At 38.1% G+C, this 144179-nt stretch overlaps 3 protein-coding genes across 3 annotated transcripts; 1 reads left to right on the top strand and 2 right to left on the bottom strand.

Moving 5' to 3' along the window:
• Positions 1-18261: 18261 nt before the first annotated feature.
• On the bottom strand, positions 18262-20841 carry LOC104214851 (glycine cleavage system H protein, mitochondrial). The gene is made up of 4 exons (XM_009764575.2): positions 20457-20841; positions 20128-20216; positions 18795-18965; positions 18262-18527 (listed from the first exon to the last, which is right to left on the bottom strand). The coding sequence occupies exons 1-4, from the start codon at positions 20563-20565 to the stop codon at positions 18402-18404; spliced, it is 495 nt and encodes a 164-aa protein (XP_009762877.1). The 5' UTR covers positions 20566-20841; the 3' UTR covers positions 18262-18401.
• A 6469-nt stretch (positions 20842-27310) lies between these two features.
• On the top strand, positions 27311-32949 carry LOC104214850 (uncharacterized). Its single transcript, XM_009764573.2, has 7 exons — positions 27311-27599; positions 29419-29551; positions 30763-30845; positions 30994-31072; positions 31173-31282; positions 32023-32087; positions 32540-32949. Exons 1-7 carry the CDS (start codon positions 27480-27482, stop codon positions 32631-32633), a joined length of 684 nt encoding a protein of 227 aa, XP_009762875.1. The 5' UTR covers positions 27311-27479; the 3' UTR covers positions 32634-32949.
• A 10530-nt stretch (positions 32950-43479) lies between these two features.
• Positions 43480-46522, bottom strand: LOC104213091 (NAC domain-containing protein 71-like). Its single transcript, XM_009762507.2, has 5 exons — positions 45802-46522; positions 44650-44930; positions 44326-44556; positions 44010-44241; positions 43480-43910 (listed from the first exon to the last, which is right to left on the bottom strand). The coding sequence occupies exons 1-5, from the start codon at positions 45956-45958 to the stop codon at positions 43837-43839; spliced, it is 975 nt and encodes a 324-aa protein (XP_009760809.1). The 5' UTR covers positions 45959-46522; the 3' UTR covers positions 43480-43836.
• Between the last annotated feature and the right edge of the window lie 97657 nt (positions 46523-144179).

Consider the following 144179-nt stretch of genomic DNA (forward strand, 5'->3'; position numbering starts at 1 on the left):
AAAAAGAAGCTCGAGGATGCCAAGGGGCTATTGCCTGAACTACTACCAGAAGTACTATGGGCATACCGCACTACGCCAAAAACTAGCACAGGCGAGATGCCATATTCGCTAGTTTACGGGACTGACGCAGTTATACCCGTCGAAGTCGGAGAACCTAGCCTGAGATACTCCAACGAAAGTGCACCAAGCAACGACGAAAGTAGGCTACAAGATCTGGATGAAGTCGAAGAATGAAGAGATATGAACCACGTAAGAATAGTAGTCCAAAAGCAACAGGCAGAAAGGTACTATAACAAGAAGGCCAAAGTATGACCGCTCAAGGTTGGAGAATATGTCCTCAAAGCTAAAACACAAACAACGAAAGACCCTAATGAGGGAAAATTGGGAACAAACTGGGAAGGGCCATACAAAATCACGGCGGCAGCAAACAAAGGAGCATTCCAGTTAGAGACAATAGAAGGAAAACTACTCCAAAACAATTGAAATGTCACCCATCTCAAATACTTCTATTTCTGAAAAGAGGCGCCACCTAAGTCGTACTCTTTTTCCCTCATCCTAGTTTTGTACCAATCGGGTTTTCTTGGTGAGGTTTCTAATGAGGCAGCAAGGGGGACGTCTCGAGGTCCGAAGTATTGTTCATTACCCTGCCCGTCGACGTGATCTCCAGGCTGAGTAATGAAGGGACTAGGTATAGATAGCCAAATCTCCATTGTATGTACAAAGTCAACATGTATTTCCTATAGGAATATAATCAAATCTCCAATGTATGAATGAAAATCCTAATGGCCAAGGCCATCGACAAAAATACAAGTTCGACTTCATGTTGACTACGACGGGATTCTGCTTCGAGCTAGCTCAAAAGTAATATCCCAATAGCTAAGGCCATCGACAAAAGCATGAGTTTGACTTCTCTCGAACCACGACGGGATCCTACTTCGACGCCAACTCGAAAGTAACATCCCAATGGCTAAGGCCATCGACAAAAGCATGAGTTCGACTTCGCTCGAACTACGATGGGATCCTACTTCAACGCCAACTCGAAAGTAACATCCCAATGGCTAAGGCCATAGACAAAAAAAGCATGAGTTCGACTTCGCTCGAACTACGACGGGATCCTACTTCGACGCCAGCTCGAAAGTAACATCCCAATGGCTAAGTCCATCGACAAAAAAATGAGTTCAACTTTGCTCGAACTACGACGGGATCCTACTTCGATGCCAGCTTGAAAGTAACATCCCAATGGCTAAGCCCATCGACAAAAAAAAAGCATGAGTTCGACTTCGCTCGAACTATGACGGGATCCTACTTCGACGCCAGTTCGAAAGTAATATCCTAATGGTTAAGGCCATCGACAAAAAAATGAGTTCGACTTTGCTCGAACTACGACGGGATCCTACTTCGACTCCAGCTCAAAAGTATCATCCCAATGGCTAAGGCCATCGACAAAAGCATGAGTTCGACTTCGCTCGAACTATGACGGGATCTTGCTTTGACGCCAGCTCGAAAGTAACATCTCAATGGCTAAGGCCATAGACAAAAAAAGCATGAGTTCGACTTTGCTCGAACTACAACGGGATCCTACTTCAGCGCCAGCTCGAAAGTAACATCCCAATGGCTAAGGACATCGACAAAAAAATGAGTTCGACTTCGCTCGAACTACGACAAGATCCTACTTTGATGTCGGCTCAAAAGTAACATCCCAATGGCTAAGTCCATCGACAAAAAAAAACATGAGTTCGACTTCGCTCGAACTACGACGGGATCCTACTTCGACGCCAGCTCGAAAGTAACATCCTAATGGCCAAGGCCATCAACCAAAGCATGAGTTCGACTTCGCTCGAACTACGATGGGATACTACTTTGATGCCAGCTCGAAAGTAACATCCCAATGGCCAAGAACATCGACAAAAGCATGAGTTCGATTTCGCTCGAACTATAACGGGATACTACTTCGATGCCAGCTCGAAATTAACATCCCAATGGTTAAGGTCATCGACAAAAGCATGAGTTCGACTTCACTCGAACTACGATGTGATACTACTTCGACGCCAGCTCAAAAGTAGCATCCCATAGGCTAAGGCCATCGCCAAAAGAAAAGGGTCCGACCTCACCTGAAGTAAAATTGGCTTAATAATTCGAAAAGTACCTGGGGTATCATAAATATTACAAAGATCATCACCGAATCGACAAAACAATTTCTTCATTACAACAAAGTATTACTATAACCTATATTTACAACGGGCTCAAGCATGCCCTTACAAAAACCCTGAAGCAAAAAATAAGTACAAACCAAAAATTACACATCATCCCCGGTAGGATATGCATATTCATAACAAGAGTCAGAGGCAAGACGGTTCGCATCATCAGAGTTGATATCATCCCCGTCAGGCTTAAGAGGGTCATATCTGTATGCCTCACGATCTGCATAAGCTTCAGCACACATACCCTAAAGTTCTACTTCAGATGCCCTCCCGTCAGCATAAAGAGCCTTGTACACATCGAGTCGAGCCTCAGCATGAACCCACAACTCGTATAAACGACAAGGCACGACAGGGTCGGCCGAGGCACGAGACGTAGAAGGTTGCGAGCGTTGACTCGCGTCCTCCATTCTCAATGATGCCACTTGCTCGGTCAACATAGATAGCTTCACCTCTAACTCCTTAACACGCCTATCAAGCCTCACTACCTTGAGTGCGGATGCCTCTTCATCCTTGGTCCGCTCCGACCTACAGAGACAGAGGGTATCCTCAAAAATTGCCGCTTCAGAAATAGCAGTCACCGACTTATCGGCAGTGACACTCAGCTTACCCTTAAGCCCATCAATCTCCGCTGCCTTCGTACCCAATTCAATAGTCAAACTGACCACCTTTGCTTGCAAGTTGGTATTCTCAGCCATCACCCCTCTACTTAACTCGAGCTCATCTTCCTTCACCTTAAGTGATGCCTCAAGTTCACTGTTGTGGACAACGGCCTTCATAAGGTCCTCATCTCGCTCCCTCATCTCCTCGACCTTGCGCGCTAGTTGATCTACCCTTTGTTTAAGCCCCTCACGAAACAATTAAAAATCAGGGTCCTGATTATAGATGTCGATCATCGCCCAATACTTAGTGCGATATTTTTGATATTTGGAAGACATCTTCCCGTAGATGGCCATCCTCTTCCTCTCCCGGCGCTCGCACTCAGTCTCTATGATAAGGGTTTGGCACAATAAGAAAGAAGGTAAAATAAAAAGATAAATCGGCAATAACAAAGCAAACCCAACAACCAAAAGGAAAAAAAAGACATCTACCCGCAAGGCCATGCCGACAAAGTTTCGAGACAACTCCATATCGCTCATCGCTCTACGTGCCTCACTCTTGGGGGCAGCACATAAAGGGGCTAAAGAAGACGCCACCTGATCACAGTTTGACAACAAGTTGTAGTCCTCTAGGACAACTATATGCCGATCAGAACCCTCCATTCTGACCTACACATGAGTATGGCATTCTAAAAACTCACGAACGTCCTTCGGGTCGACATTTGAACTCGAGCCTTCGCCCTCGACGTGCAGGCCCCCTCCAACATTGGATGACGCGCCTCCCTTAGTGGAGCGCACAGAGCCGCCTCCTAGGTAAACCCCTTCCGCTTGGGGAGACCTCCCCACTAAGATAGCGTCGGCCATAAATGTGGGCACAGGTGCTGTTTGCGATGCACCCACCCTACTTCTACCAGTGTCCACATCCATATCCTTCCCAAGCTCCACTCTCCTCCTTTTTCTCAGTAACAACTCATCCCCATTAGAGGACTCTTCCAAGAGGTGAGGGGTCGGTATGGAACAAGACTTATCCCTCACGACCATATCTCGAGAGGACCCTCCATTTGAATCGGCTGAGTATGACCCCTTCGAACAGATTCATTCAAAGTAAACTGCATTCCTGCAGCAACAACGACATGTTGGAATGCAGGGACTGGGGCCCTCCACCTAGAAGCTCCTCGACCTGTCATCATGAAGATTCGTATCAATAGATAACGGTGTATAACCAACGAAGTAATATATGGGAAGATATTTACCAGATGAAACTCTCGGTCCATAACATTTCACGAAGGCGGGCCAATCTCGGGTCTCCGCTACATGGGGCAATAAGCGGGCTACCCAATCTCTTATACCCGCAATAGGGTGGGGTAGACGCTCTATAGCTGCAAACGAGAAGCAAACAAACCCTATAATGAATGAAGAGGAAAAGAAAGAGTAAAACAAGTGGCGACACTTACGATTCTCATTCTACCGCTCCGGGAACCTAGCGGGGTCAGAAACAAGGTGTTCGGTTTTGACAAAGAAGTACTTATGCCAAAACTTGCGACTTGCTCAGTCGTCGGTCCCAACCACCAGCTCCTTTGTTCGACGGTGCCTCAAATGCACCATAGTGCCCCTATGAAAGCTGGGCGAGAACAGGTGCAAGAGGTGGTGGACAATAACCTCGCACCCCGCCAACTCCGCATACTTCATAACAACAGATGTATCTTAAGCGTGTATGGTGAAAGTTGCGCCGGGAAACTTGATAGAATCTACATAACTCTTCCGCTAATGGAAAAAGGGGGAAAGAATAACCGATCACGAAGGGGTACTCATAAAAAGCGCAGTACCCGGGCCTATGAACTTCCACGAAGTCCCTTCCCGCTGGAACCATATCAACATGAGCGGGGATTCTATACTTTGTACAGAGAGCATCAATATGAACTTGTTCTGTTTCAGAGAGCACAGGGGTAGGAGTAGGGGGAGGATCCTTGATGAAGTCGCTTCGAGACATGGGGTGTCTCGGCAACAACTCCTCCACAGTGGGAAAACTATCCCCCTCTTTCATCGTCATATCCTCACTGCCAGAAGGGAGTACCATGGACAACGGGGCTGTGTCAGAAACGCCCTCACGAGATCGATGTGTTCTAGACATCTCTTCGATGGAAAAGGTGTTAAAAGAAAGTTGTGAACGGAGAATGGGAGAAGAAGTAGAAAGTTGTTGGAACAAACACGGGAGAGATGAGAAAGGATAACCAGGAATGAAATGGCCAAGAGTTATTGAAAAAAAAACCCTCCACCTATTTATAGGATTGGGTGGCGCCAAAATCAAAGCAGAAGGTTGTAGAGTGGCACTGAAATTGAAGTGACAAGCCCTCAACCCATGTCTCGAAAACACGCATAATGATAACACACGTAAAGATGACGTTATTTCCCGATAAGGTACACTATCCGGTGTCCTGTTGAGCATGCTGACCTCCCATTATTGGCCAAGCCGTAAAGCTTCGTAAGACCAAATTTCTCCACAAGAGCGAGTGGTGTCTGCTTATCAAGGACGCACCAAGTTGCAACCTCGACAAGCGGAGTCACTAACTGTATGGGTCCAAATTTGGACGACCACGGCCGTTGATGAATACGACAAACGACGAGATCCTCGTAGCTCGACGTTCTGTGGAGAATGATAGACAAGCGAACAGAGACTGCACGCTTTTATAGTAGTGTAGGTCCATTAGGGGGCATTAGGAATATTCCTTCGAATATTCCCCATGATTTGTTTTTTAGGGCTTAGAAGGGGTTTGTCTCTTATATATATAGCGAAAAAACAACCTTGTAAGGGGCTCTCCTTTTTCTGCTTTTCTAGCTGAGAACATTCACTATAATACTTGCCTACATAAACGATTAGTATCTTTATTATTTGATCATTCATCCTCACAAGATCAAGAAGTATTATCCTCTGTATTCACCTTGTATACCTTTTGTTCTAGAGATTATTATATTTAGCTAAGATTTACCCCTTCATTTTCTTTGATTGATTTGTTCAAAAAAGTTCCAATATCTTTTGAGTCAAACATTCATACCTCCAGGTGACATGAGTTATCCATTCATCAGAAATATGTTCACTTTCTTTACTACTTTCAAATATGGTGATCCTGATTCTTTTATCTCTTACTTTACCTCTAGGTATGTCTTGATCATCCTTTTCTTTTAGGAAAAAGATAAAAAAAAAAAAAAAGAAATATGCATCTACTATATGAATTCTTAATTTTACCTTTATTTATGTACTTTGGAGAATATTGTTCATGTAACCTTGCAGACAACAATGGTCTCGTAGTTACCTTTGACCGTGACGAAGCTCTAATTTGACGTATAACGAGGATAATTTTAAACCAATCAAAAGTAGATTGGTAAATTTGAAACTTTTTCTTGTATTGGAACAAATCAAGTTAAAATTTGGAATTAATTATGTGCTGATACATCAAGACACGTGGATCAATAAAAGAATGATAGCTAGCAAAGAATAGTTGAAGAGACACGAGCCTTAACAGGAACAGGCAAAGATTCAAAAAAATAAGAAGGAACGGTTACTCGGACCTCTTGGTAATTCGAAGAGACATCGGAGGAATGAACCTAGAAAGCAAAAAGTACAGATACGTATTATCCATAATTAATGAGCATCAATAATGAAAAATGTAATTAAATCTTCACGAAACAGTTACGATTGCCAATTATAATATTACATTAATGCCATTAATTGCTCATATTGGCTCTGTTATGAGAGGAAAGAAACATATTACTTAGAAATAGCTATAAAATGAGAGAAATAACATTTGTAATGACACAGACTATTATTGGAATACACTGATTTACTTTGCTTTCTTTTACTTATTCAGCTATCGTTCAAGTCAATTCTTCTTATTTATTCCATATTAGATTATCAGTAACCCGAATTCTTCTAAAATTAAGCTTTGACCGAAATTCCTATTTTCTAGTTAAACAATTTGGTTTCGTTATTGGGAATTTGATAATCTTCTACTTTCCAAATCGATTCTTTTATCAAAAACAATCATGTCGAATGTCAACGACAATAACCAACAAAATATACCACACCAAGGAGATCTACAACATCAACTGAACCAACAAGGTAACAGAACTCCAGCTCCTTCGCCACAACATTCTCCTTGACAATCACGAGAGGTGACTCCTGACAGATCTGAATCGAATGAAAATAACAGACTTGCAAATGATCAAGCTATCGATGAAGCTTTGAAAAAATTAATCGCTCAACAGGTCAGCAATGCTCTTCAGGCTTTTACCAACCAGTTGCTGGTTGTACCGCCAACACCAACTCCAAACAACAACACCCTAGAAAATCCTCGCTCAAGACTCGTTAATTCAGGCAGTGGCGGAACTCCCAGCGAATCTCGTGATGGAGAACCAGGTAACCCAGTTAATTCTGATTTACAAAATTTAGTACTAACTTTGCAGAAATAGCTCAAGGAGTAGAGTGACCGCAGAGAGAAAATGTTTGGAGTGACACCTATAATCAAGGGAATAGATATGGACAAATACTCACAACAATCTTGGAAGCCAAATGTTGCTCCTCTACCAATTCTGAAGAAATTCAAAATGCCCGATATTCCAAAATATGATGGAACAACTGGTCCACGGGATCACATAACTGTATTCACAACCGGTGTAAAGGGGCAACGACTTGACCAAGCAATAAATTGAATCAGTATTAGTCAAAAAATTCGGAGAAGCACTCACTAAGGGAGCATTAACACGGTACTCTCTTTTACCTGAAAATTCTATAAATTATTTTGCTAAGCTTGCAGATTCATTTATCAAAGCACACTCGGGAGCTCAAAAAGTTGGAAAAAGAATGGAGGACATTTTCAAAATAAAACAAGGAGATACGGAGCTGCTCAAGGAATTTGTAGACAGATTCCAATCAGAAAGGATGATGTTGCCACGAGTACCTGATAACTGGGTGGCTATGCCATTTGCCAGTAATCTAAATGAAAAAAGTTCAAAAGCCACGAGGAGACTCAAAGAATGTCTACGAGAATTTCCAGCAACAACTTGGAAAGATGTTTATAACAGATACAACATGAAGCTGCGAATAGAAGAAGATACCATCACTCAGTCTCGAGAAGATGAAAGGGTGAGTTCAAGATGAGCTGAAACTAAACAAAGGTCTGGTAAAAATAGGTACGAGCCTTACATGGGACCAGCAGGAAGGGACTCACGTTCAAAACAAGAAAACCCAAGGTACGATCATAGATCTAGAGATGGAGAGTCAGGTTCATCATCAAGGTTCGGAAAATAACGAAACACGTGATAGATACGAGATGATGATAGAAGCTTGAAGGCAAAGATCGGCGGTTACAATTTCAATGTTAGCACATCCGAGTTGGTGGTTGTTTTAAGAAGCATGGGAGACAAGGTACAATGGCCAAAGGAAATGAGATCAAACCCGAATAGACAAAATCCAGATTTTTTGTGCGAGTTTCACAATGATCACGGTCACAAAATGACGAATTGTAGATTTCTGCAAAGTGAAGTTGAACATTTATTAAAACAAGTATATTTAATTGCATTGTTTAGTGAAAAGGGAAAGTAAGCATATATGAAGAATAGGCAGGAGCCCTCAAAACCTCCTTCACCAAAAAGGACGGTTAATGTCATAAATGGAGGAGAAGAGATCAATGGCGTAACATATACAGCAGCAAAGAAAGTGTCAAAAATAATAGTTACACACGGGAAGCGAGTTTGACAAGTTTTGGAAGAAGATAGTATTACATTTGATGATGCAGATGCAGATGGCATGCTAACCCCGCATAATGATGCACTGGTAATATCTTTACTTGTACATGACACTAAAGTAAAACGAGTTTTGATTGATCCAGGTAGTTTCGTGAATATCATTCTGTTAAGAGTGGTAAACGAGATGCAAGCTGATGATAAGCTGGTACCCAAGGCACACACCTTGTCTGGTTTTGACAACTCGAGCTTCGTAACAAAAGGGGAGATAATACTCACCACATTCGCAGAAGAAGTGGTCAAAGATACGAAATTTCAGGTGGTAGAAATGGATATGGCTTACAATATGATTCTCGGCAGACTATGGATTCACGAAATGGACGTTGTTCCATCTACCTTACATCAAGTTATCAAATTTCCATCACAATGGGAGATAGGGAAAATCCGTGGTGACCAACAAGCTTCACGGAGCATTAATTCCGTGGCAAATTCAAACGCAAAAAGTGACGAAAAATAGCAATCACAGAATGCAGTTGAGGACGCATCAACACGGACCTCAACTGAAAGTGGGCAAATAGATGTAGATTCGAGGCCCGATACTATTCAGGAACCAGAGGAAAATAAAAATATCAAAACAACGATCCAGGAACTAGAGGCTGTGGTGCTATTTGTACATTGGCCAGACAGAAAAGTCTACATTGGAACCAACCTCAGCCCGGAAATGAAATGTAAGTTGATTGAATTTTTAAAGGCTAACGCATATTGTTTTGCTTGATCCCATTCAGATATGACAGATACACTACTGGAGGTAATGACCCACAAATTAAATGAAGATCCATCGTACCCATATGTCAAACAAAAGAAAAGGAAGCAAGGCTCCTTCAAGAACCAGGTGATTCAAGATGAAGTGCAAAAACTTTTAAAAATTAGGTCTATCCGCGAGGTAAAGTATCCAGATTGGTTGGCTAATACTGTTGTAGTACTTAAAAGGAATGGTAAGTGGCGAGTTTGTGTAGATTATACTGATCTGAATAAAGATGCCCTAAAGATTCTTTTCCATTACCGCACATAGATCAACTAATTAATGCTACGGCATGGCATGAATTGTTAAGTTTTTTAGATGCCTATTTAGGATATAATCAGATTAAAATGGATCCTCTAGATGAAGAAAAGACTACCTTCACCATAGACAGGGGGACTTACTGTTACAAAGTCATGCCATTCGATTTAAAGAATGTTGGGGCTACATACCAAAGTCTAGTGATCAAAATGTTCCAAGAACACTTAGGCACAACCATAGAAGTATATATAGATGATATGTTGGTCAAATCACAGCAAACAGGGGACCGTATTCAACACTTGACTGATACATTTCAGATTCTTCGCAAATTTACCATGAATTTAAATCCTGAGAAATGTGCATTTGGCGTCTCATCAGGTAAGTTCTTGGGATTTCTTGTTTCTAACCGTGGCATTGAAGTAAATCCTGCGCAGATTAAAGCTATTGAAGAAATTCCGGACATACTCACGAGCAAAAAAGAAGTACAGAGGCTGGCAGAGAGAATAACAACCTTGGGTAGGTTTATTTCCAAGTCATCAGAAAAGTGCTTTAAATTCTTTCAGCTTTAAAAAAGCAAAACCAATTTGAATGGTCTTAAGAATGTCAACAAGCGCTTAAAAATTTAAAGGCGTACATGTCAAATCCACCATTGCTAGCCAAACCAACAGATGGGGAGAAATTACTTGTCTACCTTGCAGTTTCAGAAGTGGCGGTAAGTGTCGTATTAGTTCGAGAAGACTAAGGTAAACAATCACCGATTTATTATGTTAGCAAATTTTTGCTAGATGCTGAGACTCGATATCCTCATTTAGAGAAACTTGCATTAGCTTTGATTATGGAATCTAGGAAACTAAGACCTTATTTCCAATGTCATCCTATTTCTGTGGTAACCGCCTACCCCTTACCTAATATATTGCATAAACAAGAGTTATCGGGTAGATTAGCCAAGTGGGCTATAGAACTAAGTGAATATGACATTACATATCAACCTAGAACTGCAATAAAGTTACAAGTTTTAGTAGATTTCGTGGCAGATTTTAGCCAAAGGATACAGTTAGAAGCAAAAAAAGAACTGCAGATATTTAATGGATCTAATCCAGGTACATGGACCTTATTTACTAACGGTTCGTCATATGTAAAAGGAACAGATCTAGGCATTGTCCTGGTACCACCTGCGGGTGAAACCATAAGACAAGTAATAAAGTGCCATCCAGTCACTAATAATGAGGAAGAACATGAAGCTGTGATTGCAGGTTTAGAGTTGGCACGAGAGCTCGGAATAGAGTAGGTAGTAATCAAAAGCGACTCACAGCTTGTTCTTAACCAGATGCATGGGACTTATACAACCAGAGAGGCAAGGATGCAGCAATACCTAGAAAAGGCACGGAATTTGTTTAGGCAATTTCAAACTTGGAAAGTCATGCAGATACCAAGGGAAGAAAATGACGAGGCAGGCGCTCTAGTGAATCTTGCATCTGTTGCAGAAGTAACGAATGAAGAAAATACTTTCGTGATTCATTTGTTTCATTCAATACTTGATCAAGACAAACACGAGGTAAATTACAATAATCTAACTTAGGATTGGAGGAACGAGATTGTCAATTTTTTGCAGTATGGAATTTTACCTGAAGATAAGAAAAAGGCTCAAGCACTTCGCAAAAAGCTTCTCGCTACTGTTTAAATCAAGGCAATCTTTATTGAAAAATGTTCAGTGGTCCTCTAGCAAGATGCCTCGGACCTTCTCAAACAGAATACGTGATGAGAGAAATACACGAGGGACATTGTGGAAATCATGCTAGAGGAAGATCTTTGGTAAAAACCATGATTAGAGTTGGCTATTATTGGCCAAAAATGGAAGAAGACGCGGAAAATTTTGTGGCAAAATATGACAAGTGCCAAAGATATGGTAACAACATGCATCGACCAACTGAATTATTACATTCGGTCGTTGCACCATGGCCTTTTATGAAGTGGGGGATGGATATCGTAGGTCCACTACCACAAGCCAAAGGCAAGGTAAGATTTTTATTAGTACTCACTGACTATTTTACTAAGTGGGTAGAAGTGGAAGCTTTCAAACAGGTATAAGAAAAGAGATCAGAGACTTCATCTGGCGGAACATCATATGTCGATTTGGGGTACCAAAGGAAATTTTATGTGATAACGGCCCGCAATTTATACGTGCACAAATCACAGAATTTTTCCAAAGTTGGTGAATTAAAAGGATTACTTCAACACCTTACCATCCGGTGGGTAATGGACAAGTTGAATCAACAAATAAAGTCATTATCAACAACTTGAAGAAAAGACTGGAAGAATCTAAAGGCAATTGGCCAGAGATACTACCTGGAGTCTTATGGGCTTACCGAACAACAACAAAAACAAGTACAGGAGAAACACCATTTTTACTTGTATAGGGGGCTGGAGCCTTAATTCCGGTCTAGATAGGGGAACCAATTACGAGGTATACTCAAGCTACTGAAGAATCGAACGAAGAAGAGATGCGGGTAAACCTGGATTTACTTGAAGAAAGGAGGAAATGTGCACTAATAAGGATGGCAGCACAAAAAAATTATTGAGCGGTATTACAATCGGAAAGCTCATCTCAGATACTTCAAGATTGGGGACTACGTACTCAAGAAAGTTTTCCAATCTATGAGGGCAGCCAATGCAGGAAAGTTAAATCTAACTTGGGAAGGGCCTTATAAGATTCATGGTATCTCAGGAAAAAAAGCATACGAGCTTGAAACGTTGGATGGCAAGATTCTACTCAAATTGGAATGTTGTTCATCTAAAGAGATACTACTTCTAAGGAAAGGGAATACCAACGGGCAGGTATCCTCACTAATGATTTTTATTTTTGAATTATTAAAATTTTACTAATGATTTTAGATGATAGGCAGAAAGTTGGGCTGCACTAAATAATGAATTACGACCTGAAAGACACGTGGAAAGAACATAATTCTTAGTCTAGGTTTACAACTATTCTGATGGAAATTTAAATGGGTTAAGCAGTGTTCATCTAAAATTATACCTCCGAGTCCTGTATGTTTTTCCTTTTCAGGAAAAGGACCGCATGGAAGGAATAATCAAGTGCTCGAGATTTCATACTTCAAAGCTCAAATACTTGGGGGACTATATAATATACATATGATATATGTATAAGTCAGGCAAAGAAGGATGAACGATTGAATTTCAAGTCAAGCCTAAAGTTTACTCAATAAATATCAAGTTCAGAGCAAAGTCACGAGCCTAAAATGCAAGCCTGATCCAAAAACCTGTGAAGAATACACTCATGGATACAGATTTCAAATCTTACGAATGTTTAAGTTAAAGGTAGTATTTAGCCATGGGTCATAAAGAAACCCTTGAATTTTCTTTTTTGCAAATATGTTGTAAGGAAAACCGTTATGGAAAAGTAATAGAAGATATTTAAATACATGTAAGATATTATTTAAACTTGATAAAGTTCGAATGAAAACTTTATCAAAGTTATTTCAAGAAACATGTGTGTTCCTATTTCTCCTTTCGTATGTTTACACCATTATGAAGTTGAGACGTCTTCTTCATTAAGTGTCGTATATAAAATGGCCCTCTTTTATAATTCATGTTTGATTCAAAGATCCATAAAATTAATAAAGCATTTTTAAAAATGCAAAAAGTCAAAAGGGCAAGACAAAAACCCACGAATTAAAAAGCAAGACCTTGGACTTATAAAAAACAAGGCAAATTATTAAAAGAGTATAACAGAAACTCGAAAGGATTAAGTTAAAATGAAAACTTTATAATATTAAAACTAAGTATGAACTTAGTCATAAACTGATTGTTATCTTAAAAGCCCTGAAAAGACCTGGGGACTTGCTATTACCAAAAACATAACCCCCAAAATGGGACCAGGGGTAATACCACCACATATTCCACCAAAAAGGAAAAAAAAGAGTCAAACTTCACAAATAAACTTTCACTGTGGAGCAGAAGAAGAGTTCAAAACGGCATCAACAGCAACAGAAGGCTCGATTTAGTCTGAAGGAGCTGGGACAATCACCGCATCAGGATCAACTTCAACGTTCTCAGGAGTATCAGCCATGGGAGAAGAGAAACTTTGGTCTTGCTGAGTTTTTTCAATGGTCTCTTTTATCTTTGCTAACTCAACATCCAAGTTAAAACCTTCTTGGCTAACCTCCATAAGGGTATCATGGCGAGTGTTCAATATGGCCCAACTTACTTCAACAATAGCTTTGTCCTCAAGAGCCTCGTAGTCTCTTTCCCAATGATCAATTCCACTCTTAATTTCCTCCCTCTCATTCAAAGAAACATCGTAAGAAGATTGTAAAGGGGCAAGCGAACTCTCCAAAAACTTGACCTTATCAGAAGACACACGGAGATCTTCTTGGGTCTGGGTGAGTGTTTGAACAAGTTCACCTGCATAAACCTCTTTATCGTTCAACAAGGCCTTCAAACCTATGATCTCCTCGGTGGCTTTGGAGAGTTGTTCAACAAATGATGAGTCGAGGAGATTTTTATCCTTGCCTGCCTGGTTGGGAGAAGCTTTTTCAGTTGCTAACTCCGATGCCATGACCCTCAACTGCTGCTCTAAGGTACATTTGTTTTCTTGTAAAACTTCCATCTCAAGATGGAGACTTTCATACTGCTCTTTCCAATTATCTGCCTCAATCTGGTTATCATGCATCAACTGCTCTGTATGGAAAACCCTTTTCATCATCTTTGTACCGATGAGATTGATCTATAAAAAAAGGGTCTTAACCTTGAGATGAAAATAGAAGGAAGAATCTTGCCATGGGTCTTAACCTTCCAACCACACCTGTTTGAAAGGTATTTCCAAGATATAACTTCCATCGGAGCAATGGTCAACAGTTTCTCTACCCAACCATGAAAATTGGGAATCTCTTCAACAATTCCTATGGTTGCTGAAAAAAGAGAAGCGAAACAGTCACGAGAAGAGCAAACCCTTTCTCAAAAAGAAAAGAAATAAAGTTGTAAATAAAACTTACGTGCAAAATTTCACTTTTCAGGGAATGGTACATTTTCTTCACCTACTAACCCTACCATAAGAGCAGCGACAAATCTGGCATACCAGATACGGTCCTTGTCATCCTCAGGGCTGACTAAAACTCTCTTACTCCTCGCCACCAGAGTGAATATCCCATGTCGGAACAACTTAGGGGAGTAGAGGTGAATCAGGTGAAAAAAGGTGAAAGGCAATTGAGCCAAATTAGCTAAGTACCTTAGACATGCAACAATCCTCCACACAATAAGGCCAATTTCTCCTAAACACACATTGAAGAAATGGCAGAGTTCAATGATAACCGGGTTCAATAGGGGGTCTAAAGCCCAAAGTAAAAGGGTATGTATATACAAAGGAAAAGCCAGCTTTGTAAGAAGTAATCCTTTGATTTGCATTAGAAATCAGAACTGGGAAATCGAAACTCCAGTGACAGTCTCTACAAACAACAGAAATCAAGCCTTCAGTAATCTGTGAAGGGAAAACATCGGCACGATCATGAGAGGATATAGAAGAAACCTAGTTCCTAATTGATTCTCTATCGGTATAGAAGGAAAGTTCAAAAGGGATAATCTCGTCTATTGTGGGTTCACGAACTGACTCATTGGAATCCCTACTTCTAGCAGAAGACCGATGTGTGATGGAAGCCCTAGTTCTAGAAGCTGAAGGAGGAGCGGAACTAGGTAGAGAAGAAGAATAACCTCTAATGGCAACCGACCCTAGACTGCGTAATCTTCCCCCTCTTCTGCTTCTAATAGGAGCAAGGGGAAGTTCATCAACAATAGGAACTTTTCGGGGATTAGGGTTCGAAGAAGACATGGTTGTACGAGGAAATAGACAAGAATGAATATTCAAAGATGGGAAACTTTTATGAGAAAGAAAAGACAAAGGTTATATTTATACTCAAAAGCAATCGTCAAACAAAAAAGGTAATGATGGGAATGTCATAATGAAACCTGTCACTTCGTGATTGATTTAAGCCCAAAAAAAGCCTCAAAAGGCGCTGAAGGGTTGTAGAACCAATAAAAAGTCACCACATGTCACATGCATTAAATGGAAGTGACATGCGAAGCATCAGTTTTGGAGAAGTTATAATGATACGAAGGATGGCGGCAAAAATTCCCGCTTTAATAAGATCCATTTCATAAATATTCAATTGATGAATAAATGACAAGTGGGGGGACTATCTGTATTGGGAAAAATCAAGTTAGCATTTGGAATTAATTATGTGATGATACGTCAAGACACGTGGATCAATAAAAGAATGACAGCTGGCAAAGAATAGTTGAAGAGACACGAGCCTTAACAGGCACGGGCAAAGATTCAAGAAAATAAGAAGGAAGAGTTACTCGGACCTCTTGGTAATTCGAAGAGACAGCGGAAGAATGAACCTAGATAGCAAAAAGTACAGATACGTATTATCTATAATTAATGAGCATCAATGATGGAAAACGTTATAAAATCTTCACGAAACAGTTACGATTGCCAATTATAACGTTACATTAATGCCATTAATTGCTCATAATGGCTCTGTTATGATAGGAAAGAAATATATTACTTAGAAATAACTATAAAAGGAGAGAAATAACATTTGTAATGACACAGAATATTATTGGAATACACTAATTTACTTTACTTTCTTTTACTTATTTGGCTATCGTTCAAGTCAATTATTCTTATTTATTCCATATTAGATTATCAGTAACCCGAGTTATTCTAAAATTAAGCTTTGATCGAAATTCCTATTTTCTGGTTAAACATTTCTCAAAGTATTTTAATATGTAGAATTCATCTACTGCACACTATAACATCGTTCAAGTTAAGGACAAATATGAAACAATTTGCTAACAACCGAAATATAACGGAGGATAAAATTAGGATATCCGAACAGTAGAGGGTAAATTTATACATTTTTCTGTTTTTTTTTTCAAAAAGGGCGGGGTGTATATGTAGACAACCTACCGTAATGCAAGCACTAGTGGCTGCTTCGACGACTCGAACCAGTGACCTATAGGTCGCACGGAGATAACTTTATTATTGCTTCAAGACTCCCCTTCTTTCTTCCTTTCTTTTGTTCTTTAGTGATAACAATCTTTACATTTGGTTAAAACATGAAACAATGAAGGTACGGATCGGACATGGAGGAATGTACAAGGCGTTTTTGTTTGGAATGCCAAGCATCATTGTCACAAAACCAGAAATATGCAGGAAAATTTTGATGGCTGATGAAAACTTTGAATTGGGTTGGCCTGAATCAGTGTTAAATCTAATCGGAAAGAAAGCATTACATGGAATTACAAATCAAGAACACAAGCGTCTTCGTCGAATAACAACAGCTCCAATACCAGGCATGTCATTGTACCTTGGTCTAATTGAGGAAGTTGTGAAGAGTTCATTTGAAGAATGGGCAGGAAAATGAAGAAAGCTACATTTGGCGTGATCATAAGAGTTATGATGGGGAGTGAGATTGATCCCAAATGGTTAGATATGGTGGAAAAAGTGTACAAAATTTATTCACATGGTTTTATGGCTTTACCTATCAATCTCCCTGGATTTGCTTGAAATTTCAGTATTTCTTCACTAGTTTCTTCTCAATTATAGGTACTAACATTATAAACACATTGAGTTCTGCAACTTCACATGATATTATTGAGTTAAGGATTAGGCATAATTGGCTTGAATTTGTTCTGCGCAGGCTTGAGCGGCTTAATCCAGAATCAAGGGTGGTATACCTACCAATTCCTAGTCCTACTGATAACTGTCTTGCAAGACTCGAGAAGCTCTCGACATCATGTCAACGATTGTCTCTTTCTCTATTTCATGTTGAGCCTTAACCATATTCTTGTCTACATGTAAATTCATTTTGTTGGTGGTGTTGTGTTGAGTAGTCGAAGTGCCCACAATCTGGCCTTGACACCACTGTTATCAACAACAACTATGCCTCAATTTCAAACAAGTTGGGATCGGCTATATAAATCCTCGCTGACTGACAATGTAGCTCCAGTTAAGCTCATTTCAGGACACACCACCATTATCAAAAGAAAAAAAGATTCATTTCACTTGTGTACCATGTTTTCCTTGTATTGTTCTAGGGGATTTTGGACCTCTTTGTATGTCTGTTAGCTATAAATCTTCAATTTGCTTGTATTATTCAAGTTAATTGCCCCCTTCAGATTACATGGTTATCGCCCAACTTTGGAAGACTATAACAAGTGAATAGTTCTCCTAAGGAAGAAGTATACCAGTAACAAGTAGAAGTGTTAAGGGAATTATCAAATATAAGGACAAAATTCAAGTTGGTTATGACTTATAGGGCAGCCCGATGCACTAAGCTCCCGCTATGCGCGGGGTTCGGAGAATGGCCGAACCACAAGAGTCTATTGTATGCAGCCTTATCATGCATTTCTGCAAGAGGCTGTTTCCACGGCTCGAACCCGTGACTTCCTGGTCATATGACAACAACTTTACCAGCTACGTTAAGGCTCTCCTCCTTGTTATGACTTATGTGTAATATAATTAAGCAGCTAGTCTTTTGTTTACCAACTTTAACATGGCGAAAATTACTACGTAGAAAGAATTGGAAGGTAAAAAATCAGAGAGCAAGATGATCTTAACAACCAAAAACTACATCACAACTCTGCATAAGGCAAAGAAAACACCAGGAAAGTGGATGTTATTTTGATTTTTGTAGAATTTTAACAAGTGACTGGAAGTTTCATCACAGTATCAGCCTTAACAAGGCAAAGTTAGTTCAAGTTGAATAAAAAAAACACCTTCAAGTTTTAATGACTATCCTCTTCTTCACAGAATTTTGTGTACTCTTTGGACCCCATCAAAGATTCTAGCTCGGATGGATTGCTCGGCTTCACCTTAATCATCCACCCGTCTTCATATGGGCTCGAGTTAACCTTGAATGCAAAAGGTGATCAAGAAAACATCAAATAAGTCATAAGGAGAATGAAAAGAAGAGAAATGAAGGGAAAAAAGGCCAGCTCGATGCATAAAACATTCCGCATTCATGCAAGTCAGGGAAGAGCCGCGCCCAAAGGGGTGTGACATAGATAGTATACCCTAATGCAAGCATTAATGGCTGCTTCTACGGCTCGAACCAGTGAACCATAAGTCACACAGAGGATGAAGGAAAGACAACAAGAAATAGTTGGAGTAATATTTACCAAACCAGGTGTTTCAGTGAGCTTTGTGTTGACCTCAACGATCTCGCCCGAGATTGGACAGTTAATGTCACTGGTAGCTTTCACACTTTCAACAGCACCAAAACTGCTTCCTTGTGAAACAGCAGCACCAGTTTCTGGTAGATCCACAAACACTACTTCTCCAAGATGATCCTGAAAAACATTCATGTTTGAAGGTCAACTCCTATCTCCAGATTAAGAACTATAAATGCAAGACATTTCAAACAATGTAAATGGATTTGCTTGTGCTGTAATAATTCAAGACTAACCTCTGTTGAAATGCAGTACAATTTCACATTTTTTGCATTCCGTTAATGACATCATCTATTATTTAACTTATATACACCGAAAGTAAAAAGATTTTTTACACTATCAATCAATGTATTTTAACCTGTAGTTTCCATTAACTCTACCCTTTTTTTCAGATTATTAATCCCATTTTTTAAGGATGGTTACTTGTAGTCGTGTTATAGGTGATATGATAGTGAAAAAGTTCTTTTACATTGTCCGCGCATAAAAGTTGAACTCTTTTCATATTCATGGTTTCCTATTTTCTTTTTTATCATGGTTTATGAGCTCCGTATGTGCTCGGACTCTCATAAAATGTTATTGCACCTTCGTCAGATCCTCCAAAAATGCATTACTTTTGGAGGATCCGACATGCATTTTGTGGTATTTTTGAAGAATCTGAGCAACATATCAGCTCCTCATGCTTTTCAGTATGAATTCTTGGACAAACATGACTAAATCTTAGCTTTTCTTAGCATTTTGCCATAAAGTTCATTTTCTATGGATTTATTCAATTAGAACTGAAATCCCCTAGAGAATAGGCATCCTTAACTTCTTTCACTAAAGGTTTGGCCAGAAAATGTTCTCTTGTCCCCCACCCCCACAAAAAAAAAATAGATATTTGAAAGAAAATGTCATCTGTTGATACTGGTAGAGCAGCCTGATGTACTAAGCTCCCGCTATGCACGGGGTTCGGGGCAGGACCGGACAACAAGGGTCTATTGTACGCAACTTTACCCTTTATTTCTGCAACAAGCTATTTTTACGGCTTGAACCCGTGACCTCCTAGTTACATGGCATCTGTTGATACCATATTAGTATATAAGCAGCATTCAATGGAGAGCTATATGCAAATCTGCTGCCGACAAAGAACGTGTTATTTAAGCGGTGAAGGGTAGAGGGACGAGCCCATTATCTACTGACTTTAAAATTGTGCGCCACCTGACCCTCGGGGATTTCTCGATTGCAAAAAAAAAAAAAAAAAAAAAAAGGAGAACTATATGGAAGTACTAAAAACAAGAAGAACCTGAGCATGATCAGTGATTCCAACTGTTGCCACTGAGCCCTCATGCTTCACCCATTCATGTGAAGATGCATACTTCAACCCATCAAGAACTGCAAAAACCAAGATTTTCAAGAAACTAAACAGCAACAATAACATTCCATTGTAATTCCTAAGTGAGGTGTGGGGAGGGTACAGCAGACCTTACCCCCACCATTTACAAATAGAGAGGTTGTTCTCGATAGACCCTCGCCTCAAGGAAAATATTTTTTTCAAGAAACTCAAATTAAGAATTTAAATATATTTACCTATTCAGAATGAAAAAAGGAGTTCAATGGATTGAAAAAAGTTACCAGTCGAAAAGCATCTAGAGAGTGAATAAGCAGGGGAAAGATTAGCTCTTGAGGCAGTGGAAACTCTCAATGCATTGGCTGTTGAAGAAGCCCACATTCTCAAAGCCATTTTTCTCTCTAGATAGTGTCACAAAATGGAGTGAAAGGTTACTGCTATATACTTCTGGTTTTTATTATCTAAGATTGAATGGTGTAAAATGAAAGCCTCATCCTAATGTCTGGGACCAAAATGCTTTATATCTTTTTGGTAATGACAGATTAATAACCTGAAAATACTTTATTATAACATGTTAGCAAATGTAGATAAGGAATTGACCTAAGTAGCTTAAAAATGACTGGAAGTGGAAAGGGTAGCCTTAAATTTTGTGCTTTTGAAATGAGTGGCAAGCCACAAGTACTGTTATCCTTCCTTTTAGGCTACACGAGGGCAACATGGGACCACTGCAGACTGTGTATCTACTATCTACACATACTTTAATCTTTTCTTATATCTCCTTTGGTTTGTGATTAATCCGGATTCACGCCGGGTAAAAGTCATTAAAGAGAAAAGCGCTCCCTATTTAAAAAAATTCCGCTCAGGTCTCGAGCATCTTTCTTTATATCATTTGGTGATCCAAATGCTTGTAAATTGTATAATACTGATAAGTGGTATCCGATAAACTTGTACATACTTGACTATTTTGTTGAGCATATGCTACTTCCTACTGGCACAAATATCGAGTAACGTTGCCCATCAAGACTTAAAAATATGGAAAGAAGTCACCTAATAATTTCTTTAGTTTCTATAAAGATTTAAGTTCTGGTCTTTTATGTTTTTACCCACTTTATTGATTATTATGTCACACCCTACATATATTACATAGTTTAACAAACGTTTCTTAGTTGAACTTGAGACGTTATACCTTGAAATGGAGAGTGTAAGGTAAGCTACAATTTTAATTCCCGGCAATTGTGCATCTTGAAAAACCAAATTATAAATTTTCTTTATTTGTATAGTAGCTCTTGTCTCGAGCCGAGAGTATTTCGGAAACTCTTTACCTTATCAAATAGGAGTAAGTTGTGCGTACACACTATCCTCCCTAGATTCCACTTGTGGGATTTCACTGAATTTATTATTGTTATTGTTCTAGTAGCTCTTGAAGTTTGATTTTGAAACATAATAAACAAACCTTAGTAGTATTATTTTTAAAAGAGATATTAAAATGATAAAACTTAGGTCCTTCTCTATAAACTTTTAAGTACTAGTTATTATTCTTAAACCATTTCTATCTTTATTAAAGAAAAAGAAAAGTAAAAGCTACCCTGTATGGGTCCAAATTTAACCGACCACGACCGACGACGAGTACGACGATCGACGGAGCCTCCTTGAATTGACGTCCTGAGGGAGACGACCCCGAGACAAACCAAAGACTGAACGACCTTTGTAATAATGTATGGCCATTAGGGGACATTAGGAATATTCCTTCGAATATTCCTTGTATTTTACCTTTTACAGTTTAGAAGATTTTTTATTCTTAGTATAAAAAGAGGACAATAATCTTGTAACGGGCATTCCGAACTCTGGAGACATTACTATTTACGAATAAAAAGAAACCTCGTGACCTATCCTCTCTTTATCTATCACCCCTTCTAGAGATTATTATTCATATGGAAAAACATAATATGCCGCTTTGGCATCCCCAATCAGTTGCAACAACGGACCTCAGTTCGTCGGAAAAAGAACGACTGAGTTTTTCGAAAAATGGCACATCAAACGAATACCCTCCACGCCATATCACCCTGCCGGTAATGGTCAAGTCGAATCCTCCAATAAAGTAATACTGAATATATTGAAAAAGATGCTTGAGGATGCTAAAGGGCTATGGCCTTAACTACTACCGGAAGTATTATGGGCATATCGCACTACTCCAAAAACCAGCATAGGTGAGACGCCATATTCACTGGTTTACGGGATTGACGTTGTGATACCCGTCGAGGTCGGAGAGCCTAGTTTGAGATACTCCAACGAGAGCGGACCAAGCAACGACGAAAGTAGGCTACAAAATCTGGATGAAGTCGAAGAACGGAGAGACATGACCCACATAAGAATGGTAGCCCAGAAGCAACAAGTAGAAAGGTACTACAACAAGAGGGCCAAGGTGCGACCGCTCAAAGTCGGAGATTACGTCCTCAAGGCTAAAACACAAGCAGCCAAAGATCCCAATGAGGGAAAACTGGGAACAAACTGGGACGGACCATACAAAATCACAACCGCAGCAAACAAAGGAGCATTCCAGTTAGAAACAATGGAGGGAAAACTACTCCAAAACAACTGGAATGTCGCCCATCTCAAATACGTCCACTTCTAAAAGAAGGCTTAACCTAAGTCGTACTATTTTTCCCTCACCCGGGTTTTGTCCCAATCGGGTTTTCCCGAGGAGGTTTTTAATGAGGCGGCAAGGGAGATGCCTCGAGGTTCAACGTGTTGTTCATTACCCCGACCCATCGACATGGTCTCCGTAGCGAAGTAATGAAGGGACTGGATATAGATAATAGTCTCCATTGTATGTACAGAGTCATGTGATTCTCACAAGAATATAATCAAATCTCCATTGTATGTACAAAGTCATGTGATCCTTACAAGTATACAATCAAACCTCCATTGCATGAATAAAGTCGACGTGTCTTTCTACGAGAATACGATCAAATCTCCAACAAGAAATAGCCAAGGCCATCGACAAAAATATGAGTTCGACCTCGTTCGAACTACGACGGGATCCTACTTCGACGATAGTTCGAAGCAACATCCCAAGGGCCAAGGCCATCAACAAAAATATGAGTTCGACCTCATTCGAACTAAGACGAGATCCTACTTCGACGGCAGTTCAAAGCAACATCCCAATGGCTAAGGTCATCGATAAAAATATGAGTTCGACCTCGTTCGAACTACGACGGGATCCTACTTCGACGACAGTTCGAAGCAACATCCCAATGGCCAAGGCCATCGACAAAAATATGAGTTCGACCTCATTCGAACTACGACGGGATCCTACTTCGACGACAGTTCGAAGTAACATCCCAACGGCCAAGGCCATCGACAAAAATATGAGTTCGACCGCGTTCGAACTACGACGGGATCCTACTTCGACGACAGTTTGAAGCAACATCCCAATGGCCAAGGCCATCAACAAAAACATGAGTTCGACCTCGTTCGAGCTACGACGGGATCCTACTTCGACGACAGTTCGAAGCAACATCTCAATGGCCAATGACATCGATAAAAACATGAGTTCGACCTCGTTCGAACTATGACGGGATGCTACTTCGACGACAGTCCGAAGCAACATCCCAATGGCCAAGGCCATCAACAAAAAAAAAGAGGAATCTTCGCCCAAAATCTAAATCGACTTAATAAGCTCGACAGATATCCTGGATATCATAAACATCGCAAAGAAGTGCGAATCGACAAAATATATTTTACATTGCATCAAAATGTTTACACTTGTCTTTACAAACGGGCTCAAGTACGCCCCTTGCAAAAACCCCAAAACAAAAGCAAGTACAAACAAAGACTACACATCACCCCCGGTGGGATAAGCATTTTCGTACCACGAGTCCGAAGCAAGACGGTTCGCGTCATCAGAGTTGATGTCATCCCTGTCAGGTGTAAGGGGGTCATACCTGCATGCCTCACGAGCTGCACGAGCTTCGGTGTGCACAGCTTGAAGCTCCGCCTCAGTTGCCCTCCCTTCGGCGTGAAAAGCCTTGTACACGTCAAGCCGAGTCTCAGCATGGATCCACAACTCATATAAACGACGAGGCACGACCGTATCGGCTGAGGCACGAGACGTAGAAAGCTGAGAACATCAATTTGCATCCTTCGCCCTCAGCAAGGTCACTTGTCCGTTTAACGCAGACAGCTCCGCCTCCAGTTCTTTGATACGCCCTTCGAGCCCCGCAACCTTACAACTAAATGCCTCCTTCTCTTCAGCTAGCTCCGACCTGCAAACACGGAGGGCGTTCTCCAAAGATGCATTTCCAGAAATAGCTGTCGCCAACTTATCAGTACCGATGCTCAGCTCGCCCTTAAGCCCCTCTACCTTCACCGCCTTCGTACTCAACTCAGCGGTCAAACTGACCACCTTTGCCTACAAGTCGGCATTTTCCGCCATCACCCCCTACTCAACTCAAGCTCGTCATCCTTCACCTTAAGGGAAGCCTCGAGTTTACTATTACGGGCGACAGTCTTCATGAGCTCCTCATCCCACTCCCTCAACTCTTCGATCTTACGTTCTAGTTGGTCCTCCCGCTGTTTGAGCCCCTCGCGAAACAACTAAAACTCAGGGTCCTGGTGATAAATGTCGACCATCGCGCGATGCTTAGCACGATACTAATAATATTTGGACGACATCTTCTCATAAAGGGTCGTCCTTCTCCTCTCCCTACGCTCTCGCTCAATCTCCATGATAAGGGTCTGGCAAAAAAGGGAAAAGTTAGAAATAAAATGCAGAACGGCGATCACCACACAAACCCAACGACGAAAAGGGAAGGAAAGTCACCTACCCGCAAGGCCATATCGGTGACCTTCTGAGACAACTCCACGTCGCTCATCGCCCGAAGCACCTCATTTTCAGGGGCAGTACATAGAGGAGCTAGAGCGGATGCCACTTGCTCGCAGTTCAACAACAAGTTATAGTCCCCCAGGACGACTTTGTGACGATCAGACCCTTCCGTTCTGACCTCCACATGAGTATGGCGGCCTACGAACTCATTGACATCCTCTGGGTTGACATCTGAACCTGAGCCGTCACCCTCAACACGACGGCCTCCGACGTTGGACGATGCACCACCCTCGGCAGAACGACTGAGCCGATTCCTGGGTAAACTCCTTTCACTTGGGGATATCTCCCCAGCCAACAAAGTGGTAAGGAAAATATATACCAGAGGGGACTTTAGGGCCGTAACGTTTCACTAAGGCGGGCCAATCTTGGGTTTCTGCTGCATGAGGCAACAAACGGGCTACCCAATCCCTGATATCCGCAATCGGGCGAGGTGGATGTCTCATAGCTGCAAACGGGAAGCGAATGAACTTTATAACGAATATAGATGAAGGAAGAGTAAAACGAGTGATGACACTCACGGGTCTCATTCCATCGCTTCGGGAACCTAGCAGAGTCAGAAATGACATGTTCGATTTTGACAAAGAAGTACTTATGCCAAAACTTGCGACTTGCCCGGTCATCTGTCCCGATCACTAGCCTTTTCGTGCCACGGAGCCTCAAATGCACCATGGTACCCCTGTGGAAGCCAGGCGTGAACAGGTGCAAAAGGTGGTGGATAGAAACATTACACTCTGCCAATTCTGCATACTTGGTCAGCAGCAGAAGTATCTTGAGCGTATACGGCGAAAGTTTTGCCGGACAAACTTGGTAGAACCTGCAGAACTATTCCGCTAAGGGGAAGAGAGGAAGAGTATGGCCAATCATGAAAGGGTACTCATAGAAAGAGCAATACCCAGGTCTGCGGACATCTACAAAATCTCTCCCCGCCGGAACCATATCTACATGAGCGGGAATGCCATACTTTACACGAAGAGCATCAATATGAACTTGCTCCGTCTCAGAGAATACGGGGTCCGGAGTAGGAGGGGGATCTTTGAGGAAGTCACTACAAGATAAGGGATGCCTCGGCAGTAGCTCCTCCATTGTAGGAAGGTTGTCACCCTCTTCCACTACCGTATCTGCACCGCCAAAAGGGGGCGCCGTGGACAATGGGGTGGCCTCAGGAACCTCTTCACGAGAACGGCATGACCTTGGCATAATATCATTCAAAGAGGTATCAATACAAACGGAAGAAGGAGGAAGAAGCTTCGAAAGAAGAAGCACAAAGTTATAAGGGCAAGCTCGGAAGAATGAAGAAGGTTATCAAGAGTGGAATGGCCAAAAACTTTCGAAAAAACAAACCCTTCACCTATTTATAGGGTTGGGTGGCGCCAGAATCGAAGCAGAGAGTAAAAAAGTAGCGCTAAAATCGAAGGATCAAGCCACCAACTCTTGCCTCGAAACATGCGTGATGATGACGCACGTGAAGATGACATCATTTCCCGGTAAAGCATATTACCTGGTGCCTTGCTAAGCACGCTGACCTTCCCCCATTGGCCACTCCGTAACGTCTCAACGGCTCAAATTTCTCTATAGGAACGCATGGTGTCCAGTCATCGAGGACGCACCCGGTTGCGACCCCGACAAGCGGAGGGACTAACTGTATGTGTCCAAATTTGACCGACCACGACCGATGACGAGTACGACAACTGACAGAGCCTCCTTGAATTGACATCCTAAGGGAGACGACCCTAAGACAAACCAGAAACTGGACGACCTTTGTAATAATGTATGGCCATTAGGGGACATTAGGAATATTCCTTCGAATATTCCTTGTATTTTACCTTTTACAGTTTAGAAGAGTTTTTATTCTTAGTATAAAAAGAGGACAATAATCTTGTAACGGGCATTCCGAACTCTGGAGACATTATTATTTACGAATAAAAAGAAACCTCGTGACCTATCCTCTCTTTATCTATCACCCCTTCTAGATATTATTATTTTCAGCTAAAATTTATCATTTCTTCTTTGATTGATTTGCTCAAAAAGGTTTTAATATCTTTTGAGTCAAACATACCCGAATGATGTGTACTCATCAACCCATGGAAAAATACTCGTTTTAATTAATTAAAGATTAAATATTAATCATATATAATCACTAATCATGATTAGAATTTACCAAGGGATCAAAATTGCTCAGAAAATAGAATTTCGATTTACAAAAATAATCCTTAATCCACGTCGATAAATACCTGTTCCTCAATATTTCGTTTCAACTTCGCATAAAATAATCAAAAAGTGAACCCGTTTTACAAAGTCGTCAAGTAAACAGTCCGGAATTTTGACCGGAGATCAAACTTCCGGTGCCGGTGATCGTATCCATAGCATCACACTGTCGAAAACCTCTGACTTTTGCAATTGGATTAGGTTTTCAAACGGCGCCATGGGTGAAATTGAGCGAGATTTCAGCAACAAAACGGAGGATAAGAAGACGGTAGAAATCTTTCTGAAAATCATCGGTCCTTCTCCGCCTTGTCGCCTTAATGTCCCTTCTTCTATCAAGGTACTTTACATGTGCTCGAAATTCATGCAAATTATACTGAGAAAAAACTAGGTTTTATTTCAATTCTAATTGTACAGTTGACACTTATCTTTTTTTTTTCTTTTAAATCTAGTATTCGATGCATACTTAGCTAAGGTCATAATAAATACAATTGAAGAAATAAATGATACATATAGACGATATTTACAATTGAAGTATTTGTATATCCAAGAGTGTGGCACAATGGTCAATGAAGTAGGAGCAGAACCATGGGGTCTCAGGTTCAAATCCTAACGGACAAAAAACACACTAGGTGATTTCTTCCTGTCTGCTTAAGCCTCAGTGGTGATTTTCCCGGTAGTGGTGCTGGTAGGAGGTACTGTATACATGTGCCGGTGGGAGGTAACACGTATTCAAAGGAATAGTTGAGGTTCACGAAAGCTGTTCCAGACATCGCCGCCATAAAAATAGATTTAGAGAATCCATGATTTTGCTTCATAAGACAAATTGTTAAGTACTAGAATGAAATAGACTTTGATTGAATGTAATGGATTGATGTTTATATTTCAAAGCACATTTCTTGATAAGGAAGTTTGTTTATCGATTTTCCAATGAGTAATTTTTTTTGGAAAGGTGGAGATTTTTTGTGTACATATGTGGCCCAGACACCATGGTTATAAAATGTGGTGCAAATTATGAAGTTTGGGATGGAGTGTAGTGCAGACAAGTTTTCTTAATAAGTGCTCTGATAGTTGGAAGGAAAAAGGTCGAAAGATAGTAATTTGAATTTCATGTCAAAATTACTGAACTCAGAGGGGCGACATATTAACTCTGGCAGCTACGGTTCGTATTATACCTAATCTATCAGGATTGAACCGGCCTCCCACGCTGTAGCCTTGGCCCAAAATAATTTCCCTTCTCATAACAGTAATTGAGCCAAGCCTGGGCATCTGTGAAGTGGCCGTGTGGAGTGTTTGCATTCAGAATTTGAATCAGACTCTGTTAGACACATGTCCCCGCAGTGCTCGATCACAATGCCCATGTCAGAGACCACATCTGTTCAACAGATTCACCTGAAAAGATTTCCTACCAGCTTGCATAACTTCCGAGTTCCGGCTCTTCTAGATTTTCATGGGAATCTTCAAGATTCCTTCATCCTTGATTATTACCCTATCCGGCAGCTTGCAGTCAGACCATCTCACACAAATTCTCACCCATTTCAATTTTTACACCTTTACAGTTTAGGTCAAGTTACAGAAAACCCCCAAAATGAGTTCTAAACTTCTAATCATTGTGAAAACATTAGTGTCTGATTATGATATAACTTTTGAAATTAACTGAGAATTTATGTGGGATGTTAGGAAGCTTAACGTAACAGCAATAGCAGTAAGTCACTGGGCTGCCACCTTGTGGTCAAGCAAAAATCTTGAGTAAATCTAGGTCCGATTGTGAGTTTGGAACTTTGTAGATGTCAATAGATCCCTTTAGTATTCTGATAAGCATTTTTCAGTTTAAAATGAGTTCTGATAAGCTTTTTTTGATTTGGGATGTGACAAGTAGCAATAGATTAGAACTGTTTATGGATAATTGGTAACTCTGCATAACGAAGATTTAGAATCTAGAATTGCATAAATTGTTGATATCTAAGGTGGCAGCTTTTTGAGTTTTTGCAAAAAGTCAAACAAACGCTTTTTCAGTTTCTTGGTTTTTATCCTAATCATATCAAAAAGTTTTAAAAGATATAGTCTAGACCTGTCTTTTTGGCTGTTATTTTAGATGCATATATTTTAAAGCCCTGGAGCTGCTTTGAATGTGCTTTGACATTTTCTGTGGCATCTAGGTACATGAATTGAGAAAGATGATTGCTGGGAATCGACATATGCCTATTGAAAATTTAAGACTGGTATTGCGAGGACATGTATTGCATGATAATGAAAATGGAGATGATGTAGCAATCCAACTCAACAACGGAGGTCCAATTTTCTGTGACTTTATTGATTATCAAAGTTGATATAATCATTTTGCATCTATATATTGTAGTAACTATGCATTAGAGGATTTTATGTATGTCAGATATAGAGGTATCATGATCTTTTATCTCTTTTTTCTTCTTGCGGTTGGAATGAGTAGGAAATGCACAGATGTTAAGTATGGAACCTATTCTAATGAACTGTCAGTTTTGTTGCATATCGACTCTGCTTGCATGATTGGCTGGGTATCTTGAGGTGCTTCATGCTAGGTTTCTGTCTGAATCTCCCATTGACAGTTTTGGATGCTGTGGTTTTAGTTGGCCGCTTACTATTTTCCTTAGCTTTCTTATTGGTTGCTCACTTTTGGTGCATTTTTTTTGAAATTGACACTTTTGGTGCATTTTCAATATGCAACGGAGTTGGTTTGTATCTTATATAAGGTCAGATCAGTCATAGATGTCGTTGATGGGTTAGGGTTTGCTGATACTCGTCTGGCTTCTCATTGCCCCAACCTTCCTAGTAGGCTTCCTACTGTGCCAGCAATAGATCATATGTATCTTATATTTTCATTCTCCAACCTATGGATTTTTAGATATGTGAGTTCTGCCAATGTAATGCCATAGCATTGCTAGCCTAAAGAGAAACAACTTGGTTATATCATATATGCACTTCCTAAGAAGCCTTAGAAAGTAGACTAGTTCAGAGGTTGTGTCCACTTCTGAATCTGCATCTAGTGTCACTGTTCAGAAAATCTCGATCCAACAACGAAATTTGTATTTGTGGTTACAAGTGTTAAGAGTGCTAATAGGTCCCCAAGGCTTTAGTCCAGTGGTAAGAGCGCAACGCGTGATTTGTGGGTTAGGTGCATGTTGTGGGTTCAAACCACAAAAGCCTGGTACGTGAATGGAAAATGGTAGAGGGATGAGCCCATTATCTACCGTGAACCATGCACCACTTGCCTCTGAGATTTCTCGTCTATAAAAAAGTTCTAAGAGTGCTAATAGCATAAGTCTTTGTCTTGGCTACTTTGCACACAATAGTGAAAAAATTTGCATGATGTTTGGACCTGGATGATGTTTCACTTTTCCTTTAAAAAAAGAAAGAAAAAAAAAAGGATGATCTTGCACTTTCACAGTTTCGTCATTATTCTACATGATCACAATTAATGAAACTTCTTGCTCTATTATAACAAGTTGAAATTCATTAATTTGTAGATTCTCTGATAGTTGCTGTCAAACCGAAGCCACCCCCTAAACATTTTCGGGATGAATTTGAGGATGACGATGATGATGAACTGGTGAGTAGTAAATAAATGCTGCAAATGTTTAGGAAATTCAGCTGTTGTCTGTTTTGAAACTTGAATCCAGCTCCCATCTGCATACTTTTGTTTTTTTTTTTCATTTTGCAATGATTTTAAGTTTTATCGTTCCCATTTCTATAAACAGAGGTTTCAGTTACCTCCATCAACTAGTAGGTGGAAGAGGAAGCTGTTTTATATACTACGTGATAAACTGAAATTTCCAGGTGAAGCTCTGACTAGTTCTTTTCACATTTCTTATTGTTAACGTAAAACTATCTTCTCATTCCTCTTCACCTGTTCCGTTCCCTTTTTACTTGTTTGTAGATATGCTTTTGATGGTAATTTTCTCCATCACTCCAAAGATTTGGCTTATTATCATGACTTGGTTTATTCTGGCCTCTATTGCGCGAAGATATGAAGTTGCACCTTTATTTGTAAGTTCAGCTATTTTGTCAGTCATTTGCTGTGATATATATGGCAGATCTATTTGTGTTATGATCCAGTAATTTTTTCGAAACAATGTTCCAAAGTAGATCTGAATGTACATACGGTATGGGCTCTAGATAGTCAGCTAGAAGAAAGGATTATATAAGTCTGAGACTTGAAACTATCATCGGATTCTGTCGTATAATGCTGGCTTCTTTGTGGTTTGGTTCTAGCGATTCAAGTGCTGAAAACTAATGGCATTTTGCTGAGACTGATACTTCTATTTGTCGATAAGCACTCGAGTTTGCGTGGAAGATAATGTCATATTAATTGTGCTATTTATTGCTGCTTATGTTACCATGATAACAGCTTTGGAGTTACCCAAAATATATACATTATTTAATATAAACGGGGAGTTAGAAATGATCAAACATATTTGATGCTTAAAAAGAGTAACTTATTTGGGAGCTGAATATATACTAAATACCATGTATAAGTCTATTACTCTAATACTCACTTATATTTGTGAAGTATTTAACAGCTAACTACCTTCAGCACGTACACATGTGCTGGGAACTCTTAGAATTGACTATCTAAGAGTTATTGCCTCTTATGTATGAACTGCTAAAATAGCCAAAGTTGCTTACGGTTTCTCAATTTGAGAAAGCAGCTCCACAGAGAACAATTCTTGTATGGTTTTGGAAAAGAATATAATAGTACTAATAATTCTTTTCTTAACTTAATGCAGTTACTGGCGACTGGGTTTGGCCTCATTTTTTATAATCTTGGACACAGGAAGCAGGGAGAACTTAGGTACGTGATTTTATGGATATATGAACCTCTAGATACAAATGTCTTTATTCCTTTTGTTTGCCTTTAAATTTCCAAGTGATATGCTTTTCTGTTGTGTGAGTGTAATTTTTCCTCTTAATCTGTGGTGAGAATTCGGATTTCATTGGAGCCACTTAGATACACATTTACTGCCTTATAAATTTGTCTCAGTACGTACAATTTCTGTTCAGATCATTTAATGCTGTAGCCTTACCTTCTTTAAGATCTGTTAGTTCCTCATTTGATAGTCTACACTTTCCTTAAACTACCACCCCTCCAAGCTTCTCCATCCGCATAGTGAATGCCTACATAGTCAGGTGTTCTTGTTTTTCTTTTCTAGATTTCCATCTTCCAACTACTAAAGCACATAAAAATATTATGTCATTTTTTCCTAAATTTTAGTCACCCTCAAATATTCTTCTCCTTCTTTGCAGTGCGTATTCTGTATTCAATGAAGATTTTCGAGAACTTCCAGGAACCCTTAATGCAGATCACATTGACAGAGATATTCGGGCAGGCCGATTTTGAGTCAGACGTTCAACATTCAAATGAAAGAAGTATCCTATACTTTGCCATCTGCATCAAATTCATTGTGTACCATGTTGAATATTTTGCTGTAGAATTAGAAGTAACTTCTTCGCCATGTAAATGAAAATGTTCATTTCTTGCCTAGTGTGCTTCACCAAAGTGGTGTTGATCATACATGTGAAAGTTAAATGACCTTGACATCGACAAAATAGCACCATATGTGGTGTTCTGCTTAAAGGATGACTAAGGTCCAGATATGTTTTACCTGTATAGTGAAACTGAAGTCTCTCGAGTAAATCTTATGTTTTAAGCCTCATTTTCGGGTATTGAAGTGTTTTGAGTTGTGCTTCATATAGGAGAAAACTTCATGTAAAACTAATATGACATGGATAAATGGGGGACTTATTTTTCGTGGTTTTCTAGCTACATGTGCATGGTCTTCTGGCCTCCTAGCTCTCTGCTTTCGATATGTTACCTAGTAGGATAATAAGGTAACAGTTTATATTTGTTTCCTCTTCTTTTGGGAGAAGTGAAAAGAAGTTTTATATATTCAATTATCACAAGGCTAAGTTTGAATTTGTCTTAATTTGTCAATCTTGATAATTTAGCCAAATGTGAGAATATCTACAATCAAGGATTGTACATTATGGCTGCAATGGTGATTTAGCAGACAAGGGTTAGTTAAATATCGAGTAATTTATTTGTTGTATGCTTGACCGGTACATAACATCATTTCCTACTTAACTAAAAAGCCTATTTAATTTGAAAAACATAAAGCAGAATTTAATCTTTTCGCTTTTCTTAAATCTTTACTATTCACGCTGTTATCAGTCTAGTATCTTGTTATCGTGAAGAACAAAATACTAGATCATATTAGAACAAGTGGTTGAGAACCATTAGGTCTCGGCTTCAAATTCTAGCGGAGGCAAAAACACTATGTAATCTTTTCCTATCTATTCAAGCCTTGATAAAATAGAGTTATCCGGTACTTATAATGGTGGCAGCAGCAGTACTTCGTGGAATTAATTGAGGTGTGTGCAAACTGGCTAACGATGATTATAAAAGAAAATATAGTCGACATTCATTGGAAATCACAACTCTCTCAACTTAGAACTTACAACGTCTAAATTTTGAATTTGTCACTCTCTAAAGCAAGATTAAAGTGTCCTCTTGGATAAGAAGACCTAAAACACCAGTCAAGGGAAGAAGGTCGGTAACAAAAGGGAATCTTTCTTTTTCAGTTAAGTCTGCGCATTTCTCTTTCCTATCCCGTCCTTACGCTATGCTATCCATAAGGTTGACCTAGCCCTCTCTTCTCTCTCTTTGTCCACGCGAAGATTCCATTCCTTTCCTTTCCTAGCCTATTCAATGTGGTCATGTATGTAATAGAATTCAATGGGAATTACTCTAGTCTTTCAAGTTTGTAAGCTTGCAGCTACTCTGTCTGAAACCAACGTTGAAGAGAGTAATTTTCTAGGATTGCTATATTTCCAGCTTGCTCCTGATAAGTACCTTTGCCATTCTGTGCAATACACTTGTCACAATCAAAATACTATTTTCTCAATAGGACAAAGTGGGAGCATTACTTTAAGCTAAAAAGCACAGGCCAAAAAGAGGAAATAAAAGAAAACACAAGTACATAAAAGACGATCTAGCTTATTTCACTATAATTTGTCACTGATAAAGGACCGCACATTATTTTGATTCTCCTCTACCAATGGGGTTATTGCTGAACTAATAATAGGGGGTGGGAAGAAGGAATATATATGGAATTAATTTATGATATACACTGACCATAAGTGTCTCTTGCAAAAATGCAGGGTAAAATTACGTACGATAGACTCTTGTGGTCCGACCCTTCCTCGGACCCCGCGCATAGCGGGAGCTTAGTGCACCGGACTGTTTTTTTTTTTTTTTAATACTTACTGTTAGTATATTTGAACTTGTTGTAATAAGTATCCTATCTTATTTCTAGACCAGTAGTCCTACTTTTATGGGCAGAGTTACCTGTAGTTATCGCTGACTAATAATAGAGGGTGGGAGGGAGGAATATGGAATGTATTACAGTATATAGATTTTTACACATTGGTATATTTTAACTTGTAAGTTGTAACAAATAACCTATCTTATTTGGCGGAGGCAGGATTTTTGTTAAGATGGTTCAAAAATAAAAAAAAGTTAAAAATTAGAACAGATTTTGAACCCCTTGACTACTAAATTATGCTTCTGGTCGGTGTCAAGGAAATTCAAAATATAATATATAGAGGTGCGAAATAGATTTTGCCTTATATATACAGTGTAATTTTCCGGTGAATGGGGTTCAAGTGAAACCCTTTCGCCCCCTAAATCTGCCCCTGAATTTTCCAGTCCACAACCTTGCTTTCTATGGATATTTACATGTAGTTATCATTTAGATGGTCTAATCGTGTAAAAATTCTTTTACATTGTTAAACTGGGAAGAATATATGCAGAGAACAATCAGTTAATGCAGTATTTATTCTCTATTTCCTTTAGAGATAATGGATTTTGAGCTTTTAGTTACACTTTTGTAAAGCTTATGTTAGTGTCACTTCTTTAGTCATTTTCTCACCGAAGGAACAAAAAGGCAGGAGAACATTTTGTTGACATTGTGTTCAAATTAAAGAGAACAGCAACTGTTGATTCTCTCAGAAAAAGGGTCAGAAAACAATTCTTTTACATTGTTTTTACATGTTTCTTGATTGTTACGTTGAATTACGAAGTGTGTTAAGTTATCTTGATTCCATGCAAGGAATTCTGATGTGTTATAGGCAGAGGCTGATTGGGAATTGTACATTTGAGATTATTCGTGCAGATTCTTTGGGCTTTGCGGGGAGCCTTGACGTAACCGGTAAAGTTGCTGTCATGTGACCAGGAGGTTCGAGCCGTGAAAACAGCCTTTTGCAGAAATACATGGTAAGACTGCGTACAATACACCCTTTTGGTTCGGCCTTTCCGTGGACCCCATGCATAGCGGGAGCTGGTGCTCCAGGCTACCCATATCTCATGATTTTCACCTACTTTATTTTGCGTTCGACTACACCCTTATGTGTTTCTTTATCTTACAACAACAACAACAACAACTACCCAGTAAAATCCCACAAAGTAAGGTCTGGGGAAGGTAATGTGTATGCAGACCTTACCCCTACCCCGATAGGACAGAGAGGCTGTTTCCGATAAATCCTGTTTCTTTATCCTAATTACTTAGAATTATTAGTTGTTAACAATCTTGTGTGGAAACACAAAATTAGGAGGAAACTAAAGAAAAACTGTTAGAAGGAAAAACTGGAACAAAAAACAGTAAACAATAAGAAATATTCCGAGTCCACAATTTTCTTGTGCGTCCTTAAGGAATTTTAACCCCCTCACATGTTGCCAAGGTAATGGATTAAATCCTCCCAGGATAAAACGGAATAAACCTTCCTGCAACAGTGGCAATACAAACTGCAGGATACCAACGAACTCAAAGAGCGGAGCAAAATCACACTTACGAATTTGAGAGAGAGAGAGACTGCGAATTAGGATGCAGTGTATTCAAAAAGAAAGAAGTTCTGGAGTGTTTTTCGTACTTCGAAAATGGAGCCTTGCCTCAGAATTTATAGGCAATTATCAGAAGAGGTGTCTGGAAAAGGTACCTTTTCAGAAGAATACGCTGCCTGCCGCGATTCTACCGCGACGCGGCATAACCGCGGTCAGAGAGGCTCTCTGAATCTGCCTGCCGCGGTTCCACCGCGGTCGCGGTAGAACCGCGGCCAGAGAGACCCTCTGAATCTTCAGCAGGATTCTGGCGTTTTTTTTTCAGCAGTGATTTGACATTTAATTAATTATTAAATAATTAAATAAATTTTGTCCAAAAAATAATCTTATCGATCATTTGACAAATCCAAATCTAAATCCAAAGACGAGCCGAGCGAGCGACGACGGCAGCGGCGCGAGGGTTCATTCTTTTCAATTCCTTTTAAGAGCTTTAAGAAGTGATTCTATATATAAGCACACAAATGTGGTTGTCCCTCACCAATGAGGGGCAAATTGCAAGACAAAAGTTCACTTATTCAAATTTTTCATTTTCCCTCCATTTTATTTCCCTCCATTTCCAATTCACACTTCTTCTACTTTAAAGCCCAATGGCTTAAAGTCCAACAATCCCCCACATGAATGGGAATGGCTGTATCAAGAAAGATCATAGATGAAAGCTATGTGATTTTGCAAGTAAGGATTAATTGCATCTGGATAAGTAGGTTTCCCTTTGAACTTTCCGTAGTGAACATATGTCGGATATACTCGGTCAATCGGTAGATTTGATATCTTTGAACCGTCGAACTTTAGTGTATACCTAGACAACAATATGTCACACAAGCAACCCTTAACCGTCTTTTGGTTCTCATTGTTGTGTTCGTTTTAGCCATGAACACCGCCTGGTCTCATAAGTGCGTAGAGAATTGGCCTTACAGAATTCTCCTTGAAGCGGCTTACACTTCACACTTACGTAGGTGATTCCTAAACGTGTAATCCTTTAGATTGACACTATTTGATAGATACCTCATCAAACTTTGGTAATCATTAAAGAACGTGTAAAGTTCTATCCTTGTTACTGAACATTGTCTTCATCACGAGAATGGACCAAAGATTTTATTTTGACAATGTTGAACCGGTCAATCACAACTTTGTTTGAGCTCCTTGAACCTAGATCTCGGAACATCCAAAATTCTAGGTAGAGTTACCGCCATGTTGACTTGTCCTCGGCCATAGTCCCATTCCCTTAGATGATTTCTAAACTCCCTCTCTAGTTAAGCCTTTTGTAAGCGGATCCGCCACATTATCCTTTGATCTTACATAATCAATAGTGATAATTCCACTAGAAAGTAGTTGTCTAACGGTGTTATGTCTTCGTCGTATATGACGAGACTTTCCGTTGTACATAACGCTCCCTGCCCGTCCTATGGCAGCCTCACTATCACAGTGTATGCAAATAGGAGCCAAAGGCTTTGGCCAGAACGGAATGTCTTCTAAGAAATTTTGAAGCCATTCAGCTTCTTCACCGGCTTTATCCAAAGTTATAAACTCTGATTCCATTGTAGAACGAGCGATACACGTCTGTTTGGAAGATTTCCAAGATACTGCTCCTCCACCAACATTAAAAACATATCCACTTGTGGACTTTGTTTCTGTTGATCCGGTTATCCAATTTGCATCACTATATCCTTCGATAACCGCATGATATTTATTGTAGTGCAAAACATAGTCTTGGGTATACTCCAAGTATCCCAGAACTCGTTTCATTGCCACCCAGTGATGTTTGTTGGGATTACTTGTGAATCTACTAAGTTTACTTATTGCACAAGCTATATCAGGTCGTGTACAGTTTATGATGTACATTAAGCTTCCCAACACACGAGCATACTCCAATTGAGACGTACTTTCACCTTTATTCTTTATAAGATGATGGTTTAAGTCAATTGGAGTTCTTGCACTTCTAAATTCCAAGTGTTTGAATTTTTCCAGTACCATTTTCACGTAATGTGACTGAGACAAAGCTAGACCTTGAGGAGTCCTCTGGATTTTAATTCCTAGAATTACATCGGCAACTCCTAAGTCTTTCATATCAAACTTACTAGCAAGCATACGTTTAGTAGCTTGAATGTCGGCAATGTCTTTGCTCATTATTAGCATATCATCAACATATAAGCAAACAATGACTATATGATTTGGAACGTTCTTAATGTAAATACATTTATCACATTCATTAATCTTAAAACCATTTGACAACATTGTTTGGTCAAATTTCGCATGCCATTGCTTGGGTGCTTGTTTTAGTCCATAAAGGGACTTGACAAGTCTACACACCTTCTTTTCTTTTCCCGGAACCACAAACCCTTCAAGTTGGTTCATGTAAATTTTTTCCTCAAGATCACCATTTAAGAATGATGTTTTTACATCCATTTGATAGATTTGAAGACCATACAAGGCGGCTAACGCTATTAGCATTCGAATGGATGTAATTCTTGTTACCGGCGAGTATGTGTCAAAATAGTCAAGACCTTCTCGTTGTCTAAAACCTTTGACAACAAATTTTGCCTTGTATTTGTCAATAGTACCATCGTCTTTCATTTTCTTCTTGAAAATCCATTTAGAACCCAACGTTTTGTTACCTGGAAGAAGATCAACCAATTCCCAGGTATGGTTGCTCAATATGGATTCTATTTCACTATTGACAGCTTCTTTCCAATATTGTGCTTCTGAGGAAGACATTGCTTCCTTGAAGGTACGAGGCTCATTTTCTAACAGAAAAGTCAGAAAATCTGGACCGAATGAAGTAGATATCCTTTGACGTTTACTTCTTCTTGGATTTTCTTCATTAGGCATACCATCTGTTATTTCCTCCCGAGGTCGTTTTGACTTTTGGCAGGTCACTTCACTTTCCTTTTTATACGGATAAATAGTTTCAAAGAATTCAGCATTATCTGATTCTATTATCGTATTAATGTGAATCTCAGGATTTTCTGATTTATGAACCAGAAAACGATATGCCTTGCTATTGGTTACATATCCAATAAACACACAATCAACCGTTTTTGGACCTATCTTAACCCTTTTAGGTTTAGGAACTTGTACCTTAGCTAAACACCCCCACACTTTGAAGTATTTCAAGCTAGGCTTCCTTCCTTTCCACTTTTCATAAGGAATGGACTGTGTTTTACTATGAGGTACACGGTTGATTATCCGGTTAGCTGTAAGTATAGCTTCCCCCACAAGTTCTGTGGTAAGTCAGAACTTATTAGCAATGCATTCATCATCTCCTTCAATGTTCGATTCTTCCTCTCCGCAATTCCATTAGATTGTGGAGAGTAAGGGGCAGTTGTTTGGTGAATAATGCCATTTTCCAAACAAATTTCTTCAAAAGGAGATTCATATTCGCCACCCCTATCACTTCTTATCATTTTGATCTTTTTGTTTAGTTGCGTTTCAACTTCACTCTTGTATTGCTTGAAAGCATCAATTGCCTCATCTTTACTATTAAGTAAATAAACATAGCAGTATCTCATGCTATCGTCAATAAAAGTAATAAAATACTTTTTCCCACCGCGAGATGGTGTCGACTTCATGTCGCAAATATCTGTGTGAATTAAGTCTAAAGGACTTGAATTCCTTTCAACGAACTTATAAGGATGCTTAACATACTTTGATTCCACACATATTTGACATTTGGAATGAATGCAATCAAATTTTGGCAATACTTCTAGATTTATCATCTTCCGCAATGTTTTGAAATTTACGTGACCTAAACGCGAATTCCATAAAGTGTTTGACTCAAGTAAGTAAGAAGAAACATTCACTTTATTGATAGGAACTGCTATTACATTTAGCTTAAAAAGGCCCTCATTCAGGTAACCTTTTCCTACATACACATCATTCTTACTTAGTACAACACTATTAGAAATAAAAATACATTTGAATCCATTCTTGACAAGAAGTGAGGTAGACACAAGATTCTTGCGAATTTATGGAACATGGAGGACTTGGTTTAGAGTCACTATTTTTCCCGACGTCATCTTCAACGGAATCTTGCCAACTCTTTCAATTTTGGCCGTAGATGAATTTCCCATGAAGATTGTCTCGTCGGGTCCTGTAGGGGCATAAGAAGAAAATAACTCCTTGTTAGCACAAACATGGCGGGTGGCTCCAGAATCTATCCACCATTCTTTTGGATTTCCTACCAAGTTGCATTTAGACAACATGGCACATAAGTCCTCCATTTCATCTTCAACCATGTTAGCTTGATTCTTTTTCTTCTTATCATTCTTTGCCGTGACAATTCACGGCCTTATGCCCAGATTTTCCACAGTTGTGGCAATTACCCTTGAACTTTTTCTTGCTTGGGTAATTATTTGGTCCAGAAGCCTTCTTCCTCTTCTTATTTTGTGGCGCCTCCTCAACAATGTTAGTCTTTATTATTGTCGAGTTTCCACGTGACTTCTTTTCAACATTTTTGTTGTCTTCTTCTATCCTCAAACGAACAATCAAGTCTTCAAGTGTCATCTCCTTCCGCTTGCGTTTAAGATAGTTCTTAAAGTCCTTCCACAACGGAGGTAACTTCTCAATGAAAGCAGCGACTTGAAAGGCCTCATTAATGACCATACCTTCAATAATAAATTCACTATTAATAACACGAAAAATCTTATTAATAAAATTATTGATTCGGGTCATACCTTCAGCAAGGAGATCATGTACAATGACTTGTAATTCTTGGACTTGAGTTATGACCGACCTAGTGTCAATCATCTTGAAATCCAAAAACCTTGCAGCCACGAACTTCTTAAGTCCGACATCCCCAGTCTTGTACTTCTTCTCAAGTGCATTCCATAATGCTTTTGAAGTTTCCATGACACTATAGACATTGTACAAGCTATCTTTCAAACAACTCAAAATGTAGTTTTTGCCCAAGAAATCAGAATGTTTCCATGCTTCAGTTACCACAAATCGTTCATCATCCGGAGTGCCTTCAGCCAGGACCGGAGGATCCTCCTTGATGAATCGCTGCAAACTCAACGTAGTCAGATAGAAGAGCATCTTCATTTGCCAACGTTTGAAGTCAATACCGGAAAACTTTCCGGGTTTTCTACTGGTGCCATAGCATGAGCAGGAGTTGAACGGCTTGACGAGGCAGCAACACTCGTAACAGTAGCACCCATTCCCGCAACATCTCCATTAGTTTGGTTTTCATTCGACATGTTTCTGTAGAGTTGGAAACAAAACAGAACTTTGTTAAATCAGTGAAGTTTTGATATCTTCAAACTGAATACCAAACCAAACACACAACACGTAACAATGGTGAAGTTTTTATATACTTCAAACCCGTACGTTTCTTATTCCGGTAAAGTTTTGTTATACTTTAAACCGGACAAAACAATTATTGGAGTAGAAAGCACGAAGGCTTTAGTCTCCAAACCAGTATACAAAATATAGATAACAGTTTAATATATATATTTCAACACAGAACTGTTAGATTTTTAAAATTCCTTAAGCTTGTTAACAATCCTGTGTGGAAACACAAAATTAGGAGGAAACTAAAGAAAAACTGTTAGAAGGAAAAACTGGAACAAAAAACAGTAAACAATAAGAAATATTTCGAGTCCACAATTTTCTTGTGCGTCCTTAAGGAATTTTAACTCCCTCACACGTTGCCAAGGTAATGGATTAAATCCTCCCAGGATAAAACGGAATAAACCTTCCTGCAACAGTGGCAATACAAACTGCAGGATACCAACGAACTCAAAGAACGGAGCAAAATCACACTTACGAATTTGAGATAGAGAGACTACGAATTAGGATGCAATGTATTCAGAAAGAAAGAAGTTCTAGAGTGTTTTTCGTATTTTGAAAATGGAGCCTTGCCTTAGAATTTATAGGCAATTATCAAAAGAGGTGTCTGGAAAAGGTGCCTTTTCAGAAGAATACGCTGCCTGTCGCGGTTCTACCGCGACCGCGGCAGAACAGCGGTCAGAGAGGCTCTCTGAATCTGCCTGCCGCGGTAGAACCGCGGCCAGAGAGACCCTCTGAATCTTCAGCAGGATTCTGGCGTTTTTTTTTCAGCAATGATTTGGCATTTAATTAATTATTAAATAATTAAATAAATTTTGTCCAAAAAATAATTTTATCGATCATTTTCCAAATCCAAATCCAAAGTCGAGCCGAGCGAGTGACGACGACGACGACGCGAGGGTTCATTCTCTTCAACTCCTTTTAAGAGCTTTAAGAAGTGATTCTATATATAAGCACACAAATGTGGTTGTCCCTCACCAATGAGGGACAAAGTGCAAGACAAAAGTTCACTTCTTCAAATTTTTCATTTTTCCTCCATTTTATTTCCCTCCATTTCCAATTCACACTTCTTCTACTTTAAAGCCCAATGGCTTAAAGTCCAACATTAGTAACACAAGAACAGTCTTTTGCATGTCCAAGAGTCTAAAAATAAGAGGTCATATATACTGCAAATTGGTAGTATGCAATCAATGAAAACCACCCTAAAATGCAGGGCTTGTACATGGTTAGTCCACAGACGAAAGGTCAATAAAGTTGTCCCAACTATGAGTAAGAGTTAGGTATTTTTTAGGTCAAGAGGAATCTGGAACCTATGAAGTCTATCTATGTTGTTTGGACTCTTCAAAAATGTTGTCGTATCTTTGTCGGATACTTCAAAAATACACTACCTTTGGAGGATCCGACACGCGCCCGATGACTTTTTTGAAGAGTCCAAGCAACATAGAAATCTATAATCAACCAGATGATACCTTTTAACATTTCAATCAAGGCTTATGCATTTAGCAAGTTAATCAGCTAGTAATTAATGCTTTAAACAGTTTCTTCGGAATCTTGTAAGAAATGTTTAAATAGTTCACCTAAATGTCGTGCATTAGTTGAGGGAATGATGAGTTATTACCTCCTTACATGATTTTAGGCAATCCCCACTTTATGAGCTAGCTTTTTGACTTTGGAGTTTGGCCCACGGTCCATTTTTTTAAGATGATATCAGAGCCGAACCCATCTTAATTCTTGGTTTACCTGATATTAGGCTCCCATATTTTGTTGTCTAAGCTCCAAATGTCCAGTCTTAGGCGTGTACGGAGGTGTTAAGTGTCCAACAATGGTTGGAGAAATGAGGTGTTTGCTCGTATTCGTACCTCATGAGCTAGCTTTTGGGATAGTATTAGACCCAATGTCCATTTTCTTTAATAAGTTCGATTGCTTTGAAGAATGTAACAAACAGTTGCTAATGAGGAAACTTTGTTGATGCACAATAGAAGTTTTACAACAAGAACTGCAACTTCATAAAAAGTGGGAAAAACCATTTGTCCATCATATAGTTTACTGACATTTTGGTTACATTATAAGAAATGATCAGAAACAGAAAGGTGATACAAATCAGAACCAGAAACCAGCTACAAACTAAGACCATTTCCTAATGTGATCATTAAAAAGGATCATCACTAGGTATTTCAATATTTAAAATGACAACAATGTACTAAAACATATTAGCTACTAGGATTGAACTTGGGAACTAAACTCGACGTGCTGTAATCGAATGACTCTGAGACAAACATAAAAATCTGTTGTCTCATATAACAATAGAGTTTGTCAAAGTAAACCGAGTTGCATTGAGCTCTTTCTTATAGACGTTTTCATCAAATTACTGAAAATTATCTTCGTGCGACCATAGACCATTAAAATCTCCCATATTAGCTTGATTCCAACCTTCATATCCTGCAGTAAAGACAGAAAACACTAAATTAGTTTTTCCGTTTCATTTGTTAGAAAAAGATTTGGATTTTACGAATGAGTTGGCTTGATCATAATAATAACCTTCATAGGACATATCGTCGTTGCCATAGAATCCCGTGTAGTTTCCATGAACCGAGTAAGGAGATACACAACCATAGCTACTGAGATCGCCAGAAAGTTCAACTTCTCCTCTAAAACTCGGGAAAGATGAACTCGAAGTGACCTCAAATCGATCATTTGGTTGTGTTAATGTCGTGTTTGGGAAGTCGTAATGCAGATAGTTTCCACGAGTACTCTGTCCTTGAGAACATTCCTAAGTTGCACCCAACAAAATCAATACGAAGTTCAAAGAAAAAACCAGATTGAAATACATAGAAAAAAGAAACAATCTCAATACCTTTGAAGAATCAAGAATCATATCATGTGACATCCAAAAGTTTGCTGCATTAGTCCCCTCATAAGGAGAAGTCATAGGAGTCGAATAGTTGCTATCGCTGGACATATACGTCGTTTGAGTAGGCGTCTCAGCAGTAAGAACAACAGGTTCATTTGAGACTGCTACTGAAGTGTCACTTGTTTTCAGTGATGCATCGTTTCTTTTGATGATACGACAAAGAGCAAACGGCCCCTAAACATATTCAACATAGCAGAATATGATCAACTTCTTGAATTCTTGGATTTAGTTAATTAAAGAAGCAAACACTGAGTTTGTTGAATCAACCTGGAAAGTTGGAGTGCCTTGAGAAACATCATCACAGAGACGATACTCGTGCATTACCCAATCCGTTCTATCGCCAAGAGGAGCTCTTCCACGATAGAAGACTAATGTCTTGCGATATCCAACAACTTCAGGCTGATGACAGGTAACTTTTCTGTCTTTCCCTGTCGCTTTCCAGTATCCGGACTTAGTCGCTCGATTGGTTCGTGAGCCATTCGGATACTTCTTATCCCGAGGACAGAAGAAGAACCATTCCATGTCGCGCTTTGGCAGGAACGATTTCTCTGCATTTTTTAGGACAAGATGTCAGAGGACGATAGAGCCTACATTCTGTTGGTTCAACTGAACACGGTATTTTCGACACAGAACACAAACATAAATGTTAAAAAACACTAAAACTACTAAAAACGTTAACAAATATTAAATTCTGAACCCATCCTAAATCCGTCTCTGCATGATCTCAGAATCCTAAAGTTTCCATTTCAGGTAAGCAAATCATGAACCATTTATAATGAGAAACTTCTATTGCTTTATATATGCTTTTCATCTTGTAATATGTGGTCAGGGTTTGAAATTAGATACTAATAATTTAACTTTCAAATATGAAAAAAAAGAAAGAGAGAGGCCCCACAGAACACTCCATCTTTTTTATTTAGACAATAATAAAGGAACAAACATATAAGTCATAAAGCAACAACTTTCCAGTTTAATTTCAGTTCAAAAGTATCATGAAGCTCGAAATGCACAAAATATTACTTCCTCCGTCCCAAAAATAATGATACAGTTCGGGTTTCGAGAGTCAAATTCGTAGTTATGACGGCTAATTTGAACATAGAATCTTTAAATTTTTTGTAATAAATTTACCTATTTAGAAACTACATAAAAACTACTATAAGTCATAAGTAATAATTAACAATTCAGAAAATTCAAAAGGCATATGAAAAAGTCAGGTCAAAGAACAACTCGTTTGACTCTAGAAATCCAAAGTGTATCAATCTTTTTGGGACGGAGGGAGTAGCGCTTCGGGGGAAATCATTGGCAAATGTAATTGAGATTACAAAATGTATGTTCTGCAATTGTTCAACAATTATTTTTCTCAATATTCAGTCAATATTTTTATTATTCGACGCGAATCAATAAAAATAAAATGTATACCTGGAAGTTCCCAAGGATCAAACTTATACAAGTCTATTACTGGAATAACTTCCAATTCAATTTCAAGTCCATCAGTTTTCCTTTTCAGGTAATATCCAACCAATTCCTCATCAGTTGGATGAAATCGAAATCCTGGAGGCAGTGATGTTCCTCCCATTTAAGTAATTTCTCAAGTTCCAAATCAAGAAAATATCCAAAACTAAGTGCCTCTGTACAACGACGACAACAACAGACCAGTGTAATCTCACACGTGGGGTCTGGGGAGGTAGAAGTGTGGGGTCTGAGGAGATAGTGTATATGCGGACCTTACCCCTACCTTGTTAAGGTAGAGAGGCTGTTTCCGATAAATGTTCTGTTCAAGGACAACTAAGTGCCTCTATACCTATTGAAAATCAAAAAGATCCAAAAATAAAAACTTTTAGCTACACTGAATTCAAGAATTGTGATAAACTTTGATAAAATGCTCCCCTGGAGCAAGAAAATCATCTTCTCTGACAAAAAAATCAGAACTTTATATTCTAGCCAAAACCCCACTTAGCCCTTGAAAAAAGATCTTGGAAATTGGTAAATTCAAGTAAATTCAAGTAAAAATTTAAAACCCCACAAGGTAAAATGCCTTAAATTGGCACAAGAAATTGTCAAAACTTCAAAAAGATTAATTATTTTCTAATAGCAAATTTTGATGACTCTTAGTTTGGTGTATATGAAGATGAGAAGATGTGTAGAGTAATAACAAATGAGTGAGGATGGTTTTTTATAGGCTATAGAGAAATTTATAGTCCAAAAAATATATGAACACCGAAAGGTTACAATAAATTAAATTCCATAAAGAGTGACCCCACCAAAATCAAAATTCAGTTCACACCTAAACAACAGTTATCTCCCGCCAAAGCAAGCACTATTGACCGTTAAAGATTTGTAGGCAGGAATTGGGTCGAGCTAGCTTACTTGCACCTCGACTATTCCGTTATTTATCTGATACCAGTGGTAGACGCACGTGGTGGCAAACTGAACCCGCTTCATCAAAAATAATACTGTACATATACATATATATATATATTACGATTAAAGTTGCGTAAATTTTGTATAAATATTTTATTTGAACCCCCTTGACAACTACTGTTTTACGACTAAAGTTATGTACTTTTAAGATTGAACCCGCTTGCACAAAATCCTGGGTCAGTCACTATATGATACTATCCACCAGCACAAGTATCGGGCAAATGTACCAGCTCGATTATTTCACTATGTATTTGCTATTGTTCACTAGTGCGAGGCTTGCGTGTACCTTACTGGTGACCACTTTGATTATTTCACTAGGTATCTGTTACTATCTATTAGCAGCTACAAAGTTAGAACGTATCTGTTATCTCCCTAAACATATATAGATAGCCAAGTATATGCTCATCAAGACTTAGACAAATAAAAAAATCACATAACCATCAATATATGCTATATCCATCAGTCAGTTTACGCGCACCTTAACTTATTTCACTAAATATATGTTATTGTCTGCTAGCACAAATATCGAGCATGCAGGTACTTGCTAGACCACCTCAATTATTTTACTTGGTACCGGACTAGCGCATACCTACTATCTCACTAACACCCGTGAGGAATTACTCTGCCCACCTAAGTTTAGGTAAATGAGAAAAATCAAATAGATTTTTGGCCTCTTAAAAAATTTGAACCCTAATTTGTCTTATTTTTCACTAATTTCATTGATTACTAAATCAAATCCTTAAATGCATGAAATTGAGTTTTTCTTTTTCTTTTCCTCATCTTTGTATAATGTCTATTTCCAAAAACTTTGGTCATATTTCATGAGTTTTTCCCAAGTCATGAAGTCACCTTAGTCCTGCCACATCATCCTGAGTCAGACAAAATCACTTTTACTTTGTTTAGTGGTAGTGATCTCATGCTATGGCCCAGTGTTTCAAAAGAATAGGTCTTTAAAGTGCATATTTGACACTTTTTTTGTGGTGTCCAAAGGGTAATAACTTGGTGAAAAAACTCTATTTTGGCGTTCTTGATTCACATTCAACTGGTAAAGTTGAAAAAAAAAATCAGTCAGGTCTACTAAGCTCCCGTTATGCGCGCGGTCCAAAGAAGTACTGGACACAAGGGTATATTATACGCAGTCATACAAGAGGTTGTTTCCACGGCTCGAACCCATAACCTTCTGGTCACATGGTAAAGTTGCAAAACTTAAATTCCCATTGTATTACATAGTCTGAGCAACAATCAATCAAAAATTAGTGAAAGTTAATGGAACTGTATGCTTACATAAACTAGATAAAAAAGGTACCTTACACATCTTTAATAGCATAAAGTAGGAATGTTACAGTTGCAAACCAATGAATATGTGAACTTGAACTTTAAAAGACTAGCTTTGAGTTCTAAAAAAAGCTGAATCCACATTAGTTACACTATTTTTTGGTCTGAACTGCTGGTGGTTTGGGGTCTAATTAGTTTATATATTATTCTAATAGAAACCTATGGTTTTTAAAATGGTAATATTTTGAGCTGCTCGGTGCCGGAGCTAGGATATGAAGTTTATGGGTTCTAAATTTATTATTGAATCCACTGCTTATCTTAGTTACTGTGTTCACAATTAAATATTTATATATATTTTATAAATTTTCTAATAAAAATACAAGGTTTAAGCAAAACCTAATGAGTTCGTCCGAACCCGCAGCTAATGCTCTCCCTCCCCCTGCTTCTACTCTTATTGAAGGGGAACCTTGGAGCACGGTAAAGTTATCTCCGTGTGACATATAGGTCACGGATTCGAGCCGTGAAAACAACCACTAATGCTTATATTAGGTTAGACTGTACTACATCATACTCGTTGGAGTATGGTCTTTTTCCGGACTTTGCGTGAATACGGAATGTCTCGTGCACCAAGCTGTTTTTTTATCTTCTACTCTTATTGTCCACAAAATTGGTTAAAAGAAGTATATAGTCTGAGATTAATGCGATCTCATAAGATTTACGTATTTTAACACTTTTTACATAGAGAAATGAAAATTCAGAAATGGGCACAGATAACTATTTTTACCGATGCTATTTAGAGATTAACTAATGCTTATTTTGTCCTGAAATTTTAAATTAAAAATCTTAAATTCAAGACAATTCAAAACATTATTGTCCTGAAAAATTCAACTGAAATCCAGAAAGCACCGACTAAATTCTAAATAGCAGCCCTTTAGATGGCTACCTAGTGTCATTTCTACATTTAAGTTCTACGTAAATTAGTCACCAAAAATATTTTAAATAAGCAAGTTATTTATAAGGTAATTTTTGGAAAATAAACCCTTCTTTTTAAAGGTGCTTTTGTCGAACCAGATTTCCAGTTACCAAAAATGAGAGAGGAACTTGACAAGGCAAGTACAAAAAGACTGTCGTTTGCAAGTTAAGAATATTTTCTTGTCTTCAAACTTTTTTAAAAAGCCAAACATAGCTGATGTTTGCTATTATGAATAAATAATTAGAACAATCAGACTTCTCTATAACAGCATCTGTATATAACAATAATTTACTATAAAAGTCAAATTTTTTCGGAACCAAATTTCATGTTATGTTATAATATACGTTCTCGATAACAGCGCTTCGCTATAACATCCAAAAATATTCGGAACAAACGAAACTGTTATAGAGAGGTTTGACTGTAACTATTTTTCTCATGATCACAAATTCCGAGAGCTCATTCTTTTTAAATAATTAAAATATGAACAATGACTCGAGAGGGACGTAGCTAGAAGGTCACATATGAGTTCCGCCGAATTCAATAGTTTTAGTGCAAACTTTGTTTTTATATTGAGAATTCCACTAAATATATATAAAAATTATATTCAAAACTCAATTATTAATAACTGGTGTCGCTATTTTAAATTTAGAACTTATAAAGTGTAAAATCTTGCTCCGCCTCTACACAGTGTATTTTTATCAAAACTAACTTTTCCTACCACTCTAGTAATCCAAATATATATATATATATATATATATATATATATATATATATATGAAACATGTGTGTTATGTCAGTTAATATTTTTACCGTTTAAAAGACAAGGTGATATGAAACATGTGTGTTAAATTAAATATAAAAGAATATGTAGCGGTAAAAGATTCAAAATCTTATTGCTAAAGATAACAGGCTCATGTTTTTTCTTTTTAATTTGAAAACAAAATCTTGACATCTATTGATGGAAAATTTCCACTGTACCTTGGCTGTATTCAATAATTCATAACCAATAATTATGATAAACAGAAAGAGTGGTTCCGTCCGCCGGTTCAAAAGAAGAAAATGATTAGAAAATGAAAGATAAAGAAAAAAAAAGTTGATTAATATAAGACAAATCTTTAAGTCTTAATCAGATAGGATGAGATAAGATGGGGGTGTCAGTGACTTGAATTTCCATGAAAAATCTGTCAATAAAGTAAAGATTGAGGTTTTAGTGTGAATGAAAAACCAATGTTGAATAAACGGAACAGTTCAATGCACGAAATATCTCATGTTTACTTAGGATTTGAAATAAAATCACATTCCAAAAGATATAATGTAAGCAACCTATTCTGATACATCAGTAATTGATTTCACGGCTCAGACCTCGGCGGCCGAAAAACCAATGCAGAATGGAAAGGATTTGGTCAATCCAATATAAGCATTCACTCGAATGCAAATATGATAGTAGTACTGCAGCACTAGTAGGAATCCATCCAATGGCATGGGAGGGCATAGACTCCTCCCCTTAAATCATATATAGTCTTAGTACTCCTCCTTCTTTTAAATTATATTTTAATTAATAAATACGGTAAAATCCTCATTTCCCTGTCGTTTTTCTAATTAAACACACTTTTTTGATTTTTTCCCCCTTTTTTTAAATTGGTTTTGCGTTTTTTTCGTTCTCTTTCTTTAGTCTTTGTTTTGACTATTAAAATTCCTAAACCAAAAATATATTTCTTAGACGTTCTCTCGAAAACTTCGGTCTCCAACACTCCTCATTAGGAGTGGCAGACGTGTGGGTCGGATGGGATATAGTTCGGTCGAAAACAGGTAATGAAAAAAACGGATCAATTATCCGACCTGACCCATATTTAATAGGGATAAAAAACGGGTTAATCGGCGGATAATATGTGTAACCATATTATCCAAGACTTCTTGCATATGATCACTTTTGGGAGAATTCTTAGTCTCCATAACTTGAGGAACCCTCAATTTAAAACTTTACAAATGTAAATGTTAGGCCCATTGATTATCCATGTTTACTCATTAGTTATCCATTTTCTAAATGAATAATATGGTTCTTATTCATATTTGACCCGTTTTATAAAAGTTCATTATCCAACCCATTTTTTACTAGATAATATGAATAGTTAATTATTTTCTTTTAACCATTTTACCACCACTAATCCTGATGCACTTATGCTTTTAAAATTTTGGATATACCTTTATTTTTAGTGAGTTTATGTTGCGTCAATCCGAATTAATGAAGGTTCAATGCAAACACCAGACACCGATAAAAACTAAAAACTAAATAAATAAAAAATAAAAAAAGCTCTAGTACAAATAGAGTGTTGAACAATAAGGCCATTTTATGGGGAAGTACAAAGTTTGAAATGCATTAGTATGCCTTTCTCTTTGTCTTTGTCGCTGTTTTGCCTGTTGGTTTGAACTCTTGAATCCCTTTCGGCCGTCTGTCTCTTTGTAACTAGTAAACTATGAATATTCAATTAATAAAAAGTGAAAAATTAAGTTAAATTACATTGTTGCATAAGAATTAAACCTATACTTATATCTATATTTATATATCTATCTATATATTATATATTATATACTTATATCTAAATGTCGTTCGCTTTTTTTGCCCTTTAAAAATAAATTTTATATTAGACAAATTCATCATTTTAAGTTTTCTCCCTAATATTTAGGAGTTTTAAATAAACTAAATTAATACATTAAATCATTCCTTATTTGAAGTATGTGCACAAAGTTTAATTAAATGACGTAACATAAACAGATTTATTAACAAAAAAACTAACGTTTGGAAAAGTTTAAGTAAAAAAACTTGTGACACTTAGGACTATTTTTTTTAACCACTAAGGACTCCTTTTAGGGTTAAGAGTCTTTGGCTTTTGTTAAAGAAATACAACAACAACGCAACTAACTCAAAAGCAGGAAACCAATATTGCAAAGAATGCAATCTCAATTGTTCGAAGTACATATCAATTGTGCAGGTTTGTTTTTCAATAAAAAAGGATTATTGTTTCAATCATCTTATCCATGAAATAATATGAATAGAAAAAGTGTCACGATCCAAAATCCCACCACAGGCATCGTGATGACACTTAGTCTTTAAGACCGAGTAAGCCGAGTATAATAACAATTCAAGCTATTTTTATTTTTTTTTATTTTTTTATATAGATACAAGTGTCAAAACCAAAAAGTGGAAATATTCAAATAACCTGGTAATACTGAGTCACGAACTCTAACTGAATACATGAAATGATCTCAAGGATCGATTACTCGATAATGTTTGAATATTAATTAACAGTACAATAACATGAAAAGACTTCAAGGGACTGCGACGACCAAGTAGCTCTACCTTGAATCCTTGCGATCAACACATTAAATCTGCTCGAGTTTGAAAGCTCCAGTCCTAGCTCTACACATTTTTTGCAGAAAGTATGAGTACACCACGGTCGGTACTCAGTAAGTATCAAGACTAACCTCGGTGGAGTAGTGACGAGATACAGTCAAGACACTCACTAATAAAATAACTTGTGCAATATATAATAATATTGAAAAACAAAGACCAATAATGACAACAAGAATCAATCAATGATATAAGCAATAAGGCAACAAGAACACCATAAAGATTGCTCAAATGAATAAGGAACACAAATACAACTAATTAATCAAGTCCCTCAAATATACGTCTTTCAAATGTAAGTACTTTAAGTATAAATCTTTCAAATATAAGTTTTTCAAATAAAAATCATTTGAATATAAATCTTTCAATAAAAACCTTTCGAATATAAATTTTTCAAATAAATATCTTTAACTGTAATTCTTTCAAATAATATTTTTGAAAATAATTCTTTCAAATAAAAGTCACCTTGTGACACCTCATTTCATAATCATAAAAATACGGGTCTTAGTCCACTTTCATATTTTCATGGCATTTTGTGCCCATATTTCTATTGCAACTGCGCGAACAACTCACGTACCAATATTATCATCATTTATTCATAGCACCTCGTGCCCACATTTCATATCATAACTGCACGGACAATTCACGTGCCAATATCATCATCATCATTATATAATCACGGCACCTCGTGCCCATATTTCATATCAAAACTGCACCGACAATCTACGTGCCAGATCCGTCCGGCAATAGCCATAGGCTCACAATTTCAACATGTATCAGACTATTATCAAATTTACCGAATTTAACAAAATAAGTTGCACCGGATATAAAAATAATCACAATAATTAATAACGTCACATAAAAAATCATAAACACAATAATCCTATATCATCACATATCATCTCTAAGAATAGCCACCTTATCCCTCCGCTCTGAAAATATCAATAGCCACCCTTATCGCTTCTATAACCACCCTTATCACTCATATAATAGCCTCCCTTATCCCTCCGCCCTGACAATATCAAAAGCCACCCTTATCGCTCACATAGCCACCCTTATCACTCCTATATTAGCCTCCCTTATCCCTCCACCCTGACAATATTAATAGCAACCCTTACCGGTCTTATAGCCACATTTATCACTCTTACAATAGCCTCCCTTTCCTCCACCCCGAAAATATCAATAGCTACATAATAACAGCGAAATGCCACCCTTATGCCCACATGATATCAACAATGCATGTCACCCTTATACACCGCATAATAGTAACCCAAATCACACAACAATTTATCCAGAAAATTATCACAACGCCACCACATAATCACTCGTATTTACAAATTGCTCGTAGGCCACAACCTTTTCAAAGGTACAACGAAATCAATTAATTTTACAATAAATAGCTCAAGGTTCCACACAATGTATATAAAACCTCAAAACAATAACAAGGATGGAACAATAGCTCAGCATAGGACAACGCCTTCTTCAATCCAAATTTTAGATAAATATATTAACATCTCAATTTAAACTTATTTAATTAATTATTTGCAGATGAAAAAGTCTATAATATAATTATTTTCAGGAAATATCAAATCAACAAATACACGAAATTCACATAAAAATCCAAGTGGCAATCACACCAAATTATCATATAAATACAAACTCGACAAACAAAGAATGAGGCATGATAAATCAAGGATTTACTAAGTGCCAACCATTTTCAATTAATACATAAGGGTGTCTACGAATTTTAACAGATATAATTTGCACATATAAACCAAGTACGTGCTTGTCACCTCACGTACATGGTTTCCAATCACACAATTTTCATATAAGACTCAATGCCTAAGGGGAAATTCTTCCACACAAGGTTAGGATAATATAACGTCGATTTAAAAATTTTATTCAAAAAATATCACGACCCAAGTTCTCCCTCCGTGAACCGTCGTGACGGCACCTAGTCTCTATGACTAGGTAAGCCTAACATTTGCAGAAAAATAAAGTGAAAACATAAAAGATAATAACTAACAGGAAATTTTAAATAAGAAATTAAGATGCCGCTCGGCATATACAATAACCACTCTCGAGGTGCACATAACCTCTCCCAAAACCCGGAATGTCGTAAGTCACAAACTATAGAAAGGAAACAGTAATTCTATACTCCAGAATCTAACAAACAAAAATACAATAAGGGTTTGACATGTGAAAGAGTAGATAGGGACTCCGAGGTTTGTGGACGCGGCAGATACCTTGAAGTCTCTATGGCTGGCTCGCCTCATTGATAATGCGACTATGGTACCTGGACCTGCACATGAAAAAATATGTGCAGGTAAAGGCATGAATACACCACAACGGTACCAGTAAGTGCCAAGCCTATCCTCGGTCGAATAGTGACGAGATCAGCTCAGGGCCCTACTGGTATATATATAATAAAAATATAACAGAATGAAATATCGCAGTAAAATTAAATACTAAAATTTAACAAGAATGTAAGCATAGAAGAACAACACCACAGAATACAAAGATAATAATAGAGGATCTCCCATGATAACGTCCCGTAGTCCCAAACATAAATGTGCAGGGAGTCTCCTGGAATACCGTTTTGTAGTCCCAAAGTAAATATACAGTGAAAGGGGATCTCCCAGAATACTGTTCCGTAGTCCCAAAGTAAATATGCTGGGGATCTCCCGAAATACCGCTCCGTAGTCCCAAAGTAAATATGCAGGGGGGATATCCTGGAATACCGCTCCGTAGTCCCAAAGTAAATATGTAGTGCAGGTGGATCTCTCGGAATATCGTTCCGTAGTCCCAAAATAAATATGCAGCTCAAACAGTAGAAACAACAGCTACAACACAAAATCCTACACTGTGGACTAAGTACAAGTCAAGGAAAAGCAGGAAATTTCACTAAACATGCTGCACAGAGCTCAGATAAGCAATTAAGGTAAGTAGGCATGCTATTCTAAGCTAACATGATACTACACATGCTGATATAACTCAAATAAGAAGAAGGACATGTTATTACTCAGTGAAAATCGAGTTTTTATAATAATTAGCTCGTGTACGTACTCGTCACCTCACATACACGGCGTTCACATATCAAACAGTACCAAATCCTAAGGGGAGTTCCCCCACACAAGGTTAGGCAAGCCACTTACCTTTTTCTGCTAGTTAAACTGCACATGCGGTTACTCACACGTATTTGCGGCCCGCACCTGCGGGAAAACCATCGCAGGTGCGAAATCAACTTAAAATGGGCTGAGACCGCATTTGCGAGCACTAGGCCGCACCTGCGGTCCCCAACCACTTCTGCGCTTCTGCGGATCCCTCACTGCACCTGCAGCCTAGCTGGATAAGGGCCATATCTGCATCTACGACTCCATAGCCGTTTTTGCGGCACCGCACCTGCGGCCCAAAGTGCGCAGGTGCAATTACACCAGGGGCAACAACTTCAGCCATTTTTCTAAGTCTCAAACCAATCCGTTAAGCACCCGAAACTCACACTACACCCCCGAGACCTCAACCAAACATACCAACCAATCCTAAAACACCATACAAACTTAGTCGAGCCCTCAAATCATATGATACAATGCTAAAAACATAAATCACCCTCCAATCCAAACTTAATGAACTTGAAACTTTAAATTTCCACAATCGATGCCAAAACCTATCAAACCACGTCCGAATTACCTCAAATTTTGCACTCAAGTCATAATCAACAATACGGAATCAGATTCCGAGCCTGATATCAAAAATTCTACTATCGGACCAAAACTCCAAAAATTCGACTTTTGCCATTTCAAGTTTAAATGAGCTACAGACATCCAAAATGCAATCCGGACACGCCCCTACGTCCAAAATCACCTAACGGAGCTAATGGGATTGACGAAACTCCATTCCATAGTTGTCTTCACACAATTCCAACTACAATCCAAATTTTAATACTTAAGCCTATGTTCAGGGACTAAGTGTCCCAAACACTTTCAAACACCAAAATGAAACCTCCCAGCAAGTCACAATAACAGAAATAGATACGAGGGAAACAGTTAATAGGGTATCAGGGCTCTAACTCTCAAAATAAATGGTCGGGTCGTTACAAAAAGGTCAACCATAAGTCAACGCGGGACCCGCCTCTCGGAACCCTACATAATTTTCATGAAATCCAAACACACATTCCGGTATAAGTTCAACCATACCAATTTTATCAAATTCCAATAGCAACTCGACCTCCAAATCATAAATTTTTGTTCTTGAAAAGTTTTGCAAAGTTCTTGATTTTTTCCATTTAAATACGAATTAAACGATGAATATAACCATGGATTTATGAAATATAATCACTTTCGGATTTAACCAAGTTGAAGCCAGGAAGAAATCCTCAAAATCGCCATAGAATCGAGCTCCAAAAATCCAAAACAAAATGGGGGAAATGACCATTTTTGTTCCTTATGTTTTTTGTCCAGTTGCGCTTCTGCGGATAGGTTGGTCGCATTTGCGGAGTCGCTTCTGCGTAACACACTAGCTAGCAGCCCCATCGCACCTGCGACAGGAATTTCGCTTCTGCACAATGCAGGTGCGAGCAGTCCATCGCTTGTACGAAGTCAACTTTCGCTTTTGCGAGGCCGCTGAAGCGTGCCATTTTTCGTTTCTGCGAAGCCCCCCTCTAGCCTAGCATTCCTTTCCAGTCGCTTCTGCGAGGAGCTGCCTTGCTTCTGGGATGAGGTTGCGCAAAAGCGAATGCACCAACTACTGTCCAGAATAGTTTCAGCAGCTTCTTCAAGTCCGAAACTAATCCGTTAACCTTCCAAAATCCACCCGAGGCCCTCGAAACCTTAACCAAATATACCAACACGTCTCAGAATACAATACGAACTTAGTCGATGCTTCAAATCACATCAAAAAACGTCGAAATTATGAATCGCGCATCGAATCAAATTATAAGTTTTCAAATCTTTCAACTTCTATATTTTGCACCGAAATGTATCAAATCATTCCGGAATGACTTCAAATTTTGCACACAAGTCATAAATGATGTAATGGAGCTGTTTCAATTTTCAAAATTGAATTTTGACCCCGATATCAATAAAGTCAACTCCCGATCAAATTTTTCAAAAATCTTCTATTTTTCAACTTTCTCCAAAATGGTCAAATTGTCCTACGGACTTTCAAATCCAAAACCGTACATACACCAAAGTCCCAAATCACCATACGAAGCTATTGGAATCATCAAAATTCTATTCCAGGGTCATTTGCTCAAAAGTCAAACTCCGGTCAACTCTTTTCATTTAGGCTTCAAAAATGAGAGTTGTTCTTTCAATTGAATTCCGAACCTTCCGAAAGTCAAACTCGACCGCACGCGCAAGTCATAATACATATTATAAAGTTGATCGTGACCTTAAGTCGTTGTACGGGTCATTAAATCTTAAGACGATAAGTCGGTTCATTACATTCTCTCCCTCTTAAAACATATGTTCGTCCTCGAACGTGCCAAGAATTATTCCGAGGACAGTAAATTACTGAGTGTATTCTTACACACATACTCATGGGTGATTCTACGTCACCGCAATTTAACATGGGTCCGACAACACCATCTCAATTGTGACTATTTCTTTTATCCTCATTTATAAACTTTAAAGCCAATTTCTTACATTCCAATTAATTTCAAAAGGGCTGATTTTCATATTAGCACATTGTGTTAGTCTCAACCGGCTATAGCAATTTTGTGCCTACACACATATTATACGTATGCCCATAACCACATCTTTGGTCACAATAGTTGTTCATAATTAATTCCAGCATCCTCAATTAATCTCACATTAACCAAAATCTCATTTCAAATTTTCACAACACTGACATCAACACGCGAGGAATGAAGATCTCATAATTATTTACCCAAATTAATGAGTCACATTTAAAGCCACCTGGGCACTCACCTCGTAGGCTATGACTCAATTGTTACAACACAAATATGGCTAAATATGCAAAGAATCACATAAAAGAATTATCAAATAAGCCTAACATGCATGACTCCCTATTAGTACTACAATCCAAATTTAATTTTACAAGGGAGAATTTAAATACATAGATTTTCATCACAAGGACCTCGTCCTTATATAAATTCCGCCGCAACTTGTAGCCCGATTTAAACATATCAAATCACATTAAACTATGCGGATCCCGTCCTCAACTCTAAATCACAAGTATTTTGCACATTTTGCCAACTGAAATTTTCCATTTCTCTTTTCATAAATTTTGATAAACAATTTTAGAACACATAATGAACTCCATCATACCGGTAGGGCATATAATTCGTAAATTTTAATTAAACTATCTCGAATTTATATCAAAACCCATTGTAGTGAGTAATAGAAAGTTACTTTTGGACTCATAACCCTCAATGGTGTACAAAACAAAATGATAGACATAGGCTAACACCATCAAATCTCCCAACATGGATAAACATATAAGTGAGTTACAAAATTACGAAGCTCACCCATAAGCGGAGCATAATAGGAGGACAAGCCTCGATATTAAGAACCGAATTAAATTAAGGAAAATATCCTTTTATAATAAATCGGGATCGTACATGTAACGACATCATCTGGTGTGGCGGCCTTGGCTATACCATAACAATTATATCAACGGGCGGGGCCTCCCCCTCTAGGGAGCCCTCTACCCGCCTGTCCTTCACCCCTAATTGGATGTGCATGTGGGGTAGTAACTGCATTGGGGCTTGTAGCCTTAGTGTTCTGATAAAATCCACCTCTCCCAATTTTGGTACAATCTCTCATGATGTGTCTAGTATCACCATACTCATAACAACCGCTCTGAGCGCGGTTACTCGTACTGAGTCTGTGCCAGATAACTGGAATACCCATTGTAAGAAACTCGTGTCGGTGGTGCACTAAAAATATTAACTAGAGCACTACGAGTACTCTGAATTGCGGACTGCCCGACCGACTGCCCGACCCTCTGCCATGATGAGTGTTAGCTGCAGAAAAAAATCCACCGAATCCTCCAGAATTTTGAGACCTTTTGGCCTCTTTAGGCTCTCTTTCCTCACTTTAAACACGATCTAACATCTTGGAAATTTCTACTACCTGCTGAAATGGAATGTCAGTCTTCAACTCTCAAGCCATGCATATTTTAAGATCATAATCGAGCCCCTAAATAAATCTCTGGACTCGCTCTCTGATTGTAGGAACTAAAATAGATGCATGACGGGCCAGCTCACTAAACCTGATGGCATATTCTGACACCGTCATTGTGCCTTGACGTAACTGTTTAAACTCTGTGAGTCACGCATCTCAAAGATCCTGAGGATCAAACTCTTTCAAAAATATTTCCGAAAATTGAGCCCAAGTTGGTGGTATTGCATTGGATGGTCTACCTTCTTCATAGACGTGCCACCATTGATACGGTGCTCCTGGCAGCTGAGATGTAGCAAAAGCAACTCCGTTCACTTCCGCAATACCCATGTTTCGGAGAATACAATGAGACTTTTCTAGAAATCCCTGAGCATCCTCAGCAGCTGTGCCATTGAAAGTAGGTGGACTCTGCCTCTTAAATTTCTCAGGTCTCTTTTGTTCTTCTTCTGATGCCTCTGGCCTGACCTCAAGCAGAACCAGAATAATAGGTTATACCGGTACTATACCCGAAAACTGACCAATGTGAACCCGTTGCACTGGAGTATAGGCTGTAGCAGTCTGAGCTATTCCCCCAATCTGTGAAATATTTGGTGCAACAGAGATCAATCCCGCCTCAGTTAATGTACCAAACATGTTCAAGAACTGTGCAAAAGTCTCCTGAAGTCTGGGGGTAACAACATGTGTCTCTAGTGCCTGTCCCCCAACTGGATATTGGCGGCTCTTCAATTTCTCCTCTGATCGGTGTTCGAGCTGTGGCACGTGCCCTTCCTCAGCCTCTTGGGGCACTAGCAGTATGTGCGGGTGTCTTCTCAGCTGACCCGATAGCACGTGTCCTTACCATATGTGAGAGAATAGAGATACTAAGGATCAAATTCCAAAATAAATAAATTAGCACAACGGGAATGGAAGAACTGGAAATTTCCTAACAGTTTTGTAGCCTCTCGAAGATAAGTACAAACATTTCCATACCGATCCGCAAGACTCTAATAGACTCGCTCGTGACTCGTAGAACCTATGAACCTAGAGCTCTGATACCAACTTGTCACTACCCAAAATCCCACCACAGGCGTCGTGCTGTCACTTAGTCTCTAAGACTAAGTAAGCTGAGTATAATAACAATTCAAGCCATTTATTTATTTATTTATATATATAGATACAAGTGTCAAAAACCAAAAGCAAAAATATTCAAACAACCTCCCTAGACTGGTAATACTGGGTCACAGACTCTAACTGAATATATGAAATGATCTCAAAGATCGAATACTCAATACTGTTTGAATAATAATTAATATTTCAATAAAATGAAAAGACACCAACGGACTATGACGACCAAGCAACTCTACCTTAAATCCTTGCAATCAACACACTAACTCTGCTCGAGTCTGAAAGCTTTAGTACCTAGCTCTGCACAAAATGTGCAGAAGTGTAGTTTGAGTACACCATAGTCGGTACTTAGTAAGTATCAAAACCAACCTTGGTGGAGTAGTGACGAGGTATACTCAAGACGCTCACTAATCAAATAACCTGTGCAGTATAGCAATATTTAATAATAATGGAAAACAAAGAGCAATGATGGCAACAAAAATCAATCAATAATATAAACAACAAGGCAACAAGAACACCATAAATATTGTTCAAACAAATAAGAAACACAAATACAACCAATTAATCAAGTCCCTCAAATATACGTCTTTAAATGTAAGTACTTCAAGTATAAACCTTTCAAATATAAGTTTTTCAAATAAAAATCATTTGAATATAAATCTTTCAATAAAAACCTTTCAAATATAAATCTTTCAAATAAATATCTTTCAACTATAATTCTTTCAAATAATATTTTTGAATATAATTCTTTCAAATAAAAGTCATCTTGTGATACCTCATTTCATAATCATAAAAATACGAGTCCCATCCTATTTTCATATTTTTATGGCACCTCGTGCCCATATTTCTATCGCAACCGCATGGATAACTCACGTACCAATATTATCATCATTTACTCACAACACCTCATGCCCACATTTCATATCATAACAACACGGACAATTCATGTGCCAATATCATTATCATTATATAATTACGACACCTCGTGCCCATATTTCATATCACAACTGCACGGACAATTTACGTGCCAATAACATAATCCGGCCAGTAATAACCACATGCTCACAATTTCAACATGTATCAGACTATTATCATATTACCGAACTTAACAAAACAAGTTGCACAAGATATAAAATAATCATAAGGAATTCACAACATCACATAAAAATCACCAACGCAATAATCCCACATCCTCACATATAATCCCTGACAATAGCCACCCTTATCCCTCTACCCTGACAATATCAATAGCCACCCTTATTGCTCATATATATACCTTTATCACTCATATAATAGCCTCCCTTATCCCTCCGCCCTGACAATATCAATAGCCACCCTTATCGCTCCTATAACCACCCTATCACTCCTATAATAATCTCCCTTATCCCTCCACCCTAACAATATCAATAGTCACCCTTATCGCTCCTATAATAGCCTCCCTTATACCTCCGCCCTAACAATATCAATAGCTACCCTTATCACCTCTATAACTTCCCTTATCACTCCTATAATAGTCTCACTTATCCTTCCGCCCTGACAATATCAATAGCTACATAACAACAGCGAAATGCTACCCTTATTCCCACATGATATCAACAATGTAATGTCACCCTTATACGCCACATAATAGTAACCCAACTGGAAATCACGCCAAATTATCATATAAATACAAACTTTACAAACAAAGATTGAGGAATGACAAATGAAGGATTTACTAAGTGCCAACCATTTCCAATTTAATACATATGAGAGTCTACGAATTTTAACCTATATAATTTGCACATATAAACCAAGTACGTACTCGTCACCTCGCGTACATAGTTTCCAATCACAGAATTTTCACATAAGACTCTATGACTAAGGGGAAATTTCTCCACATAAGGTTAGGCAAGATACTTACCTTTTTGAAGTTATGCCAATATTCCCAAATAGCCTTCTTGCTTGAATTGACCTCCAGACAGCTCAAATCTATCCAAATTGATTGTATAACTTCATTAAAATTCATCGAAAATAATTCCAGATAATATAACGTTGACTTAAAAATTTTATTTTAAAAAGTCAACCAAAAGTCTATGCAGGGCACGCCTCTAGAAATCTGACATAATTTTTACAAAATCCGAACACCATTCAGATATGAGTTCAACCATACCAATTTTATCAAATTTTGATAACAACTCAACCTACGAATCTTAAATTTTTGTTCTTGAAAAGTTTTGCAAAATTCTTAATTTCTTCCATTTAAATCTAAATTAAACGATGAATATAACCATGGATTTATGAAATATAATCACTTTATGATATATGATACTTACCATGTTGAAGTCGTGAATAAATCCTCAAAATAACCCAAGAACCGAGCTCCAAAAATCCAAAACGAAATGGAGGAAATGACAATTTTTTGTCCTTATGTTTTCTATCCAGTTGCGCTTCTGCGAACAAGTTGGTTGCATCCGCGGAGTCACTTTTGCGACACAAGCGTCGCTTCTGCGTAACTATTACGACCCAAACCGATGGACCGCGATGGGCACCCGGTAACTTACTCAATCGAGTACCAACATAACGTATTTTTTCGTATCATGCTATCATCGGTAAATGAGATGGAAAAGCTGTCGTAGGATAACTAGAATAAAATATGTAATACCACCTTATACATAAGACATATTGGCCTATAAGACCAAAATGATCACTCGTACACTAAACATAGGCCGACAAGGCCATACAGTCTTTCACATACATGACATATGTCTACAAGCCTCTAAGAGTATATAAAAGTCATAAGACCGGGACAGGGCCCCGACATACCAATCAATACGTGTCCAATGCATACTGACCAAATAGGCAACTCCGGAGCAAATGAAGCGCACCAACATCTTCCGCTGAGCTGATAGATTACTTGAAGGGTTCTCAACCTGTCTATCGGAACCTGCGGGCATGAAACACAGCGTTCTCAGACAAAGGGACACCAGAACAAATAATGTATCGAGTATGTAAGGAATGAAAATCAGTAAATAATAGACATGAGAGAAACATGGAGTAAAGACTCAACATGTAATTCTAAATAACTCTATGAATCATTAATACTTATAATGTCATGCATATGCATACAAATGTCATACCATGCATGGGTATATATGTTCATAACATCATCAAACCTCTGAGGGCATCCTATCATATCATCTCGGCCACTGTGGACAAACCATCAATGTATACTAGCTGATTAGATGGTGGTGCATATATAACGTCGTAACCTTTTTCCATATCCCATATACATATAATATACATATATATATATATGCGTATATAATGCCATCTGGTCATGGGTTAATGTACATGTATAAATGAATGCAATACATGAGAAGTACGTCAATAAAAATTTTTGGAATGTCATAAGACCATTATGCCTTTGATTAATATCATGAAATAAACTTTATCAACTTACATATTTTCTAAGACCCATGAACAGATAATAGAATAATAAGATATATGGGGAATCAAAAACATAGGCATCTCTAGTATTTCTATGAGTATAGTCATTTATAGAAGTTGTGCATTTACTCGTTTCATTAGTATCGTATGGATCATGCCAAAAGAAAGAAGGGATAGCCTTAGCATACCTAAGCTGATTCTCTTGACAATCCCTCTAGCATACGTCTTTTGTGATAAAACACGTAATGGTGGATTGAAGTAGGGAAAATTCCGTATGATGTTTTTGAGAAAGATTGCACCGTACTCCTTTAGAATCGCAAAATCCCATTGCTAATTTTCTATGGAGTCTCGTATGAATTGAACTAACTTACATTACTATCTTATATGATCTTTGCTGAAGCATTTCGTCTGTAAGTAAGTGTTACAACCCAAAACTCTAACATGTCATGACGACGCCTATCGTGGTACTAGACAAGACGACACCTTTCGAAAAAAACACTTTGATATTTAATTAAAAGATAAAAACAAGCTTTTCATAACAGAATTTTCATAAAAGAGTTAAACTCAGAATAAAATGCGGAAAAGATAGCCCGACATCGGGGTGTCACTAAGTCATGAGCATCTAAAACCAGTCTAGAATCAAGGTTTACAATAACCCATCAAAGGCCATAAAACAGAAAGGAAGATAATAATGAAAGGAGAGACAAGGGCTGCGGACGCCAGTAGCTACCTCGTAGGTCTCTGATAGTCAACTGCACACGTACTCTACGACCTCTACGATCGGTCTCACCTGGATTTACACACAAAGTGTAGGGAGTAACGTGAATACTTCCAACTCAGTAAGTAACATAAATAAATAAGAAAGTGAGAAGTAGTGACGAGCTATGTAAATACAGTTATCTCAATAAATTTCAATAAAGAATAGTCATGCTTTCAATTTTACAGTTTAAGTCACATCAGTTCGTGCTCAAGTAAATCAGAAATCAAGTTTTCCAGATATTTCACAACAAGGGCAAATAGCAACTAGTGTAATAATAACCGAAAGCAAGTACATCATCTCAAGGCAACAATCACTCAGCTCATCTCAGTAGCTCAATCACTCGGCTCTCAGCCCTCAATACGAATACTCAATAGGTACATGTGCTCATTGGGGGTGTACAGACTCCGGAGGGGCTCCTGCAACCCAAGCGCTAAAATCTGCACGGACAACTCACGTGCTATAATATAATATCTGGATTTGCAAGGACAACTCATGTGTTGCACGCACAACTCACGTGCCATAGTATCAATAACTGGATCTGCACGGACAACTCATGTGCTGCACGGACAACTCACGTGCCATAGTATCAATATCCCACAATCAGGCCCTCGACCTCGCTCAGTCATATATCTCTCTGGTCTCTCTCGGGCTCACAAAAATCATATACAACAACCCAAATAGAAATACTATCATGTTTCAACAATGATAAGAGATGGAGACATAATAAGCAAAAAAAGCTATGGCTGAGTACAAAACAATAATTAGCATCTAATTCAGCAAGTACACGACCTCGTAAGTCTCCTGTGATAACATCAGGCCTAAACATGATTTCTAGCATGAAGTACAGTCAGTTTCCATGAAAACAGAGGGAACATGTAGTACTCAACAACAGAAATGATCCCAATGGGCCTCAATAGGATAAGCACGTAGCCTAGACATGGTGTTTAACATGGATCACAACTGAATTACTTTATCACGTGGTAAAAATACTAATATCAACAAGATAGAGTCATTAATCGATGTCATGGAATGAACCAGGCCACAACTCTCAGGGTGCACGCCCACACGCATGTCACCTAGTATGTGCGTCACCTCCACGAAAGTCACATTACACAAAATTCGGGGTTTCATACCCTTAGGACCAGATTTATAACCATTACTTACCTCAATCCGAGTAAAATCCTACTCCGCAATGCCTTTGCCTTTCGAACTGGCCTCCAAACGTCCCGAATCTAGCCAAAAGTAGTACAACACAATCAATATAGGCTAAAGGAACCAATTCTACAAAAAATGTCAAGCTATAAAAAAACCGAAATCGGCTCAAACCCGGCCCCTGGGCCCACATCTCAGAATCCGACAAAAGTCACAAAACTAGAAAGTCCATTCACTCACGAGTCCATACATATAAAATTTATCAAAATCCGACTCCATTTGGTCCCTCAAATCAAACTCTCCAAAGTCCCAAGCCCTAACCCCCAATCTTCACTTCAAAACCTCAGTAATTTAGGGGGAAATCAGCGGGAAAACACTATAGCTAATGATAATAGATCTCAAGTAACTTACCTCACTGAATATCCTTGAATCCCCTCCAAAAACCTCTTCAAAAGCTCCAAAACAAGCCTTCAAAAATTGTGGAAATGAGCAAAATTTGCAAAGTCTTCAATTTATAGGTTCTGCCCAGCGAAACCGCATCTGCGGTAAAATTCATGCTTCTGCGACGTTGCACCTGTGGAAGATCCATCGTAGGTGCGGATCCCACTTACTCCCTCAAAATCCGCATCTGTGCTCTAATACAGCATCTGCGATCTCGCAGGTGCGGTCCAGATCTCGCACTTGTGCTTCCAGTCCAAACCGCTCCTGCCCGCATCTGCAAGCCTCCTTTCGCTTCTGCGGTCAGCACCTGCTGGCTCCCCACCGTAGGTGCAAAAACACCAGACTACAGCAATCCTTCAAACTTCAATCTTGTTCCGTTAACCACCCGAAATCAACCCGAGGCCCTCGGGACCTCAACCAAACATACCAACACGTCCCAGACATCATACAAACTTAGTCCAATCATCAAATCACCTCGAACAACATCAAAAACACGACTTGCACACGGATTTAAGCCTAATGAACCTCGAAACTTCCAAATTCTACCAACAATGCCAAAACCTATCAAATCACATCCAAATGACCTCAAATATTGCATACAAGTCATAAATGACACCACGGACCTAGTCCAACTTCCGAAAATCCAATCCGACCCCGATATCAAAATTTTCACTGCCGACCAAAATCTCCAAATTTCCAACTTTCACCAATTCAAGCCTAATTCTACCGCGGACCTCCAAATCACATTGCGGACCTGCTTCTAAGTCCAAATTCACCTAACGGAGCTAACGAAACCATCAAAATTCATATCCTAGATTGTTTACACATAAGTTAACATCCGGTTGACTTTTCCAACTTAAACTTTTAAATATGAGACTAAGTGTCTCATTCCACTCCAAAACCACTCCGGACCCGAACCAACCAACATGATAGGATAAATACAGCTGAAGAACACAAAAGAAGCAGGAAACGGGGGAATGGGGCTATAACTCTCGAAACGACCGGCCGGGTCGTTACATCCTCCCCCTCTTAAACAAACGTTCATCCTCGAATGGGTCTAGAAACATACCTGGAGCCATAAGTAGGTGTGGATATCTGCTCCGCATCTCCCGCTCAATCTCCCAAGTAGTTTCCTCCACTGGCTGACCTCTCCACTACACTTTCACTGAGGCTATATCCTTTGATCTCAACTTGCGAAGCTGCCGCTCCAAAATAGCCACCGGCTCCACATCATAAGTCAAATCACCATCCAACTGAACTGTGCTGAAATTCAAAACATGAGACGGATCGCTAATATACTTCCAGAGCATAGAAACATGAAATATTGGATGCACCCCCGACAAGCTAGGTGGTAAGGCAAGCTCATATGCCACATCTCCAATCCTACGAAGTACCTCAAAAGGTCCAATGAATCGAGGGCTCAACTTGCCTTATTTCTGAATCTCATAACACCCTTTATGGGTGAAACCTTCAGTAGAACCTTCTCCCCAACCATATAAGACACATCACGGACTTTCCTATCAACATAAGTCTTTTTCCTTGACTAAGATGTACGAATCCACTCCTGAATCACTTTTACTTTGTCTAAAGCATCATGTACTAAGTCTGTACCCAAAAGCGTAGCCTTGCCCGACTCAAACCATCCCATTGGAGATCTACACCACCTCCTAGACAAAGCCTTATATGGAGCCATCTGAATATTTGACTGATAACTGTTGTAGGCAAACTCGGCGAGCGGCAAAAACTGGTCCCATGAACCACCAAACTCAATAACAAACGCACGTAACATGTAATGAATAGTGCACTCGGACTGCCGTCCGTCTGAGGATGAAATGTTGTGCTCAACTCCACCTAAGTGCCTAACTCTCGTTGCACGACCCTCCAAAACTGTGATGTAAACTGCGTGCCTCTATCTGATATGATGGAGACTGGCACCCCATGAAGGCGAACAATCTCTCTAATATAAATCTTTGTCAACCGGTCTGAAAAATAGGTAATACACATCGGAATGAAGCGCGTGGACTTGGTCAGTCGATCCACAATCACCCAAACAAAATCGAACCTCCTCGAGTTCCGTGGGATCCCAACTATGAAATCCATGGTGATCCGCTCTCACTTCCACTCCGGAATCTCTATCTGCTGAAGCAAGCCACCCGGCCTCTGATGCTTATATTTCACTTGTTGACAGTTGAGACACCAAGTTACAAACCCAACTATATCTTTCTTTATCTTCCTCCACCAGTAGTGTTGTCTCAAATCCTGATACATCTTCGCGGTACCCGGATGGATAGAATACCACGAGCTGTGGGCTTCCTCTAGAATCAACTCCCGAAGCCCATCTACATTGGGCATACATATCCGGCCCTACATCCTCAACACCCCATCATCTCTAATAGTCACATCTCTGGCATCATCATGTAGAACATTGTCCTTGAGGATGAGCAAATGAGGATCATCATACTGGCGCTATCTGATACGATCAAACAAGGAAGACCGAGAAACCACACAAGTTAAACCCCGAATGGGCTCCGAAATATTCAATCTCACTAGCTGGTTGGCCATCAACTGCAAGAGGTCTCTCACCAACATGAATGAATGCAAGACTGCCCATACTCATCGCCTTCCTACTCAAGGCATCGACCACTACATTGGCCTTTCCCGGATGATACAAAATGGTAATATCATAGTCCTTAAGCAACTCCAACCATCTACGCTGCCTCAAGTTGAGATCCTTTTATTTGAACAAGTGATGGAGGCTATGATGATCAGTAAACACCTCACAAGACACACCATAAAGATAATCTCTCCAAATATTCAACGCGTGACCAATAGAAGCCAACTCTAAATCGTGAATAGGATAGTTCTTTTCATGGAGCTTCAACTGGGGCGAAGTATAAGCAATCACTCTAGCCTCCTGCATCAAAACACATGCAATACTAATCCGAGAAGCATCATAATATACTAAATATGAACCAGAAGCTGATGGCAGAACTAACTCTGGAGATATGGTCAAGGTAGTCTTGTGCTTCTGAAAGCTCGTCTCACACTCGTCCGACCACCTGAAAGGAGCACCTTTTTGGGTCAATTTGGTCAAGTATGATGCAATAGAAGAGAAACCATGCACGAACCGACGGTAATAACCTGCCAAACCAAGAAAACTACGAATCTTTGTGGCTAAGGATGGTCTGGGCCAACTCTGGACCGCCTCTATATTCTTTGGATCAACCTAAATACCCTCACTGGACACCACGTGGCCCAAGAACGCCACTGAACTGAGCCAAAACTCACACCTTGAGAACTTAGCATAAAGTTTCTCCTTTCTCAACCGCTGCAATACAATCCACAAATGATGGGCATGCTCCTTCTGCTACGAGAATACACCAGGATATCATCAATGAATAAAATAACAAACGAGTCGAGATAAGGCTGGAACACACTGTTCATCATATGCATGAACGATGTTGGGGCATTAGTCAGCCTAAAAGACATTACAAGGAACTCATAATGATCATATCGGGTCCTGAAAGCTGTCTTAAGAATGTCTGAATCCCTAATTTTTAACGGGTGATACTCTGACCTGAGATCAATCTTGGAGAACACCCTCTCTCCCTGGTCAAATAAATCATCAGTTCACGGCAAAAGGATACTTGTTCTTAGTTGTGACTTTGTTCAACTGCCAGTAATCAATGCACATCCTCAAAGGGCCATCCTTCTTCTTTACAAACAAAACTGGTGCACCCTAAGGTGACACACTAGGTCTAATAAACCCCTTCTCAAGGAGTTCCTGAAGCTACTTATTCAACTCTTTCAACTCAGCGGGTGCCATAAGGTATGGAGGGATAAAATGGGCTGAGTGCCCTGATAAATAGGGATTTTGATACATTTTGCACTCCTTCATACTTGAGTTTTGATTAAAAATGTATACAAAAGAGTCCGAAAGGTTTACATGTTGTACTTGTTTGTAGGTTTTGGTCAACAAGGTGACAATTCGTCAAAACCAGCTCAAAAAGGAGTGAAACATGCACAAGTACCAAGAACAAGTCCAAGCACAAGTGCAAAAGGTCCACTGCGGCCGCACTCCATTTTGTGTGGTCCGCAGTGAAGAAGTTCAGAGAGGTGCTCATTTCATACATTCAAGCAATGCGGCCGCAAAGCATTTCATGTGGACCGCAACGGACTCACTGCGGCCGCACTCTATTTTGTGCGGTCCGCAATGACAGAGTTCAGAGAGATGAAAATTTTGAGGAAACAGTCGGTGCGGTCCGCAGTCTTTTTTGTGCGGACTGAAATAGAAGCCATTGCGATCGCGGTCCTTTTTGTGCGGACCGCGATGGCCAAGTTCAAAGACTAGAGTTCTAAACCCATAAGCCTCATTGCAGCCGCACTAGATTTTGCACGGTTTGCACTACCCCCGCTGGGGTATTTTTGTCCAGAAAATTCCGCCTATTATAAATAGTTTCTTTTCCCATTTTTAGGTCATCAGTTGTATTTTAAACTTCAGCTACGCTCGTGAATAGGTTTTCTTATTTTGAGTAATTTTAGAGTAGTTTTATCATTGAATCTTCAAGTATTAGCTTGTAATTAAATATTATGGGTTTTTCTTCATCTATTTATCAGTTTTCTTCTATTACCATGAGTAGCTAAACCCATTAGCTAGGGTTGTGGCTCAACCCTATTGTGGGTATTTGATGGGTCTTGTGTTTTAAGGCTTGAATGTCTATGGGTGTTTGATATTTGGACTGATTTATGGTTTCAATGTTGAATTAGTGGTTGCAAACACTAATTTTTGCCTATTTGACTTGGGTTCTTCTTAAAAAAGAGAACTTGAGTCTAGGAAAATTAGTCCAACAAGGAATTGGGGTGTATTCAAGAGATTGATAGCCGCAATTAAAGGATTAAACCTATAGATAGTAATACCCGACTTGAACCTAAATTGCTTGCACAAATTATCATACCCAATTGGTCTTGAGAAAGTCAATTAGGGCAAAATCACTCAAACTACCGATAGGTATAGAGTGAGAAGTTTAGTGCATTAGTTATATCATAATCCCCAATATGACAACCTCGCCTTAGACTTAAGAACCCGCCAAGTATCCACCTAGGATAAACTCACCTCCCTAGTGCCTTCTTAACTATTCAGACAACCTCTCAAATATCTTACTCTTAGCTTAATTTAGCATCTTATAGCATAAATTAGAAGTAATTCCAAAACCAACAATGATTAGAAGTGCAATTAAAAACAATCACACATCTCTAATTTAGATAGAAACTCAATTCCCATTTCTAGATCCCTGTGGAAATCAATCTTGACCTTTTCGGGTAAAAGCTGATTCGACCATTCTCGCTACTTTGTAGTAGTGCAGGGTTGGCTCCGATCACTTTTTGGCGCCATTTCCGGAGAGCTAACGGTTTTGGCTATCTATCTAAATAGTTTTGTGTATTATTTTTCTTTCCTTTTGTGTTACTAATTTGTGTGTGTCGCTAATTCAGGTACAAAATGGCGGCAAAAAACAACAATGACCCTCTTGGAAACGTGATTTTGGGGGAGGAGGTTGATGATATTGGTGAAGATGAGGTGACTCTAGTACCTCAAGCTCAAAGGAGAGGCCGCCAGGCCAATGATAATGTTCTAGAGCCTCCCACGCCACCTCCAAGAGTGGCTCCTTGAGTGTTTCCCAACCAAGGATATGTTAGTGCAATTGTCCCACCCCAGATTAGGATGGGCAATTTTCAAATTACAAATGTGATGTTGACATTGCTGGAGCAACGAGGGCATTTCACAGGCGCTGCCAATCAGAATGCTTACAAACATCTCAAGGGTTTCGTGGATACCTATTGGGGGAGCAAGCAAACTAATGTGTCAGAGGATGCACTTCGGTTGAGATTATTCCCTTTCTCATTTAGGGGGGAAGGTATTAGATTGGCTTGAGCGACTTCCCAACCATTCCATCACTACTTGGGATGAGTTGGAGGATAAGTTCATTGCAAAGTTTTTCTCATCGGGGCACATGGCAGCATTGAGAGATGAGATCTTAGCTTTCAAGCAGGAGCCTACCGAACCACTACATGAGATTTGAGAGCAATATCGAACCATGGTAAAGGAATGTCCCAACAACGATATGACTGAGGCAGTGATCCAACAGAATTTCTACCGGGGCATTAACACAACAAACCAGTGCATAGTGAACCAACTTGCTGGGGGCAATTTCATGAAGTTGTCTTATGATGAAGCTTGTAACATTCTTAACGAGACGGCTGACACATCCTCCACTTGGCAAAGTAAAGCCAATGTGTCACAGGGTCACCCCACGGTCACTCACTTGCACAAAGAGTTACATGACCATGGGCAGGCTATAGCAGAGCTGACAACAACAATGAACCAGCTAGCAAAGGCAGAGTTACAGCATGCTCAAAATCCGCGCCAAGTAAATGCTATGGAGGGTGTCAACATGCTAGTGAACAAAAGAAGACAAAGAAGTCAACAGAACCAAGGGAGTTCGGATCAATATGACAATGATTGTAGTGGATTTCAAGATGATGGTTATGATGGGCAGAATGAAGAAGTTCAATATGTGAACAATTATCAGGGCCAAAGGGGCAATTCTTCCAACCAACAATAATGGATACCCCAAGGCACTTGGGGTAATCAACAACAACAAGGGAATAGTAATTGGGGAACAACAACCAAAATTCCAATTGGGGAAATCAGAGCAATCGGGGTAATTGGAATGGCAACAACAATCAGGGAGGTTGGAACAATGGCAATCAAGGGAATCGGGGGAAAGGATTTCAAAGGCCCCCAATGTACCGACAATCGAACAATCCACCCCCATTTTCATCCCAAAGTTTTAGTTCTTCTAACAACGAAATGGGGAGAATTGAAATGATGTTTGAACAAATGATGAAAAAGAATTCGGACTCTGATGCTTAGTTGGCTTCCCACAATACTTCAATCAGAAATTTGGAGGTTCAGTTAGGCCATATCTCTCAATCCTTGAATACTCGTCCTAAGGGGGCTCTACCAAGTGATACGGTAGTTAACCCGAAGGGTGGGAACAATCATGTTATGGTGGTAACTACAAGAAGTGAAAGAGGCGGTGATGTGAATGCCTCCAAGCAAAAAGCAATTTTGAGTGATGAAGTTGAGTTGCAAGAAGATAAGATTCCTACGGTGGTTGAAAATATAATTGATGAGAATGTGAATGAGGAAGTGAGGATTGATATTCATGATACCGGGGTGGAGACTCAGAATGATGTAAACCCATCTAGGGAACACGTAATAGACATACTAGAAATGGTTGTGCCTAAAGTCAAGGCTTCTTTGCCAAAGCCACCTCCACCTTATCCCCAAAGGCTCGCGAAGTAGAAATGAGAATCAATTTAAAAAGTTTATTAACATGATGAAGAGCTTATCCATTTATGCGCCTTTGGTGGAGGCTCTAGAACTAATGTCGGGCTATGCTAAATTCATGAAAGATTTGGTGACAAAAAAAAAGATCCATGGATTATGAAACTATCAAGATGACCCATCAAGTTAGTGAAATAGTTCACTCAATGGCCCCGAAGCTAGAAGATCCCGGTGCTTTCACCATTCCTTGCACCATTGGGAGTGCGGACATTGCTAAAGCTCTATGTGATTTGGGGGCGAGTATCAACTTGATGCCCTACTCAGTTTTTAAAACTTTGGGTATTGGTCAACTGAGGCCGATTTCCATGAGATTGCAAATGGCGGATAGAACTATGAAGAGACCATTAGGTATTATTGATGATGTTCTTGTCCGGGTGGACAAATTTATCCTGCCAGCTGATTTTGTGATCATAGATTGTGAGTTAGATTATGAGGTTCTAATCATATTGGGAAGACCTTTCCTTGCTACTGGGAAGACTTTAGTTGATATGGAAGCAGGGGAACTCACCTTCCGGGTGGGTGATGAGAAAGTGGTCTTTCATGTGTGCAAATCAATGAAGCAACCCAACAGTTTTGAGGTGTGCTCTTTTGTGGACCTTGTTACAGCAGTGATAGTTGATGATACTAGTGCAATGATCAATGTGGAGGACCATCTAGAGGTCGTATTGTTGAATATTGATGTAAATGAAGCTGAGGGCCAAGTGGAGTGCGTGAATGTTTTACATGGAATGGGCTTTTACTCTTATGAGCCTAGGAAACTCTCTTTGGATCTTGAGAATAGGAAAAATTCCACTAACAAAACCTTCAATCGAGGAACCTCCGGTGTTGGAGTTGAAGCCATTGCATCCACACCTCAGGTATGAATTCTTAGGCCCTAGTTCAACTTTACCAGTTATTCTTTCCTCTTGTCTTACTAACATGCAGGTTGACGCCACATTGGCAGTGCTTTAAAAGAGGAAGAAGGAAATTGGATGGACCTTAGCTGATATTCGGGGGATTAGCCCCGCATTCTGTATGCACAAGATTATTCTGGAAGATGATGCAAAGCCTTCCTTGGAACATAAAAAGAGGTTGAACGAGGTAATGCAAGAAGTTGTGAAAAGGAGGTGATCAAGTGGTTGGATGCCGGGGTTGTGTACCCCATCTCTGATAGCTCTTGGACTTCGCCGGTGCAATGTGTGCCGAAGAAGGGTAGCATGACCGTGGTTGCAAATTCGCAAAATGAGTTGATTCCTACCAGGACCATCACTGGGTGGAGGGTATGCATGGACTACCGCAATGTTATGCCCTGCAATATTACGCCAATATTACGTTCCGCAGTAATATATTACGATTGATGTTACGTCCTGCAGTATTAAGTTACGCAGTGTTGTACCCGACAGTATTACATTACGGTGATGTTACGCTTTGCAGTAATAAGTTACGATGATGTTGCACCCTGCAGTATTTTACATTAAATTTGTCGTAAGGTAATTGACATCAGTCCAAGGAAAAGATTATTTGAGGATTATAAGGATTATGCTATTTCATAAGTGATTAGTAAATTCATGAAGGTGAAAAGGGGAGCAAGTCTGAGAAAATAAATTTTGTCAAAATTTGGCATTTTGGGATAAAATACGGCCCGAGCTAAAATACCCGGTATTTATGGACTAGTGTCATACAAGGTACTACATGGCCATGATAGAAAGATGTATAAAGTATGTGAAAAGTGAGTAATATTTTAAGTCATTCGGGGCAATTTTTTTATTTTACGGATAATTGGTTAATTACCAGATAGCGGAATATTACCTAATTAATTAATTATTAGATAAAATTTAAATCCCCTAACAAGGGAAACGTGGCAGTCCACTAATCTAATTAACATAGTGACTCGTATGAAACTTGGAAAGGTGTCATAATACAAGTAAGAAAGATTATTTTGATTTCATGTACATAGTATTCATTTTTGCACAATTTTCTCCTCTCTTTCGTCAAACATTATCAAAAGAAGCTCTAGAATCAGGTTAAACAATTTTGAAACAGTTCTAACACACATAACCTTCTCTTTTTCCCAAAATATTTTCGTTCCTTTTTTTTAAGTCCAGAATGTCAATCGGATAAAATTAGATGCAGATTATCTTTTACCTCCTATTAGATTGGTGTCATTTTCGTTAATCTGGTTCAATAGCATTCTTGCTTTCGTTGTTTCTCTGGAATCTGGATTTTTAACTTCAAGTTGCCCAAAATGTAGAGCATGAGATGTTTCTCTGAGATGTTTTATTGGCATGGTGCAAATTATACTAAAGAAACGAGCAAATACACAGTTTCTATAAATTACTCTATTCATAGAAATAGCATGGGTGTCTATATTCTTGATTCCCCATGAGAATTATTATTATCTTCTGTTTATGGGTCTCAGAATAATACGCAGTTGGAAAAGTTTATTCGGAAGGAATATCGAGATTATTATGTATTTTTCATGCATTTCACTCATTTATACATGTGCATTGACTCATGACCAGATGGCGTTATACATGCGTTTATATGTATATTATATTTATATGGGATATGAAAAAATGTTACGGCGTTATATATGTACCACCACCTGATCAGCTGGTATACTGTAACGACCCGATCGGTCGTTTTGAGCTTTGGCATGTTTTTCGGCGGTTTGAGGCCATGAACAGCTTCATTTCGGGTATTATGACTTGTGCGCATCGTCGGAATTGAATTCCGGGAAGTTCGGAGTTGACTGGAAAGAGAATTCTCATTTCGGAAGCTTTAAGTTGAAAAAATTGACTAAGGTTGGATTTTTGAGTAAACGACCTCAAAATCGAGATTCGAAGGTTTCAGCAGGTTCGTATGATGATTTCGGACTTAGGCGTATATCCGGACCGGGTTTTGAAAAACTCAGGAACATTTTGGCTCATATTGTGGGAGTTAGCATTTTTGAAGAAATTTCATAAGTTTGGGTTGAATTGCATTTCAGTGTTATCGATGTTCGTTTGGAATTCCGAGTTTGGGAATAGCTCTGTATGGTGATTCTGGTATTAGCAGCGCGATCGGAATTGAATTCGGAGGTCCGTGAGTCATTTTGGAGTCATTTGGCTAAAGATAGAAATTTGAAGGTTTTTGAGAAGTTTAACCGGAAGTGGACTTTTTGATATTGGGGTCGGAATCCGATTCCGAAAGTTGGATTAGGTTCTTAATGTCGAATGTGACTTGTGTGCAAAATTTGAAGCCAATCGGATTTGATTTGATAGGTTTAAACATCGAAAGTAGAAGGTTGGAATTCTAAAGTTCATAAAGCTTGGATTGGAGGTCGATTCATGACTGTAGCGTTGTTTGATGTGATTTGAGGCCTCGAGCAAGTCCGTAATGTGTTTTGGGACTGATTGGTATGATTGGTTGGGGTCCCAGGGGCCTCGGGTGGATTCCGGGTGATTAACAGATCGAATTGGAGCTTGAAGGATGGGCTGAAGGGGTCTGGTTGCTGGTGTAACCGCTTCTGCGGAGGGTTCACCGCAGAAGCGGCTCCGCAGAAGCGAAGAAGGGCACCGCAGAAGCGGTTAGAAGTGAAGGGATCAGGGACCGCATGTGCGAAGGAATTCCCGCACCTGCATGATCGCAGATGCGGTTGGTGCGGCGCAGAAGTGGACTGGGGCAGCTGGAGGAGGACCGCAGAAGCGGTATTGGAACCGCACCTGTGGAACCGCAAAAGCGGCCAAGTGACCGCATGCGCGGAAATGCTGGAAGCAGTGAGGTTCTTTTACATCGGGGGTTGGGTTCATTTCAACCACATTTCTTCCATTGGAACCGATTTTGGAGCAACTTTGAAGTGCCATTTTTCCCACCAAGCATGAGATAAGTAATTTATGCTAGTTTTTGGTTAAATACATGATTATATACGGATTTGAGCATGAAATTGGTAGAAATTTGGGGTTTGAGGGAAAACCTAGAAAATTGATATTTTTGGAATTTGACTACGATTTTGGGTATGAAATTTGGAGTAAATTATATATTTGAGTTCGTGAGGTTATGGATAAACTTATCCTTCGAAATTTTTTGGAATCCGGGCATGTGGGCCCGAGGGCATATTTGTCAACTTTTCGATCGGGGTTAGGAATTGTTATAAATTGGATCATTAGGGGTAATTGAGTATATATTAACATATTGGTATTATTATTGGCTAGCTTTGGAGCTTTGTTCATCGATCCAAGTCTTCGGAAGAACGTGGAATGCCGATTATGGATCTTCAGAGTAAGGTGAGTCTCCTTTCTAACCTTGTAAGAGGGAATTTTTCCCATAGGTGATATAATTGGTTATGTGCTCCTATTTGTGGGGGCTACGTACGCACGAGGTGACGAGAGTCTGTGCGTAGCTACTATTATGTTTAAGTCTGGTAGTCTAGGACCCAAAAGCATGCTATACTTGGATTATTTGTAATCTTATTGACAGTTTAAATTGCTCAAATCACATCGAATTAGTAAATGAATTGCTAAAGAGATTTAAACTTCATTTTCTTAAATTGGTTAAAGAGAATTGGTTTTCTTTGGATAATTGTTTCCTGATGACTCCTTGATTGACTGTCTATGTGTTTTTAAATTCTGGAACGGGCCGAACGCCTCGGTAGATTAAATAGATGCATCTATGGTTTGCGCCATTCGACCCTCTAGCAGTGCACAATTCAAATATTGTTGGACTGGGTCGTACGTCCTCGGCATGATTTGCGCATGCTTGTATTGCTTGCCTTGAAACTTATTGAAATTGTTATTGCCTCTTCCAGGCTTAAGAATATATGTATAAATGATGAAAAGGAATTTGAAAATTTCCTATAAGAGAACGAATTGTTTACTTGCTTCAACCTATCGAATTACAACCATGCTTATAAAAATTCATGATTTAATATATTATTGATATAACATTATTGGGCCACTAGTAAGTGTCGAAGTCGACCTTTCGTCTCTACTTCTTCGAGATTAAGCGGGATACTCATTGGGTACACGTTATTTTCGTACTCATACTACACTTCTGTGCATTTTTGTTGCACAGGCACATGCATCTCTAGTGGCCTAGTGGGCATAGCAGCATGGTTGATACAGAGACTTAGGTGAGCTGCACTTCTCGAGATGACCCGCAGCCAGCAGAGTCTCTTTCAGATTACTGTATTTATTTTCTATCCAATATTGTATTCCGGACGGTTGTTTCATTACATTATTTCTTAGAAATTTCTCATGCACTTGTGACACCGGGTTCTGGGATGTCTATGGGTTTATTCAAAAAATTTAAAAGTTGTTAAATGTTTCATTATTTATTCAGAGGAATTTACTGTGTATTGTTTAAATGTAAAAGAAGTGATTTCAGAAATATTTAAAACAAGAAATTAATTAAGTATTTTGGTTGGTTTGCATGACAGCGGTGCCCGGTGCCATCACGACCCTTAGTGGATTTTGGGTCGTGACAACATGATATTAGAGCACTAGGTTCCCTAGGGTCTCACGAGTCATGAGCAAGTCTAGTAGAGTGTCGTGGATTGGTACGGAGATGTCTGTACTTATCTCGGGAGGCTACAAGGCTATTAGGAGTACTTCCCTTCTTGATTCCTCATCGTGCGATTTGATTCCTTGACGCTTATGCCCTTGTTTCCTTGCTACTCAATCTTACGCGATGTGAACCGCCGGTTATAAGTTGAGAATTAAAGGATTTTAATGGCACTACGAATGTGGTGTGGGGTGTTTCTCCCTGCGGGGTTGTCTGAGCTATTATCATCGCCTTGTGGAAGGATATTCTGTCATTTTAGCTCAGTAGCGGTACTTCTGAGAGCTCTGAGGCTAGGCACAAGTTGCCATGATGCTATGAACGATTGTTCCGCAGTATTGATATGATGGTAGGATGTTTGCCTACGTGTCGGGGCAGTGAATGACTTGAAGGGAGGTTTACTCAGTGCATGATCTAGAAATTCGGTATTTTATTCCCGGCAGGAGAAAGGCAATCGGACTAAGAATGTTCAAATTTGGGTTGATGGAGTAACGAGACTTGGTATTTGCGAGCGTGGTGGAGTTTTCTTCTATGATGAAGTGTCGTTGTCCTTATTGAATATACTAAGTTCGCCGGTGTTATGATCTTAATTCGCCTTTGGAGCAGGATATTGCGAGACGATATTAAAGAAGCGACGGTCAGAGATCGCGGGGTGCAGTGGTTCAGGATTGAGTCAGTGTTTCTAATGTCGACGGCTCGAGAAAGATGATGCCCGGAAAGGTTTAAATTTAGTAGCGATTTGGGGGTTCGAGTGCTACGAAGATAGATTTTATTAAGGCAACAATCGAGCAGAAAAGGATGAGGAAGGACATGCGGGAAGTGTCAAGCGGTGGTTAAAATTTCTAGAAGGCCAGGTATAAGAACCAAAGATCGAGTAGTCGACTAAAGGGGTGAGTTTCGCCAAAGTGGGAGAGTGGCGGAGTTGTATATGGGCTTGTGGTAGGATGACCACGCACCTTAAGAAAGGTTTGGAGTGATTTGGGAATTTTAGTGATTGACGATTAGGGCCTACGAATTAATTTGAAGTATGGACTATTACGTGGCAAGAGATTTGATATAACGGAAAGGAGCTGCTTGAAATGAAGAAGGATACAACCTAACTTTGAATTTGAAAGATGTCTCCGCACACTTAATTGATGTCCACGAGGAGTGAATGGACTGGTGCAACTAGAGAGTGAGCTCGGACTCAGGATGAGTCATTGATGTTGCAATGATTGTACCTTGTGCAGTGATGTTGGAAGGTGTCGGAGAGCAATTTCCACAGGGAGTTATTCCCCGTGAGCAGATTAGCGGTCGCGTGGTTGGCGAAGCTTCTGCGAAAAATTCTATTGGTTATACCGCAAAGAGATCGGTCGTGCGAATGTGGTTGATGATTCAGAGTATAAAAAGGGGGTTTTATAGAATGATCCCGAGAATATTTACGGTCGATTGCGCATGGTTATGTCAAGAAGAGATAATGAATCCTGGTGAATTCCGGAGTTGTGTAATAGTAGCTTCAAGCTAAGTGGGAGAGTCGCACCGCCTATGATTGGGTTGCATAGTTAACTGCTTGCGAGGTTTTTGGTTATTAGCATATTGATGAGTTATTTCAGCTCCGGGAAAAGAGCATAAGTTTTAATTTGGGCAAAGGAATTCTTAAAGGGGTACTATGGTTGACCTTACTGGCTCATGCTCAGACTTGGGGAAGGATTCAGGAGTTATGCCTTGTATAAGTGCGGGTTTCAAGGGAAGTGATTCTGTTGGGTGCTTCGTCGAGGGGGTATGCATGTTCTAGAAGAATCATAAAGTTGATTATATTCGAGGCCAAGTTAGAGCGGGTGGCTCTCAACAACGGTCCTGGTGAATTCAAAGGGGTAAGGTGTGGTGCCTAATGATTTCGGGCCTATAGGTACCGTTATGAATCAAGCTTTGTAGCAGCTTATGATAAGGTGCCCAGAATGTTCTATGATGTTTTGACTTGCAGTATAGCATTTGGGAGGTATGAAATGGTTCGTGGGATGTGAGACAACATGGTCTCGTGATTCAAGGTCACTCGGGATGAGTGTGGATGAAGTGTGTTATGTGTTGAATAGAGTTATTATTATTTCTAAGGCAATCAAGGATGAATTCAAAGAAGATAGATTGGTTAGCCATAGTTGAATTGGCATATTGGTGGCATTGATCAATTCCTTCAGCGTGATCAAGTTATGCAAGTGATCTGTGATGGTACGTGTGAGGCTTGTCGGCCGCCGTAATTGATGTTATTCAGAAGCATTCTACTATTATGGCCTATTATGTGGAGGCAGATCCCGGAAGGGCTATGGTGGCTTAGACCACTACTTAGAGGTTTGCATATTCTACGGTTATGAGAATTCACCTGTGTGTTGTTATGGTTCTCCTAAAGTGAGTTAAGTGAAAAGTTTTTATATGATGAAGTGTTAATCTATTAGAGGTCCCAGAGTTTTGATGAAAATCGTGTTCTATTGTATATTGGCATGTTGGGTGCAGGGAGTGGTATGGAATTTGAAGCAAGGATCAGGGTTGCAGTTCGGTGTGGCAAGGATGTCACGAGCTCGGATGAGCAGTAAAGGAGTTTTGATGTTTAAAGTAAGTTGGTATTGCCTTCAGCATCACCAGAGATTGGTGTTTAGCGAAAAAGGGCTTTGCATTCTGGTTAAGGATTCTTGATCACTTTTTAGCGTTAGTGCGGCCAATAGTTTGGATGATCAGACCTGTTATCCGTCACAGAAGGTTGTGGGGGCGTGCCCCACTGGAAGGTTGTATAAGTGTGGAATGTAGTCACTTGATAGCTTGAAAAGTAAACCAAATATGAAGATTGTGGTGATGTCGTTGATTTGGGAATTGATGCCTGAAGGGCACTTGATTTATTGAGTTGTGGACTGTGGATGATTACTCCGGTTATGATGGTTGTTCTTATGTGTTATGGGAAAAAGGGGAGTTATTATGGACCTCTGAAAGATTATTAGCCTAGTCCTGTGCGATCAGAACCAGCTTGAAGTCCATGGATGGATTCAAATGTGAATATGGGCTCTATATCAAGCCATATGTGTTCATTTCAGTAATGCGCTCCTTATGGGAGAGTAGTCAGGTGTTATTTCGTCGCCAGTCATCTCATGCAATGATATAATGCACCGTGTGAGTTGCGAGATAGCTTGGGGAATTGCTTACATGTTGAGGTTCCATGTAGAGACGAGGTTGTGTGATCAAAATGTCCCTTGAGATTCAGATCGTAGACCGCACCTCAGTTGTGCTTGAGTTTTGTAGCTTATAGCGCTATATGTCCCCTCAGGGATGGTATTATGCACTTAGCGTGCTTGTGACCGATATTCGGTGTTTTGTTGTAATGAGCAATTTGGCTCGATATGCACCTCCTTGGGTGAGTGTTATGTGTGGATTGGGTGGCACGCCGCCATGAGTATGTTATTTGGATCGGGTTGCGCGCCGCAATAGTGTGATGTTGAATACAGTTTCATACTTCATCCTATATGTGTTTGTTTCCCATTTTCTGCTGAAAGTTCATATTAGTTGCGGGAGTTGAGTAGTTCCTTCTAGAGTTCGTTCCCTTTGTATCCCGTTCGAATTGGTGGACGATTGGCACATTGTGGCACCATATGAGACTTTTGATCATGTCCGGGGTGGCTTATTGCCTGAGCAGTTCGTAATGGGTGAGACAAAATTATCGGATCTAGGATCAGTGCAGTCAGATTATATGAAGTATATTAAATAGCAAAAATCTTTATTTGGTTCAGAATGAGGTAATGATTATTGTCAGAAGTATAGACTCAATGATTTGTTGACTTGGTAGTCGGTCATAAATTTCTACACATCTCTTCTGTCGTGGCGCTATTGCAAGAGTTGGAACAAGAATTATATATATATCATGAGGTGCGTTGTGAGCATCAGATTCGTTGTAAACATATGAATAGACCTTAAAACGCCACTTTTGAGAAAAAGAGATCGAGATTGCACAAATTTGATAGGGGATTCGACCTCAGGAGGCAAGAACACACTAGGAGCAAGGCGGAGAATTCTTCTACGAGTTTTTCACTTCCTTCTTCCTATTTCTATTATTGGTTATGAATTCTAGTATTGTAGTTATGCATACTATTATGAATAGCTAATTTGTTATCTAGGGTTTTGATGGAACCTATTGGAGGATGATTTTCCTGTTACGTTAATATATATTTGATGTAGTATTTTCTCTATTTGTTCAACTAAGTTTTGGTTGAAGAGCTTTCAATCGACTATGTCTATTTAGTATGTATTACTCGGGAAAGAGTGCATATTTAAGTAGTTGTTGAACTATATCACTCCTAATGTATATGAGGGATCAATACAGAGGGTTTAAAGGTGGGATTAGGGATAATGAAACCTTGGTGCGATCCGAGTGTGCCATACTTAATGTCAGCTAGCGTAATTTGGGAGAATATGTCTAGTAAATTGTAGTAATTAATTTGGAGAGAGTTACGACAGTCAGATTGCTCATGATCGGTAGAGAAAACTTAGGCAAATTTATAGAAAATGTAACGGAAAGAATTCCGACAATAGGGGAAATCATAACTCTAGACCTCCTTAATCGTGTATCCAGTCCTTATCCTTGTTAGTTGATAGTTTTACTACTTTTTAGTATTTGTTAGTTAATTAGATAAAAATAAATATTATAATATTTATAATTAGGAAAGTGTTTGGACTTGTATTTCTTAGCGATATTAAACAACTATAGCTAAGCTTTAGTTCTCTGTGGGATTCGATTCCGAACTTGTAAATCGGATTATATTTGCAACGACCGCTTAGTCCTTTTTATAAGGCATAGTTGGGTGTGATGAATAGTGAATAAATTTAATTGAAGTGAAATAATAAAGGGATATAAAATTGAAGAATTAGAAATATCATGTTGGTAAATCTTAAAAGAAAATTGAAAGATGAGGATTGACATTTTTGTGAGCAATTAACAAAAAATATTAATTTTCTATTTAAAAAGAATATTTTTTTTCTAGAATATGCATATTTCATTAAAAATAATACTATAGGACGCCACAAAATATTTAATAACGACTATTCAATTGGTGCAAGTACCATCCATGGCATCAACCAGCCTAATAAAAGGGGCAATATTGTGATGAAATTTGACATGGCCAAGACATATGACAGAATATCTTAGCCCTTTATCAAGGTTGTCCTTAGAAAATTTGGTTTTGCTAAGCCTTGGGTTGACTTAATTTCAAGGCTCATCTCAGGTGTGTGGTGCTCAATCAATGTCAATGGAACTAGAACTGGTTTCTTCAATTCTTTACAAGGTCTCAAACAGAGGGATCCACTCTCCCCTTCCTTATTCATTATAGCAGCAGAAGTCCTTTCCGGGTCCCTTAATAACTAGCAACTCAATAATAATTTTATACCTTGCTCTATGTCTCATAGGGGCCCTCAAATCAATTACTTGGCATATGCTGATGATATTGTTATCTTTAGTAGTGGCAAGAGCATTTCAATCAAGCTTATCATGAAGGTTATCAAAACTTATGAGCTAATTCTGGGCAAAAAGTCAATTAGGACAAAGGTTTTTCTTGATTGCTCCTAAGACCACCGCTACAAGAATCAATAGAATTAGTAATTGCACCGGTGTGATGGACAAACATTTTCTTTTCACTTATCTTGGGTGCCCTCTATATGTTAGAAGGAAGAAAATCCAATACTTTGAGAATTTGGTCAATAAAGTGGTGAAAAGAAGCAAAATGCTCTCTTATAGGGGGAAATTGTTATGATCAAACATGTGTTACAATCCCTTCCTACCTACACTCTTTCTGCTATGTGCCCCCTAAGGGCACATTAAAGCATTTAGAAAAATACTTTGCCAATTTTTTATCGGGGTCTACTGGTGATCACAATAAGTACCACTTGAGTTCTTGGAAAATTTTGTGTTTTCTCAAAGAAAAAGGGAGAATTGGGACTAGAAGCCTAGAGGAAATCGGTGATGCCTTGGCTAATAAAAGATGGTGGAGATTTAGAGTTATCCCATCTCTATGGGCTAATTTTCTTAGAAACAAATATTGTATCAGGGTGCACCCTGGTACTAAAGTTTGGACCTCTAAGGACTCTCATCAGTGGAAAATATTACTCCAGTCCAGGAAACAGGCAGAAGTCAATATGGTCTAGCAGATTAACACTGGTAATAGGAGCTTCTGGTTTGACAACTGGACTGGAAAAGGCATGATTTGGCCTATTAATTCAGAAGACAGAAGAAGTCCTAAAGTTATGGTAAACCAGTTCATCACCAATGGGAAATGGAACACCTATAAACTTAGTGATATTATTTCTCCAGATATCGTTCATCACATCATGAATATTACAATAGGGAATCCTAATGAGAAGGATCAAATCATTTGGAACCTAATTGAGGATGGCAGATTTTCTAATTCTTCAGCTTGGCAAATGAATAGAATTAGCAGAACAAAGGATCACCTGCTCAACAATGTGTAGCATGCTAGCATTCCTTTTAAAATCTCTTTTTTGTCGTGGAGACCGTGGTATAAGAAACTTCCTTTTGATGATACAATGAGTAGATTTTGAAGGAACATAGTATCCAGATGTAATTGTTGCACTAGTCCAAATAATGAAACTACTCAACATGTATTTATAGAAGGGGATGCTACTAGTCACATACAGAGATTCTTTGGAGCACCAATGGGCATTAGGCATTGCAACTAGCCTATCAGATATCTATTAAACTCTTGGTGGCAGATGAAACATACCAACATAATTCATAAAATAGTTTTGTAGGTACTTCCAGTCATAATCTGTCGGGAGTTTGGAAAGAAAGTTGTGCTTGTAAGTATGGGAATAAAAAGAGATTTAAGCTTTTCAAAATGGAGCAGCTAATCAGTTGGACTCTATAGATAGCCATCAACAATTCTTTCCCTAATTGCCACGTGACATTACCTTGGATCAATCTTTGTGACAAAATGCTGAGAGTGCAGCCTATCTTAAAATGTATATCTGTATGCTGGCAAAAACCCGAACCTAGTATGGTCAAATTGAACACAAATAACATCTATATCATACAAAGTGCCAAGGCTGGAATAGGTGGCATGTTGAGAAATGATACAGGAGAGTGCAACATGGCATTCTCCCGCCCAATAAATTGTAATAGTAACAACGCCTCTGAAGACTTAGCTTCTGGGTTTGGTGTCAACTGGTGCATTCAACATGGATACACTTGTCACACCTCCTATTTCTTACACCCCCGAGAAGGGAGTATATAAGGGAGTTTTTTCCAACTTAAAGTGACAATCGAAACAAGATTATTTTATTAAAAATTCAGAGTCGTCACTTGGGATAATTTATGGTGTCCCAAGTCATCGGTTTAAATCCCGAATCGAGGAAAAGATTGACTCTGTATTATAGTCCGCGAACACAGAAATTCGGGTAAGGAATTTTGTTAACCCGGGAGAAGGTGTTAGGCATTCTCGAATTTCGTGGTTCTAGCACGGTCGCTCAACTATTATAATTAGCCTATTATCTGATTTTTAGTACATGTTTTAACCTATGGTTCAATTTTAACTTTATAACCGCTTTTATTTAAATATTCTTTAGAAAGATTCAACGTCATCTAAAACACATCTTGAACCACGTCACATAAATGCACCCGCAGTCCATGACACATTTTATCTAACGTTGTTGAGACTTGGATTTGGTCACATAAATGCACACCCGAGTTTAGGAAGGTAATTTTAAAATAGCACGCCTAAAGCAACTACGCACCTTCAAGTTTGCGAGGGCCATGGAAATTCAACTAAATGGCACGCCTCGATTTCTAAGGATTAAAAAAAAATAAGTGAGGGCCATGCATTTTGAGATTTTATTCACATAGGATAGAACATACTATCTACTCAGCTACTTTGACCAACAGTGAATAATTTTTAAATCGAACAGTACTATCCTCGCTCTATTTTTCCTTCAAATATTTCCAATTATACAAACTTCAAGACATACCATGGTCTGAATTGAATCTAAAAAAGATTAAATGAGGGAAAGAATTAAATTAGGTAAAAACCAAAACAAAAGTGACAAAAAAAAAACGCCAAAACCGTGCCAGATCCATGTTGATGTTAAACGGCACCACAATAGCAACAAACAATGGCCTTTGATCCTCTTGTCCCTTTTTAAATTATTAGTTTATATCTATATTTATCTATTAGTTCATCATCAATAATTAAACAACTATATTGGACGGAAATGATCGCAAATTCAGAAAATATTCATACAAATTTAAACCATGCCCCTCAATCTTGAAATAAAACCAAAATATCGAGATAAGATAGGAATGAACCTTTGCATTAATGAATCAAGCACAGAATCGAGATGACGGCCAAAACAATTGAACAACGACCGGAAAACTACTAAAGGCAACCTCGCCGGAACCTCGAATCGGCAATGGACAACTTGAAATGCAAACGTGACCTCAACCAAACTCCATGTTTCAGATCAAAATCGAAACTCAGAGAAAGAAAAATGAACTAAATCTTTGCGTGCTTTTTTTTTAGTCTTTTCTCTCCAAAATTTCTGTCTGAAGCTTCTATTTTTTGGTTTTGGTTCGTGTGTATGTCGTGGTTGTTGTTGGTTGCCGGATTTTGATCGGAGAAGGAGAAGCAGTGGCGGAGAAGGTGTAGAGAAGGAGCAGCAATGGGGAATTCTCTCATTTTGGTATAGCGGCTTCTCTAATCTCTTCGTTCTTTAGCGTTATCAAAGAAGAAGCAAACGGATGGGGTCTGTGCGACAGCGGGTTTGAGAGGGAGTTGGGGTGGTGCGGTCGTTGTAGGGCTGGTTGACGTTGTTGCTGGTGGGTGGAAGGTCTGGTGAGGTCGGTGGCGGGCAAGGGTTCTATGGATGTGGAGATTAGGTTGCTGAAGATGGAGGTCCAGTAGCTAGGGTGGTCTGGTGGCGGAGATGTTGGTGGTGTTGGAGAGGTCAGGGGTCGTTTGGTCGTTCAGCTGAGGAAGAAGATGGGTTGCTCGATGGATGGGAACTGTGTTTTCTGGTGGACTGGCGGCGTGGCTAGCGGGGCTGGTTCATCGGTTTGGGGTGGTTATGGCAGGCTGAGGGCGACTGGGGTCTCTAAGGGTGCTAGGGTTCAGCTAGGTTTTTGGGTGTTGTCTTCTTGAAGAAGAAAGCTGCCATGGATCTCCTCCTCTCTTATATCTAGGGTTTATGTTGTAGTAGATGAAGAAGAAGATTAGGATATTGATGGGGTATTGGGTTAAGTCTTGTTGGGCTTGAAATTGGGCCAAAAGATCAAGAATGGACCTCTCTTACTAAAAATGTGATAAACTAAGCCAAAAACTCACTCTTCCTTCTGAAAATGATATAAAATTTACAAAATAAAAATATAAAACTAATCTTAATCAATAAAAACAAATAATATTATACTATGAAACTATTTTGGTATTTTTCAAGATTATGTAAAAATAAAATAGGTTCAAAGTAACATATCTTCCTAATAATATCTAATGCGTGAATTAAATAGAGAAATATGGAACTATTTTTGTATTTTCAATTTTGTGATAAAAATAGCGTAAAAGAGTCAAACATAGTTGAAATAACTATATTAAGCCTAAATTAAATATTTTACGCTAAAATGGGTGAAATTTTGGGCAGGGTCAAAAATTACATGTCTACAGCTGCCCCTCTTTGACTGGAAATACGAAGTATTTTCTGACAAAGAATGACTAGACAAGTTTTTGACCCGACCCTTATTTGGAGAGACCAAAAGCTAAGAGAAAGGAAGAGAGTGTGACCGAGCCCTGGTACCTGAGTTGCCTACATATCATTGGTTATAAAGGAATCAGGCCACGTGTAGTTCAGAAGTGCGTGAGATGATGGAGTATATTGAGGTGGAGAGCCGGTCGAGGTGCCGTCGAGGTTCCGGTCCGCGATTCCTGCCGTCACATCAAAAATAAAAGGAAAATTACAACAAAGTAAAAGAAAAATATAATATCCTATCTACTTCTTGTCTTGAATCTTCCTGGAATCTCTACTTGATCTTCAACATGAGATTGAAAAATGGACCCTGTTCTTCAGGCGAGCTCCTGATACTTCTTGAATTTGCGAATTAAAAGTAACTCTGAAATGAATTCCCTTGTTCGCTACTTGGAATCCCCTTGTTGCCGCCTTGAATTGTAATCTGAGATGTTTCCCTTTCTCCAGGTGGACACTCACTTACTGAAACTTGAATGTATTCCCTTGTTCTCCAGGTGGAATCCCCTTGTTGCAGCCTTGAATTGTAATATGAGATGTTTCCCTTTCTCCAGGTGGATACCCGCTTACTGAAACTTGAATGTATTCCCTTGTTCTCCGGGTGGGCTCCTGATTGCTGAACTTGAAATGCATTCCCTTGTTTTCCAGGTGGGCGCCTGATTGCTGAACTTGAAATGTATTCCCTTGTTCTTCAGGTGGGCGCCTAATTGCTGAACTTGAAATGTATTCCCTTGTTCTCCAGGTGGACGCCTGATTTCAAGAAAAATAGACAAAAACAAAGAAAATTCTCTGGCCCAGTTTGGTGGTTGGGCACATATGTGATTGCAAACTAAATCATGTTATCAAATATCAGTAAGAACTTGAAAGCTAAAACTTGAATTGTACTCCCTTGTTCTCCAGGTGGGCGCCTGATTGCTGAACTTGAAATGTATTCCCTCGTTCTCCAGGTGGGCGCCTGATTGCTGAAACTTGAATGTATTCCCTCGTTCTCCAGGTGGGCGCCTAATTGCTGAAACTTGAATGTATTCCCTTGTTCTTCAGGTGGGCGCCTGATTACCAAAACTTGAAATGTATTCCCTTGTTCTCCAAGTGGGCGCCTGATTACCAAAACTTGAAATGTATTCCCTTGTTCTCAAATGTATTCTCTTGTTCTCCAGGTGGGCGCCTGATTGCTGAACTTGAAAATGTATTCCCTTGTTCTCCAGGTGGGTGCCTGATTTCCACAAAATAGACAAAAACAAAGAAAACTTCTGCCCCGATTTGGCATGCTACCAAATATCAGTAAGAACTTGAAAACTGAAACTTGAAATATACTCTCTTTTTCTCTAGGTGGGCGCCTGATTGCTGAACTTGAAATGTATTCCCTTGTTCTCCAGGTGGGCGCCTAATTGATGAACTTTGAAAATGTAGTCCCTTGTTCTCTAGGTGGGTGCTTGATTTCCACAAAATAGACAAAAACAAAGAAAACTTCTGCCCCAGTTTGGTGCTGGGCATATCTGTGAGTGTTAATTGAATCATGTTACCAGAAAATCTCAAAGAATTTTAAAAGCTAGATCCCATTATCCAGGAGGGTCCTGAAAACTCCTAGTTATATGACAGTTTTAAATCTAAGTTATATTTCCTAAAGGTATGACTTCCGCTAAATCTTGTTATCTATAAAGACCTTAAAACTAAATCCCATTATCCAGGAGGGTCCTAAAATTTAAAATCAAATCTCATCTTAAGGGTGAAAATTTCAGAGCTAAATTCAACTTCCTAACGGTGAAACTTATGCTAAATCTTAGCATCTAAGGGAGGTATTAAACTAAGTCCCATTATTCAGGAGGGTCCTGAAAATTTCAAATTGAATCTTATCCTAAGCATGAAAACTCCAAAGTCAAACTTATATTTCCTCAAGGTAGAGCCTATGCTGGATCTTGTTACTCATGAACGTTTTGAATTTTAACTAAGTCTCATTGTCCAGGAGGGTCCTGAGAATTTTTAAGATTAAATCCCATTATCCAGGAGGGTCCTGAAATTTTAAAATTAAATCCCATTATCCAGGAGGGTCCTGAACACTTAAAACTAAATCTCATTATCCAGGAGGGTCCTGAAAAGCCGAGAATGAACTTACCTGAGCCATGTTTTCTTTCCGGAGGATCTCTGCAGAACGAACAAAATTCCTTGCCTCTGAACCATGATTTTCCTCATGGAGGGTTCCTATATATCGAACAAATTTTCTTTTCCCCTTCTCAAACCGCCTTTGTGCTGATAAAATTTGGGCATGACATTTGCAAAAAAAAACTCAAACTTTCAAGCTTTGATTTGGACACAATTTTCGTCCCTGTTTCAAACAAAGAAAACTTGTGAGTTTATAAATATGGTGGTTGGTTTGTGGCATTGACTTTCAGGGTAATTGCTCATTCACTTCCCATGATAACTTTGGTTTCAACTTGAAAAACCTTGCATATTTATTGACTGACCACTTTCTCTGTCACCCTTATCACAGAAAATACCTCTTCTCCATTCAGACCCAATACCCTCTATCTATTGCATTGCTCACGAACTGGCATTCACCAAACCTTTGTGTCTCATATGAATCCCAAAGCACGTCAATGGACACCTACTCAGTGCATATGTTGTTCTTCCTTGACTTAAACCACTGGCCTTGGCCTTGAGGTCTATTGGTCCTTCACTTGCCATGATAACTTTGATTTATGCTTGGAAGACCTTGTTTGTCACTAGTTAACCACTTTCTTTGTTAATCTTATCACATAAAATACCTTTGATTCATTCACCTTACACCCTCTATCTATTGCATTGTTCATGAATTGATATATACCAAATCTTTGTGTTTCACCGAAAATACCTTTGATTCGTTCACCTAACACCCTCCATCTTGTTGCATTGTTCATGAATGGATATGTACCAAATCTTTGTATTTCATAAGGATCCCAAAGCATGTTGATTATTACCAGCTCAATGCGCTTGTTGTTCTTTTCTGACTTATGACATTTTGATGTGTTAGCCAGAACCCGTTTTGTTCAATTGGACAGCTGGTGGCAAATTTTGAAGTCATTTCTCACTTGTTCTAACCGCACAGACTCAGGAAGAGGAAGTGAACAAGACCAAAAGAACAGAGTAAAGGACAATGGAAAAAAATGATTCCTAACGAGAAAACTACAAAGTAGAAACCTATCAGTTGTGGATATCAACTCTAATAACCATGACATGCACTTGTGGCCTATTCTGTCAAGTAAGCCTGATGTTCAACTTTTGTTGTACCTTTAAACCGTGAAACTAAGCTTCAATGGTCCGATTATCCAATCTGATTCACAATCCTTATTCGACGTGTAGTGCTCGGAGAGTTTTCACCATCAAGCCTCTCTCATTTGATCTTTCTCTCAACTTACCATCGCCTCAAGGTGCCCGTGAAGGTTTTCACCAATAAGACTATCTCATTTTTTATTTCTCTCAGCTTTCATCACTTTATGATGCCCGTGAGGGTTTTCACCAATAAGACTCTCTCATTTTTCATTTTTTCTTGCTTGGACCGGAGTGCTGCCCCTGATATGATTCACCTCTACTCGCTTGACTTGGCATCTCTCGAAAACTGATCAGAAGGTCTTTCTTTGGACCGTAATGTGGTCTTTTGGATAGGGTTAGAAAGAAAGGGTATCAAAGGCTCGAAACAATTCAAATGGGTTCAAAATTACAACTTTCGGAATCAGATTTCCTACAACAACCATAACTTCTGCCCTGGTTTCTTTGCTTGGGGACTTTTGGATTTTTATTTTGATAGGACCGAACCGTGAGGCTGCCTACGTATCCTTAAAAGGAATCAGGTCGAACGTAGTTTATGTCATAGAAATTACTTTGTTTGTTGTGATTTTTCTTTTCTTTTTCTTTCTCTTCTTTTCTTCTTTTTGTTTTCTTTTTGTTGTTTTTCCTCTCTTTTTCTTTTTTTTTCTTTTTCTTTTCATTCTTTTCTTTCTCTCTTCATTCTTTTCTTTCTCTTTGTCCTTTACTTACATTTTGCACTTGCGTTTCTGAACTTTACTACTGATTCCAAAAGAGGGGTATGAAAAAGAAATAAATAAGGCTCAAAAAAGGCAACAAAGGATAAAATGTTTAGATAGCAGAACAAAATGTCAACGTCATTCCAATCTTCAAAACATGCCAAGTACAAACAAACACAACTTAACCAAAGAAATCATACATAATATCTTTTGACCACATCAGAATTGATAGTCATTTCTACACATTTGCCTTCTAATACAAAGCACCATTGGACAACACTCTCACTCTCATTACCACAAATGGCCCCCTGCAAATTTAGGGTGAACTTGCCTTTAGCTTCGACCCGATGCGGCAGGATGCATTTTAATAGGGTTTCTTTATGTTCTATCTGCCCCAGTTTCACACAATTCGGGCTTGAAGTGATCTCAAAATGCCTTTGCTTATTTCCCCTCGCATGTCCCTACATCTTCAAAATTGCTTCATTGCTTCATGACTAAATTGACTTTTAAAACCAGGCTGAGAATTACGCGTGCATGTCATGTCACTAGAGTCAACAGGAAAAGAACTATAAAAAGAAAAGAGAACTAAACAAAAATGACTAGAAATCACAGAAAACAGAAAATTGCATTAGACAGATGGTGAAAGGATTTGGACAACAAAACAAACAAACTAAATTGGGGTTACAAACCTAGACAACACTAAACGGGCTATTATGACTAAACAAACTAAGCAAAATAAAATGATAGAAGGGTTTGAGTCACAAGACAATATCCGGATTACAACCCTGAAATAACCCGGACAGAAGAAATGACAACGAAATAAACCACCAAAACTCCTCCCTAGCTAACCAAGAAAAGAGCGTCTTTCCAATCATCAAACTCAACATCTTACCACTGACTTCAGCATCAACAATACTAGGACCTTCACAAGTCTCCATCACATTGTTCTTAACAGATTGCCTTTGGGTTCCTTTTTCCTGCTCGTTCTTAGGATCAACTTCTGATAGCACTGAAAGCTTCGTAGCACGTGGACTTCCTAGGATCCTAGAAAAATTCTCACATCCCTTTTCAAAATAAATCATACCCACCATATGCGTCTCATTATGCACAGGTGACGGACTTTGGCTAGTGTCTGCCGCGTCTGGATTTTGCACTACAATGTCGCCTGCATCAATAAGCTTCTGAACCGCATTCTTCATATTCCAACACTTATCTATGTCATGCCCTGGGGCATCTGAGCAATATGTGCACCTTTGAGAAAAACCAAACTTCTTTGGAAGAGGGTTTGACATTTTTATCTGGATCGGCTTCAACATGTCCAATTTTCGTAGTCTCTGGAACAGACGAGCATATGATTCTCCCAATCTAGTGAAGGTTTTATTCTTCCGCAACCTCTCATTCTTAAATGCTTGATTGGGCCGGAAAACTGATCCAGGGGGGTTTCGGTAGACTCGTGGGGGTAGATAGGCATTTTGTGGAGCTGGGTACTGGGAGAGTGATGTACGACTTTGGGAGTTCTGTGGAGAGAAGTGGCATTGGGGGGGCTCATCTGGTGCATAAGGATATCTACGGGGATGATGTCGAGGCTGGAAATGTTGATCGGGAAAGCCCATTGGATCATCTTTTCTGTTTCTCTTTCTTCCACCCAAGCTTACTGGGATGTTCTGAATGTTTTTCGAACAACTCATGATTTTGCCTGACTTGATTCCCTCTTTTACTAGCTCCCCCATTTTTAACACATCATTGAAAGGCCTTCCCAAGGCCGGGATCAAATGACTGAAGTAGGTGGGCCCCTGGGCTTGTAGGAAAAGCTCTACCATTTCTTCTTCACCAATCGGGGGACTGACTCGAGTAGCTTTCTCCCTCCATCTGAGCCCAAACTCCCTAAAGCTTTCCTCTGGCTTATTTTCCATTTTAGATAGGGAGGAGAGATCTGGGATAACGCCTAATTTGTATTGAAAATATCGAACGAAATCTTGAGCCATGTCACCCAATGTAGGCCACCTACCGACATCTTGACGATTATGCTATTCCAAAGTTGCCCCAGTCAAGCTCTTACTGAAATGTGCCATCAACAAGTCATCTTTCTCTCCAAAACTTCTCATTTTACTGCAATAAACTCTCAGGTGTGCTATCGGATCTCCACACCCATCATACAAGTTAAATTTTGGCACTTTAAACCCCGCGAGCAGGCGAACGTCAGGGAACACAGACAATTCTTTGTAAGCCATGTTACCCTGGTCTCCCGTTCCTTGCTTATTCTTTAAAGACTGTCCTATGCCTTTCAGCTTCCTGGATATCTCACCTCGCCCTTCTAATCCTGTAACCTTTTCGTTTTCAGCATGAAGCTTATCCCGAGGGCTCTTCTATATGAATCAAGAACCTTGTGGGCAACCTTTGAGGGGTAATATTGGGCATCATGAGCTTGGAGTGGGTATTCATTGTTGGGAATAATGGATATTATAGGAGGGCAATTTTGGGGAGAGGTAATTGAAGGAAGAGTGATGGAGATACTAGGACGGTTGGGAAAGCTGTGATAAACGGGTGGATCTGGAGAGTATGGGGAATCATCTGGCACTATGACCGGCGTTTGGGTAAGGGTAGCATCTAGGAAGCTAGGTGGTGGCGGGGGTGGTGCCTTCCCAGTCATCCAGGCCTGATACCTGTCCGTCATGTGTTATTTTAACATCCTTACCTCATCAGCCAAACCAGTGTCCTGTTCAACCAACTGCTTTCGGGCACCGATATCAACCAACCCAATTTTGTTGTTGTCCGCCATTGCCTTTTGACTTTATGTTGTGGAGAGGAGTTACTACTTTGAGAACCACAAACCAACCACCTTTCTACTATGAAGATATCAAAAGGAACAAAATGGAGTCATCCCGTTAGCGTTAGGGCATTTAACAGCAAAAATATCACATTGCATGTCATGCACCTAGCAACAATTAATGGTTCTAGAATGACTTCGAGGGCACAAAGGTCAGTTTACATCATCCCAATTTGTTCATTTCAACCTTTCTTTTCTTTGTTTTTCTAGCACTTCTTAGCTCACTCATTTTCTTTTCCATTTCTTTCGGATTATCGCTCTTTTCCTTCCATCTCATTTCTCACATCCCATGATTTCATCTCTCTTTTTTTCTTTTTTTTTTTCTTTTAGTGATAAAAAAATGATTCGATCGAACCCTATGTAGGTTGCCTACGTATCATGACCTCGCATGAATCAGATCTTTGCGTAGTTCTAGAAGATCGGGAATAAAGTACACAAACTAACATTCTCTTTTTTTTCTTTGTTTACCTTAATGACTACTCTGATGAGAAAAGAGAAATAAAAGATGCAATTTCTTTTTGAATTTTCTAGACTCAATGTTCTATAATCTATCCTAACCTCAAGTTTAACGATCATATACTTTTTTCAAGACAAATACTCTATGGAAAATTATTAAAAAAAACCTAGAAGAGAAAAAATATTTTTGATTCTCTTTTTTTAAGAAGGAAATCTAAAGAATAAACCACAGAAACATATTTTGAATTTTCATTTGATATCCTGACGCAATATTTCAAAACAAGCAATGAAAAAGATAAAAAAATTATTTTTGGATTTCAAATTTTTAATTACCTAATGGAGAAACTCTGAAAATAAACCAAAGAAAAAGTATGTTTTTTTTCTATGTACAATGTCCTAAAGTTCTAATAAAAATAAAAAGAATTTTTTTTTAATTTTTTCATTAATTTCCCAAAGAGGAACCTCAAACCAAAATCTTTTTGGCTTTTGGAATTAATAGATTAAAGAAAATTTGTAAAGAGATACCAAAAGAGAAAAATCATATTTTTTTTTTTGAATTTTTAGTCCTAATATCCTAAAGGAAGTATAAAAGTAATTTTTTTTGGTTTTTGAGTTCTAGATATTAATTTCCTAAGAAAAACCACCTCAAAGGAATTTATTTTTTCATTTCTAAAGAAAAATTCTAACGGAAATATAAAACGCAAAATCTCTTCTTTTTTTTTGGATTTTTGATTTATTACACACCTTTTCAAATGCAAAATAGAAAGTAAAATAATAATAAAAAACTCGACATTACTATACAAAACTTAAAGGTAAAAGACGACATAAGAAGAAAACAAATTCAAAACATAAAAATAAAAAATGACAAATCTTCCTAAACAACTCCTGAGTGAGTGATCCTACCTGGACGGTCCCGAGGTGTCTGTCATGCTCAAACTGCGGTAAGAAAATCCACGCATGTATGAGAAAACTTAAACCAACACTATGTGAGACAATAACACTCCCTATTGGGCACATGCAAGATATAATTGAGGCTATATTTGCAGAATGGCTTATTTAGCCAAAAGGTGGCTAGAAGTGCAAAATTTGGCTAAGACCCCGCGAAGCCAAGAACATAAGATTTACTAGGAAGACCGGACCCTATGTGCGTTGCTTACGTATCACGCTCCGAAAGACGAGAAAGGTATGCGTAGTTCGGGCAGATTGGATACGAGCGAGAATTAAAAAAAACAACTAATTTAGAGAAAATATATTTTTGTCTTTTTTTTAAAAAAAAAGTGATGAGACATGTAACTTCTTTTGGATTTTTTTTTTCTTTTTCTTTTTTTTTTTGATTTTTTGATTTACGGAAAATGATGAAAAAATGCAAAAGATCTTTTTTTTTTGAATTTTCGAGCTCTCTTTTTTTTTAACAAGAATGTGACAGAAAACATAATCGGGCCCCACTCGCTTTATCTTCACACTTCAACCTTTTTTTTTCTTTTTCATTTGCCCTCAACTGTCATTGGTCCGCCAAATGACCCTTTTACCCTTGAAGAAATGCAACATGTAGCACATAGGATGCATCAAGATGGTCTGTTATTTTGGGTCCACCTGTCCTAGACGGACCCAACCCCTGTGCTGAGTCCCCAAAGTCAGATGCACGTGATTCAAACAAGCATTCCTACTAGAAATCCGGCATGAGGCTGAGTTATTCTAGGTTCAAAACCTGGGTATGTGTTCTAGACTGTGTACCCGAGCAGACAACTCGAGCCAAGGAGGGGGATATGTACCGAGAACCAAAAGGCCATCCGGCTTAGTAACTTGTCCGAGCCTCTTTCTTACTTTCAAGGTATGACACTAATAGAATAAGGAGTCTCGACCAGCGAGCACATCCCCGAAGATGAGAAGAGAAGGATTTCGTAGTAGTTTATATACATTTCAGATAATATCAAAGTGGTAAAAACATCATTTAACATATTAGGCCCAAGCATGTAATCAGATAACAAATAAAGCTAAATACAACAATTCATCTAAGCTCGAATTCTGAACCCTGAACCAGAGATTCTGGGTTCGATTCTCCAGCAGAGTCGCCAGAGCTGTCACACCTCCTATTTCCTACACCCCCGAGAAGAGAGTACATAAGGGAGTTTTTTCCAACTTAAAGTGACAATCGAAACGGGATTATTTTATTCAAAATTCAGAGTCGCCACTTGGGATAATTTATGGTGTCCCAAGTCACCGGTTTAAATCCCGAATCGAGGAAAAGATTGACTCTGTATTACAGTCCGAGAACATAGAAATCCGGGTAAGGAATTCTGTTAACCCGGGAGAAGGTGTTAGGCATTCCCGAATTCTGTGGTTCTACCACGGTCGCTCAACTGTTATAATTGGCCTATTATCTGATTTTTAGTACATGTTTTAACCTATGGTTCAATTTTAACTTTATAACCGCTTTTATTTAAATATTCTTTTGAAAGATTCAACGTCATCTAAAACACATCTTGAACCACGACACATTTTATCTAACGTTGTTGAGACTTGGATTTGGTCACATAAATGCACACCCGAGTTTAGGAAGGTAATTTTAAAATAGCACGCCTAAAGCAACTACGCACCTTCAAGTTTGCGAGGGCCATGGAAATTCAACTAAATAGCATGCCAAGGATTAAAAAAAATTAATTAAGCGAGAGCCATGCATTTTGAGATTTTATTCACATAGGATAGAACATACTAATCTACTCAGCTACTTTGACCAACAGTGAATAATTTTTAAATCGAATCGAACAGTATTATCCTCGCTCTATTTTTCCTTCAAATATTTCCAATTATACAAACTTCAAGACATACCATAGTCTGAATTGAATCTAAAGAAGATTAAATGAGGGAAAGAATTAAATTAGTTAAAAAACCAAAACCAAAGTGACAAAAAAAACACCAAAACCGTGCCAGATCCATGTAGATGTTAAATGGCACCACAATAGCAACAAACAATGGCCTTTGATCCACTTGTCCCTTTTTAAATTATTAGTTTATATCTATGTTTATCTATCAGTTCATCATCAACAATTAAACAACTATATTGGACGGAAATGATCGCAAATTCAGAAAATATTCATACAAATTCAAACCATGCCCCTCAATCTTGAAATAAAACCAAAATATCGAGATAAAATAGGAATGAACCTTTGCATTAATGAATCAAGCACAGAATCGAGATGACTGCCAAAACAATTGAACAACGACCGGAAAACTACTAAAGGCGACCTCGCCGGAACCTCGAATCGGCAGCGGACAACTGTAAATCCAAACGTGACCTCAACCAAACTCCATGTTTCAGATCAAAATCGAAACTCAGAGAATGAAAAAATGAACTAAATCTTTGCGTGCTTTTTTTTAGTCTTTTCTCTCCAAAATTTCTGTCCGAAGCTTCTATTTTTTGGTTTTGGTTCGTGTGTGTGTCGTGGTTGTTGTTGGTTGTTGGATTTTGATCGGAGAAGGAGAAGCAGTGGCGGAGAAGGTGTGGAGAAGGAGCAACGATGGGGAATTCTCTCGTTTTGGTGTAGCGGATGCTCTAATCTCTTCGTTCTTTAGCGTTATCAAAGTGAAGAAGAAGCAAACGGATTGGGTCTGTGCGACAGCTGGTTTGAGAGGGAGTTGGGGTGGTGAGGTCGTTGGTCGTTGTAGGGCTGGTTGACGTCGTTGCTGGTGGGTGGTGGGTCTGGTGAAGTCGGTGGCGGGCGAGGGTTCTGTGGCTGTTGAGATTAGGTTGCTGAAGATGGAGGTCCAGTAGCTAGGGTGGTCTGGCGGCGGAGATGTTGGTGGTGTTGGAGAGGTCAGGGGTCGTTTGGTCGTTCAGCTGAGGAAGAAAATGGGCTGCTCGATGGATGGGAACTGTGTTTTCCGGCAGATTGGCGGCGTGGCTGGCGGGGCTGGTTCGTCGGTTTGGGGTGGTTATGGCAGGCTGAGGGCGGCTGGGGTCTCTAAGGGTGCTAGGGTTCAGCTAGGTTTTTGGGTGGTGTCTTCTTGAAGAAGAAAGCTTCCATGGATCTCCTCCCCTCTTATATCTAGGGTTTATGTTGTAGTAGATGAAGAAGAAGAATAGGGTGTTGATGGGTTATAGGGTTAAGTCTTGTTGGGCTTGAAATTGGGCCAAAAGATCAAGAATGGACCTCTCTTACTAAAAATGTGATAAACTAAGCCAAAAACTCACTCTTCCTTCTGAAAATGATATAAAATTTACAAAATAAAAATATAAAACTAATCCTAATCAATTAAAACAAATAATATTATACTATAAAACTATTTTGGTATTTTCAAGATTATGTAAAAATAAAATAGGTTCAAAGTAACATATCTTCCTAATAATATCTAATGCGTGAATTAAATAGAGAAATATGGAACTATTTTTGTATTTTTCAATTTTGTGATAAAAATAACGTAAAAGAGTAAAACTTAGTTGAAATAACTATATTAAGCCTAAATAAAATATTTTACGCTAAAATGGGTGAAATTTCGGGGAGGGTCAAAACTTACATATCTACAACACTAACTTTACCTTGGAGATGGACTCTCTAATTATCACAAATATGATAAAAAAAATGATAACACCAACAACTACAAACTGAAAAGGATCATGGATGAAACATCAAAGAAGCTGAAACATGCTAATGTCAGCATCACTCACTGTTTTACGGAGGCCAATTATATGACAGATTACTTAGCAAAGAAGGCAAGTAATAGCACTGAAACTTCTTTATATCTCTCACCCCGGCAACTCCCAAGAGGTGTCATAGGGTTCTACCAACTGGATAAATAAAAAATGTCAAGCATACGGTCAAGATTTGATGAGGTCAATCATGGCATTATCCAAAGACCAACTTTTCACTATCTCTCTAAAAATCCTCTCTCTAAAAAGTTTCTCTCTACAAGGGCTCTTTAGCTCCCATGTTCTAACGCATTAAAAAGTTATACCCAAAAATTAGAATGTGAAGGTGTGCCGAAGTATTGTAAACATTGTCGGAAATTGGGTCACTACATAGTCAATTGTAGGGCTCTAGAAAAGAAAAAGGTTGCTCAAGAGAAGGGGGAGGGTGAAGGTGACAAGATTACCAAAAATAAGGAGGATGTACAATCTATGAACAAAATAATGGGAAACAACAGTAAAGGCAGAGAGGAGACAATTCAAGTAGACTCACACAGTGTCGACATTGGAAAAAAGCAATAGGAAGATGGCCTAGACGATAATAAGATCATTTAAAACAAGGAGGAGAAAAGTATGAAGAAGAAAACTAAAAAGAAGAAAGCCAAAAAGATACCAAAGAAGAAAAGCAAAGTCAAGTTCAAACATGCCCAGAACAATAGCAAGAAGAATATTGTCTCTATATCGACAAGCAAACAAAATGATCAATCCTTAGCAGAAATTAGGGACAGTGTGCAGATTCATGAAAATCCAAAAGCTTTAGATGTACAGGATGAGGGGAAGCGGAATACTTCTACTGGAATTGATACAATAGAAGTGCAAGAAAGGAAGAAGGCTACTAACATACAAATAGAGGAGGGTAAACAGTCTTCACAAGATAATGAGACTATCAGGAAAGAAGAACGCAAGGCAGAAAAGAATAACAAACATGTTCACTGTGACTCAAACACATCTACTTTTCCATCATAAATAAAAAAATTTACCAGGTATAAACTTAGTTGTCGACTTGGATGGAAAAGAATGGGAGCAAGAGGTTAACGAAGGCAGCACGAACAGAATCAACATGAACTACAAAAGGGGCAGTGATACTGAGAATGAAGACATAGATGAGGTATCGGAAAGTTGGAGAGATGATAATCTAAATTCTAGTAGAAGAGGGAGAAGTGAAACACGAAAAAGTAGCAAAAGTCAAAGAAACAGAAACTATCCTTCACAGAAGAGGATAACACCCCAAATTGTTCTTATGATTAGTGCAATCTTCTGGAACATAAGGGGAGTGAGATCCAAAAAAGTCATTCACAGGCTTAAAAAACTTATTGGCATCAAAAACACTTAGTTCGTGGATATCTTCGAATATCTCAAAAGAGACGGTAGATGGCTATATGAGATTTTTAGGATTTCAATATTGCCACTCAAATGGTAACGGTTAAATTTGGTGTTTTTGGAACTCTTTCAACAACAATCATATCTTTTCAGAAAGCAATCAACGTGTTACTATCAAGTTGGAGAAGGCCATTTGCAATCAAGATATTCTTATTACGGCGATTTATACTAAGTGCAACTCTGTAGAAAGAAGAGATCTTTGGTCCTCTTTGTAACAGGATAGTGCTATCGTGAATGATCCTTGTTGTATTAGGGTAATTTTAATGTGATCCTTGATCCAAATGAAAAATTAGGGGTTAAACCTCATAGAATGTATAAAAGCACCGATTTTTAGAATTGTATTGACAATTGTGGTGTTACAGATATTGGTTACTCTGGGCCAAAATTCACCCGGTGCAACAACAGGAGACCAAGGAAGAGGATTTGGAAGAGATTGGATAGAGTTTTTGTGAATGACTAGTGGGACACTCTGTTAAGGAGATGCTCTATTAGGCATATGGAAAGAACTGGATCTGATCTCTTCTCATGAAGAATTTATCTTCTAATCACAATTGTATAAGATACTTCAGATTCCTCAACTGTTGGACCAATCTGCCTGGTTTTTTCAATATTGTCGAGGAAAGTTGGAGTGCCAATGTTAAGGGTAATCCTTTGTGGATCTTGCAAACTAAATTGAAGACTCTCAGTAAAAGGTTAACTCAATGGTCCAGGGAAGACATCGGGGACATTCATGATGTTGTTAACAACTGGGAAGAGAAACTACAATTCCTAGAGGATAAGGACATTAAGGATAATGCTGAATTGAGCAGAGAAGAAGTAAATAGGGCCCATGCGGAATATATTAGATGGCTTAGCATTCAAGAATCCCTCCTTAAACAGAAGTCGAGAATAAAATGGTTTGAAGATGGTGACAGGAATACCAGGTATTTTCACTGCATGCTCAGGGAAAAAAGAAGGAAGCAACAGGTAAATAGAATCAAAAATCACAAGGGTAATTGGATTATGGGGGAGGAGAGAATTCCTAAAGTAGCAGTCAGATACTTCAAGGCACAATTCAATCTTCCTAAGCCAAATTTCAATCCTTCTATTTTGGAATGTATCCCAAAATGCATCATGAAGCAGGATAATGTTAATCTCAACCAGATGCCTGATGAAGAGTAAATCAAAAATGTTGTTATGAGCCTTAGTGCTGATAGCACTGCTGGTCCAGATGGATACAATGGAGCATTCTATCACAGCTGCTGGAAAATTATCAGAAAAGATGTTGTTGCTTTTGTGATAGAGGTCTTCAAAGGAAAAGGTCTGACTAAATTCTTCTCTCATACTTGCTTAGCTTTGATTCCTAAAATTGACTCTCCTTCTAGTTTTCCAGATTTTAGACCAATTAGTTTGTCGAACTTCTCTAACAAAATTATTTCAAAAAATTTCTCTTTAAGGCTTAACCTTTTATTACATAAATTAGTTTCTCTTAATCAAAGTGGCTTTGAGAAGGATAGGCTAATCTATGAAAATGTGTTATTAGCTCAAGAAAATATTCACAAAATTTCTGATAAGAACAAAGATGGGAATGTTGTCATTAAGCTAGATATGGCTAAAGCCTATGATAGAATGTCTTGGCCCTTTGTACTCTTTGTGTTAAGAAAATTTGGGTTCTCTAATCATTGGACAGACATGGTTCATAACTTGATTTCAAATGTGTGGTATTCGATCATTATTAATGGGCCTAGGTATGGTTTTTTCTCCTCATCTCAAGGCCTTAAACAAGGTGATCCCCTCTCCCCCTCCTTGTTTATTATAACTGTTGAAGTTCTTTCCAGGTCCCTTAATAACTTGTACAATCACTCTGACTTTATTTCTTTCTCTATGCATGATAAGGTCCCTAAAGTTAATGACTAAGCTTATTGTCACGACCCAAACCAAAGGGTCGCGACGGGCACCCGGTGCTTTACTCAACCGAGTACCAATGTAACATATCTTTCTTATCATGTTATCATGAGTAAATGAGCCATAAAACTAGTCATGAGATAACAAGAATAAAACATAAGGGAATACTCAACATATGAAGACCCAACATGATATACAAACTAATATATGTGACATACGGGCCTATAAGGCCGACATGACCATTAGTAAACTCGAAACATAGGCCGACAAGGCCATACAAGTATCCATACACCTGACATCTGTCTACAAGCCTCTAAGAGTACATAAAATCATAAAGGTCAGGACAGGGCCCCGTCATACCAATCAATACATATCCAAAGCATACTGACCAAATAGGCAACTCCGGAGCAAGTGGAGTGCACCAACACCTTCGCTGAGCTGATAGCCTACTAGGAGGACTGTCAACCTATCAATCGGGACCTGCGGGCATGAAATGCAGCGTCCCCAGGCAAAAGGGACGTCAGTACGAATAAAGTACCGAGTATGTTAGGCAGGAAAGCATAAACAAGAACAGTAATGTAAAGAGAGAGATAGAGGAGATACAACCTGTAACATCAGAGTGCCTCTGGGGGTTACTGATATGAAATGCATAATACATATATATACATAAACTTTTTAAAACATTCGCCTCTGTGGGCATCATCATCATCATATCGTACCCGGCCTCAAAGAGGACTCGGTAAAAGCGTACCCGACCATCATAAGGTTCGGTAGAATCGTACCCGGCCACGTGGAGCTCGGTAAACCTAACTGATCAGTGGTTGCACAATATGTGCCGTACCCGGCCGACTATAGCACGACTCGGTAGAGTAAAATAGATACATATACATAATGCATGCTCGACTCATGGAATCACATTCTAAACCTTTTGGAGTGACTTAAGAACATTATGGACATCCCTACCATCAATATGAACCTTAGTAGGATTTAAGGATCATACACACTTGTTTAGAATAATTTTATAAGGAAAGAACAACATGGACAACCTTAGTTGCTAGGAGTAGAGTCATTATGAAATAGCGTATCGTTTATGTTCAGATCATGCCAAAAGAAAGAAGAAAGTGCCTTAACATACCTTAAACCCGTTGAGTCCTTAATCACTTCCAAGCAACTCTTCAAACAAGTCAACTCAATCTATCATAGTATAAGGAGATTCAAAATCAGTGCTGAGCAAAGGCTAAGTCTATAACTTAAGCTAGTAGCTCATTTACGTAAATTTTGGCAGCATCTCCCTTGTAACAAGGGCCTCCTCCAATACCATATACAAACAACAATGACCAGAGCAATCCATCAATACATAATTATCAATATCAAGACACCATATAACAACAACAAGTCACAACTACATTACGACGAGCGGCAAGCTCCGATTGGAATCCGTATACCCCTTATCAATCCTTATAGACTTCTTACTTCAACATAAAAGTATCATTAACATGATAATGAAGTCATTAATCAATGATTCCAGCCTTAAACCATATATTTATAACAACGAAAATAATCCACAACTTCAACTATCCTCAATTAGCAACTTTATTCACTAGTTCATGTCTAGCCCATCCATTTAACTTAATCAACATCAAGATAACCTTAGGCACAAGCAAGATCACAATATACATACCTTATACAGTAACTTCAAGTCAAAATCCAAGTTATATTCAGTTTACAACAACCCTTAATAGCAATACAACACCATAGAAGTGACTTAAGCTAATCCAAGTATTATCTTGTAGTTTATCATCCTAACAACTTAACCAACATACAAGAAAGATTAAGCATAATTAGTATGCTGTTATACTCACCTTAGAAAGCAGCAACAACTTGGAATTTCATCCAAATACAGCCCACAACAATCCTCAATGACAACACAACCTCAAAGAGGTGTTGTTCTTCACTAGAACTAAGTTTTGATGTTGAAATATGGTGTAATCACTTTGGAATCACTTCAAACCCTTGTGATATATGTTTAGGAGGGTTAGGAGAAGTTTGGAGACGAACTTTAGTTGAAAAATGAGCAAAAATAGGCGTCCAAATCGTTTATAAATTGAAGTAGGTCAACCACCGCCTAAGTGGGTCCCATTGGGAGCTGCTTGCGCGGTCTCGCGAAAATGCGAATATCTCTCTACTCCGATGTCGTATTGACAAACGGTTTAATGCGTTAGAAACTAGACTGTTTAATGCGTTAGAAACTAGACTCGTAGACCTTCAATTTGGTAGGTAGAACACCCCATGATTCCAAGTATATTTGGAGAAATTCTCAGATACATTTGACCTAAATTTCAGCAAATTTATGAATGTAACTTGTGATGACCTTTGCCAACTCTTGTTCCACAACTTGCTTGCCTTCAAAATGTAGAAAATGAATATCATACGACTAAAATAACTCATAGAATAACCTCCTTATCATGTAAGAACCCTAGTCTCACCCCAAAGTACATGTTATAACATTCCAAACTTGTCGACTTTTGACGAAACTTATTTTCTTCAATTGGTTTAGCTTCTAAGATTTCCAACCCTCTTGGTACTCGTTATTCATGATCTTAAATATTTGTAACCTCCAAGGTAACATGATTAACTTACTTTATTTTCTTCTAAATATAATCTCATTTCCGAGCTTACATTAATGACTTACGACGTACTCTCACGTATGAAAACTTGGGGTGTAACACTTATGTTGATGATATTGTTATTTTCTGTAGCGGTAACTTTAAATCTATTAAACTTTTTTTGAAGCAAATTAGTAACTATGAGGAAAGTTCTGGTCAAGTGGTTAATAGAGACAAGAGTTTTTTCTTCACTGCATCTAAGACTGCTGCTAACAGGATTAATAGAATTAGGAAGTATTCTGGCTTTATGGATAAAAACTTCCCTCTCACTTACCTTGGCTACCCACTGTATGTGGGTAGGAAAAAGGCTGAATATTTTGACACTTTAATTAGTAAAATTGTGAAAAGGCTCAATGGTTGGCAAGGCAAACTTTTGTCTTATGGTGGTAAGTGTGTGTTGATTAAAAGTGTCCTTCAATCGATACTTATTTACACTTTATCTGCTATGTCCCCCCCCCCCAAACCATTTTTAAATTAATTGAAAAATATTTTGCTAATTTCTTTTGGGGTACTTTAAGTGAGCACAAGAAGTATCATTGGAGCTCCTGGAACAACCTTTCTGTGCCTACTGATGAGGGTGGCATTGGTGTGCGTAGTTTGGAAGATAAGTGATATGTTGGCTATAAAGAGATGGTGGAGGATTAGGTCTACATCATCTCGTTGGACAACATATATTAGGAGCAAATATTGTATTAGATCTTACTTGGTCTCGAAACAATAGGTTGTTGGTAACTCTCATACCTAGAGACATGTCCTTAAGATAAGAAACACAGCTAAAAAACACATGATTTGGCATATTAATTCTGGTTCTAGTAGCTTCTGGTGGGATAACTAAACCTTAAAAGGTCACTTTGCGGGTCTAGTTAATACCACTAGAAAGAGTCATAAAACTTTGGTCAATGAATTCATCACTGAAGGCAGGTGGGATGTTAATAAGCTGAACGTTGTTCTTCCTGAACATCTGATCAATCATATGCTTAGCATTGACATTGGAAGCCAAGATAAAGAAGATAAAATCTATTGGGATCTTACGGAGAATGGCAAATATTCCAACAAGACAGCTTGGCATCTAGTAAGAAACTCTAGACCTAAACAACACCTCATGGGTAAGTTATGGAATCCTAGTGTTCCTTTTAACATGTCGTTTCTGGTTTGGAGGCTCTGGAATGGAAAACTCCCCTTCGATGAAGTTATTTCTAGGTTTGGGAGACAAATTATTTCTAGGTGTAACTGTTGTGAGAACCCTATCTATGAAAATATGCACCATGTTTTTGTAGAAGGGCAGGCAGCTAGTTATGCTTGGAAACTGTTTGGCTCTCGACTTGGCATTAGCTATCACCCCCACTCTATTAGAAATATCTTAAATAATTGGTGGAATACTAGTTCTATAAATGTTGTACATAAACAGGTATTAAATTTTACTCCCATTATTATATGTTGGGTACTGTGGAAAGAATATTGTGCCTGCAGGTAGGTGAACAGAAAAAATTCAACTTCTATAAAGTGCAGCAATAAATCAGTTGGAATGTGAAAACTTCTCTCCACAAAGCATATCCAAAGTGTGACCTTCAAATGCCTTGGAACAGGCTATGTGACACAGTTGTAAGGTTACACCCCAAACAAAGTCTCATGGTAGTGCAATGGTAAAAACCATTATCGGAAAGACTCAAGCTTAACACGGATGGAAGCTTCAACAAGATAGATGGGAGTGCTGGATTGGGAGGTATTTTAAGAAAAGACAATGATGATATTATTATGGCGCTCTCGGTCCCTTATAGATGCAGTAACCATAATATAGCGGAGGCATATGCAGCACATTTTGGCATTACCTGGTATATTGAGAATGGCTATACAAATTTTACTTTAGAGTTGGACTCCCTAATGCTCGCTGATTTGCTATGGGGGAAGACAAAGAGCAACTACAAAATGGCTACGATCACGGAAAAAATAGCACGATTGAGGCACACGTCTAATATAGACATTCTCCATTGTTGTAGAGAAGCTAACCAACTAGCGGACAGCTTGGCAAAAATGGCGTCAAAAGCTCAAAGTGGAGCTTTCTTCTTTTCTGGGCAGCAACTTCCTAAAGCAGCCAAAGGCCCATTTCACTTGGACAAAAGCCAAATTTCAAGCATTAGAATTAAGCATGACAATGTAAGCTAGGATTTTTTTGTTTGTGGCAGGTGAATCTGATTTTATTATCACCTTGCTACCTTTTTTGAACGGGTAATCTTTACCCTTGTGTTGTAATATTGACAACTATTTTTTTTGAAGTAATACAACACTCCCAATCTATGGGAAATTATTTTTAAAAAAAAAGTTAGGTTCTTTTTTTGCCCATCCCCTACCCTGCTTTTGAAGGATAAAGTTGTTTATCCTTGTGTTGTATTTTGGAGGTAAGGTCTAGTCCCCCTCTTGTACTTTACTTCCACTTAATACAACCCCCGAGTAACTGGGAAACTATATTTTAAAAAAAAAATGGTGCACATACGTTCATTACTGAATGTTACTAGTACCGAAAAATAAATAGGGGGTCGCCACAAAAGTATACATTTAATTTGTTATGACATTTATCGCCACAAAAGGTAAACAGACACATAAGAATTCCTCACAATTATGCTATTTTACATTTCTTTTTTAGAAATTTAAATGACACACAAAACACACACAAGTATTTCTCATCTTTAATTTCACTTTTCTTTTTATTATTTTAAATCAATTTATATTACTTATTTTAGTACTAGAAACTCTATATTTAACCACAAAAGTATCAAAGATCGCACTCTTAAAACCCCTATAAAATATATAAAAGGATATAACTAGGTACCACTGATAAAAGTACTATTTTAGCAATTTTCAACTTTCCTCCCAAAGTTAAACCTTTCTCGACTAGCCTAATATTTACAAGCTATTTCAACAACATAAACATAAAATATTTGACTTTAGGTTACACAGAATGCAATCCTCCAATCATCGGACATGCAAAATGTTGTTCCATAAATGGGCCTTTTTTTAGGTCTAAAACCCTTCCCTTTTGGACCATTTGTTTCTCTATTTGGAGAAATTAGTATTAAGTCTAGTTCTTTACTTTTAAAGTTTTACCGACTGATAAAGTCATTTAAGATTTTTTTCATAAGTTAAAAATCTATTCACATTCATCCCATTATACACAAGGGGATCCTACACATACTAATTTGTAGTATCATCAACGTAAAAGGGAGCTATGTGTTTAGTTTTACAATACAAGAGGTGTATCTATAATTAAATAAAATAAATTAATTGAAGCAAAATAATCAAGGGGTTTGAAATTTAAAAATAAAATTTCTACTGGAAAATCGTAAAAAAAGTTAAAATGAGAATTGACATTTTTGTAAGTCATTTATTTATTTATTTTAAATACTTACTTACACGAACAATATGAGTCAGAACTCTAATATAGGCATTAGAAGTCCTGAAGTTGTTCCAAATCAAAGAAAATCACTAAATATTTATGAATATTTGACTATAAATTTAGTTATTATTGTATATTAATTAACCTGATATCGTTATCGAAACTCATAAATTTCAAATTTTAAATCTGCCTTTGTTGGTGCCACGCATACTTGATGAGAATTTCCATTATTGTCCTATCCATAACATAAAATAACTTGTCTTAAGTTCATAATGAATACAATTTCCCCATCGCTAGATTTGCAAAATGATATGATAATAAAATATGATCGTATGGTAGATTGTATGCCGGTCCATACTGAAGGAAAACTAATGATATGATTGTTCCATTGATCATCTCTCTGAGCAGCAGCAACAACATATATACCAGTATTATTTCACACCGTGGGGCCTGGGAGGGTAGTGTGTACGCAGATCTTATCCCAACTTTGTGAGTATGGAGAGGTTGTTTCCAATAGACCCTCGGCTCAGAAAAGCATAAACAGAATAAAAACAACCAGATAGTAAGGTGATCAACAATAAAAGAAAACAATGGTTAGTCATAAAAATCTGCTACCAACAGAAAGCGAGATTGCGTGCCAATACTACTGCTATGAACACTCTAGACTACCTACTCTACTACCCTAATACTCGAGCTCCACACTTTCCTATCAAGGATCATGTCCTCGATCAGCTGAAGCTGCGTCATGTCTTGCCTAATCATGACTGTTAATTTACCTTTCACCTCTATCAGCTTGTATTTCCACTCCTTGCGGCGAGATGCATTCCACAATGTAATAATTTTAAAATTTTCATATTTGACATCAAATGCAGCTATAGCAGGTATGTAACAAGGTTCTCTCCATGTTTCATCTATACCTAAAGTTAAGACCAAGTGATTTCTATACAATTCTTGAACATGCTTTGCTGATAAAAGAACTTTATCCACTTGATTTCTTCACTCGGAATTTCTCTTATGTATATTCTGCATGCAAATGAAGCGCTTGTTTTTGCATTGTCAAGTCCAAACTATAAATTATTAATTTAGAATCAAATAGCTTAAAAAGACTAGAATTTTGAACCCATAAGTTTCAAATCTCGACTCCATCTCTGGCAGCTCTAGCAACAATTAATGAAATGTTGAGGTAAGCCCTGATGAGAGTAGTGTTTGGATGTTTGATGAAGTGTTGTAGAAGTTGAATTAAAACAAATATGACATAATCTTGCTATGATACTTGATGGATTTTTGATTTATTATTTGAAAAATAGAGACCAAGAAGAGGAAAAGTATCATATAAGTTAAAGCAATCATAAAAAGTTTAGAGAGTTTCACATAAATTAACGGAAAAGAAAACATGCCACAACTATAAAGATAAAGCATCACAATTTTCAATCAATAACCAGCTAAATTAAAATTAACCAAAACTCAAAATCACCCTCTATAACAATCTGCATATACTTTTGTTGGGGGACTTTAAACACCAGTGCTAGGATCTTATTCAAATCAAAGAAAAAGAGCAAACAAGTACCCAAAATGATTTCCAATTTGAGCTTTGGTAACCAATATTGAGAAATTACCCAAGGGGAACAAGACTTTCTACATAACTATAACCAGAGGCGGACCCATGTGTATGGGTGAGGGGTCACCGGATCCAGTAAACTTCGGATGAAATCCTATATATATAGATGCATATACCTTTAAAATAATTAATTTAAAGCAGTTGGCACCCTGAACACTAAAAGCCTTTAGGGGGCATTGGTTGAGCAGAATAATGTGCCCCATCGCCTAAAAATTATGGGTCCGCCTCTCACTATAACTGTGTTCAATGTAGTCTTTTTTATGAGACTTTTCTAAAATCCACAAGTGAGTGTATCCACTTGACCACTTTTCACAATCCATGACGGCTAAGTTACCCTTCACCTCTATCACATCAGCTTGTAATACCACTCGTAATGACAAGATGCATTCCACAATGCAATAATTTTGAATTTTTCAGATTTGACATCAAATGCAGCAATAACAAGTCCATAACTAGGATCGTAATCCTCGACAAACTGATAGATAGCTCCATTGATGCAAACACGAGGCATGCAGTATGGAACATACGGAGAAATGCTTTGAATCTCTCTCCATGATTCATCTACGCCTAAGGGTAAAACCCAACTGCCTTAAGGGTAAAACGAATTTTTTTCCACTAGGACGGGTCATAGAGCGACATCTATGGATATTCACAAAGTCTGGCTCAGATACAAGAGAATTATAAATTTTGTAAACGCACTTGAAACGCATTCAAGTTGAGCAGGACGAAGACGGAATACGTTGAGTGCAAATTTGGGGTCGAGCCAACGGAAGCGGGAGTGGACGTGAGGCTTGACTCTCAAGTCATTCCCAAGAGGGGTAGTTTCAAGTACTTTGGGTCGGTTATTCAGGGGATCGGGGAGATCGACGAGGAAGCCACACCGTATAGGGGTGGGGTGGATGAAGTGGAGGTTAGCATCGAGAGTCCTGTGTGATAAGAAAGTGTCACCATTACTAAAAGGTAAGTTTTATAGAGCAGTGGCTAGGCCTGTCATATTGTATGGGACTGAGTGTTGTCCGGTTAAGAACTCACACATTCAAAAGATAAAAGTAGCAGAGATGAGGATGTTGAGATGGATGTGCGGGCATACAAAGATGGATAAGATTAGGAATGAAAAAATTCGAGAGAAGGTGGGCGTGGCCCCCATGGAGGACAAGATGCGGGAAGCAAGACTCCGATGGTTCGGGCACATTCACAGGAGGAGCACTGATGCATCGGTGAGGAGGTGTGAGCAACTGGCTGTGGTGGGTACGAGGAGAGGTAGAGGGCGACCTAAGAAGAATTGGGGAGAGTGATCAGGCAGGACATGGCGCGACTTAGAATTGCTGAGGACATGGCCCTTGATAGGGAATTGTGGAGGTCGAGCATTAAGGTTGTAGGCTAGGGGGAAGTTGTGAATATTTCTACAGCGCACTAGAGTGAGATTAGCCAGTTAGGAGTTAGTTTTAGGATTCTAGTGGTCATCTACTGATGCAGGACTTTAGCTGTTGGTTATTATCATATCTTCCATCTATTTCGTATTTCTTACATTGCTGTTATTTTATTATGATTCTGTTGATGGTACTAATATATCGTCTCTTGTTGCTTTCTTGAGCCGAGAGTCTCCTGGAAATAGCCTCTCTACCCCTTGGGGTAGGGGTAAGGTCTGCATACATATTACCCTCCCCAGACCTCACTTGTAGGATTATACAGGGCCGTTGTTGTTGTTGTTGCACTTGAAACGCATTAAGGACTTTGCAAGAAGCCATGAGAATATTTCAAAGATTATTTCTTGGGAAATTGACGGTTTTATTCCAGCAAAACTCATGTGTTTTTCCATTGTTGATTGCAGAATGGGTGCGGCTGAAGTGATTAGTAATGCATGGGAAACTTTTTTTCTACCAAAAGTAGGGTAAAGAAAAATAAATGTTGAAAGCATTTTTTAGGTCTAAAATAAAATCCTTCCCTTATAAAGCATTCATTTATTAGATTTTCAGTTGATTTGTCTAGCTTTTTTAATGACTTTAGGAGTTTTTTTTTAAGTACGTATACGTTTTCTATAAGGAGAAGATAAAGGAGAAAATTAGTAAAAGTCTCTTTTTATTCCTTTTAAAGATTTATAGACCCATAAGTCATTTAAAAAATTTCTTATAAGTGAAAAATCAATTTACATTGTAAATTATGAAGAACACTTTTATAAAGTACTCCCTCCGTTCATTTTTACATGTCACGTTTTGACTTTTTACGTCCCTTAAGAAATAATAAATAACGTACATAATTTACCATGATACTCGTATTAATTGATGTATAGTCTTAATGGATTTGAAAAATGAGAATATTTTGCTAAGACCAATAAAAATAGGAATATTCTACCAAGACTAGTCCCGTTGGCGAACATGACGTGCAATTTTTGTTGAAAAAGAATTCTTGGAAGTAGAAAATGAAAATTCATTTTGGTTGGGCGGGCCTGAATGTTGATTACTGATTAGGCCCATATCTGTAGCCCAAAAAGCCCAAAAATAACTTTGGGCTTGTTAAAATTGCAAATTCATGTAATATTTTTCTGGCTCTTTAGAAAGGAAATTGTAGAATTAAGGTATATAACTATTCGTCCAACTACTTACACGAGGAATGCATAATATATATGTTTATGTATAATATATACGTTTATGTATAATATATGAATAGCTGTGTTTAATTAGCATATATTATATATACTAGCTACAAAAAATAAATATTAAATTTATACGGCTATTTATGTACAGATCCCTTAGAAATATTTGTCTTTTACTCTAGATTTTAACAATATGTTACGTAAATAAAATGAATGCTTCATATTGAAGATTTTTCCTGTATACAACTATAATATTCAGTAAACGTGGTTAATTTGCATTTACCACTGGCTTATTTTTTGAGAAATAAAAGAGAAAAGTTGTTAGGAGAAATTACCCATTGAAAAAACCAAGTATGATCCATGATAAAATTTCTTCTTTTATTACTGGAAATTTTTCTTTGATTTTATTTGAATATAATCTAGCCAAGTTGATGCATACAATACAAATCTGATATGATAATTTAAAATAAATAATAGTCTGTTATAATCGGTTAAATTACATTGATTATATAAAAATAACGTACACGGATAATATAAAAATTGTAATAGTTGATATTTGAACTAAGAATATCCATATTATTGTTCGTGTGTACCTCAATCATTTAATCATCCCTCGGGGTCAATAAAATAAAAGCCAATTCCTTATCTTTATAAAACAGGGCAGTGGCAAAATGGACTTGGAAATTTCATTTTGAAGCTGTTGAAAGACAGTGATGGATCAAAAGTTTGCTTGTTGAGTTTGTGTATTGATATTTATATAGAAAATCGGGGTATCAACGTACTTCACGGCTAACTGAAACCAATACAGATAATATATTTTCCAAATGAAAAGCTATAGGGAGTGTATTCTAAGAAAGCAAGAATAAAGGATTTTCTTTCTCTCAACATGGCCTGTGGGGCGGAGCCACAATTATAGTTACTGTTTGAAGAATTAATTCAAATAATTGTCCACCTAATTTCTTAAATTAAAAAAAGTCAGCGGATATATATATATATATATATATATATATATATATATATATATATAACATATAATATGTGTATAAAGATGTATAATCTATGTATACCGACAAGAAAAAATAAATAATAAATTTGACCGGTTATTTGTGTAACAATCCCTTACTGATTCGGTAGAATTTAATAGTTTTAGTTCAACTATATATTTGTGTTAAAAGATTTATTTTTAATAATATATAAATAATTTATTCAAAAGTCAGTGCAGAAATAATTATGGTTTTAAAACTCATAAATCCTCTGCTCCGCCGTTGCCTGCCTGTCAAGAAATTGGAAAGATATTTGAGGGCATCTCTAGGGGTGCACTATTTTTTGCACCAAATCTAAATTTGATATTTTTTTGCTCTAATGGAACACCAAATCTTGCACCATTATAGTGCATGAATACTGTTACACCAAAATTGGTGCAACACTATTCATCAACATCAAATTTGATTTATTATTATTTTATTCATCTTTTTATTTTTTTGAACTTTTAATTTATCATATATTGTGTATATAATTAATTTTATATTAAGATCTTTATAATTTTAATTTTATATCCTATTTTTTTTTATATATTCATTTTTGTATATATTATATTTATATAAAATTATAAGTTAATTTTTTTATTATTATAATTGTACAAATAAAAATATAACCATTATTTAATTAAATTTGACTATGATGTAATATTTTTTTAATTGTCTTTTATCAATAATTTCAGTTTTAGTTGAGTTATCCTTTAAAATAATTTTATAATAAATAATTATATAAATGGTGAATGTGAATTATATATGATGAATACGGGAAAAAATAGAATTTGTTTGAAGGAAATAAAAATGAAATTTAAATAGAAGATAATAATATAATATAGAAGAGAGAGAAGAAATATTCTTTTTTGGTGAAAAAAAATGATATAATGGTTGGAGTAAATTTAATGTTACACTATTTTGATGTGAAATTTGGTGTTAGGGTTGGAGATGGCATATATACTTCAAGTCAAAGTTTTGCCTTCATATTGTGAAAGCTATATTGTTGGGTTTAACTATATTGGATTTCCTGTTAGGTCAACAGACAAGACAAATGAGAACAAGATAATTACTATCTCTTTTGTACTCCTTCCGTTTATTACGTTACAGTTTATGCGAACATATTTTTTTCGGTCCATATCAAAAAAGAATAACTCATTTTTTTTATTTGAAAATAATTCACCTTTATGCACTAGGCTCTATTCTTGTAGGTTCGTATCCCTAGACCTCTGTCATTACTCGTTGTTTTATTTGTTTCCATTGTCTCATTACTTTGTTGTTGATGTTATTTTCTTATTGCTTCATTTCTAATGTTCTTGAGCCGAGGATCTTTCGGAAACATCATTTCTACCTTCATAAGGTAAGGGTAAGGTCTGCGTATACACTATCCTCTCCAGACCCCATTTGTGGAATTCAATGGGTTTGTTGTCTTTGTTGTCACTTTTATGCACTGATTTATAACCACACAAAATATATATGCCTCAATTTATAGCACATGTTCAACGATTTTCTCTTTTTTTTTAAACTCTGTGCTCAATCAAATGGATTCACATAAATTGAAACGGAGGGAGTATTATTTAGTTGTGAAAAACACCTTCCTGCCTACATTTTGCAAACCATTTACTTAATTACTTTCAATCACTAGATACGAGTTTTTATTAATATTCTCTATATTCTTAGTTTTGCATGCATTGTAAATTTGAGTTCGCACCGGAAAGCTCTTTTTTGGAGTAAAGTATTTTCTATCAAAGGCGATTCTATTATCACAATTCAAACTTGAAACTTCTGAATAAGAATGGAAGAGTACTTGTTACTCCACCATAACATTTGATAGTTTATTAATATTCGCACTAGATTAAAAGAATAATCTCTTACTCTTCTTTTTTTTAAATTAGTTTTCAACAAATAAACTGAAACTATTCTACGAACTTAATATTAATGCAAAGAAAATTTAGGTACTTATTAACATCTACATGTTTGAAAGAATGAGAATGACATAAGTGTAAGGGTGTATGGAAGTAACGAGGTATCATGGTTATATCCAAATGATCAAAAATATATATACCTTATTTAATTATTTCTAGCTCCATGGGAAAAAAATATAATACGAAGCTACTCAGAATTTAGGAGAGTTGAAGAAAGAGGTTCCCATCAACAAGGATTATAGTGTGACGGATAGGATCCTTTTACTCTTAATTAGAGGTCTTGGATTCGAACTAAGATATAGAAAAAATCCTGCTAGAGAACGTTTCCCCCTTAAATGAGTCTTACTCGATGAGAATTCGAATATAGTCGAGCTCAAATACGGTACTGAAAAACAAAAAAAGAAAAAGGGGGAGAAGAAAGAGGTTCCCCTAACTGAGACAAATATATATATATATTAGGTAGTTGACCTTGTGAGAACATATGCTCAAAAATTTCAATTCAAATTGAAGAAATATGCTCTCTTTTGGTCACCTTTTCAAAAGGTGAGGAAATATTCACATTTGATTGCCCAATTTTCCACATCACTGTCCCCTAAACCTGCCAAAACACTTCCACTTGAATAAATAAAATAAAAAAAGGAAAAGCTAAATTTAAAGTAAGTTGTGAGTTTAGAAGGTAAAATATTAAAATAATTAATACATTAAATCAGCTTTTGATTAGCTAGGTATCTGCACCGCTTTAGCCTAGTGATCATGAATGAAATGAATTTAGAACCACGAGATCTTAGGTTTAAGTTTTAGCAGAGTCAAAAATATTCGATCATTCTTTTTCTTATCCGTCAAGTCTTGGTGAAAAGTCTTACTTGGTGTTTGTGCTAGTAGGAAAATAAATACTCTATGAGTTAATTAAATTGCGAACAAATCAATTCAAACACTACGATATTATCCAAAAATATTAGCTATGGATTTGAGAAAGACCAAAAGGTAGCTCGGTACATTCGTATTTCCACAAGGTTTGTATAAGGGCTACACCCTAAGGGGGTGTGATGTAGGCAGTCAATTTTGATGCAAGTATCAGTGTATAATTTTACGATTTGAACCCGTAACCTATAAGCCATACGGAGATAATTTTACTATTGCTCCAAGGTTCCCTTCCAATATGAGACAGACTAAAAGGACAGCCCGGTACACGAAGTATCCCGCGTTTACGCATGATTCGGGGAAGAGCCACACCTCAAAATGCTGTAATGTAGGTATCCTACTCTGGTGCAAACATAAGTGAATAATTTTACGATTTAAACCTATGACCTATTGATCATACGAAAACAACTTTACCGTTGCTCTAAGTCTCCTTCTAAATTTGAGTTCAGTGGTAATTGCACTGCCACTCTTTGACGGCACGTAACCAAAAAAACCATAGTCAACCACGTTCTCTCAACTGTTAACGATGTTTCACCAACCTTTAATTAATAAATTTAAAATTTTCAAAAAAAAAAAAAAGAAATCTTTTACTTTGAGTCTCTGATCCATTTTGAATGGTAATATGTACGTACTCCCTAAAATTGATTCAATTAAGTTTAGGATACCATTCCACTCATAATTATTTGTTAGCAATGGACGTTGAACGGGTTTAAAAAATTATATATTATAGAATTCATTAAATGAATAGCGATAATTATAGAGCCGATCTCACATAATTTGAAACTAATGTATAATAATTAATGATTGTATACATAATTTGAACTGAAAACATTAAGTATTTCGCTAGTTGCCGATATTGTAGATTCGCCTTAGTCTGTTCCTCCAAAACGAAAAATAACGAGATTCAAGTATTAGGAATTTAGGACAAAAAAAAAAAAAAAAAAAAAGTTCTTATACATTGAGTCTCTCATATCAACACAATCCAATCCACATCCACAGAGTTGAATCAGTTAAGTGTAGGATACCATTCCACTCATAATTAATTTGTATCAATGGACGTTGAACCGGTTTTAAAAAATTATATATTATATAATTCATATAATTAGGGTAAAATGAATAGCGATAATTATGTAGCCGATCTTACATAATTTGAGACTAATGTATACTAGTAAATAGTAATCAATGATTGTATACATAATTTGAGCCGAAAACATTAAATGTTTCGCTCGTTGCTGATATTGTAGATATCCGCCTTACCGTTCCTCCAAAAACAAAAAAAATAACGAAAAACGAATTAACCATATTCAAAAAAATATTCGCAAAGTTGTATTCAAAGAAAGTATTTGAAATAAATAGGTATATTTTTTATTTTATTTTTTGTATTGGAATCGCTGGACCATTTGTGGAGAAGAACCAAAGAAAAATGATTCAGCCTGCTCAAAACCAATTGAGGAGCTCTACCAATTGAGGAGCTCTTTAGGGGCGGATCCAGGATTTTAACGTAAGACGGAAGCATCACGATTTTTGCTCAATCACTGTCCCTAAAGTCTTCAGTATTCAGAGTGCTAAGTTAATAGTATAATCATTTTCAAGGTGTATACATATATATATATATATATATATATATATATATATATATATATATATATATATATATATATATATATATATATATATATATACATATACAAGATTTTTACTGAAGTTTACGGGGTCTGTTGATCCCTGTGTACTACACATAAGTCTGCCTCTGGGGCTCTCCCACTACAATCAAGTATTGCACTTCCTTCTAACAAGTTGCTGAAAGTTAGCAAACGACTTTGTCTAATGGTAGGAGGTTTGTTGTCCTCATACTTTAGTACTTTTCCGTTCGACTGCAGCACGATACCTGAACTCGAAGCTACTATTAAAAATAATGTTATAAAATAAATGAAATGATTTTTACCCCTTCATTAAAGTACATTTAAAAGACCTGCATTCCAACTTCCAATCCAAACATTCAAGCCTCTTAATTCCTTATGGCGGTACAAGAGATAATGAATAATTAATTTCGGGATTAAATTTGATATGAGTTATATCCCACGTTTGATTGGAATAAAATCATGGTATAACTAATCCGGGATTAGTTATTCCGGAATTATAGTATTTTTTTATCCTTACGGGAAGGTAGGATAATTAATCCCAAAATAATTAATTATAGCATAACTTGTTTCCAACCAAACGACCCCTTAATGTCTCTTTAAATTTGAGCTACTTCAACATAATAATATTACTCATAGAGCTCAACTTCAATTTGTTAATAGAGTTCCATACATGAATTCTAATAAGATTTCAAACTAAAAACCAAGTTAAATGTATTACTTCCTCCATTGCTCCATTTGATGTGGCGAGTTCGAATGTGAGAGTCGAACTATCTAATTTTATATGTTTATGCAGATATAGAAACTTTAAGTCCTTAAAATAAATTTTACATATTTAAAAATTACATAAAAGTACTAAAGTTACAACATTAATAATTTAAATATTAAAAAGGGTCAAAATTGCGCTTAAACTATCGAAAATAGCTTATTTTTTCTCTTCATGTGTTGTTGAGTAATAAAATATTACTATCAAATTGACATCGGACCCCCCCCCCCCTCCCACAATATTAGACTATTTCATCAGTACGTTGACCAACTGATACACTATGTGGGCCCAATATTCCAACTAGCCGAATTATTGTTCTTTTTTAATTCAAACTTTATCTACTTTAAAAGTATTACGAGGTTTTTATCTTGTTTTTTATTACTAGAAGAAATAAATACCCTTTAAATAAAGACCTTTGGCCTTTCTCTTTTTACTTTTTTTTTTTTTGCAATGAAATTCTAATTAAAGAACAATTATAGATGTTTAATGTGCCACTACATATGTTGGGTGTTTATACCCTTGATCAAGCACTAAAATATTTAAATTAAATTAGATTTAGTCAATCTAAGATATTTCTCACATGATAAGAATCAGTATGTTAACAACTAATATAAAATTAGTTAATTTAATTTAAATAAGTTTAAATAGAGCGATATGAATAATAAATATTCATATAGCTGACCTCAAACTTATTTGGAATTATATACACATGTGAATCTCTTTTGCCAAAATTATATACTTTCACGAACATTGCTATCATTACCATTTAATAATTGCATAGGGATTGATAAAAAGGAAAAAATGTTCTACCAAGAGTTTCTCAATTCTCATTAGTTATTAGTTAAGATGAAAAGTTCTCGCTCATTCCACCAAACATTTCTTTCTTAGTAAAGCCATATGGGTTGCCCTAACTAATTAAAATTCATGCCACTATAAAAAGAGATCGTAGCATTAGAATAGTTTGATATTTGGGATTGAGCCTCTCTTCCTCTAGGGAAATCAATAGTGGGCTTCAAGTAAGTCTATAAAGTCAACGAAAAAGCTGATGGAACTGTTGAGGGGTTGAAAGCTAGATTGTTGGCCAATGAATAAACACAAATATATTGAGTCGAACCACTTTAGAGATACGGGAAAGATTTGCCCCAATTTAACGAATCGCATTCCCACGCAACAAATTGCATTCCAACCTCGAGGCTTGCTAAAGAGAAAATCTCATTGTAAAGGATTTTCTCAATTCTTATGTCTCGAACTTGAAACCTAAAAATTAATGGTTAAAGATTGCATCCATCCGATCAATATATTTTGGAGATATCAAACACTTTTTTGATAAACATAAAATTGATTAAAGATGTTCAAATAATAAAAAAGAAAAAAAAATATCAAAGGGGTAAAAGGGTCATAACAGTGTTTGAAACGGTTCAATCCTCGTGTCATAATTTCAACGTAGGCTTGACCTTTGGAGCGTAAAAACAAAAACAAACAGTAAGACCCTGCAACCCAAACTCAAATCGCAACACTTATAACCCAGTGGTAGAAAAGAAACCCTCCACACAACATCGCCAGGATCACACATCCATAGATTACAGATATTTCGCAAGTAATAACCTACCTACTTATCCTCAAACTGACATTTCTCTATACCCTTTCACAACCACATCTACTATGCAATCACTTAATTTTTCTGAGTCTGAACTCATCTACAAGACATGAAATCTACTTCGTTTCACAAGTGAAATAACATGAAAGAATTTCTCAAAAACCTTTATAACTCAAGACTATATGACACATCCACATAAATCGAGCATCCAATAGTCATTTTTCACATCTCAAGCAAACTCTTCCAGTTACATTCAAACCATCTGAACACATCCTGCAGTCACATCCTACTCATTATATAGTCACCCAACCACTCACCGAGCCACCAGTCTCACTCATAGGGACACCACTAGACATAGAAATCCAAAAGCACATACTCACACAACTGAAACTATAGAGCCTAAGCTAAGGTCCAAACCGTGCCTCAAGTCCTCTAGACTGGCCCATCACCAAAACAAAAAAATACATTTCGTACCTCATCCATAGAATCACAAGCCATTGATGCACAGCTGATACCGAGCACTCATATACGCATACAAGTGTGTGGAAGGAAATTCAAAGAGATACGCTTCAAGCTGAATCAATGCCCCATGATAAAGAAAGAAAGATGGGAAGTTTATCCTAAATTCTCTGTAGCCTCTAGAAGATAGGTATGGACGTCATCATACCGATCTGCAAGACTCTACTAGACACTTGCTCATGTAGAATCTATGAACTTAGAGATCTGATACCAACTTGTTACGACCCAAAATTCAACTAGTCGTGATGGCACATAGCCCAATCCGTTAGGTAAGACAATTAACAATAAACCACAATATAATGATAATGATAAGAGTAAAAAATAAAATAACTGAATTTTATACAACTCCTCAAGGACTGGTAATACAAATCATGAGCTTCTAAGACTTAGGGTGTAATGGCCCGACCGATTGTTTTGAGTATTACAGTCTCGTTCCCCCATTTATTACTTATTCTATATTCAATTATAATTATGTGACTTGTCAGCTAGGTTTCAGGATAAAATGGAACACTTAGTTCCAATATTTAAAGCTTAAGTTGAAATAATTGATCGGATGATAAATTATGTATAAATGACCCCGGAATAGAATTTTTATGGTTTCAATAGCTCTGTAAGGTGGTTTTGGACTTAGGAGTGTGTGCGAATATTTATTTTGAGGTCCGTAGTTAAATTTGGCTCGAAATGGCAAAAATAGGAAATTATAAGTTTGATCGAGAGTTGACTTTTTGATATCAGGGTCGGAATCCGATTCTAAAAATTGGAATAGGTCTGTTATTTCATTTATGACTTGTACGCAAAATTTGAGGTCAATCGAAATTGTTATGATAGGTTTCAGTATCGAATGTAGAAGTTGAAATTTCTTAGTTTCATTAACATTGAATTAGGGCGTGGTTCGTATTTTAGCGTTGTTTGATGTGATTTTAGGCCTCAACTAAGTTTGTATGATGTTGGATTTTTGGTATGTTTGGTTGAGGTACCGAGGGCCTCCGGCGAAGTTCGGATGGTTAACGGATAAAAATATGGACTTAGGAAAAATCTGAAATTTCTTGGCCTACTGGTGCAACCGCACCTGCAGTGCGAGCTCGCAGAAGCGAGTTGTCTATCGCAGATGCAGCCATGAGTGGGTTGGGGCTGAACACGCGTCATCCCTTGATTTAGCATCACTTTTGCCGGTTATCGTTGTAATTATGGCCACGATTTTAGTTGCCTATTCTTTTACTTACACGCAACAAACTTCTTCATTTACACTTCATAATTCTCCAAACTTTCCCAAACTCTCTTTACTCAACTCGTACTTTATCTTCAACCTTCTTCTCGAGAGAGAAAACTTTCCTTCTTTTTCTGATAAAAAATAGCCTCTTCTTCTAGAAACCCTAATTCCTTAAAAAAACAAAGGTAAAGCTGATGATGCTACTCCTTTTATAGTGAGCACCATCACCCCAAAAAGTCTCATTACAACTAAGGACTTTGAAGAGAAATATCTTTCCGCTCACCCCCTTACATGGGCCATTAATGTATACCCTTCTTCCATCTGTCCTTCTAGTATTCCTGTTGTGGAAAAGACTGTCATTGCCAAGATTTAGATATTATGGCTCCTGATCTGGCAGAGCGGATAACCTTACCCAAGAAGGATTTTACGTATTTTTATACGTGTCCCTTCACCTTGTGGCCGTTCTCTTTGAGTGGAGAGCTTGACTCCATTATCGTAAGGTTCTGCATACGCTACCAGGTATGCCAGGCACAAGTAAGTCCTTCTATGTGGAGGACAATCGTTTGTTTTCGGCATCTATGCCAGGAGACGGGAGATGAGCTAACCCTAGCTCGGTTGATGAACCTTTATTCCCCCCAAGATCTTTCGTGGGGGAATGATAAATCCTAGCAAACGTGGCCACCATGATCTGCTATCTAGAATGGATTATGACAAAGACCGTAGGTGGATGTAACAGTTCATAGCAGTCACCACCAGTGACATCATTTCGGTCACGTCTTCATCCTTTCCGGCATTATGGAACCGTACTCGTAAGTTCATCATTTGTCTTTTCTTCCATCAAAGATCGTCTCAAATCGTTATTGACCCTTCTTATTTTGTTTATTTAAATGACTCCGTGGTTCCATCTAGGGTTGAAGGCTTGGACCAATGGGTCCAGAAAATTTTGGACGTTACTACGCCTAGTGTCATACCTCCTTTTTTCACTACACTCCCGGAAAGGGGCATATGAGAGTTTTTCCAATTAAAGGACAATCGAAATGGGATTTATTTTATTAAAATTCATAGTCACCACTTGGGATAATTTGTGGTGTCCCAAGTCACCGGTTCAAATCCCGAATCGAGGAAAAGATTGATTCTGTATTACAGTCCGCGAACCAGAAATCTGGGTAAGGAGTTCTGTTAACTCGGGAGAAGGTGTTAGGCATTCCCGAGTTCCGTGGTTCTAGCACGGTCGCTCAACTACTATATTCGGCTTATTATCTGATTTTAGTACATATTTTAGACTGTGGTTCGATTTTAACTTTATAGCCGCTTTTATTCCTTTTAGGAAGATTACAACGTCATTTAAAATATGTCTCGAACCACGTCACATAAATGCACCTGTAGTTCGCAACACATTTCATATAACATTGTTGAGATTTGAATTTGGGTCACATAAATGCGCACCCGAGTTTAAGAAGGTAAATTATTAAAATAACGTGCCTAAAGTATAGGCCAAATTATTGAGTTCTTCATTAGTAGGCTAGTATAGCAATTAAGTAAAAAATCACTGCTCGTAACAACTCATTCATAAGATTCAACAACATATTTTAATAATTTAAATCATATTTAACTATATGAAAGGCTAATTATAAAGGGGAAAACAAAACAACAATGAAACAAAAAGGAAAAAAAATGAAGGCAACAGTAAATGACAATGAAACTAAAAGGATGTCATGCTTTTCAATTAACAATGAGTAGGGACTCGACGTTTCAACAAAAATGAAACCAAACAAATTGTTCAAATCCAGATATCAAACTATACATTTCAACCAAAATACTTTCACAATCAAAACCTTCAAACTTCATCCATTAGTGATAAAATTCACATGCATTTGACCATGGAAAAAAAGTAGACATTTATCATCTTTAATAAACTTAGACCAATTTCATCCACTAGTGACCACTGTTGAAAATCAAAATATCTGCACCTTTCCACTTAGCAAAACTCCAATCCAGTAAACAAACAGGGTTAAAATGAAGAGGATAATATAAACGTACCTATTTTATTAACTTTCAAAGTGTACCAAGAAAAGCATGTTGAAGAAACTAACAACGAACAAATCCGCTAATAAGAGACATCGGAACTTCGAAACTCAACCGGGAACAGCTCGTCGGAAAATTCAACTCGACCCCAATTAAAAGTGTTGTTGTTTTGCGAAGATAGGGGTTGTTCTCGAGCTGTTTTTATTGGAATTTTAACGAAACTCGAACAACAATTTTTACGGCTGTTTCATGTTGCAAAAAAGCTGGTTTTGGTGTGGTGTGTGCGTGCGACTGCTGCTCTATTTTTTCGGCTGTGTGTGTGTGGTGGCGTGAGGAGAAGGGAGAAGAAGAAAGAACAACGATGGGGGGTCACCGGTGGTCGTTTATACTGCTTAAGCAAATAAAAAATGGGGAGGGGAAAGGCCGAAGAAGATGACCAAAAAAGGGGGAACGTCTATGTGAATAGCGGCGTAGCCTTTTCCATCTCGGGATCCCTTTTGGCCAGCTTTTTTTTTTTTTTTTTCTTGTCTTTTTGCTGGAAAAAAAAAGCGGTCAGATGAGTTTTTCCAGTCCCCCCCCTTCAGATTTTTTAGGTGTTCTCTTTATGTAGAGTCTAGGTTTAGGTTATTATTTTGTGTATTTTGCCAATTAGTCCCTAGATCTTTTTGTGTTAAGTCCTTAGGGTCCTTTTTTATTTGTTTTTGTTCAAAAGAAGAGTCTAGAAGGGTCCCTAGGCTTAATGGACTAATCTGAATTGAGCCAAGAATTGGGCTCTAAAACTCTTAAAATTATGATCCAACACCTTAATGGGCTCCTTTTAAAATAAGATAAAAATACTACACAATCCAAAAGCTAACATAAAACTATTACGTATTTTTTGTATTTTCAAGTTTATGTAAAGATAAAAATAAGGTACTATTTTTGTATATATTTTTTACTTAAATTTATGAAAGATACGTAAGCTAAAATATTTTTGTAATTTTGCATTTTCATGACGAAAATAAAGTAAAGAAGTCAAAAATAGTTGAAATAGCTATATTAAGCCTAAATTAAATATTTACTTGATAAAATATGAAAAATCTTGGGGAGGGTCAAAAATCACATGTCTACAGCTGCCTCTCTTTGACTGGAAATGCGAAGCGTTTTCGGACAAAGAATGACTAGACAGGTTTTTTGACCCGACCCTTATTTAAAGAGACTAAAACTAAGAGAAAAGGGGAATGTGACCGAGCCCTGGTATCTGAGCTGCCTACATATCCTTGGCTATAAAGGAATCAGGCCACGTGTAGTTCAGAGGTTAGTGAGATAATGGAGCCGAGGTTCCAGTCCGCAGTCTCGTTATTACATTAAAAATCAAAAAATGAAAAATACTAGCTAAGCCTGTCAACTACGAGTTACAAGATTCTTATCTATAAGTCTTCTGAAACTTGATCTTGAGTCTTGAATGGTTCTTCATGCAGACTTTACATTTGAACCTCGGCGCTTGTTAGCTGCAGGTGCTAGCTCGTTCTTCTTTAGCTTTTGTATCAAGACCGGACATGTAGTACTTGTGACCTCGGCCATGTCTTGAGCAACCCACATTTTTCATCAACTTCTGCATCTGAATTAACTTCTTGCCTTTCTCTCTTGTCTTTTTTTCTTTCTTTATTGTGACTAACTTCTGTTGATCATCTCGGACTGTTGACTCGCATTCTTGCTACGAGCTTCTTTCGTTGCTGACTTGAATTGCATTCTGAAGTGAATTCTCTTATTCTCCAAGTAGGCTCCTGATTGTTGAACACTTGCATTGCTTTTCCCTGAAACTGCTTTCCCTTGAAACTTGAACTGTCTTCCCTTGTTCTCCAGGTGGGCGCCTGATTTCTAAAACTTGAATGTATTCCCTTGTTCTCCAGGTGGGCTCCTGATTGATGAAGCTTGAATGTATATTCCCTTGTTCTCCAGGTGGACGCCTGACTGCTGAACTTGAAAAAATGTATTCCCTTGTTCTCCAGGTGGGCGCCTGATATCCACAAAATAAAAAAAAATAAAGAAAACTTCTGCCCCAGTTTGGCATGTTACCAAATATCAGTAAGAACATGAAAACTGAAACTTGAAAATGTATTCCCTTATTCTCCAAGTGGGCGCCTGATTGCTGAAACTTGAAAATGTATTCCCTTGTTCTCCAGGTGGGCGCCTGATTGCTGAATCTGAAACGTATTCCCTTGTTCTCCAGGTGGGCGCCTGATTGATGAACTTGAAATGTATTCCCTTGTTCTCTAGGTGGGCGCCTGATTGCTGAAACTTGAAATGTATTCCCTTATTCTCCAGGTGGCCGCCTGATTACCAACTCGAAATGTATTCCCTTATTCTCCAGGTGGGCGCCTGGTTGCTGAACTTGAAATGTATTTCCTTGTTCTTCAGTTGGGCACCTGATTACCAAAACTTGAAATGTATTCCCTTGTTATCCAGGTGGGCGCCTGATTTCAACAAAATAGACAAAAACAAAGAAAATTTTTTGTCCCAGTTTGGTGGATGGGCACATCTGTGAGTGTTAATTGACATGTTGCCAAATATCTCTATGAATCTGAAAGCTAAATCCCATTATCCAGGAGAGTCCTGAAAACTTTTCAAGTTCAGCAATGATGGCTTTAAAATCTAAATTATATCTTCTAAAGGTGTGACTCCTGCTACATTTTGTTATCTAAGAAAGTCTTAAACTACATCCCATTATCCAGGAGGGTCCTGACAAAAAAAAATCCCATTATCCATGAGGGTCCTGAAAACTTAAAGCTAAATCCCATTATCCGTCCAGAAAACTTAAAAAACTAAATCCCATTATCTAGGAGGGTCCTGAGAATTTAAAACTAAATCCCATTATCCAGGAGGGTCCTGAGAACTTTTAAAATTAAATCTCATTATCCAGGAGGGTCCTGAGAACCTTTAAAATTAAATCCCAGTATCCAGGAGGGTCCTGAGAACCTTTAAAATTAAATCCATTATCCAGGAGGGTTCTGGGATTTTAAAATTAAATTCCATTATCCAGGAGGGTCCTGGGATTTTAAAATTAAATCCCATTATCCAGGAGGGTCCTGAGAATTTAAAACTAAATCTCATTATCTAGGAGGGTCCTAAAAACTTTTAAAATTAAATCCAATTATCCAGGAGGGTCCTGAAAATTTAAAAACTAAATCCCATTATTCAAGAGGGTCCTAAAGATTTAAAAACTAAATCCCATTATCCAGGAGGGTCCTGAGAATTTTAAAATTAAATCTCATTATCCATAAGGGTCCTGAGAATTTAAAAACTAAATACCATTATCTATGAGGGTCCTGAAAACTTTTTAAAATTAAATCTCATTATCCAGGGGGGTCCTGAAAATTTGAAAACTAAATCCCATTAACCAGAAGCTTGAAAACTTTTTTAAAATTAAATCCCATTATCTAGAAGAGTCCTGAAAATTTAAAAACTAAATCCCATTATCCAGGAGGGTCCTGAAGATTTAAAAACTAAATCCTATTATCTAGGAGGGTCCTGAAACTCCTAATTGGATTCTATCTCAAACATGCAAACTTTTAAGCCAACTTATATTCCTTTGGGGTACATTTATGCTAGATTATGCTACTCACGATTGTTTGAATTTTAAACTAAGTCGCATTTTCCAGGAGGGTCCTGAGAATTTCAAATTAAATACCAAGCATGAAAACGTCAAGGCCAACTTATATTCCTTTGGGATATATTTATGCTAGATTATGTTATTTCTGAACTTTAAACTAGGTCTCATTTTCTAGGAGGGTCCTGAAAACTTTAAATTAAATCCCATTATCCAGGTGGGTCCTGAGAGTTTACGGTCAAACCTGTCTGGTGCTTGCCTTTCCTTGCGATGGGTTTCTCCGAAACAAATGAGATTTCCTGCCCCTATTTCAGATTAAAGAAAAATCTTGTCAGTTTAAAATATGGTGGTTGGTTTGTGGCCTTGACTTTGAGGGCAGTTGCTCCTTCACTTCTCATGATAACCGATTTCCACTCGAAGACCTTGCTTGTTCTTTGAATAATCACTTTCTCTGTCATCCTTATCACAGAAAATACCTCTTCTCCGTTCAGACCCAATACCCTCTATCTGTTGCATTACTCATGAACTGACATTTACCAACCTTTATGTCTCCCATGAATCCTAAAGCACGTCAATTACCATCCACTCAATGTGCATGTTGTTATTTCCTGACTTAACCCACTAGCATTGGCCTTGAGGTCTATTGCTCCTTCACTTGCCATGATAACTTTGATTTCCACTTGGAAGACCTTGCTTGTTATTGGTTAACCACTTTCTCTGTCAATCTTATCATAGAAAATACCCTTAATCTATTCACCTAACACCCTCCATCTGTTGCATTGTCCATGAATTGATATGTTCCAAACCTTTGTGTTTCACCGAAAATACCTTTGATTCGTTCACCTAACACCCTCCATCTTGTTGCATTGTTCATGAATTGATATATACCAAACCTTTGTGTTTCACCGAAAATACCTTTGATTCGTTCACCTAACACCCTCCATCTTGTTGCATTGTTCATGAATTTATATGTACCAAACCTTTGTATTTCACAAGGATCCCAAAGCATGTTGATTATTACCAGCTCAATGCACCTGTTGTTCTTTTCTGACTTATGACATTTGATGTGTTAGCCAGACCCCGTTTTGTGCAATTGAACAGCTAGTGGCAAATTTTGAAGTCATTTCTCACTTGTTCTAACTGCACAGACTTAGGAAAAGGAAGTAAACAAGACAAAAAGGAAAGGAGTGAAGGACAATGGAAAAAGATGATTCCTAACGAGAAAACTATAAAGTAGAAGCCTATCAGTTGTGGATACCAACTCTAATGACCATGACATGCACCTGTGGCCTATTCTGTCAAGTAAGCCTGATGTTCGACTATTGTTGTACCTTTAAACCACGAAACTGGGCTTCAATGCTCCGATTATCCAATCTGATTCACAATCCTTATTCAACTTGTAGTGCCCCGAGAGTTTTCGCCATCAAGCCTCTCTCATTTGTTCTTTCTCTCGACTTACTGTCGCCTCAAGGTGCCCGCGAAGGTTTTCACCAATAAGACTCTCTCATCTTTTTATTTCTCTCAGCTTTCCATCGTCTTATAGTGCCTGTGAAGGTTTTCACCAATAAGGCTCTCTCATTTTGATTTCTCTCAGCTCCCTTCGCCTTACGGTGCCTGTAAGGGTTTTCACCGATAAGACTCTCTCATTTTCATTATTTTTCCTGCTTGGACTAGAGTGTTACCCCTGATATGAATCACCTCAATTTTCTCGACCTTGCATCTCTCGAAGACTGATCATAAGGTCTTTCTTGGACCGTAACGTGGGCCTTTGGACGAGATTAGAAAGAAAAGGTATATAAAAGGCTCAAAACAATTCAAATGGGTTCAAAATTACAACTTTCAGAATCAGATTTCCTACAACAACCACAACTTCTGCCTCAATTTCTTGCTTGGGGACTTTTGGATTTTTATTTCGATGAGACCGAACCGTGAGGCTACCTACGTATCCTTAAAAGGAATCAGGTCGAACGTAGTTCATGACATAGGAATTGCTTCGTTTTTGTACTTTTCTCTCTCTTTTTTTCTTTTTTTATTTTCTTTACTCTTTTCCCATTTTTCTTTCTCTTTTTCTCTTCTCTTTTCCTCTTTTCTCTCTTTTCTTTTTTAATTTTGTATATGTATTTCTAAACTCTGCTTCTGATTCCAAAAGAGGGATATGAAAGAAAATAAATAAGGCTCGAAGAGGTAACAAAGGATAAAGTGTTTAGATAGCAGAATAAAATGCCTTCGTCATTCCAATCTTCAAAGCTTGTCAAACACAAACAACACAATTAAACAACCCAAAGAAATCATACATAATATCTTTTAACTGCATCAGAATTGATAACCATATCGACACATTTGCCTTATACATATGTTAAATACAAAGCACCATTGGAAAACACTCTTGTTACCACGAACGCCCCTGCCAATTTGGGGCAAACTTACCTTTAGCTTCAACCTGATCCGGCAGGATGCGTTTCAATAGTGTTTCTTTATGTTCTATATGCCCCAGTTTCACACAATTCGGGCTTGAATTGATCTCAAAATGCCTTTACTTATTTCCCTCAAATGTCCTTACATCTTCAACATTGTTTCATTGCTTCGTGATTAAACTGACTTTTAAAATCAGGCTGAGAATTACGCGTGCATGTCATGTCACTAGAGTCAACAGGAAAAGAACTATAAAAAGAAAAGAGAACTAAACGAAAATGACTAGAAATCACAAAAAACAGAAAATTGCATTAGACAGATGGTGAAAGGGTTTGGACAACAAAACAAACAAACTAAATTGGGGTTGCAAACCTAGAACAAACCCAGACAATACTAAACGAGCTATTATGACTAAACAAACTAAGCAAAAAAAAAGGATAGAAGGTTTTGAGTCACAAGACAATATCCGGATTACAACTCTGAAATAACCCGGATAGCAGAAATGTCAACAAAATAAACCACCAAAACTCCTCCCTGGCTAACCAAGAAAAGAGCGTCTTTCCAGTCATCAAACTCAACATCTTAGCCACTGACTTCTGCATCAACAATACTAGGACCTTCACAAGTCTCCATCACATTGTTCTTAACAAATTGCCTTTGGATTCCCTTTGCCTTCTCATTCTTAGGATTAACCTCTAATAGAACTGAAAGCTTCGTAGCACGTGGACTTCCTAGGATCCCAGAAAAATTCTCACATTCCTTTTCAAAATAAATCATACCCACCATATGTGTCTCATTATGCACAAGTGATGGACTTTGGCTAGTGTCTGCTGCGTCTGGATTTTGCACGACAATGTCGCCTGCATCAATAAGCTTCTAAATCGCATTCTTAATATTCGAACACTTCTCTATGTCATGCCCCGGGGCATCTGAGCAATATGCGCACCTTTGAGAAAAACCAAACTTCTTTGGAAGAGGGTTTGGCATTTTTATCTGGATCGGCTTCAACATGTCAAATTTCCGTAGCCTCTGGAACAGACTGGCATATGACTCTCCCAATGGAGTGAAGGTTTTCTTCTTCCGCATCCTCTCGTTCTTAAATTTTGATTGGGCCGGAAACCTGATCCAGGGGGTTTCGTTAGACTCGTGGGGGTAGATAGGCATTTTGTGGAGCTGGGTACTGCAAGAGTGATGTACGACTTTGGGAGTTCTGTGGAGAGAAGTGGCATTGGGGAGGCTCATCTGGTGCATAAGGATATCCACGGGGACAATGTCGAGGCTGGGAGTGTTGATCGGGAAAGCCCATTGGATCATCTTTTTTGTTTCTCTTTCTTCCACCCAAGCTTACTGGGATGTTCTGAATTTTTTTTTTGAACAACTCATGATTTTGCCTGACTTGATTCCCTCTTCTACTAGCTCCCCCATTTTTTAACACATCATTGAAAGGCTTCCCCAGGGCCGGGATCAAATGACTAAAGTAGGTGGGACCCTAGGCTTGTAGGAAAAGCTCAACCATTTCTTCTTCACCAATCGGGGTATTGACTCGAGCAGCCTGCTCCCTCCATCCGAGCCCAAACTCTCTAAAGCTTTCCTTTGGCTTCTTTCCCATTCTAGATACGGAGGAGCGGTCTGGGGTAACACCTTATTTGTATTGAAAGTTTTGAACAAAATCTTGAGTCATGTTACCCAATGTAGGCCACTTACCAACATCTCGACGAGCATGCCAGTCCAAAGCTTCCCCAGTCAGGCTCTCACTGAAATACGCCATCATCAAGTCATCTTTCTCTCCAACACCTCTTATTTCACTACAATAAACCTTCAGATGGGTTACCGGATCCCCACACCCATCATATAAGTTAAACTTTGGCACTTTAAACCCCACGGGCAGGCGAACGTCAGGGGACACAGACAATTCCTTGTAAGTCATGCTTCTCTGGTCTCCCGTTCCTTACTTGTTCTTTAAGGACTGTTCTATGCCTTTGAGCCTCTTGGGTGCCCCATCTTTCCCTTTTCTTCCTGTGAGCCTTTCATTTTCAACATGAGGCTCATCGCTTGGGCCCTGTTTGTATGAGTAGGGAACCTTGTGGGCAACCTCTGAGGGGTAATATTGGGCATCATGAGCTTGGAGATAAGCGGGTGGATCTGGAGAGTATGGAGGATCATCTGGCATTGTGTCCGGAGTTTGGGTAAGGGCAGCATCTAGGAAGCTAGGTGGTGGCGGGGGTGGCGCCTTCCCAGTCATCCAAGCCTGATGCATGTCAGCCATGTGTTGTTTTAATATCTTTACCTCTTTAACCAACTCATTGCCCTGTTCCACCAACTACTTTCGAGCGCCGGTATCAACCAACTCAGTTCTGTTGTTGTCTGCCATTGCCTTTTGACTTTATGTTGTAGGGAAGAGTTACCACTTTAAAACCACAAACCAACCACCCTTCCGCTATGAATATAACAAAATGAAGCTATCACGTTAGCGTTAGGGCATTTAACATAAGATAATCTCACTTTATGTGGAATGCACCTAGCCACAGTTATCGGTTCTAAAATGACTTCGAGGGTACGAAGGTCAGTTGGCATCATCCCAATTTATTCATTTCAATCCTCTCTTTTCTTTGCTTTTCTAGCACTTGCTGGTTTGCCCATTTTCCTTCCTTTCTCTTTTTTTTAATCATCACCATTTCTTTCTCTCATATCTCACATCCCACAATTCCACCTCTTTTTTTCTTTTCTTTTTTTTTCCTTTTTTTTTTCTTTTATAAAAAATGATTCGATTGAACCCTATGTAGGTTGCCTACGTATCATGACCCCGCATGAATCAGATCTTTGCGTAGTTTTGGCAGATCGGGAATAAAGGAAACAAACTAACATTCTCTTCTTTTTACCTTAATGACTCTAACGAGAAAAGGGAAATAAAAGAAACAAATCTCTTTTTTTGTTTTTGAATTTTCTAGACTTAATGTTCTATAATCTATTGCAAACTCAAACATAACGAGCATATATTTTTTGTTTTTTTGAAACAAACACTCTATGGGAAATTATTAAGAAAAAAACCTTAGAAGAGAAAAAAAAATTGATTTCTTTTTAGGAAGAAAATCGAAAGAATAAACCACAGAAAAATGTTTTGAATTTTTATTTGATATCCTGACGCAAGATTTCGAAGCAAGCAATGAAAAAGATAAAACAAAATATTTTTGGATTTCAATTTTGATTGGCTAAAGAAAAAATTCTAATGATAAACAAAAGATAAAGTATACAATATCCTAAAGTTCTAATGAAAATAAAAAGAATTTTTTTTCATCTTTCATTAATTTCCCAAAGAAACACCTTACAAGAATTTTTTTTTGGATTTTGGAATTACTATCTTAAAGAAAACTTTTAAAGAGGTACTAAAAGAAAATTCTCTTTTTTGTTTCTTTTTTTTTTTAAAAAATTTTGGTCCTAATATACTAAGGGAAGTATAAAAGCAATTTTTTTAAAAAAAAATTCGAGATACTAACTTCCTAAAATAAAACCACCTCAAACTTTCTTTTTTCTTCTTGATTTCTAGGAGTAGTATTTCTAAAGAAAATTCTAACGGAAATATAAAAACGCAAAATATCCTTTTTTTTTTGGATTTTGAGTTACACCACACCTTTTCAAATACAAAATAAAAGTACAATCACAAAAAACTCGACATTGCTGTACAAAACTAGAAAATAAAAGACGACGTAAAAAAACATACTCCAAACATAAAAATAAAATAAAAATAACAAATATAAAAAATCTCCTTAAGCAACTCCTGAATGCTGTGGTCCTGGGGTATCTGTCATGCTCAAACTCCGGTAAGTGGATCCACACCTGTATGAGAAAACTTAAACCAATACTATGTGAGACAATAACATTCCCTACTAGACACATGCAAGACAGGATTGAGGCTATTTTTGCAAAATGACTTATTTGGCCAAAAAGTGGTTAGAAGTGCAAAATTTGGCTAAGACCCCGCAAAGCCAAGAACTTAAGATTTACTAGGAAGACCGTACCTTATGTGGGTTGCCTACGTATCACCCCCCGAAAGACGAAAATCAGGTATGCGTAGTTCGGAAAGATTAGATACAGGCGAAAAATAAAAATAACAACTAATTTAGAGAAAATAAGTTTTTTTTTGTCTTTTCTTTCTCTCTTTTTTAAAAAAAAATGATGAAACATATAAACTCTTTTTTTTATTTTCTTTTTCTCCTTTTTTTGATTTTTGATTTTTGAAAAAATGATGAAAAAGTACAAAAAATTTTAAATTTTCAAGCTCTTTTTTTCTTAACAAAATTTAACAGAAAATATAATTAGGCCCCACTCGCTTTATCTTCACACTTCACCCTCTCTTTTTCTTTTTTTTTCTTTCTTCTTTCTTTTTTCATTGTTTTTTTTTTCATTTCTTCATCTACCCTCAGCTATCATTGGTGCGCCAAATGACCCTTTTACCCTTGAATAAATGTAACATGTAGCACATAAGATGAATCAGGATGATCTTTTATTTTTTGGGGTATACCTGTCCTAGACGGACCCAACCCCTGTGTTGAGTCCCCTAAGTCAAAATGCACATGATACAAACAAACGTTCCTACTAGGGATCCGGCATGAGGTATTGTTATACTAGGTTTTAAAAAACCTGGGTTTATTTGTTCTAGACCTGGCTTACCCGAGCGGACAGCTCGAGCTGGCGGGGCTGCGTACCGATAACCAAAAGATCATCCGGCTTTGCAACTTGTCCGAACCTCGTTCTATTTGGGATATGATACTAACAGAAAGAAGTCACGACCAGCGTATACTCCTCGGGAGAGAGAAGAGAGGGGTTTCGTAGCAGTTTATATATACAGTTCAGATAATATCAAAGTGGTAAAAAGCAACATTTAGCATATTAGGCTCAAACATGTAATAAAATCAAATAACAGATAAAACCAAATGTAACAATTCATCTAAGCTCGAATTCTTGAACCCTGAACCAGAGATTCTGGGTTCGATCCCCAGCAGAGTCGCCAGAGCTATCACTAGGGTTGTCCATTCGGATCGGATATCCGAAATCCGAACCGATCCATTCAATTTTGAATTTTGGATTTCGGATTGGATCGGATTTCGGATTATGTTTATTAAAATTTCGGATTTCGGATCGGATTTCGGATTGGTATATTTTAATCCAATCCAATCCGAAATTCGAAATTATTAGGACATGTATAAATACTACACTTTAATTTACATCAACCTCCAAGTTATTACCTTTACAATTGCTAGATTTAGCTATATTGGCACCATAGTACTCTCATAATTGCATAAACATGAATTTTTCTTAATGTATTGCCTCTTTTACAAAGAAAATATACATATTAGTTTAACTTTGAGGCATAATAATACGATCTGATATCCGATCCGATTCAAACTTTAAAATCCGATCCGATCCGATATAATTCGGATCGGATTCGGATTGCATTTTCTAGAATCCGAAATCCGAAATTCGAATCCAAAATATGCTAAATCAGATCCGATCCGATCCGTGCACAGCCCTAGTTGTCACACCTCCTTTTTTACCTACACCCCCGGAAGGGGATATATAGGAGTTTTTCCAATTAAAGGACAATCGAAACGAGATTTATTTTATTAAAATTCAGAGTCGCCACTTGGGATAATTTATGGTGTACCAAGTCACCGGTTCAAATCCCGAATCGAGGAAAAGACTGACTCTGTATTACAGTCCGCGAACCAAAAATCTGGGTAAGGAATTCTGTTAACCCGGGAGAAGGTGTTAGACATTTCCGAGTTTCGTGGTTCTAGCACGGTCGCTCAACTGCTATATTCAGCTTATTATCTGATTTTAGTACATGTTTTAGCTTGTGGTTCGATTTTAACTTTATAGCCGCTTTTATTCCTTTTAGGAAGATTGCAACGTCATTTAAAATATGTCTCGAACCACGTCACATAAATGCACCCGTAGTTCGCAACACATTTCATATAACATTGTTGAGATTTAGATTTTGGTCACATAAATGCGCACCCGAGTTTAGGAAGGTAAATTATTAAAATAACGCGCCTAAAGTATAAGCCAAATTATTGAGTTCTTCATTAGTAGGCTAGTATAGCAATTAAGTAAAAAATCACTACTCGTAACAACTCATTCATAAGATTCAACGAGATATTTTAATGATTTAAATCATATTTAACTATATGAAAGGCTAATTATAAAGGGGAAACAAAACAACAATGAAACAAAAAGGGAAAAAATGAAGGCAACAGTAAATGACAATGAAACTAAAAGGATGTCATGCTTTTCAATTAACAATGAGTAGGGACTCGACGTTTCACCAAAAATGAAACCAAACAAATTATTCAAGTCCAAATATCAAACTATACATTTCAACCAAAATACTTTCACAATCAAAACCTTCAAACTTCGTCCATTAGTAATAAAATTCACATGCATTTGACCATGGAAAAAAAGTAGACATTTATCATCTTTAATAAACTTAGACCAATTTCATCCACTAGTGACCACTGTTGAAAATCAAAATATCTGCACCTTTCCACTTAGCAAAACTCCAATCCAGTAAACAAACAGGGTTAAAAAGAAAAGGATAATATAAATCTACCCATTTTATTAACTTTCAAAGTGTACCAAGAAAATCATGTTGAAGAAACTAACAGCAAACAAATCCGCTAATAAGAGACATCGGAACTTCGAAACTCAACCGGGAACAGCTCGTCGGAAAATTTGACTCGACCCCGATTAAAAGTGATGTTGTTTTGCGAAGATAGGGGGGTTGTTCTCGAGCTGTTTTCACCGGAATTTTAATGGAACTCGAACAACAATTTTTACGGTTGTTTCATATTGCAACAAAGCTGGTTTTGGTGTGGTGTGTGCGTGCGACTGTTGCTCTGTTTTTTCGGCTGTGTATGTGTGGTGGCGTAAGGAGAAGGGAGAATAAGAAAGAACAACGATGGGGGGGGGGTCGCCGGTGGTCGTTTATACTGTTGAAGCAAATCAAAAAACGGGGAGGGGAAAGGCCGAAGAAGATGACCAAAAAAAGGGGAACGTCTATGTGAATAGCGGCGCAGCCTTTTCCGTCTCGGGATCCCTTTTGGCCAGCTTTTTTTGTTTTTATTTTTTTTCGTGTCCTTTTGCTGAAAGAAAAAGGCGGTCAGATGAGTTTTTCCAGTCCCCTTCGGATTTTTTAGGTGTTCTCTTTATGTAGAGTCTAGGTTTAGGTTATTATTTTGTGTATTTTGCCAATTAGTCCCTAGGTCTTTTTGTGTTAAGTCCTTAGGGTCCTTTTTTATTTGTTTTTGTTTCAAAGAAGAGTCTAGAAGGGTCCCTAGGCTTAATGGACTAATCCGAATCGAGCCAAGAATTGGGCTCTAAAACTTTTAAAATTATGATCCAACACTTTAATGGGCTCCTTCTAAAATAAGATAAAAAATACTACACAATCCAAAAGCTAACATAAAACTATTACGTATTTTTTGTATTTTCAAGTTTATGTAAAGATAAAAATAAGGTACTATTTTTGTATATATTTTTTACTTAAATTTATGAAAGATACGTAAGCTAAAATATTTTTGTAATTTTGCATTTTCATGACGAAAATAAAGTAAAGAAGTCAAAAATAGTTGAAATAGTTATATTAGGCCTAAATTAAATATTTACATGCTTATGAAAAATCTTGGGGAGGGTCAAAAATCACATGTCTACACCCAGAACCCGCACGTGGAAAGGACTAGCCCTCAAATATGGTGGAAGTCCAAAAATCATGGTACGTTAAACTCACCTTGCTTTTTCCCTTTCATATAAGGAAACTGATTAACCCTAGTGGTGCAAGTGCTTCTTCTCGAAGTTCCCGTTCGGGGAACAAGCAACAAAAAAAAGACATTCATCCGCGGTCGGGGGAACAAATAAGAAGGGGCAAAAAGCATCGCGCGCAAGCCATCTTCGGATATTGTGGTGATGAGAATCGTGCCAGAGCTGGTCCCAGAAACCGTGGTGATCGATGATAATGGAGAAGCTAGTGATGAGGGGGCTTCTCTACATAGAAGACAATGACCTTCATCAATTCAACAGAATGCTCAATATGTTGAATTAGCTATACCAATCAAGGACGATGCCTTGACACTCTGGGAAGTTTGATGTGGTGGAAGATGCCAATTCACGCTTCCGAGTCCTAATTGCTGCACCCAGTACTGTATGGCTGAGGACCGGCCTCTTCCATCTTTAGTTGATGAGAAACCATCAACCAGCACTGCACCTGCAGTAACTGTTTCTCGCCCTTCAACGCCATCAACTTCATCTCCTTCTTCACCAACTCTGTTTCTGCCACCAGTAATTACTGCATCATCTCTACCGATCGCAGTTTCCCGAAAGGTCGACGTACCTCTTCCCCAGTCCCCAGTTCATAGGAACTTGGAGCAAAATTATGCTGCCCCATCAGAAGATCCTCAAAAGAGGAGAAGCGTTACTCTCTCAGTTTCCATCGAATGCCATCTGTTATCCTGGCCAGTGGAACTTGCAAACTACCTGAAGCATTTGGCTTTGGAAAAAGATAGGAAAAAGATACAAGCTCTCTCGGGAGAATACTTGTTGAACAATTCCATGCATAACACAATAGCGGTATAGTCTTTTGTTTTTTCTATTGTTCATTCTATCATTGTTATGGTAGGATTTTAAATTTGCATTTATGTTTTGTAGGACAACTTTTTTGCTTCTGAGGGCCTACAAAGGTTGATTCGTGGTAAGGAGGAACTTACCTCTAAACGGGATCAACTTTTGACCGAGCGAGACTAGAATGTTGCTCACCTCGTAGAGTTGGAAGCACGAGCTACTGAGGCCATTGAATTGGTGGCTCGGTTGCTGAAAAGCTAGCAAGAAGTAGTGACCCTTAGCCAAGATATTGCCCCGTTGAGGGCTCAATATGAAAAGGCTAGGGCCAAATGGGTTGAAGTCCATAATGTCATTCTTACTGCATCCGATTGTGAAGAGTTTGATGCTGCCGGGTGAAGTATAATTTTCAGCTCTATTATCCATAAGCTTGATGTTAGCCTCCGGTCCACAAGATCTGCACGGGATAACATTTCTACCGAGGTCGACCAACTTAAAGAAGAACTTCAGCACCGATCGGCTTCCTTCATTGTTGAAAAAATATATGCTATGTATAGTATGAGGAGAAAAACCTTAGAATAGGCCAAAGCAGGTATTATTGATTTGATGCCGAAATCTCTAAGGCCCGTGAGTTGGAGTTAGCTGCAAAAAGGGGTCTTTCGGCTCGACCTGATGCTACCAATTCTTCTGGTTCCGGTTGTGATTTCTCAGGAACCGAAGAGAAATCGGAAGGCGATGATGCTGAAGACTAAAATGACGAAGGCCAAAATATCGAACCGGGGGAGGATCCACCCATTTCTTCTAGGGGCGTAGATGCTTCTCTTCCTCCAGGTTTCGGAGATGCAACAACTTAGTTTTTAATTTCCTTTTCAAACTTTTGTATTTGTGTTGTTTGGCACATTTATTGTAAATAAGAACTATTTTTCGTTCAAGCATTGATAAGTTTTCCTTCTGCATACATTCGTTTAAATATTTGGGCAAGTTTGCTCTTTGCATCTTTTTTCATTTAAGTATTTGAGCAGGTTTTACTATTATGTCTAATTATGCAAGATTTCGGGTGTATTTCCCTCTAAGAACATTTGGATTCCAGGCATAAGTTCTTCCGAAATCAACCCTTTAACGTGAGGATTTTCATAAGAGATGGCTATCTTATGTTTACGGTGCTCTTGAAGAGGACTTCTGCTGTTCATTACGGAACTAGCATTTGAAGTACTTGTTTAACTTTCAAATGACAAAATCAATTCATCATTCAGACAAGAAACAAGATAGAAATAAAAGGACTTTACTTTATTCCTTCCATTTTCGAAAGTACATAAACATACATTGTGCTATAAAGAAATTGCCATTTCTTGTGGCTAAAGAAATTGCCATTTCATTGTGCTATAAGCAACTTGTACAACTTGTTTCTATGGGACTGGCCGTGCAGTCCCTGGTCCCGATGATACAACTATGTTTCCGAGTTTTCACATTCCGTTGGAAGTGGCAGTCATTGTTGACATATCCTCATATCATTCCCCGTAGTGTTCGAATGCGAATTTGAACACTGAACATTTTACACCTTCAAGGATTCCACTTGTGAATTGCTAGATAATATTCAGTTCAATAACAAAATTCACTTCCCCATAGGAATTTATGCTATCGAGCCAAAGATTATGTAACAATCCCCCAGTGGTTTGCACTTGTGAACATTCGGGTAATCTCTATTCGATAGCAAACTTAACTTCCCGGTAGGAAATTTGCTATCGAGCAAAAGACTAACGAATCATTCCGCGGTGGTTATTTGCTTGTGTGTCTTGTCATTTAATGGTCTTACTGTTGTTGCTGAAGCTTCCTTCATAGTATTCTTTTTGTTGCTGCCTTGTTAAAAACCTTGTCAGAAAAACCCAATTGAGACCAAAACTAGACAAAGGGAAAAAGAGTGCAACACATACTTTTGGTACAGTTGGTGTTCATCAACAATAGTATCTCTTGAGGTGTTCCACATTCCAGTTGCTTGGCAACTTTTCTCCATCTTGATTTTCTAACTCGTATGATCTTTTCTCGGTGACAGCTGAAACCTGGTAGGGGCCTTCCCATGTTGGACCTAGTTTCCTCGCATTGAGCTCTCAGGTGTTTTGAGTTACTTTTCTTAAAACCAAATCTCCTACTTTGAAATAGCATAGGTTGGCCCTTCGATTGTAACATCTCTCTATTCTATTTTTTTGGGCTGCCATCCTTATATGCGCCAAGTCCCTGCGTTCATCGAGCAGCTCCAAATTGACTAACATTGCTTCATTGTTTGCCCAAAAATACCTCAGGATAGTTTCTCCTACTCCCACCAGGATCATGGTTTCTGCCCCGTACGCAAGAGAAAAAGGGGCCTCTCTTGTGCTCAATTTGGTCATTGTTCGGTATGCACATAGAATACATGGCAGCTCGTCAGGACATTTTCCTTTAGCTTCTTCCAATCTCTTTTTGAGATTTTGTATAATCACCTTGTTCGTTGATTCTGCTTGGCTGTTTATGCTCGGATGATAGGGTGATGATGTGATCCTCTTGATTTTCAAGTCCTCGAGGAACTTTGTGATCTTTGAGCCTATAAATTGTGGCCCGTTGTCACATGCTATTTCCTTTGGTATTCCAAATATGGAAATTATGTTCTCCCACAAGAAATTTACCACTTCACGCTCGTCGATCTTCTGATAAAAACATGTTTCAATCCACTTAGAAAAATAGTCAGTTAAAATCAAAAGATCTTAGCTTACCGGGGGCCGGTGGTAGTTGTCCAATAATATCCATTCCCCACTTCATGAATGGCTATGGTGACAAATTGAGTGTAATGGCTCTGCTGATTGATGTACCAACGAGGCGTAGCGTTGACATTTATCACTGAACATAAGCTTTAGCGTCTCGTTCCATTCGGGGCCAATAATATCCTTTCCTAGTTAGTTTTAACACAAAGGAATCAGCCTCTGAATGGTTTCCGTAGATCCCTTCGTGGACTTCTCGCATAACATAATTAGCTTTGAGGCTCCCAAACATCGGGCTAGCGGGCCTTGGAAAGATTTTTTGTACAATTGACTTCCTTTGAAGTTGTATCGCGCTATATTTGCGCGTAGTGCCCGAAATGCCTTAGGATCTTCAAGCAACTTTCCGTGCTCGATATAGTCAATGATCTCATTCCTCCAGTCCCAAACCAAACTAGTTGCATTTACCTCGTAATATTTATCTGCATCGAGGACTGAGTGCATAAGCCGTACGACCACACTGGAGTCCAATCCTTTCATTTCCGTAGATGAGCCAAGGTTAG

The sequence above is a fragment of the Nicotiana sylvestris genome, chromosome 12 (genome assembly GCF_000393655.2).
Source record: "Nicotiana sylvestris chromosome 12, ASM39365v2, whole genome shotgun sequence".
Taxonomy (NCBI): domain Eukaryota; kingdom Viridiplantae; phylum Streptophyta; class Magnoliopsida; order Solanales; family Solanaceae; genus Nicotiana; species Nicotiana sylvestris.

Coding starts and splice junctions, on each gene's coding strand:
- LOC104214850 (XM_009764573.2), top strand. CDS start 27,480: ATGGGTGAAATTGAGCGAGATTTCAGCAACAAAACGGAGGATAAGAAG. Junction 29,552..30,762: donor AATCCAACTCAACAACGGAG/GTCCAATTTTCT, acceptor ATTAATTTGTAG/ATTCTCTGATAGTTGCTGTC. Junction 32,088..32,539: donor AGGAAGCAGGGAGAACTTAG/GTACGTGATTTT, acceptor CCTTCTTTGCAG/TGCGTATTCTGTATTCAATG.
- LOC104213091 (XM_009762507.2), bottom strand. CDS start 45,958: ATGGGAGGAACATCACTGCCTCCAGGATTTCGATTTCATCCAACTGAT. Junction 44,931..45,801: donor TGATCCTTGGGAACTTCCAG/GTATACATTTTA, acceptor TAAAAAATGCAG/AGAAATCGTTCCTGCCAAAG. Junction 44,242..44,325: donor TGATTCTTGATTCTTCAAAG/GTATTGAGATTG, acceptor GGTGCAACTTAG/GAATGTTCTCAAGGACAGAG.
- LOC104214851 (XM_009764575.2), bottom strand. CDS start 20,565: ATGGCTTTGAGAATGTGGGCTTCTTCAACAGCCAATGCATTGAGAGTT. Junction 18,966..20,127: donor GAATCACTGATCATGCTCAG/GTTCTTCTTGTT, acceptor AATGTTTTTCAG/GATCATCTTGGAGAAGTAGT. Junction 18,528..18,794: donor TCACTGAAACACCTGGTTTG/GTAAATATTACT, acceptor TTTGCATTCAAG/GTTAACTCGAGCCCATATGA.